Source organism: Ochotona curzoniae, unplaced genomic scaffold (genome assembly GCF_017591425.1).
Source record: "Ochotona curzoniae isolate NIBS_2020 unplaced genomic scaffold, NIBS_Ocur_1.0 scaffold_274, whole genome shotgun sequence".
Classification (NCBI taxonomy): Eukaryota; Metazoa; Chordata; class Mammalia; order Lagomorpha; family Ochotonidae; genus Ochotona; species Ochotona curzoniae.
Window position 1 is genome coordinate 12,874,358 of NW_024467101.1, and position 141,646 is coordinate 13,016,003.

Genomic DNA, 141,646 nt, shown 5'->3' on the forward strand with positions numbered 1-141,646 from the left:
CGACTGCTTTCCCAGGCCACAAGCAGGGAGCTGGATGGGAAGTGGAACAGCTGGGACACCTGGTGCCACAGGTAGAGGATTAGTCATGGCACCAGCCCCTCTTTATTTTTAACGATTGAGGTTTTTTGTTTGTTTTTTTTAGATTTTTGTATTATTTATTTTTATTGAAAGGCGGATATACAGAGAGGAGGAGAGACAGAGAGGAAGATCTTCCATCCAATGGTTCACTCCCAAAGTGACCGCAACGGCCGGAGTTGAGCCAATCCGAAGCCAGGAGGCAGGAGCTCTTCCGGGTCTCCCACGCGGGTGCAGGGTCCCAAGGCTTTGGGCCGTCCTGACTGCTTTCCCAGGCCACAAGCAGGGAGCTGGATGGGAAGCCGGGCCGGCGACCATACGGGATTCCGAGCGTGCAAGGTGAGGACTTTAACCACTGCGCTATCATGCCGGGCCTTTTAGTTATTATTTGAAAGGCTGTGACAATGAGCTCTTCCATTGTCTGACTCATGTGCCCCCCCCCCATGCCTGCAGCAGCCAGGGCTGGGCCAGACAGAAGCCGGGAGCCCCACGGGCCTCTTCAGCCACTTGTCAGGTGTGTTAGCAAAGAGCTGGGTCAGAGGTGGAGCAGCTGGGACTCGAACCCACAGGGGGATGTAGAACATGGACCTCCCAGGCGGTAGCCTACTGCTGCAGCGCTGACCCCTGTTTGTTGATTTTCATTTTTCTGAAACTTAATGTCAGCCTTGAGGAGCGGATAGAGTGGGGAGTGTCCAGAAGGGCTCTGGGAGAAGGTGAGGAAGGTGATGGTGAGAGCAGAGCAGTGCCTCCCCCTGGGGGTCTTGTAGGGACAGCGTGTGTCCCCTACAGCTCTCAAGGCCAAAGCCAGGCTGTGCCAGGCTCTCACAGACTGCCCACTGCGACAACAGCCCCTGCTCCCTCTCATTCTTCCTCCAAGAACCCCGCCTCCTGAGAGTGAGCCTCCATCCTCAGGTTCACCCCCAAGGGAGTATCCCACTTAGGTAGTCAAGTCTCAGGTTCTCATTTTTGACTGGGAAATGCAGTAGCTAGGACTCAAACCAGCACATCCAGCTGACATCACTGTGGCCAGCACACTGTGGCCAGCACAGGACTTGGCCGCCGGAGGTAAGAGGGTGCTGACTGGGTGGGTAGGCGAAGCAGCCGCGAGTGGGAGCTCGTCATCAGGACCCATCATCGCCCTCTGGGCCAGGGTGAGCTGGAGGCTCCTGTTTGACCCAGGGGGCTGCATGGTGGGGTGTGATCCAGGCATCGGGGCGTCCATTGGCATGAACCTGTTTGCCCACTTCCGCTGCCATACTGGCCACACTGTTACCCAAACACAGCTGAAGTTACCAAGAAAGGTCCAGGAGGCTACTCCCCTCCCCTCCCCTCCTCCTCCCCCACAGCCTGAGGGGGTCAGCCAGGTGAGTGGGGTTATGCTGGGCGTCGCCAGGTCACAGCCAGCTGAGCGAGGGGTCAGCCAGTGGCTAGCTTCATCCCTGACTCCTCCCTCCCTCACCTTCTTATCCCATAGTCAATTGATCTGGAACTCAAAACTGGAAGTCTTCCTAGAATAAAAATAAAACCTCCCAAGCTAGGAGCCCCGGGACTGTCTGCCTTTCCTGTCAGCAGTCCACTGTGTGGATTTCACTGAAGGCCCAGTCTTCCTGGTGGGCACAAAGTGGCTGCCACGACTCACTGAGGCTCCTTGGCCACCTGAGGGCTGAAGAGCTACCCGCCCCCTAGTGGTCACTCAGCCCAGCTCAGCCTCCACTGTGTCAAGCGGAAGGAGGCAGCTGATGCTTCCCAAATCAGACTCCAGGGTAGACATCTGCCTCGCCTGGGAGATGGTTAGATGTGCTAATAGTCCTGGTTCATTTCAAACCAGGGGCTGACCTGTCCCCCCAATCCCCGCCAGCCTCCCAGAGCACTGGGCAGGACTTCATGCTGGGGAGCCAGGGTGCCAGGGCGTCGGCTTTCTTGGAGTGTCTTCCAGGCAGATGCAAAAGGCAAGCAGGAAGCTAAAGCAGAGAAAGCTTGCTGTGCTGCCAGCCGCTGCCAGCTGCAGGTGGGCTCCGTTAGGGCCACCAGGGTGGTGTCAGTGGTTGTCAGTGATGGCAGAGGGGGCGGAACAAAGAATGAGAGATCGTCTGTCCTCAAGTTCACTCCCCCAAAGGCCACAGCAGCCAGGGCTGGACCAGCCCAAAGTCAGGAGACTAAAACACCAAGAACTTCGGCCATCTTCCACTGCTTTCTCAGGAACTCAGCAGAGGATGGCCCAGTGGTTGGGTCCCTGCCACTCAGCTGGGAGTCCCAGATGAAGCGCCTGGCTTCAGCATGGCACAGCCGCAGTTGTTACAGCCCTAAGAGAAATCAACCAGTGAGTGGAATATCTCCCTGTCACTCTGCCCTTCAAAGACATTAAAAATAGTAATAATCTTTCAAAAAAAATTTAAACCCAGGCCCAGCGTGGTAGCCTAGCAGCTAAAATTCTTGCCTTGCACACGCTGGGATCCCATAAGGGTGCCAGTTTTATTCCCAGTGGTCCTGCTTCCCAACCAGCTCACTGCCTGTGACCTGGGAAAGCAGCCGAAGATGGCCCAAAGCCTTGGGACCCTGCACCCACATGGGAGACCCGGAAGAGGTTCCTGGCTCCTGGCTTCAGATCACCTCAACTCTGGCTGTTGCAGTCACTCTTTTTATTAAAAAAAAAATTCAAACCTTGAAACAGGTTGTAGATGCTCCCCCTGGTGGACATCCTAGGTAAACGCAACTCGGAGACTCCATCCTATGGATTCTCTTTTTGAAATTTCAGTTGACATCTTTTCTTCGAGAGACAGACACATGAAGAAAGCCCCAAACCACTGCTTTGCTCCAAAACACCCACAGTGCCCAGCAGGGGGACAGGCCAAAGCCAGGAATGCCAGCCAGGTCTCCCCCGTGGGTGGCAGCGACAAAAGCACTTGAGCCATCACCTGTGCAAACCAGCAGGACGCTGGATCAGCTACTCCGATCTGGGACAGGAGTCCTCTCCCCGCCAGGCTACAGGCCTGCCTCTTCCTGTTCTCTCTCTCTTTTTAAAGAAGCTCCTCTTTGTCCCAGGACCTTAAGTCCCTTTAAGAGAAAGTCATTATGTGAGAATTGAAACACAAAATGGGTATGGCTTGTGCCCCTAACCAGTACTGACAAAGACTGGGACTGCCTAACTGCCAGGACAGTGTCAAGCTCTGGGGGAAAAAAGCCAGCACTGCTGTCCAAGTTTGTCTCATGCAGCTCTGGGGGCAAGCCTGGCAGGTTCTGCCCCGAGGCCTTGCCTCCTGGCTCTTGGAGGCCGAGCTCATTGACCCCTGCAGGACCCTGGCCTCCTGGCCTCCTACCCATCTCCAACTACACTGGTAGCCCCAAACAGAGCTGTGCCCTCTCCCTGTGCCCCACCCCGACTCTCCCAAGCTCCTGGTCTGACGGCTGGACATTAAATGACACTGGTCAGCCATCACCAAGAAGGGAAAGCAGAGGGAGTGGTGTGAGGCCTCAGGATGCAGTCTGGGGGCCTCCAGGTGGGGGTGGGGCGTTGGGAAGAAGGAAATGTGGGGGTGGTGGAGGGCACGGTGGAGATGCTGGAGGGCAGGACCCGCAATGTGGTTCAGCAGGTGAAGCTGCCAGTTGTGGCACTGATGTCCCGCGTCCGAGCACTGACTGGAGTCCCGGCTGCTCCACTTCTGGTCCAGCTCCCTGCTATGCACCCGGGTTATAGCCGAGGCTGGCACATCTGGATGCTGTTCCAGCCTGCTGGTTTCAGTCTGGCCCAGCCCCAGCCATCATGGCCATCTGGGGAAGTGAACGAGAGAATGGGAAATCTCAATCTCTCTCTCCCCCTTTCTTTGTCACTATGCCTTTTAAGTAATTTTTTTTTTTTAAGAAGCTACAAACTGACAGGAGTAAGACAATCCTAGAAGCTGAACAAGCAATGGACAAGCATGTCGGAAATCTTGGGAGCTTCCAGGTGGGAAAGCTGGACAGCAAAGCTGAGGACCTGAGCTTGAGGCGGTGAGGTCAGACCTGGCCCGAGGGGATGGGGTGTCGCAGAAGGCTCTAGGGGGAGAGCAGCACAGTCAGGCAGCGTGATGCCTTTTGGGGGGTGATCTGAGTGGGGTGGGGTTGGGAGAAGGGCAGCAGCGTGGCATCTCCAGAGCTGCTCTCAATGGGCAGCCTGCCTCCCAGGGGACCCCACTCTCACCTCCAGCCCAGCATAGGCATGTTGGCTCAGTCTGACATGAAGTTTATTGGGATAGCATTGCGCTGGTGGAGTTGGGGACCTCTTCGGAGCAGTGACTGGTTGTGGGGAGAAGCAGTAGGGACCACTAACCAGCACATGCTAGCACTGGGCATCGAAGGAGACTCATGCATGTGTTCAGAGCAGCCTGACACCCACCAGGGCCCCGCCAAGCCCAGCTCTTCTTCTTGGGCTCAGCAGCACCTCCCAGCCCCAGTGCCAGCATCCAGAGAGAGCCACGTGCCCCTGCAGAGCGCCTGACACCTCCCCCCCACCCCCTACCAGGTGTCACCTCTCTTAGAACACAGAGTGGGCTTTCTCACTGTCCTTATTGTCTTTTCCATCCCGCCTGGGAGGGAACAAGGGGTTTAAAATGCTGGTACTTTCCAATACAAAGTATTTAATAGCATCCCCCCCCCTTTTTTTTTTGAAAGACAGAGTTACAAAGAAAGAGAGGTCTTAGATCTTGTGGTTCACTCTCCAAGTGGCTGCAACAGCCAGAGCCCAGCCTATCCAAAGCTAGGAGTCAGGAGTTGCTTCCCAGGCGTATGACAGGGAGCTGGACTGGGAGCAGAGCAGCCAGGATGTGAACCAGCTCTTCCATATGGGATGCTGCTGGCATCTCAAGTGGTGGCTTCACTCACTACACCACCACACCAGCCCCTGGCACTGTGCTGCTAGACCTGCAGAATCGTGAGATCATTCGTGGCTTGTCTTTATGAAACACTCAACCCCTAGTATTTATTACAGCAACTGAAATTAGACCCAGTACAAGGTGGAGGTTTGGTCTAGGGGTTGGTGCTGCTGGTGCATCCAACATTAAATATTAGAGGACCTGGGTTTGAGTCCCGGCTCTGCTTCCAACCCCAGCATCTTGCCAGTGCACACCTGGGAGGTGGCAGATGATGTGTAACATGCTTGAGCCCTTGATACCAAAGTGGGAGACCCGAATGGAGAATGAACCAGCAGGTGGCAGATCTCTCTATCCTCTCCCAACTTTCAAATAAAGTGAAAAGACATTTTTTAGAAGCAGTGAAGCACGGATGTGTGCGCACTGTGGTGCTTTGTGGACATGGTGGCTGTGCTGCGTGTACTCCATTTAGATGAATTAAAATGGAAACAGAAGCCGGGCGAGATGCTGGCGGTGAGGGGTGGCGGGTGGAGACTGCCAAGGGGCGTGGTCTCCCTGGGGATGAGGAAAGTGGCTTGGAATGAGACCTTGATGCGATGACACCTGCGGTGACTTCGCCGGAAACCACTGGACTGTCCCCTTTTACCAGGTGGATTCTGTACCTGCGAGTTTGCACACGGGGGAAGAGGAGGAGGCGGGGTGGGTCCAAGGAAACAGAAGGGGCAGGGAGTGGTGCTGGGTGACTCAAACCTGTGCCCAGGAAGAAGCAGAGGCCACCTGCGGAGCCCAACCAGGACAATACCCTGCATTTGCCCCCTCCAACTCTCTCTCTTTTTAAATAATATTCTTAAAAAATATTCATTTAAAAAATACTTATGTATCTTTATTGGAAAGTCAGATATACAGAGAAGAGGAGAGACAGAGAGGAAGATCTGTCCACTGATTCACTCCCCAAGTGGCCACAACTGCCAGAGCTGCACCAGTGTGAAGCCAGGAGCAGGAACTTCTGAGTCTCCCTCATGGGTGCAGGGTCCCAAGACTTTGGGCCGTCCTTCACTGCTTTCCTAGGCCACAAGCAGGGACCTAGATGAGAATCAGGGCTTCCAGGATTAGAACTGGTGCCCATATGGGATGCTGGCACATGCAAGGTGAGGTCTTTAGCCACTAGGCTACTGTGCTGGGCCATAAATTGATTTATTTTTATTAAAAAGTCAGATTTACAGAGGAGAGACGGAGAGAATGACCTTTTGTCGCTGCTTCATTCCCCAAGTGGTTGCAATGGGCTGCTCTTGAGCTGATCTAAAGCCAGGAGCCAGGAGTTTCTTTCAGTTCTCCCATGTGGGTGCAGAGTCCCAAGGCTTTGGGCCAGCTTCTGCTTTCCCAGGCCACAAGCAGGGAGCTGGAAGGGAAGTGGAGCAGCTGGGACACGAACCGGCACCCATGTAGGATCTCAATGCATGCTAGGTGAGGGACTTTAGCCGTTAGGCTACCATGCCGGGCCCCCCACTTCTCCTTTCTCCTACTCCTTCTTTTCCCAACCTTCTTCCTTTCCTTCTTCCCTTTTCTCCCTTCCTCCTCCTCCCCCTCCTCCCTTCCTCCACTTCTTTCTCTTTTTTCCTTGGCTGAATTCTAACTCACAGACTATAACCTTCTCCCCCTCCCCCCGGCACCTGCTTCCGGGACAGCTCAGTGGTCAGTAAAGTCCCATCTCATGCAGTGTCCCCACAATCTCATTCCAAATCATTTTGTCTCCCCAAGAGACCACCCACCCCTCAGCAGTCACCTGCCCTGCCGACCCCCCAGCTCCTGTTGCATCTCTTCCTGCCCCTGGCCAAGCCACTGAGGCCAGAACAACCACACAGCAAGGTCAGGACTCCCAGGCCTCCAGCAGCCGGCCTGCCAGCTGTGTGTTCAGGGTGGAGTGGCTAGAGTGTGGAAGGTCCCAGAGCTGCTTTCTCAGCATTTCCCAGCGTATCTGTCGTAACCTGAGTACAGGATGACAGCATCACTCGCTTCATCCTCCTCCTTTTCTTCCTCTCCCGGCGTGGCTTCAGAGTCCCCACGCAAACCCAACCCTGCCTGGCCCTCCCATGTGGGTTCCTAAAACAACATCAGGGCCCTGCAAGCTTATCTCCACCTCCACACAAGCCCAACTCTGTCCCTACCTCACCTCTGGGATTACATCAGCTGCTCAGCTCAGCCCTTGCCAGGTCCTGGGCACTGGGTGAGCTCAGGGAATATGGGGTGGGCATGGGGGGCACACTCAGTGTTCAGGTCTGGGTCGATGCCACCATGTGGAAAGCGCTGGGCACATGCAAGTCCCAGAAACTACTGGGCATTTTTCAAAGCCTATTTACTTATTTGTTCGAACAACAGACAAGGAGAGAGAGTTTCTACCCGTTAGATCACGCCTCAGATGCCCACAGTGGGAGCCAGGACAAAGCTAGGAGTGGAAAACTCCATCCAGGTCTCCCTTGTGGGTGGCAGGAAGGCAACTCCCTGAGCCATCCACCTGCTGCCTTGCAGGAATTGGGAGCTGAGCAGGCACTCGAGTCCAGGTTCTCTGACATGGGCAGCCCCAGCAGTGTCTTTCCACTAGGTCAACCACCAGCCCTGAAAGCTATACACATGTCTAATATTTACAACATGCTATATATTACGTTCATTCCAAAAACATTTTTATTTTTGATCTGAAACGCCAGGTGACAGAGAAAGAAAGAGATGGGAAGAGAAGAGAAATACAGACAGGTCTTCCATCCACTGGTTTACTCCCCAAATGGCCACAATGCCCAGGGCTGGGCCAGACCAAAAAGCCAGGAGCCAGGAGCTTCTCCCAGGCCTCTCTCATGGGAACAGGGGCCATTATTTTTTGGTTTGACCAGGCCATTAGCAGGGAGCTAGGTCAAAAGTGTGACAGCCAGCACTCCAGCCAGTGTGCTAATATGGGATCCTAGTGTCACAAATACCAACTTACCCTGCAGTGCCATAGAACGAGCTCCAGAAACATTTTTTGAGGACTCCTGGGTGGCAGGTGCCATTGTGGATACCGGAAGTATAGCAGGAACCAAGAGAGATGTAATCACTGCTTTGATGGGGGTGGAGCGTCCCTTACAGAAGCAAATGTGGGGCTTTCCAATTTGGAAAATAAAAGTTAGGTTTATTATGGTGCCCCCAAAATACAGAAACCCTTGCACTAGAGAGGCCTTCAGAAAGTTCAAGGAAAGCTTGTGCTATAAAAAATACTGCATGGATTTTTTTTTTTTTCTTTCTCGCACCCAAGTAAACTTTTAATTCCTTTTTTCCATGAATTTTTTTTTTCCAAGGCCCTCCTACAGATAGGAAAGGGATGCTATTACAGAAAAAAAAAAAAAAAAGCAGGAAAGATAAGGAGCATAGCAGGTGGCGAGGGGCGTGGTTGTTAGCTGGGTGGATGTGAAAAGGCCTTGGAGGGGAGCAGGCACTGTTCCCAAAGGGTAAGTCACCCCTCCCCATCAGACTGCCTGGGTTCAGTCCGTGACTCAGGACTCCAGCTACCTGCCAATGCAGAGCATTGGGGTGGGGGTGGGTGGACTGGATGGAGTTCCCAGCTCCCAGCGTGGCCCCGCCCCTTTTGTAGGCATCTAGGGAGTGAACCAGCAGGTAGCAGATCTCTTTCTGCCTCTCAAATATGTAAGTTACAGGGATTAGTCACAAAATCAATATTATGTGTGAGCTGATCGCCTCTCCTATATTATGAGCTAGGACATTACCGCTTTGGAACCCTGGAATGTTTTTGACCTTGCCCGTCACCATGGGTGACGGGATCAGTTCTTCAACTTGCCTGGACTCTCAGCAGGGGCTCGGGCTAGGGCTGGTGTGTGTGTGTGTGTGTGTGTGTGTTGCAATCTGCATTTCGAATATACCCAAGCTGTTCTTTTAAGTTTGATTTTCATTTTATTTGAAAGGCAGAGGAAGTGAGAGATGGACGAAAGATCTTTCATCCATTGCTTTGCTTCCTACATGTTCACAGCAAGCCAGGGCCGGCCCAGGGCAAAGCCGGGAACTTGGAACTCCATCCAGGTCTTCCCTATAGGTGGCAAGGAGCCCAATTTGAGCCATATGGGCTGAGCCACAGCAGTCCCCGGACAGCGACTGAACAGAAGCAGTGCACATGGGTGGGCCCAGCACCCCCTGCCACATGCCTGGGCACGCCCCTTGGCATCTACAGGAGCCACAGGCATCCTGGGGAAGGAATGACTCCCTGTGCAAGCCTCCAGATCTGAATCCAGATCAGCCCAAACCAGCCCAACAGGATTGACCAGATCGCCAGAGCGAGGGAGGGAGCCAGGGCTTGCAACAGGGGCGGCCTGACTTGGGATGGGGGGCTGAACCTGGAGAGGGGGTGGCCAGGTCAGCAGTTCCAAGAGACATGGGTGGCCTTGTGTTTGAACCCTGGCTCGGCCCTTTGTCACCCTAAGAGGTTTTCTTTCCTCTGAGATGGTGAGAGCCAAAGGCAAGAAGGGCTCCACTGGGACCAACCCTCTTCTTGATAGAACTCAATGGGAGGTGCTGCAGGGCCAGAAGAGAGGTGGGCAAAAAGCTTGCAAGCCTGAGACCCTGGACTTCCCGGAGTCAGCAGCTCTGGCTATAATGGAAGTACCTCTTTCTCAGCCTAGAGAGAATCCTGGCTAGAGCCTGCAGTCCTGGGGTACGTAGGGCTGGACTTCCCACTGGGCCAGAATGTGAGGGGGCAGGCTCAGAGCATCAGCACTGGCTGTCAAACTCAGGCCTTCCCAGGTCTCACTCAGCACCTGCTCCTTTCAAGTAGGGAGTGAGAAAGCAGCACCAGACATGCAACAACTGAGTGACCTGATGAGCCAGCCAGGCAGTAAGTGACCTGGATGGTGTGTGTCACCACAAGGTGAGCTGGGGGTACCCCTTCTATGCCTTGCCTTGTTGGGGTCCCTGTCTCCCTTGAGAAGTCAGGGTCACCCAAGGGCTTGCCTAAGGGGGCAGGTCAGCACCATGGGCACCTCAGGAAACCAGTTGGGATTGGAGGAGTGGGGCGTTGGGGGGGGGCGGGGAGACTCATCACAGAAATGAGGCGGAGTAGGTGAATGTTCTTTGAACATCAGCCAGCGGCTAAGGGAGCCTGGGATGCGCTTCTACTGGCCCAGATAAACTCAGGCTCCAGGGCTTGGGTGTCACCTGTGACTCATCGCGGGTGATATTAAGGGGTGGTTCTGGGAGAAGATCTAGTCAGAGATGTTGAGAGAATTCAGTTCCTGGGACCCCTGGAGCAGCCACCAGTCCCCTTCCCCTGCACACCTGGCCATGGCAACACCCAGGAACTCAAGGTCCACTACTGCCTCTACCTGCAGGGAGGCGGGGTGTGGTCCTTGAGGACCAGGTGGTGTCAGCAATTCTAGGGGAGTTCCCTGGGATGTGTGACAGCATTTGCGACACCTGCTGTAGCAGGCAGTGGCCCCAGCAAATCCCCCGCTGGACTTTGCTCTTTCCAACTCATCGGTGCCCTCAGAGCCTGGAGGCTTTCGCTTCACACCCTCAACCCCTATCCCCTATCCCCTGCCATTTCCCCCAACCCAGACCCTCATCTTTGCTGTGGCTCCATGCTATTCACACATCCCACAGCAAATTGCCGGCTGGAGTCCTGGCTATCCTGGCTCTGATCTGGTTTCCTGCTGGTAAGCCTGGGAAGGAAATGGATGATGGGCCAAGTACGTGGGTCCCCGCCCCACTATATGGAGTTCCTGGTTTCCACCTCATTTAGCCCTGGCTGATGTAGGCATTTGAGGGGAGTTGAACCAGAAGGTGGAAAATCTTTCTCTTTCTGTCTCTGTCACTGTCTGTCTCTCAAATAAATAAGTATATATTTTACAGAGAGAACAAGGGAGTGAGAAGTTAAATTAAGTTAAATTAAAAAATATAGTACAGAATTTGAAGAATGTGAAATGGCTAGAAAGGAATAAGCAAGTGGGTGCTACAATCTGCACATAAACTCTACAAATCGTTGGCTGTCCCCCAAACTACCTTGCTGCACAAGATGCTCCAGAGACTCCAGTTATGTCAGCAGCTGGAAGCTGAAGAAACTGGGTGACAATTTCAACTGCTGTCTTCTCTAAGGGAAACAAAGTTTGGAGGTTGAGCCAAGTTAATCACCATCAGGGAATAAAACTGACACTCTTGAGAGGAACATACCAGAAGCCAGGGTCTCTATAGTGCATCATCCACAGTGTCTGGCACACAGAATAATCAGGTGCTAGGCACAGGAGAAGCAGAAAGCTGTGACTTAACAGGCAAAGAGAACAAAGGATGACCCAGCCGTTGGAATTAGCAGCTAAGGTTGTAAAGCAGCTCTACAATTACCCAAGGCCTTCAAAGGAGACGGAAGCCATTAATGAAAGAACAAATGTATAACTTCAGAAGGGAGATTGAGGGGCCAGCACTTGCAATGCTCTCATCCCATATACGAGTGTAGCTTTGAGTCACAACTGCTCTGCTTCCCATCCAGCTCACTGCTAATGTTCCCAGGAAGGCAGCAGAAGATGGCCTGAACACTTGGGCCCCCGTCACCCACCCGAGAGAGGTCCAGGTGGAGTGAGTACAGAACAAAGGGCAATGTGATAGTTCCCTGCTTTATGGCCTGGGAAAGCAGCAGAGAAAGGCTCAAATCCTTGGGTCCCTGCATCCACATGGGAAACCCAGGTCCTGGCTCCTGGCTTTGGATCAGCTGAACTCCAGCCATTGTGGCCATCTGGGAAGTGAACAAGTGAATGGATGATCTCTCTCTCTCTGTAAAAATCTGCCTTTCAAATAAAAATAAATAGATCTTTTTAAAAACATTGATTTTTGCATACACAGTGTTTTTCTAATTATGCATTTTTTTGTTAATTTTTAGGAGGGTCCTTCTTTATGCCATTCAAAAACTTTTTTTTAACAGAAAAATAATCTTCTATTTCTACCTTTTGTGAATTAAAAAAAGGTTATTTATTTTTATGGAAAGGCAGATCAGATTTACAGAGAAAAGAAGAGACAGAGAGAAAGCTCTTCCAATCTAATTCACTCCCCAAATGGCCACAGCAGCCGGAGCTGAGTTGATCTGAAGCCAGGAGCCAGAATTTCCTCTTTCAGGTCTCCCACGTGGGGGCAGGGTCCCAAGGTTTAGGCCATTCTCAACTACTTTCCCAGGCCACAAGCAAGGAGCTGGATGGGAAGTAGAGCAGCTGGGACATGAACCAGCACCCATATGGGATCCTGGCACATATAAGGCGAGGACTAGGCAACTGTACCAGTCCCCCATGAATTTTTGAAGTACCCATGGGTGCGGCTCTGCCTTTCAATGAAATAACTGAAACTTTAAGAAAAAAAAAAGAGAAATAGAGTTTTATTTTTAAAGAATTGTTGTTGTTGCTGTTGTTGGAAAGTCAAATATACAGAGAGGAGGAGAGACATAGAGGAAGATCTTCCATCTGCTGATTCACTCCCCCAAGTGGCTGCAGTGGCCAGTGCTGCGCTGATCCGAAGCCAGGAGCCGGAAACTTCCTCCCGGTCTCCCATGCGGGTGCAGGTTCTCAAGGCTTTACAGGCCACAAGCAGGGAGCTGGATGGGAAGTGAGGCCACCGGGATTAGAACTGGTAGTACCCATATGGGATCCTGGCGCATGCAACGCGAGGACTTTAGCTACTAGGCTACCATGCTGGTCCCAATAAATAGACTTTAAAAAGCAGAAAAGCCAGTCAGGTTAAATGCTGTCTGACTGCAGATGCATGACGTTCTAGTACAGGCACAAGCATGGAGACAGTGCCAAAATTATGGTTGCCACCATTTAGTCGGGGGAAGGGGAAGACAGAGAGCAGAGAGGATTTTTAGAGCCTTGAAACAGGTCTACAGTGGCAGGTGTGTGCTGTGCGCGTCTGTCAAAGCCCAGTAGATAATGTAAAGAGGGAAAAGCAGTGCCACTGGTGGGTCACCCCTTGTAACAGACTACAGCCCATAGGATAGGGGAGACTGTTGGTAGGAAGGGATTATAGGGACTCCCTACTTTCCCTCCAGTTTTTCTGCAAACCTAATACTGAATATATATAATACTAAATGTATATTAATATATATTAAAAATTCATGTTCAAAGAAATGACTCAGCTAATAAGGTTACTTTTTGTCTTATATCAGAATTTTTTTTTTTTTACAGATTTATTTATTTTTATTACAAAGTCAGATATACAGAGAGGAGAGACAGAGAGGAAGATCTTCCGTCCGATGATTCACTCCCCAAGTGACAGCAACATCCGGTGCTGTGCCGATCCAAAGCCAGGAGCCAGGAACCTCCTCCAGGTCTCCCACACAGGTGCAGGGTCCCAAAGCTTTGGGCCGTCCTCGACTGCCTTCCCAGGCCACAAGCAGGGAGCTGGATGGGAAGCCACGTCGCCAGGCCCTACATCAGCATTTTATTTATTTATTTTTTTTAAATTGGAAAGTCAGATCTACAGAGAGAAGGAGAGATACAAAGATCTTCCACCTGCTGGTTCACTTCCCAAGTGGCTGCAATGGCTGCTGCTGAGCCGATCCGAAGCCAGAAGCCAGACGTTTCTTCTGGGTTTCTTATGCAGCTGCAGGATCCCAAGGCTTAAGGCCAACCTGTACTGCCTTGCCAGGCTACAAACAGGGAGTGGGAAGGGAATTGGAGCAGCTGGGATATGAACTGGCATTCATATGCAATCCCGGCGCATGCAAGGCGAGGACTTTAGCCACTAGGTTACCGTACTGGTCCCATATAGCAGTGGTTTTAAAAAAAGATTGAGAAGCAAAGAAACAGGCAGAAGGAAGGAAAAAGGAAGGCAGGGAAAGAGAGAGGGATAAGGAGAGTTTGCAACGTCTGATTCGTTCTCCAAATGCCTGTAATAGCCAGGGCTGGGCCAGGTGGAAGCCAGGAGCTTCATCCAGGGCTTCTACATGATGGCATGTACCCAAGCACTTGAGCCATCTCTGGCTGCCTCCCAGATGCCTTAGCAGGAAACAGAGTAGCCAGGAACTGAACTGGGGAAAGACAGTGACATGCATGTATCTCAAGCAGGTGGCTTAACCCACTCAGCTATACCACACCTCTGGTCCCTTTAGCAATTCCCTTTGCCATTTGGGGAGGGAGTTATGGGAGGACAAAATAGGGTGTTGAGCACAGCACTCAGGCAAGGCCAGTTGTTCCAAATCCTGGTTTGCTTTCTGTCTCTCTCCAGTGTTCACGCCACCAAATGAATTCCCATTCCTTACTCTGGAAGCTCCTGGCACTGAGGATGTAGCTGGCAGCAGGCCACCCTCTCTTCCCATGAGGCATTCACAATATGAGGGAGAGAATGACACATAAACAGGCCACAGAAGCACCTTGTACTATCAGGTCACTGGAGGTCAACTTGGTGGGAGGGGTGTGTCCCACAGCTGTGGGTGTCCACCCACAGAGAGAAGCAGCCCACCCAGCCCAGGCTAGGTTGGGTGGGAGTTCTGGGAGGTGGTGACAGGGAGGCCAAGCCCCCCAAGTGGGAGCAGCAGCAAGAGGAAAAGGCGTGATGGGAGACCTGCAAGCCAGGACTAAAGCGGCCCCCCAGGAAGCTCCAAGCAGCTCATTCTGGAGCAAAACTCCAGGGCACCTGCTGGTGCCTGGATGCCTGGGAGTGGGAGGACCAATTCTGAGCCCCTGACTCACTGGGAACAAACAGCCCAGGCTAATCTTCCAATTCCCCACTCCCAGGGAGTCTTGCCTGAGGCAGATGAAATGTTCTGGGGAGACTCCCCAAGTCCCTTTTGAACTCACTCTGTGGAAAACGCCATCCTGTAATTACCATGGTGATCATTAGAGGCACTTCCATTGCCTCTTTTAACAAGCTGTGGTCCTCTTACCCCACCCTGGCGGAGCTGACGCGCTGGCACTGCCTGCCAAGCACACCTGCCTTGCAGCCAAGGCCCTGAGCAGCCATAGATACACCTGGGGCTGTTCCAGCTCGGAGCTCAGTTTCGTTGGCAGAGACACAGAATGTCACTGTCCCAGTGCCATGGGCTGGGCAGCCTCCAGGCAACCCACGGACTTCAGATTTATTCCAGCCTGGCCTCCCCAGACCACTTCAAGCATAGATGGGAATGTGGCACAGGCGGAGGTGCCTTCTGCATCTTGGCCATCTCTGCCTGTGACACCTGAGCTCCCAGGCCCTGTGGCTACACTTTGCCTCTTGAGATTGCATCCATGGTGTGTCTTGTGGCCCAGACACACTGCCGGTGCTGCTGGGCACTTTGGTCTTTCGGGTCAGCAGCATTTACATAGTTTCCCAAGAGACATTTTGGGTGCCTGTGGTTTAGATGGTGTGGCAGACAGGTGGCGGGGAGCAAAACTTTCTCTTCCTTTTTTGACCCTCTCCCTTCTCTTTCAGCAAACTTTCCTTGCAGGGAAAAAACAAACCCTCTGCTTCTGGAAGGGCCCCGATCTTCCTTTCTTGGCAGATCAGGTTCCCTTGACTTGACTTTGCCTGTTCTGACTCACTGGGGACGAAAGCCCAAGTGAATCGCCTGCGGGCCCGGCGTGTCCTCCTGTTTCATTAGCAACGTGTCTGGTCTGTTTGGTTCTGAACAGCTCCCCAGAGATGCACGTCCCCCAAACCACTTCTGCCAACAGCTCTGGGCCTTTCCCATGGGACCCAACGCCTCCCTGAAGCCTCAGATCCAGGGCACGTCAGGTTTTGGGGGTGCTGCTAGCTTTTCAGTAAAAGCATCTGGTGAAGCTATGAGAGTTAAAGGCATGCCCCGCAGCTGGGCCCTTGGCCTTCTCACCTCCTACTGCACCTCCATGGGACCCCTGCAACTGCACCTGCTGTGTCTTACAGTTCTGCAGATTTGTGGGCTGGTCTCTTCTGCGTGTGGTGAGAGGGTCCCTGAAGATCTGGAGTTTTCTAGTGGTCTGTCCTCCAGCTCTCCCAGGACCATGCTCTCTCAGTTGGCCTTTTTCCAGAGTTGCCTGGTGGAGGGAACACATCCGACCTGACCAGTCCTGGCACCTGGCAGTGGGGGAAGAAGGAAGGTGTGCTTTTGCTTCTGAAAGAGAAGTGTACTTGGCTTTCTCATGAAAGGGCTCCCTTTGGGGGAACAGGCAAGCGGCAGATGTATGGGCAATAGCCAAGTGATCCATCTGGAGATAGATGTGGGTGTGGTGTGCCACGTGAGTCTGGGCAGGCACTGGGAAACGGTGGTGGTGGAGTTAGGTCCCCGCCCCAGGTTGGGCAAGCTGCAGAGGAGTGTGGGTACATACATGGGTTTCAGGGTTGTTTGCGTGTCTGCACCTTGTGGAGGTGGGTAGGGTGTGTGTGTACCTTGTGGAGGTAGGCAGTGGCATGTGTGTTGGCTGCTGTGTCTGCTGCCCAGGCATTCTCCTAGGAATTGGGATTGTACTAATCCTTTCTTGCTCACCAGCACAGTTCATTGTTAAGATAAGCCCCTCCAAAGTCTGGCCTCATGGCATCCTTTCAGTCTTTTTTAAAAAAGATTTTTATTTGGTTCTTGCCTTGAACACACCCGGGATCCCATATGGGTGCCAGTTTTTATCCTGCCAGCCCCACTTCCCATCCAGCTCCCTGCCTGTGGCCTGGGAAAGCAGTCGAGGACGGCCCAAAGCCTGCACGTGTGTGGGAGACCTGGAAGAAGTTCCTGGCTCCTGGCTTTGGATAGCACTGGCCGTTGTGGTCACTTGGGGAGTGAATCATCGGAGAGAAGATCTTCCTCTCTGTCTCTCCTCCTCTCTGTATATCTGACTTTGTAATAAAAATAAATCTTTTTTAAAAAAGATTTTGATTTGAAAGACAGAGTTACAGAGATCTTCCATTCACTCCCCAATGGTCGCAACACGTAGAACCAAGCTCAGCTTCTTTCGGGCTTCCCACGCAAGTGCTGGGTCCCCAGCACTTGGTCCATCCTCCACTGCTTATAAGCAGGCAGCTGGATTGGAAGTGAAGCAGCCAAGAGACGAACCAGGTGGAAGCTTAGCTTGTCAGGCCACAGTACTGGCTCAGAGTCTCAATATCACACAGCACAACCCATCTACTCCACTGTTGACTTTGAAGGCCAACCATCAACATCTTGGGGCTTGCCTGATGTCATTCTCTCTTAGAATGTGTGTCTGCCTCTCCCCTCCCCACAAGTCTCTTTGCTATCAGAAGGCCTCATTCACTCCTGGAGGAGAACTATCCTCTCTCCCCAGTCCTGGATTCACTCTGTTGGTCTCTGGTCTTGCTCTGTTCTACTTCTAGGTCTGCTTTTGGCTCCCTGACATCTTTCCTCTTGCCAAGAATTCTCGTCCTTTCTCTGCATCGTGCCTGGGCCACCTGCTCCTCCGCCTTCTAGCATCTGTTTACAGTCCTATCTGAAGTAACTCCAACCCCCTAATCATTGTTTCATTGCCTCGTGTCTACTATCTTAAAACAAAAACAAAAACAAAACTCAGCAGTTAATCTCCAAGTAGCTGGGATTTATCTGGGTCTTTCCCTGGAGAAAATAACCAACCTAGGATAGGGACCCAGCAAAATGCATTGACACCCCATTGGCACCCAATATCTGTTGTTTGGTTCACTGAAGGCAAGCATGGGTATTTGTCTTGGCACCCCGAGGGCCTGGCCCAGAGCCTGGACGCCGGGAAGGTTGGCTGCATTGGAAGATCGGTCTACATGAATGAATGAACCGATCTATGTAGGGATGAAGGCAGGCAGAGCTCCGGAGACTGGCCGGCTGACTGAGGGGACATTTAGGGACCAGCGCACTGTCCCAGATCGAGCGGCAGCCAAAGGCGCGTCGGGACCCCGCCTGGCTGGGGAAGCGGGCGGGCGAGGGGCGCGGCAGGCGAGGGCTCCTCGTGGACATGGTGCAGGCGCAGCACGCGGCAGCGCAACCGCCAGAGGCCCCCGGGATCCGACCCGCCGCCGACGTCTCCTCCGCGCATGGGCCGGGCGCGAGGGGCGGGGCGCGCGTCACGTGAGCGTGTTTTGGGCACGTGACTCGCGCGGGCCCCAGGCTCGCCCCCGCCCCCTGCTCGCCTCCCCTCGGCGGGCGGGTGTGATCCGAGCGGCCTCGCCTCAACGCCTAGCGCCCCCCTCAGCCGCCCGAGCCGCCGCCTGGGCCGCCGCCTCCGCCCGCCGGCCATGTCCTCCGGCCGCCGCCGCCGCCGCCCGAGCGCGGCGCTCCCGCGGCCTGGCGCGCAGTGAGCGCGAGCCCGTCTTGCCGTTCGCCCGCCCCGGGGCCCCCTTGTTCTCCGCGCCGCCGCCGCCGCCGCCATGTTGGGTTTGGAGCCGCAGCGGAGCCGCCGCCGCCGCCGCCGGTGAAGAGGGAGAGAGGGAGAGAGAGGAGAGAGAGGAGAGAGAGGCCGAGAGCGGAGCCCGCCCCGCCCCGGGGGCCCAGGGAGCGGGGCCGCCTCGGAGCCCGGCTCTCCCCGCCAGCCGCCTGCCCGCCTTGCCTGCTGTTCGAGTCAGCGAGCGAGCGAGCGAGCGCCGGGGCCCGGCCGCGCCTTCCGCTCCCGGCCCGAGCGAGCCAGCCAGCCAGCCAGCCGGACGCCGGGCCCGGCGACAGCCTGCAGCGGAGTCCTCGAGAGTCAGCGCCATGGCGGAGCAGACTTACTCGTGGTGAGTGCGGGGCTCCGGGAGGCCCGAGCGCGACGCGGGAGCGGGGGTCGGGGGCGCCGGCCGCGCTGGGGGTGGGGGGTGGGGTGGGGAAGAGGAGGAGGAACAGGTGCGTGGAATTGGGGTGTGCACGCCCCCCACTTGCCCCCCAACCAGAAGGGGAGGCTGTCGCTCGGGGAAGGCGGTGGGGCTGCCGAGGGGACCCGGCGTCCGAGAAGGGGGATGGAGGCGGTAGCGGCGGATGTCATCCGGCGTTGGGCGGAGCAGGGGATGGGAGAAGGGGAGAGTGACCCCGGGGACGGGGTGGGAATTCCACGGGTGGGAAGTGGAATCCCACGGGCACCCCGGAATTGACTTGTGGAGGTGACTCCTCCAGGACAAGGAGGAACGGAATGGGTGGAGAGAGAGGCGGACCAGGGCAAAGGTGGGCCACCGGGCCGAGAGCAAGCGCTGGTGAGAACAGGTGATCCGAGGCAAAACTTGCAAGTTGTGAGAGAGAGAGCGAGAGAGAGGAGCAGCTGCCTCCACTGTGGGGTAGCCGGGGAGAGGTGATGAGGTTGGCAGAGGCCCCGAGGGGAGAGCAGGAACCTCGTGGAAGCCCTGCAGGGAGCCTGTTTGGGTAGCCAGGTTCTGGAAGGGAAGTCACTGGTGACAGTGGGCTGGGTCGAGGCTTTGTCAGGGTTGGTACTCTGTTAAGGTTTTGAAGTGGGCTTGGGACCCTGGGCCAAGTCCCGGCTTGAAAGAGTTCTGTATCTTGGGGGGGGGGGAGGACTTTCGAAGTTACTAAGTAGCATGTGAAACCCATTTGGTAGTTTGTGGGGTGCGGCCTCAGGTGTCCAGAGCAGGGACAGTGCCAGCGTCTGGGGACACAAGGACCCGTAGACCTATCTTCGGCGCTCACGGATGGCATATTTGCAGAAAACGTTGAAGGGAAGGGTGGTAGCATCCCTGGAGAATGGAAGCAGAATAAGGGGGGAAAGTAATGTCTGAAGGGTGAGGAAAAGACTGGGTGATTGTGGGTATGGGATGGGAAATCCGCTTGCAGTGTATAGAGATTACAAGAAGGTTTGTTCTTTGAGGCAGTTGTGGTTTGGGGCAGAACTGTTTCTTTAGGAAAGACCCCGACAGACTGGGAAGAGGGGTGGGGTGGCCTTGGGAGTTGCAAGACCTGGTTAGAAGGTCTACTTGACCAGTTAATCTATTTTTAAAGATTTCTGTATTTGTTTGACAGGCAGAGTAATGGGAGCCTGAGAGATTTTCTATCTCCTAGTTCAGTCTGCAAATGCAGGACATAGCGTAGGGCCAGGTGAGAGCCAGGAACAGCTTTGGGGTCTCCCACATGTGTGCTGAGGATTCAAGCACCTGGGTCATCTTCCATTGCCTTTACAGGTGCCTTAACAGGAGGCCGAATCAAAAGTGAGGCAGGATGGTCTCCAGGCTGTGCTCAAATACGGAGTGCCAGTGTCGTATGCCACTGCTAACCCGCAGCACCACAGCGCTGGCCCCGGGAACTCGCTGTCTAGCTTGAGGTGATCCTGGGTTCTTCATTACTTTTCTTTTAACTCAGCTGTGAAGTAGGGGAATTCCCTATATCTGAAGTTCGATGACTGGCTTTATGAAACACTTAGAAACCATGAGGTGCCACCTTTTACACCATCACTTGCGGCTTTTTCAGGGAACCAAGACAGTGGGTAGTATCTGGAAATCATGAATGGTGTGAAGTAGAACGCTTTCATCGGGTGGGTGGGCTGCAGTGGTTGGGTACTGCAAAGTCAGAGTTGGTGACTGGAGGTAATGATCCCGAAAGGAACTTGATGGGTGTCTACGCCATCTCGAGCAGGAAACTGCGCAGTCGAAAGTAAAGAAAGAACGAGGCTCTTGATAAGCAGTTGTGAGTGCACACATGTTGTTTAAAGAGTCACTGACTAATGGGGACGTTTTGAGGGACAGCGCGCTGAGTAGTGACTGATGTGGAATGCGAGGTTGCAGCTGGCCTGGACGGGCAGAAGCTGAAGGTGAGGCTGCTGGTTGCTGCCATCCAGTGCCTTGTCCTGTGGCCCTGCTGAGTGTGCTCGTGACTGCCCGCCATTTCTCCTGTGCTGTGCTGTTGCAGGGCCATGCGGCGTTTGAAACGTGGAAAACTCTGGTCAAGAAACAGGCTGCACACCGCTGTGGGCAGTGTTGGTCAGCTGTGCTGGTGTGAAGTTGAACAGTTTACCAGGTCCTTTCTGTTCAAGTTAGCTTCCTTTCCTCTCCATTCCCTTGTGTTGGAGTTACAGGTAGAGAAACTCCTCAGGGTCCAGGACCTTTCCTTCGCTGTGCGTTTGAGAGGAAGAAAGTTCTTGCTTTATTGTGAGAAAGGGTGGTGGAGGTAGGGAGAAGGCTCCTGAGTCAGCTTGGGAACAAACGAAACTGTAGCGGGGTTCATATATACTCGTGTCATTCTCCGAAGTCCCCAGACTCCGCAACATTGCTCTGCTTTATGGAGGCCATGCGATGTCTGCGAACTATCCATGATATTTTATCTGTTTGGCCCAAATTCACCAGTTGTTTTACTCATTCTCACTTGCAATACAGATGAGGAAAGGGGTTTTTCAAGAGTATACATGGACTGATTTAAGGAGTATCTGTTACTTTGCAGTGTCTGTCACTCCTTTTCTGGTGTAAGTCTCTGTTCCCACTAACCTCTTAGGGTAAGGCCCCTGGAACACTGATGCTTATCAGTGGGAAACTGGATGGAGCACCAGGCTCCTGACTTCTGCTGGCCCAGCCCTAGCTGTTGGGGAGTGAACCAGTGGATGGAAGGTCGTTTTCTTCTGGTCTCTCCCTGTCACTCGGCCTTCCAAGTAAATTTTTTTTTTGTAATTGAGTGCATTGTAATGGTGTGTTTTCTGTGTGCTGGGATTTTACAAACAAGGCAGAGTAAGAAAACCAAGGCTCGAAGAGAAAATGGAGGCAAAGGGTAGAAGGACTTAACATTAGTATTGATGGGCCCGGCGCGGTGGCGCAAGTGGTTAAAAGGTCCTCGCCTTGCACGCCCGGGATCCCATATGGGCGCCGGTTCTAATCCCGGCAGCCCCGCTTCCCTTCCAGCTCCCTGCTTGTGGCCTGGGAAAGCAGTCGAGGACAGCCCAAGGCTTTGGGAACCTGCACCCGCGTGGGAGACCCGGAAGAGGCTCCTGGCTTCGGATCGGCGTAGTATCGACCCGTTGCGCTCACTTGGGGAGTGAATCATCGGATGGAAGATCTTCCTCTCTGTCTCTCCTCTCTGTATATCCGCCTTTCCAATGAAAAAATAATAAAAATAAATCTTTAAAAAAAAAAAAAACATTAGTATTGACACTAAGATACTGAGATTGAATCTGTCCGTTTTTGTTTCTGGTGTCATTGCTCTGAGCCAGCCTCTTCTGTTGGAGTTCCTGGAATAGCGTGTCACCAGGTGTCCTTCTTTCTCCACAGTGACCTGTCTTCCGCCATGGTACCCTAACAGCCTCATTTACAATTCTATCTATGACTTTTGACCATACTTAACAATGGAATCCAAATTTCTTAGCGTATAAAGTTTTTAAAAGATTTTTATTTTTATTAGAAAGTCAGATATACAGAGAGGAAGATCTTCAGTCTGATGATTCATTCCCCAAGTGGCCACAATGGCCAGAACTGTCCTGATTCGAAGTCAGGAGCCTGGAGCCTCTTTTGGGTCTCCCACGCGGGTGCAGGGTCCCAAAGCCTTGGGCCATCCTCGACTGCTTTCCCAGGCCACAAGCAGGAAGCTGGATGGGAAGTGGAGCTGCCGGGATTAGAACCGGTGCCCATATGGGGTCCTGGCGTGTTCAAGGCGAGGATTTTAGCCGCTAGGCTGCCCTGTTGGTTCTTGTGTGCATGTCTTAGGGCAGGCAGATAGTAAATAAATAAAATAGACAGTAAATGAATAAACAGACAAATGAAATAGTACAGGTTATACAAAGATGAGACCTTTTCTTTTTGGTTTTCTCTCCTGTGCCTCACATGGTAGTGGGTGATTGGTACCTTTTTACCGAACAGGTGAATGAGAAAGCTTCACAATGTCGGTCTTAAGATCCAGTCCAGGTTGCATTACATTGAGATGATAAATTGTGATCACGGGCATTGCTATGACAGATATGAACCAAAAGTTCTAAACCTGGTAATAACAATGAGTGCAGAAGTCTAGAATTAATACAAGTCAGTTCTTTAGGGTCGCCATTGTGTATTGTTTTATCTGATATAGTCACGGCTTCAGCTGATGGAAGCTTTTCAGAGAGAACCTAGTTGAAAACACGTGTCTTGCATTATAGACCTCAGAAGGTTTGCTCGTTTTAAAAACATGTTTTGCCTGTAGTGAAAGTGCCATGATCATATTGTTTGGGTGATACATGGTTTAAACTGAAATTAGCCAAAGCTAACACCATGAATTTGTGTTTAAATCATTTTCCTCAGTGTTTGGTATAAAACCTTTAGGAGAAAAAAAAAAGCTGAGGTTTGTAAGCACATCAGCCTGTAATTATCAAGTAGTACTATGATTTTAGCTGCCTGATGTTCATGTTTTTCCCAAAATAGATTTTTTTGTGATCAAACACCATTGAGTGGCTAGAAAGCATATAGTTCTGTATAATTCTGTTTCATTTCAGTGTTAATAAGTTTTGTTTTCATTATTAACTGTTTCACCAAACTTATTTCTTTCTCTTTTTTTTTTTTTTTTTTAACTGGGAAAGTCAGATTTACAGAGTGAAGGAGAGACAAAGATCTTCCATTTGCTGGTTCACTCCTCAAGTAGTCACAACAGCCGGAGCTGAGCTGAATCCAAAACCAGGAGCTTCTTCTGGGTCTCCCATGCGGGTGCAGGGTCCCAAGGTTTTGGACCATCCTACATTGCTTTCCAGGCCATAAGCAGGGAGCTGGAAGGGAAGTGGAGCAGCTGGGATATGAACCAGTGCCCATTTGAGATCCTGGTAGTTGCAAGGCGAGGACTTTAGTCACTAGGCTACTGCATCAGGCGCTTCATCGAACTTATTTCGTGAAAATCAAGGGAATCCTGAGAAAGAGAGAACTTAATCAGGTGGTGTTTGAGTTGGTTCTTTCTGTGATTGCTGTCCTTGGTGACAGAGCCATAATCATAACTTCATCCTTAAAAATTCTATAGTCAATTTTTGATGTTTCTGCAATTTGATGGTTTCTTTTTAGGAATTAAAAAATAATGGCTTTAAAATTTTTTTTAATTTTATTTTTATTGGAAAGTCAGATATACACAGAGGATGAGAGGCAGAGAGGAAGATCTTCTGTCCGCTAGTTTATTCCCCTCGCAGCTGCAATGGCCAGAGCTGAGTCAGTCCAAAGCCAGGTGTCCAGAGCCTCTTCTGGGTCTTCTACGCAGGTGCAGGGTCCCAAGGCCTGGGTCATCCTCACCTGTTTTCCTAGGCCACAGGCAGGGAGCTGGAAGGGAAGTGGAGCTGCCGGGATTAGAACTGGTGCCCAGATACGATCCCGGTGCGTACAAGCTGAGAGGTTTTTAGTCACTGGGCTATTGCACCAGACCCCAAAATAATGACTTCTTGTGGTGTAAATCTAACTTAAGGAATATTTGCATCCTGAGTATCCACAGAGTATTTTTAAATCTGCTGTAAAATGTAAAAGGCACGGTGGTTCTCTTCTGGAATTTGCACTGCTCGGGTGTCTAAGATCTCAGTGTTGCAGGGAAGCAACCACGTTACTGTGCATGATCCTTTGTGGGAATCAGAAGTCAGGTTTATTAACAAGTCTCATGAGGGCTACAGTTGAAAATGGAACAGTACCACTTGTTGCTAGACTAACCCCTATAATATGTTCAAGACCTTAGCTCAGTGACTGCATTGGTTAAGAGACCGTGTAGGAAATCCCATCTTGGTTTGTGAGGTCTACCCTAACCCAGTACAAAACTTGAAGGTCTCTATCCTTGGATCTAAAAGCAGAATAAGTGATCTTAGGATAGTAGGCCCTCGTTGAAGGGAAGTGATCAAACAGTATTCAGTTCTCAGTACATTTGCATTTAAATCCTGAGCTGTGATCACCTAATTCTGCAGGGGTTTCCTTGGGTCAGGATGGAGGCTTCTCCTCCACCGTTAGCTGTGCTGGGCCACGGCTTCGTTCCAGGACTGTGTTTTGTTCAGTCCTTATGCTTTTCCTGCCCCCAGCTTGTTTGTCAGGCTCCAGTGAGATCGCATAGTAGAAATGCTTTGTAAAGACGGGATACTTGCCTTGTATAATACTTGGCTCCATAAACAGTTTCTCATTGTAAAAATTATTTTCTTGTTTTAGGATTCAGTTAGCATTTAGGTATTAAAATGGTCATTCTATAGAGAGTGCTGAATATTGTCATTAAAAACATAGAAATAATAGTTGGCAAATTGTCACTGATTTATGTTGCTTTTGGAATGGGTCATAAGCACATTTAGTCACGATCTCATAGTTGGTTACTACATTGTACAAAGCGAAAAAGAGATACAGGCACCGTGCTTAGCTGTTCCCAGTTGAGGTGTCCACTTTGCATACAAGAGTCCTGGGTTTGAATCCTGGCTCCACTGTGGATTCCTGCTTTCTACTAATGCTGAAGGCACTCATCGGTAGGCAGTAGGTGATGGCTTCAGTGGCTGGGTCCCTGCCACCGCCTTTGTGAGCATTTGGAGGTTTTTACCCAGCGAATAGGAGTGTGCTGACTCTCCCCATCACCCCTCCCTCTCTAAATAAATACATACATTTAAACAATTTTCACATTATTCATTTTGGCTAAAGCTATGCCTTTTCATGGAATCATTTCGTTTTGATCCTTTGAAGAGTTTCCTACATAATCTACACAAATGAAGGAAAGGCAGTGACTGAAGTTGTGTTTCTCAGTGGTTTTTTTTTTTTTTTTTGAATGCACAGGGAAGTTTCCCACCCTTCCAAAGCCCAGGAGGGGTTGTTAGCAGTTTGTTATCTGTTTCCTTACTCCACACCAAGTCTGACAGGCACACCCACTTCCCCTCATCCCAGGCCTCAGGCCTGGGCGGCACTTTTAACCTAAATAGGACTTGTGTAGCAGAGTTTTTGTTCATTGTTTCTCTAACCTGGTTATACAGACTCATGAACCTAAGTATAGCGCCTGATTTTGTTTTGTTGTTTGCCTTAATTTTGCCTAGAACTCTAGTTTGATCCTCCAGACTGGATTAAATACTTTTGCCCTATAGTTATACTTCAAACCACTATATGCTGAGACTTCATGAACTTGCAAAGATTTATACTCATGTCTCGAAGCTGCTTACAAAAACACTGCTGTTAAAAGTGAAAGCTGTGAAGAACAAGTTACCTTGGCGTTGATTAGTGCAGACATTCGTACGAGTGGTACCTGGGAGTGCGCCTTCGGCTGGTTTTGACTTAGTTGAATGCCCGCATGGGTATGCCTTCCTCTCCACTGTGTGACTGTTATTAAAAAGAAAAAAGAGACATGCTGGAAAGGAGAAAAGAAATAGTTGACGGTTAGGAATAGGTTAATTAACCAAAAAGGAGAGAATCGAGGTTTGGGAACTGAAGAGATGAGCAACGGGAGGGAGAGGCATCATCCGAAGCAGCACCGCTAGTTGTGGGGGTCATTAGGGAGGTGTGAGGTGGGAAGAAGCATTGGGGCACGAGTGTGAAAAGCCACAGGGTTCAGAGAGAAGGAGTGAAACCAGCTGTTAGATTTGCAAAGGAAGTTATTGAAAGTGCCCCGGAGGCGGAGATGTGAGCCTAGGGTAGGGTCTGGTCAGAAGGAAAGGCTCCTGTGAGTGCCGGCTCGTTTGAAAAGGTAAATGTGAAAGAGGATGACACGGAGATGGCAGGGTCTTAAAGGATTTGTTATTGTTGTTACTGTTTTTTGGGGGAGGTTGTTTTGCTTTTAGAATAGCGTATTTAAAGGGTTGGAGAAGTTGATCTTGAAAAGAATAAGTCTTATTTTTAAGCAGAAGTTTCAGTTTGGAGAGTTTTACCTTTAAGGGTTTCAATGTGGGTGTTGTGAAGGGTTGTTAATGGGGAATGCTTGGTGTGCAGTTTGCATCTTTTGGTCTTTTTATCATCTCTAGTTCAGATTATATTGTGTTTGGATGTTGTAAAGCCTTCTTATTGTCTAAGTATAAAACCTGACCTCTAAAGGTGAATTTCTGAGCAGTCCTGGCCTTACAACCCTACCTTCCTATATTTCCTTTGATATACTTGTTACTTTGGCCAAACTGCTTTACTATTTTCTCTTTTGTTTAAAGTGACTTACCCTTCTACTTGGTTAGCATTTATCTAGGTCTCTGTTGTCCCCTTGTGATAGGGTCCCAGGTCCACAAGAAATATTGATATCTGTGACTGTTTCTGTCATATGAGCAGACTTAGGGTAGACTAAGACTTAGACTTGTGTTGAGTATGTATTTTTAAAAGCTTTGTGTATTTGCAAGAGTTGGGTGGAGGTGGGGAAGGAGAAACAGATCTTTCATCCACTGATTCATTCCCCAAATGGCCACAATTGGTGGAGTTTTGCCTAGTGAAAACCAGGAACTCCTGGGTCCCCCATGTGGATGTAGAAGCCCAGGTACTTGGTCAGTCCTCTGCTGCCTTCCCAGGCCATTAGCAAAAAAGTTGGATTGGAAATGGAGCAGCCAGGACTCAAACTGGTGCCCATATGGGATGTTGGCATTGCAGGTGGGTATTTAACCTGCCACCACAAGCCCAGCCCCATATTGAATATTATGTTTGCTGATCATGACAGTGAACTATATATAGGTAGGATCCAAGTCATTAATTTGGTAGTTCAAGAATCCTCATAGTTTTTTTTTTTTTAAACAATGGATGTTTTAGAGGTGATGTTTGCTAGTACTGGATTTTAGTGTCCTCCCAGAACACATAGAGCAGCAAAGACTGCTCCTTGAAGAAAATACAAACGTAAAATTGTTGCTTTTAACTTGGTTCTAGTGTTGTGACCATCTTTGCTTTACTACTTCTCTCTGCACAGCACACAGACAAAGCCAGCCCAGGCACTGAACCATCATCTGCATTTTTCTTCAATTCTTTAGCATTGTCATCTGTATTTATCTCCAGTCTCATTAAACAAGTACATATTTATCTGAAAGGGAAAGTGGTGAGAGGAGGGAGGAAGAAGGAAGGGGGATAGATAGATAGATAGATAGATAGATAGATAGATAGATAGATAGATAGATAGATACTGACTGAGATATTCTACCTGCTGGTTCACTCTCCATATAGCCAGGAACTCCGTCTAGGTCTCCCATGAGAATTTCACAGGTCAATCTTCTCTTGCCTCCCAGGCACGTTAACAAGAATGCTGGACTGCTGTACCTGCCAGAATAGGAGGAGGGTCAAGTCAGGTTGGGTCAAATACCTGCTGGTATGCACAAGATCTGTGACTTGGAGGTGACCTGATAGAGGAACTTTGGGAACTCCTCTATCAGGATGCAGTCCCTGCAGGTGAGTGCAAGAACCAAGGCTGGGAGCAACCTAGACCAAACCAGGTTACAGTACCTGCCAGCATATGCGTGGGTCAGGTCTGGGGATGAGACAGGCTGGGCCAGTTCATAGCACCCATTGGCAGATTTGAAAACCAGGATGGGCTTGGGTTGGGCTACAATGCCAGCCGGTTGATATTAGGGCTGGGATTGGGGGCTGGCTGAGTTTTGCTAGGCTGCAGCACCTACCAGTATGAGCTGGAATTGGGGACAGGCTGGATTAAGCCTGGCTGCAGCACCTGCTGGTGGATGCTGAGGTGAAGTGAGCCATGCCAGTCTGGGCCGCAGCACTCACCAGCACACCTAACTCAGGGTGGGTGGGAGGGCAAGCCTAGCAGGGGAGCTGTAGGGACTCCTCTACTGTGCCATTGCTCCCACTGGTGAGCATGAGAGCTGGGACTGTAGACAGACCACGTTGGGCAGGGCTACCAAGCCCATGTGGCCTGCATGTGACCTGGGTTAAGGGGAGAGCCAGTCTGGGCTAAGCGACTGTATGCACTAGCACATGTTTGAGCTAGAGTAAGTGCAGGCTGATCAGGCTTTGCTGCAGCATCATCTGGCAAGTGCTGGTATTGGGGGCAAGTACTGCCAGTACCTGGAGGGTGCAAGATAGGGAGCTGGGAACGGCTCTAGTTGGGAAGCTGTGGGTACCTCTCTGAACTGCATCTCCCACTGGTGAGCGTGAGAACCAGTGCTGGAGGTGGACCTGGCCAAACAGGCGGTGGCACCTGCCAGTGTAAGTGTGTGTGCATGGTGGTGTCATTTGGGTTGAGCTAGACTCCCAAGGCCATTGATGGGTAACAAGAACTGAATGGGTTGTGGGACAGACTGGACTAGTCTGTTGCACGTACTGGCAAGCAGAATAACCAGCACAGGGACGGGCCTAGTGAGGGTTGTTGGGAGTTTCTCTGACTAGGCTGCAGTTCCTACTGGTTAATGTGAGGGCAGAATATATAGTGGACACAGTTAAGCTGGGTCACAGCATCCATTGGTTTGTGTATGTGATGGGGCTGGGAACAGAACTGATCAGGTGGCTGTAACCATCAGTGTGTGTGTAGGCTGATGTGGGTGGTGGACTGAGCTGGACCCCACACTGGGTGGCACACAGAGTCAGGTCTGAGGTCACCTCTGGTGGGATTTCCTTGGGGATCCTTTCCCCAGCTGGATCACTGGACTCAGAACTCCAACCATGGCGAAAACCACAGGATATGTGGTCTGACCATGGAGTGTGTATGTGTATCAGAACTGGGTCTCCACGGTTGCTGAGGCCTATGTGGTGGACGGCATGCCCAGATGTTCATGGAGGGACATGACAACCAGTTCATTGAGGCCTGCAGAAGATGTTTAATACCGTAGAAGATAGAACAAATTGGGCAGTCTCCAGGACAAGCTTTGACAGCAGGTATCTGGGTGAATCCAGAATTTAGGGTGGATTGTGTCAGCCAGTGGACCTTGGAAGGATTTTCTCAACCTTGGAGCAACAAAATCAGCAGCATCTCAGAACTATCTAAACCACTTGAGCAGTGTCCTCAAAGCATGTGCCACATCAGGGACCCCGAGATAACATCGGTGGCCTTTCCCCATTCCTGGATACTGATGCGTTTGGCTTCTCCCACTTTGCCCAGATAGCAGAAGAAAAAAGGAGATTGGAGACAGTTGTCTCACCTACTTTTTCCCATTCCTCGACCCTCTCCACTGTAAATGGCAGCCACATGGGCATGCATCCCTCACAATGATGTAAACATCATCAAAAAGAAAATGAACTGTTTTAAAAATAAAAATAAAAAAAGGAATGCTGGATCAGAGGCAGAGCAACCAGGACTGGAACTGACACTCAGGTGTAGGTGTGAGTGCAGCAGGTGGAGGCCTAACCCTCTCCTCCACGGTGTCAGCCCTGTCAGCAGCCTCTCAGCTTCTGTGAATGTATTTGTTTTATCCTGCCAATGAGCGCTTGGTAAATAGGTGGCATATAATACTTTCTCAATCAGGGAAACTCAGCTTTCCTTTAGGGTGGGTGGGGATGCTTGGCAGGAAGCTTGCTTGGAGGGAGGAGGCGCTGTGAGTTTTGGAAAACAGCTTCTGAGCAGTTTGCTTGCCCTTTCTGGGCCACTGTTCCAGAATTCATGTTTTCTGTGTTTAAGATTTTGCCTAAGAAAGCAAATTACTTAAAAAAAAAAAAAAAGATTTTATCTGAAAGGCAGATTTACAGAAAGGAGAGAGAGAAAGTCTGTCTGCTGTTTCATTTCCCAGATGGCCACAAGCACCAGAGCCGAGCAGATCTGAAGTTGGGAGTAGGAGCTTCTTACAAGTCTCCCATGTGGGTAGAGGGTCCTAGGGACTTGGGCCATCCTCCATTGCTTTCCCAGAGCATAATCAGAGAGCTGGATCAGAAGTAGAGCAGCTGGGACTTGAACTGGTACTCAGAGCAGATTACACTGCAGAACCACGGATAACTTTCAAATTTTTAAAATTTATTTTAAAGATTTTTCTTAATTGAAATTCAGGTATACAGAGAGGAGGAGATACAGAGAGGAAGATCTTCCATCCATTGATTCATTCCCCAAGTGGCCGTAATGGCCTGAGCTGAGCCGATTGGAAGCCAGGAGCCAGGTGCTTCTTTGGTTTCCCATGTGAGTGAAGCGTCCCAGGGCCTTGGGTCATCCTCGACTGCTTTCCCAAGCCACAAGCAGGGAGCTGGATGGGAAACTGGACCGCCAGGATTAGAATCAGTGACCTCAGGGGATCCCAGTGTGCAAGGTGAGGATTTTAGCACTAGGCTACTGTGCTGGGCCCCTATGAGTAGCTTTTGAAAATAGAAAATTTGGGGCCCAGCGAGGTAGCGTAGTGGTTAAAGATTATATGGAGGCAGGTTCATTACTGCTCAGGTTTTTGGTTGTGGACAGACAGCAGGAGGAAGAAGATTCGTCTCTTGTCTTTAGGGATATATCAGATCCTGTGGTTCTTAACAAATGAAAGAAATCAATTGGAACTAGCACTGCTTGATCCTCTGCTTGTTCTAGATGTTTAGAATTTGTTTTGACCTACCTGTTCTTTATCAGTTATATATTCCTTGTACTGTCTAGCCACACAGCCCACTTAAACGGTAAATTTAAAATTTTAAAAAGATTTATTCCTTTGAAGTGGTGACAGAGGAAGAAGGGAGGAGGTGAAAAGTTACCATCCATCTGCTGCTTCATTTCCTAGATGCTCACGACACCAGTGCTGGCGCAGGTGAGTCTGGGTCTCCTGTGTGGGCTGCAAGGACTGTAGTACTTCAGCTGTCACTGCTGCCTTCTCAGGTACGTGAGCAGGAAGCTTGAGTTGGAAGCAAAGTAGCCAGGACTGGAAGCAGGCGTCCCAAGCTGTGACTTGACCTGTTGTGCCACAACACCTGTGTCCAGAATAGGATCTTTACGTTCAGTGACTGAACATTGTGCCTTTTCAGGCTGTGCTGTCATGACTAAAATAGATACATTCGGTCCTTTCTGTTCCCGAGTCTATAGTGCTGTTAGAGACTGGGTGTCACATGCCAACAGATGTAATTAAGACAACTTCAAGAGGAGGAGCTAGCAGAATGGGACATTGCATAGGTTGTGAGTCGCCGTCTGTCAGTTGATCACTAGAAGGACTGATTCTCGCTGAAAGTGTCTTTAATACTTGAGTCTCAACTTAGCTCTCCTAGTCTGCCTCAGTCCCCACATTTGCCATTGGTAGATGTTGAATCTGCGTTATTGGTTTATATTATTTAACTGGTCCTAAAGGCAAATGAAGTTGTGACCCCTTGGTGCCAGTAATCAATTGCTTTTTCACTGCCTTAAGGATGGGTTGGGGATTAGCAGATAGATAGCTGATCTGTTCCCCAGTGACTGAATTTAAACACAAAAACAAAAACTGACTTTTATCTTTTGAGTGCTTTCTTTTTAGCTGCATTAGCTGGTGCACAAAAGAGTCAGGTCTGAAGTCTCCTCAGGAAAGATTTCTTGGGGAACTCCTCAACTAGGCTGTTGGCTGGGTTCAAACTCCAGCCCCGGAGAAAAGCACAAGACATATGGTTCAACCTTGAGGTTCACATATGGGGACTGGGCCGCCTCAGTCGCCGATAGTTATGCTGTGAATACACACATGTACTCCGAGGACGGGAAGGCCAGTTCATCTAGGCTAGCAGAGGACGTGGAATGCCTCATCAAAGGATGGACGATTGTCCTAGTCAAGCTTTGTGGCATGTTCCTGGGTCTGTGGGTGCTCTCAGGTAGACTTTGTCAGCCAATAAAACTTGGAAAACTTTTCTCAGCCCATGAAACTAACAACTCAGAACTATCAGAACCACTCAAGTAATACCCTCAAATCATTCTTCCCCACATCAGGGTCTCTAAGGCACCATCAAATGACTGTCCCCATCCCTGGGTGCTGATGTAATTTGATAGCAAGGAGTGGCCTCCTTCCTTCCCTGCCACCTGCTTTTGGACACAGGAGGTGGGTGGGAGCAACCCTGAAACAATTATTCTACCCACTCCATACCTGGACCATGCCTTCCTTAACAGAGGCCTGTGTGGACATGCACCCCTCTCAGCTATGTAAACAATACTAAAAATAAAGCTGGAAAAAAAAAGGGGGGCTCTTTGTAATTAATGGTTCTTTGAGAACAAATGGAACCTTTAACCAAGTAAGCTTGAAAAAAAAGGTGCATATTAAATAGAGATTTATAATTGGAATTAGCATATTTTGAGCTCTGAGAGGTTGGATGGTAAAAAAGAAACCTATTTAACTCATTTTAAATGTCCGAAGACACATACCCAAGGAAGAGTTTGCGTGGCATTTTACAGTTCCTGCAGCAGTTTCTTGTGGGGAGTTCCACCATAGCTGGCTTCTCATTCTTGTAGAAGATGAAATTCTAGCCTAGTGAAGAAGAAGAAAATCCGTGCACAGGCTCGACATGTAGCTGTGTGTTTGGGGACAGGGGTACTGAATAAGATTACTCAAGGAGCTGGCATTGTGGAGCTGACTAAGTCCCTGTGATGCTGGCATCCCAAATGGGCACTGGCTGTGTTCCAGCTGCTCCACTTTCAAGCCAGCTCTCTTTGTTTGCTGATATACCTGGAATAGCAGAAAAAGATGGCCCAAGTACTTGGGCACCTGCCACCCGTGCAGGAGACTTGGGTGAAGCGCCTGGCTTTGACTTTGTCCAGCTCCAGCTGTTGTGGCCATTTGGGGAGTGAACCAGCAGATGAAAGATCTCTGTCTTGTTTCTCTCTCTCTCTGTATGACTTTAAGTAAGTGAATCTTAAGAGAAAAAAACACCCTCAAAATTATGTTTCCAGAGATAAATTGTGTATGGTCACAGTTTCCCTGGTCTACATGGCAAATTATATGGCAAGGTGAAAACGCAACAGAAAGATTTAAGACATTTAAGTAGGGATATTTTAGGAAAAAGTAGCATTTGACTTACACATGGACTTTGAGTTAATCACGAATTGCTCGTCAGATAGCATAGCTGTGATTTAGGAAATGAAAGACTGTGTTCTGGATATATGGGTTCAGAATTGGACACAAGCTTGATGCGTGAGTCATCGGCCTGTTCGCATGTATTTAGTAAGAGGAAGTCATTCATTTATATGCTGAGTTGCGATCCAGTCCCTTCATTAGGCATTGTTTTTAGTATTCAGTAAGACTAACCCTATTTTGATGTTTCAGAACATTCTTGATACTTTTACTCATTTGTATTTTCAGGCTCTATAAAGCATCTTCTTAATGTTTTAATTGAAAATATAAAAAAGAGTTCCCAGAAGTGTATGGAAAGTGTCTATTAATGAAGAAAAGAATGCATGGATTTCAGAAATTTTGGCACTATAATTAACATTTTAAAATTCCAGTTTCCATTAACATTTTAAAGTGTCCTTGTACATTTTAACTGTTATTAAGACAAAAGGATTCCTTTTCGGTAACTAGCCAGATTTTTCTCCATTGAAGTTTAGGATTTTTAAAAATAGTCACTACATTCATTGTCTACTACTTTATCCTTTTTATTGATATTTTAATGCTGCTATTTCCTCACTTTTTAAAAGCTGGTTATCACTTTTAAAGAATTATTTCTTTTCACAGATTTGCTTAATATCAAACTGCTACAGTAGACTAATTGTTCTAATGATTCTTGACTTAAATTTATAGGAAATGATATATTTAGCTCTTTTTTTTTTCCTTAAAAACTTTTAAAGAATATGTAATTAACTATTATAAGGGATCGAAGTAGGACTCTGGCCTTTTCAGCAGGGAACCACTACTGATGTTTAAGCATCAAATTTTTTTTTTTTTTAAGATTTATTTTTATTACAGAGTCAGATATACAGAGAGGAGAAGAGACAGACAGGAAGATCCGATGATTCACTCCCAAAGTGCGCTCAATGGCCAGTGCTGTGCCGATCTGAAGCCAGGAGCCAGGAACTTCCTCCAGATTTCCCACATGGGTGCAGGGTCCCAAAGCATTGGGCTGTCCTCCACTGCTTTCCCAGGGCACAAGCAGGGAGCTGGATGGGAAGCAGAGCTGCTGGGATTAGAACCAGCGCCCATATGGGATCCCGGTGCATTTAAGGTGAGAACTTTAGCCGCTAGGCCACACTGCCGGGCCCTAAGCATTAAATTTGTGATACAGATTATTTTCATCATGTTAAAAGATGAAAAGTGCTTTGATAGTTTTTTAAAAAAGATTTGAAAGAGAGAGAAGAGACAGACCTTTCATCTGCTAGTTCACTCTCCAAATGATCACAATGGCCAGGTTGGGCCTTGGGACCTTGCACCCGTATGGAAGACTCGGAAGCAGCTCCTGGCCCTGGATTGGCTTGGCTCCAGTCAAGTGAACCAGGGTATGGAAAATCTTTTTTTTTTTTTCTCTCTCTCTCCTTCTCTCTGTAAATCCGACTTTCCAATAAAAATAAATGCATCTTTTTAAAAAATATATTTATTTGGGCCCCAGCATGATGTCTCAGTTGGCTAATCATCCCATGCAAGTGTGGGGATCCCATATGGGCATTGGCTCATGACCTGACTGCTCTGTTTCCTATCCAGCTTCCTACTTATGGCTTGGGAAAATAGCAGAGTGTAAACCCAAAGCCATGGGCCCCTGCACCCACGTGGGAGGCCTAGAATAAGCTCCAGGCTCATGGCTTTGGATCCACTCCGCTTTAACCATCATTGCCACTTTGGGAATGAACCAGCAAATAGAAGATTTTTCTTTCTGCAAATCTGCCTTTCTAATAAAAATGTCTTTTAAACCATAACTGTTTATCATAAAACAGTGTTACAGGGAGAAACCGAGAGACTTGGACCATCTTCTGCTTCTTTCCCAGGGAGCTGGAGCAGAAGTAGAATAGCTGGACTGGAACCAGTGCTCCCAGTTTTGTAGGTGGCAGCTTAAAGTGCTGAGCCACAAAACGTTTTCATCTTTTGGTTAGGTCTCTCATCCATTTTGAGTTGATTTCCTGTATGTAATGTGAGGTGACATGTGTCTTTCATTTCTTTTTTCTTTTTTGTTTCTGTATGAATATCCACTTATTTTGGCACCACTGTTTATTGAAAAGCTGTGTTTTTCCCATTCAGTCAGTATCTTTATTTTAAAGAATGACTTGACTGTGGTTGGGTTTGTTTCTGGATTACCTGCTCTGTGGAGCTTTGTATGGCTTTTCATCAGTATTATACGGTCCTAATCACGGAACTTTTACAGCACGACTTAAAATTGGGTAACTTTGTTCTTGTGTTTTAACATTGTTTGGATTTTCATTTTACAGTCAGCTTGCAAATTTCTAGTACAAAACAAAACAGGGTTGGGATATTGTTGAATCTGTAGAAGAGTTTGGGAGACTTGACATCAATACTAAGTACTGCACTCTGTGGACGTGATGTGGTCTGTCTGAATTTGCATAGACTGTGGCCATCTGTTTATCACAGTGCTACTTGGTGATGTACATTTTATCATTCTTTCACTCTTTGGTAAATGCATCCTTTTATGTGTTTCCCATTGTTGGATACAGTTGTAAATGATGTTCAGATGTAAATGATTTCAGTTTCCAGCTTTTCATTGGTAAGAAGCAAGATCACAACTGAATTTTTAAACTAATCTTACATGTTGTAATCTTGTTAAATTCACATTACTTCTAGTAGCTTTCTATATATAAGGTTTTTGTATATGCTGAAAATCCAATCTGCAAAAGGTATAAAAACAAATTCATTTCATCTTCTTTTGATAATGTTTATTTTTTTTCCCCCTTGCCTTATTTCACTGCAGTGCTCAGCAGAAAGGAGAGTGGACATTATGGCTTTGTTGTTGAACTTGGTTGGAAACCTTTCCACTATTTCGTATGGTCTGTAATTTTTTTAGATGTGTTTCTTATAAGGATGAAGAAGTTTCTTCTATTTTTTTTTTTAAGATTTTTTTTAAATTTTCATTGGAAAGGCGGATATACAGAGAGGAGAGACAGAGAGGAAGATCTTCCGTCCGATGATTCACTCCCCAAGTGAGCGCAACGGCCGATGCTATGCCGATCCGAAGCCAGGAGCCTCTTCCAGGTCTCCCACGTGGGTGCAGGGTCCCAAAGCCTTGGGTCGTCCTCGATTGCCTTCCCGGGCCACAGGCAGGGAGCTGGAAGTGGAGCGGGGCTGCCTGGATTAGAACTGGCGCCCATATGGGATCCCGGGCGTGCAAGGCGAGGACCTTTAACCACTTGCGCCACTGCGCCAGGCCCTTCTTCTATTTTTTAATTTAAGATGTATTTGTTGTTTTATTGGAAAGTCAGATTTAAAGAAGGACAGAAAGATTTTCCATCCACTGGTTTACTCCCCAAGTGGCCACAACAACCCAAAGCCAGAAGCCAGGAGCTTCTTCCAGTTTCCCACACAAGTGTAAAGTCCCAAGGTTTTGGGTTGTCCTCTACTGCTTTCCCAGGCTACAAGTAGGGAACTGGATAGGAAGTAGAGCAGCTGGGATATGAAGCTGCACCCATATGGGATCCTGGCACATGCAAGGCAAGGATTTGGCCTCTAGGCTATTGTCCTGGGCCCAGTTCCAAACTTCTTTTCTGTTTGGTTCAGTGTTTTCATGGTATATTTCCCTATGTGTTTGTCTGTATACTATATCTAAAATGCTTCTTATATCAAGCATATGATTAGGTCTTGTTCTTTAGTATTTGCTTTTTTTCTTTTGCTTTAAGAGATTTCTTTTACTTGAAAGTCCTCAGGTGACTGGGGATGGGGGTGGGGAATGTGTGTGGAGGGGTGAGGTCTTCTAACTGTTGGTTTACTCCCCCAATGGCCATGACCAGAACTGTGCCAGTCCAAAGCTGGAAGCCAGGAGCTTCCCCTGTGTCTCCCTCGTGGATGCAGAAGCCAAGGCATCAGGCTGCTTCCCCAGGCCATAAGCAGAGAGTTGGATTTGAAGTGAAGCAGCTGGGACTTGAACCTGCACTCACAGGGTGTGCAGGCACCACAGCAGAGACAGCCTGTTATGGCATGAGGCTGGCCTCAAACTTCAGATTTTTACCATTTTGAGTGGTTTTTAGGAAATGCACAATATGCATCTTTAATTTAGCACCATCTGCTTTGGAATAATCTTATATACCACTTCACCTTTTTATTTGAAAGATAAGATTACAGAGAGGGAGAAAGATCTTCCATCTACTAGTTCATTCCCTAAATGTTTGGGTCCTTTCTGTTTGCATTCCTCATCGTATTTGTGTGAATTATATTTACAGTGGAATCATCTGCAGACATTGTCATGTGTGTTTGGGAGGTGCCTTTATGCTAATTGTCCACTCCTGTGTATGTTTTCGTCCTTGTGTCCTAAAACATTTATCATCCTATTGCCTTTTTGGAATCCCTAACAAAATTTTTTTTGGGCTCAACGCCGTGGCCTAGTGGCCAAAGTCCTCACCTTGAACGCACTGGGATCTCATATTGGCGCCAGTTTTAATCCCGGGTGCTCCACTTCCCATCCAGCTCCCTGCCTGTGGCCTGGGAAAGCAGTCGAGGATGGCCCAAAGCCTTGGGACCCTGCACCTACATGGGAGACCCAAAAGAGGCTCCAGGCTCCTGGCTTCAGATGGGCGCAACTTGGGTCGTTGCTGTCATTTGGGGGAGTGAATCATTGGATGGGAGATCTTCTTTGTCTCTTACCTTCTCTCTGTATATCTGACTTTGCAATAAAAATAAATAAATCTTAAAAAAATTATTCCAATAAATTATTTTTATTGGAAATCCAGATTTATACAAGGGAAAGATCTTCCCTTCTGCTGGTTCATTCATCAGATGGTGTCATAAAGTGAATTACTTCAGTGCTTGATGTTCTCCTAATTGCACACCTAGTTTAAGAAGTAAATACAAAGCATTATTTAATGATAGTTTTTTCTGTGAATGCAGTTGCAGTGTATGTTAGGGATGTGTGTGTGAAGCTTCACAGAGTTTAGTATTGGGGAACCAGTATTCCTCTGGTGTTTTCCAGTCACCCTTCAACAGACCTGGCTCCGTCTGCAGTTTAGCTGTCGTGGTCCAGGTGATTTTCCGTATCAGTGCAGACATCTTACTGTTTTCATAATATTTCCTAGTGTAGTGATGCTCATGTTTCCACATGCTAAATAATGTGTTATAATTAATTACTTTGCTTCGTTATTACAGTTGGGACATTGGTTTTTTAAAAAAATATGTGGTTGTATTATCTATTCAGTTTTTAAAAAAGATTTATTTATTTTTATTACAAAGTCAGATATACAGAGAGGAGGAGAGACAGAGAGTAAGATCTTCCGTCTGATGATTCACTCCCCAAGTGAGTGCAACGGCCGGTACTGCGCCGATCTGAAGCCAGGAGCCAGGAATTTTTTTCTGGTATCCCACGCAGGTGCAGGGTCCCAAGGCTTTGGACCGTCCTCGACTGCTTTCCCAGGCCACAGGCAGGGAGCTGGATGGGAAGTGGAGCTGTCGGGGTTAGAACCGATGCTAATATGGGATCCCGGGGCGTTCAAGGCGAGGACTTTAGCCGCTAGGCCACCCCGCCGGGCCCTATCCAGTTTTTTAAATAATGGAATAAAAATTATAGGTACAGTAATTTTTGTACACACATATTCTCACTTATTTAGGTCATCACTTTTCCAAAGTGCTCAGGACAGTCTATCTACAAGCACTCAGGCCTCTTAGGGGTGATACCCAAATGTAATCAACACCAGATTCTTTCCTATTTCGTACATACACACGTAGCTTGAAGTTTTATACAATTTAATAGTTTCGTTCATGAAACAGTTTTGTGTACATCAAGTCATCAAAGCAGAGGTGACAGTCGCCTGTGTTTGCAGACTCTGCATTGTGTAACATCACCATCATTTCTGGTTATTAAAAAAATCACTTTCATACATTTATTCACACGTGTTTTTTTTGTTGATATAATATTGTTATTTTCCATGGTCAGTTTTGTAGGCATAGGGATTCCTATCTCACACATAAAGGCTTAGCTAATAATGTCACACCAGTAGCTGATGTGAAGAGTTGATGTGTTTGGGGTAATAAAAAGCAGAGCGGCACAGCTGGACAGCTGTGGACCACAGCAGCAAACTGTAGGCCTTCAGTCCCGCAGCCAGGAACAGGTATGCCCCCGATGAAGAAGCATTCTGCTAGGGGGGTTTCAGTGCCTCTTAGGCTTTTTATTGTTTTGTTTTGGCTTAAAATTCTTTGATTTTGTAAGCAGACATGATTTCTTTTCTTACAAATGCATGCTGCCCTGTCCTTCAGTGAACTGGCATGTATTTTCACCGTGTTGTCCAGAGGCACTTTCTATGCAGCGTTTAACAAAGCCACCTGCATCATTATAATCAAGTTCCTGATAATGCAGTGCCAAGCAAAGCTGTGGAAAGAATGGAAACGCTGGAAATTGAGTTCTGAATAAAGCAACCACTTGTAAGGGCAGAAAAAAGGGATGTTAACATATTCAAATTCTTAGAAAGAAAGGGTGGTCTTCAACCCCCAAGTGGCCTGAGTGGTGCACTACTGCAACCATGCTGAGCTGAAGCGGGGTAACTTGAGGTCGAAAGCCAGCCCTCAGGGCATGTTGTTCCAGTGGCAATCATATCTTGATATTATCTGTAATATTAAGACTTACATGTATTTGAAAAGTAAAGTTATGGAGCGAGAAAGAGGGGGGTATTCAGATCTTCCATCCACTTACTGGTTCAATCCCCAAAATACTGCAACTGCAGAGCTGGGCCAATTCAAAGCCAGGAGGCAAGAGCTTCTTCCAGGTCTCCCAAGTGGGTGGTAGGGACCCAGGCACTTGGGTCATCCTCCACAGTTTTCCCAGATGCATTAGCAGGGAGCTGGATCAGAAATGGAGTAGCCCCAACTTGAACCCGAGCCCATATGAGATGCCAGCAGAGCAGTGATGGGCTAACCCACTGTGGCACAGCACCACAGTGCTATTATATTCTTATTCATTGATAGCATGTGTTACCAATAGTGGCAGTTTGTCATGTTCTTTTTTGTGAATAGAATGAAACTCCTCACATTTGTCATGTGCCCCAAATGCAAAAAAAAAAAAAAAAAAAAGTCAAAATTTGGCCCCCTCCCACTTGAATGCCTGAGGAAGAAGGAAGATCCTGGCTGACATCTGGCATCATGCCAAAGGCTTTCAGAAGGCTAAAACCTCCACTGCATGCCAGAGAGCTGCACAGGAAAGCTTAAATTTAAAGGGTCAGACACTTCTGTAACATGGATACAGATTGCACCGGAACGGGTGTGCACGAAGGTGGTGGAGCAACAGATTGGGTTTGATTCCAGCCCCCACTGGTGCTCGTGAGAGCCAGTTTGGGTGTAGAATAGGCGAGACTAGGTCTTGACTCCCTCTGAACTATGTGAAAGCTGTGTCTGGGTGTGGGCCAGGCAGTACTGTGCTGCAACAACCAACAAGAAACAAAATGGGTGTGGTGAGCAGAGCAAGGCCACTGCACTTGTCAGAACAGGAGGTGGACAAAGTCAACCTGGACCGGTGACCCACTGGTGTGCGAGAACTGCCACTGGGAGGAGACTCAGGGATTTCATTCTTTATGCCTAAAAAAAGTAAGTAAACGGAAAGACACTTAAGCACTCTCTTGTCCCTATGAGTGTTTGCAGCAGAATTTGACAGCCAGCTGGCCTGTACTCTTGCTCCCTGTAATTCAAAATGGACTCTTTGCCACCTCCCTGCTCGTTACCTGATGGGTCTAATAACCTCCTGCCTGGCCCACAAGGATTTCCCCACTGGGAGATCGGAACCCGTTGGACAGCTGCCTAAGCCAAGGATGATGGGGCGTTTGGGAAATTCTTGCAAGCTTCTCCGAGTTATGTAGATTCTGACTGTTCTTATACAACATGCTGTGTGGAAACCTCTTGAATCTCTGAGGGAATTAAAGTTCCCAGCATCCCTGCACGTACTGCTGCACTGTCCTGCTTCTGGTCCTTGTTCCCCCCGCCTCCAAGCCTCTGCTTCCCACTCTCTATGGGGACCTCGGTGGCTCCGGCTGCCACTTCTTTCCCTTCCTGCAAGCTGAGCTCCCCCCGGGGGGGGGGGCTGGTAGCCTCCTCACTGAGCCCCCAGCACAGCCTCCATCCAGGTCCCTTCCCCCATTAGAGGGCAGGCGGCCCCACGGCAGACACCCCAGAAGCTCCCCCCACCCCACACCCTGAACACCCAGATAGATCCTTCACACTCATGAATCCTACCCTACAGGGAAGCCTCGGCTCCCCCGGGCCGGAAACCGTGGTGCTTTTTCCCCTTCCCCCAGGCTCGATTAAAAAACCAAAATAAAACTCTGAAACTTTACAAGAGCAGAAAAACTTCAAAAACTTCGTATCCTTTCTAGAAGCCTCTACCTCTGAGCCACCCCGCAGGTCCCCACATCACTGCCAGGCGGTGGAGAGCGACTCGCCAAGCCCTGCGCCCCATCCTCATCTTCTTGATGTGGGCTGCAGTATCCTCCTTTATGTTGTATTTTACCAGCACTTGAGAATCTTGTTGCATCTCTTTGGACATGACCTCATTTTTGATAACTGCCTTACGGGTCGCATATGGTTACTTGCGGGGAGGTCCTGGTTTCCACCCCCCTCTCCTTTTCTGGAGTGTTGAGTGGAGAGCAAAGCCAGGCAGGAAGGGCCACATCCCCGTCTATGGTGGAGCTGGGACAGGCTTACTGGGCCTGTGTGCTCTGGAATAGGCGCTGGCACGGCTCCGGTCATCCCCTCCCTCCCCCCAGTTTACAGTGTCATTGTTACTACTGAAGTAACTTAACTTGGTTAGGTGTGGTGCAGCTTAACGGCCACTCACCGCCTAGTGTCTAGTGTTGGCCATATGTTCCTGTCTGCTGACCCCAACTCAGGTTCCTATTGGCATAATGCAGCCTGCAAACAGGTGACTCTTGCCATTTGTCAATATGGAGAAATGCCTTGAGGTTATGGAATGATTTTGAATTTAAACAACTAGCCCTTAAAAACACCTGTTACTATGGTTTTGAGCCTTCAGGAGTTATCAAATGAGAGTTAACAAATTTTCTGGTTAAATTTCTGCATTTCTCAGGTGAGGCACAATAGTGTAACAGCCAAAGTCCTTGCCTTGCACATGTCTGGATCCCATATAGGCGCCGGTTCTAATCCTGGTGGCCCTCCTTCCCATCCAGCTCCCTGCTTGTGGCCTGGGAAAGCAGTTGATGATGTCCCAAAGCCTTGGGACCTTGCACCTATGTAGGAGACCCGGAAGAAGTTCCAGGCTCCTGGCTTCGGATCGGCTCACCTCTGGCTGTTCTGGCCGCTTGGGGAACAAACCATCAGATGGAAGATCTTTCTCTCTCTCTCTCCTCCTCTCTGTATATCTGCCTTTCCAATAATAAATAAATCTTTAAAAAAAGAGGTCAGATAGAAGGGTGGGTGTTTCAGAAAGTTCGTGGAAAACAGAATTAAAACGTGCTTAATTTGGTACAAAAAAAACTTTTAAATTTTATGTCTTTGTTCTTAGTGGTTCTTAGCTACCAAGCAGGCATTTTGCAGGCACTTAAGTGATTCCTCATGCCAGCTGTACTGGCAACCCTTTCTTAGCATAGTCAGCTCCTGTCACCCTCCCCGAACTCCCTTCTCTACTTGCCCCTTGCCACCACCCTTCAGTTCCTCCCTGCCACTCATTTCTTCCATTGTACTTACCTTGTTTCTCCCTTCAAAGATACAGTTATTTGTTTGAGAGGCACAGCTGACATCTGTAGCAATTAGAGAGCTGGGCCATCCTTCAGCCCAGAGCCAGGAAGTCAGCGGAGGTCTGTTACATCCTTCCTGAGGAGGTGGTAGGCAGCTGGAGAGTCATCCTTCCAGTGTTGTGGATGGATATGGGGGGGGGGGGTGAAGAGACTTTGGAGATCCGGGAGCCCAGCAGGTAACATGGATGAGCTGAACTGAGGAAGGTGGCTCAGTTGGGCCTGCTGGCTACTATAATACTTGGAGAAGCCCTTGTAAAGGTACCAGGTAGATGTTGCCATCTAGGAATGCTGACCTTGTCTTCTGATGAGAAAGAAGTCAGAAATCTGTTATTTCTATGGGAAATATCTTCATTTTAAATTTTTGATGAGAACTTCATGTTTTGAAATGCTGTGGAGGGTGTACATATTGCTTTCCGGGCCTCCAGTTTGCCACTCTAATCAAGCAAACCTGCAGCTCTGTTGCTGTTGGTGTCGCATCAGACAAGCTGACTTTTCCTTGGTTGCCAGACATTTCTTGCTTGCTGGGAGTGAATGGGCATGAGTTTCGTGAGATTGACTTGGTGGCTCACGCAGAACTACGTGCAGGCATTGTCTGGTGCAGTGTGCGTGAGCGTCAGGGTGGGCTCGGCTTAGTGTATGAGGAAAGGGCGAAGGTAGAGGCTACGTACAAACTTTGCTTTCTTGGTTGTTAAAACATCCTGTCAGATTGTGACAGTCATTTCCAGAGTGGAGATGGTGCTAAAGCCAGCAGGACTCAGCTAGTAGAAACCCGAGACATTCCCAGAGCGTCGTCATGGTTTGTCTGTGGCTAGATTGCTTCTCCCATCTCTATCTGTATGTAATCTAATATTTTGTGACATTTTTAAAATGCTTTAAGAGCTAAACCTAGATCATTATGAGCAGAAAGCCAGTCACATAACTATGAATAGGAGTTAACTATGTGTACTGTACATACTGTATTAGAGTATGTCATTTTCATTCTGTATCACTAGGAAGATGACCTATACTTGAGAAAAGCTGCTTTAATAGATGGCCCATAAATGGGGTCCATACATGGATTTCAAAGTTTGACAAGTCCTTAATTTGCACAAAAATTTTTTAGAAGATTATAAAAAAACAAAATTTAAAGATGTCTATTTTGTTGCAAAGCAGGTTTTAAGAATTTTTATTTTTACTTGAAAGGCAAAGTGATAGAGACATCAAGTGAGCTACCTTCTGCTTCTGGGTCCTTCCCAAATGGCCTGGCCAGAGTTAGGAGCCTGGAACTCTGTCCTGGTCTCCCATGTGGTTGGCAGGGTTGTTCGCACTCGTGCCATCCCCTGCTGCTTTCCCAGGTGCCTTAGCAGGGAGCTGGATCTGAAGTGCAGAAGCAGGACTGAAGCAGGCACTCTAAGTTCTGATGTTGCAGGCTGTGGTTTTGACCTGTTCACAACACCAGCTCCTGCAAAATACTTCTTAAATCCATGAATAGTTTCTTTTCCATCATATGCATTTTACGTGAACTTTCTGATGGCTGCTACAGCACACAGGCATTACTCCATGGGGAGGATCCATCACTGAGCAGAGCACTGGAGAGATTCAGAACCCAGGGAGGAGTAAATACAAATGCCTGCAGTGAATGTGAAGTTTCTTAACCAGGTCGCATCAAACCTTTTGACAACTTACTCTGTCCAACTCCTTAAGGATTGGCCAGATTTACTCAAAAACCCACCAAAGCCTAAAAAACCACGTGCTTGCTTGCTCTCTCTTTTTTAAAAAAGATTTATTTATTGCTGCCTCTGAAGGTGTTGCAGGTGCTAGCCCCATCTGTGTCAGCAGGTGGCAGAGAGGAAGGCAGCCAAATCTATGCTCTATGCACTGACCTGTAGGCAGCAGCCCTGGGGCTGCACTGTGGTGTGAGGAGTGGGGGAAAATGGGGCCCCACAGGGACCCAAGGCCAGGGCCAAGCCTCAGTTGTCCATGCGTCTCAAGCATCTGTGGCCACCTTGACAATGTTCCCCTTGATGCTGACCACATAAGTGCCCAAGCAGAAGCTGTCTGGCGTGTGCATCCAGTACCATCCACACTCCTAGGCATCCCCTGTGGATGAGGACCTGATTTCTCTGCTGGCCACCCAGGTGGCTGCTGGCCTGGCCTGCAGTCTTGGTGAGGCGAAGTGAGCACAGCCCCTGGTTCCTAGGCCTGGGCAGACTCAGGCTGTAGATAGGACACTGCTCCAGGATGCCAGTGGGGCAGGCTGTCAACGGCAGGCCCTGGTGGGATGTGAGGACGCACCAGTCCTGGGGTGGGACTGTGGTGGAGGCCAACTTGTCACTGAGGTGCTGGTAGAATTTGAATATAAATGTTACTGGGTCTGTCCTCTGATCCACTCCCTAAGTGGCCACGATGGTCAGAGCTGAGCTAATCCAAAGCCAGGAGCCAGGAGCTTCCTCCAGATCTCCCACATGGGTGCAGGGTTCCAAGGCTTTAGGCCGTATTCCACTGCTTTCCCAGGCCACAAGCAGGGAGCTGGATGGGAAGTGGGGCTGCTGGGATTAGAACCGGTGCCGATATGGGATCCAAACAGGTGCAAGGCGAGGATTTAGGCATTAGGCTATTGCACCAGGCCCATCTTTCCTTCTGATTACATGAAGTGATAATGGGAGGTGGGGGCAAGATTTCTGAGGGCATAGGCTTTGGAATCATACAGACCTAGGAATCACCTATGGAGTGACCTCCATGTTCCAGATATATAGGTTTTGAGTATTTAAATGGAGGTCGCAGCTTTCTGTAGGGTTGTAGCAAGGATTATACAGTCATGTTGACAATGCCATGTGAGCTGGTGGCTTCTTTTCAGCTTTCCAGGGACATCTGCACAGTGAACAGGCACAGCGACCAGCAAGACCGGTGTTGCTGGCCTTTGGTCTTCAGATCCAAGCCCATCCTTTTGTGGGAGCGACATGTTTCCTCTGTGTAGGAAGCAGGCTGTTTTACTGACTGACCAAGTAGTTAGCACATTCCTGAAGCAAGTGTTGTTTTACTTAAGATGAGTGATTTTTCTTTAAAGATTTTTTTAAATTCATCAAGTTCAGTAAAAATTATGTTTCAGTACTATAAACTGCCAAATATAAAAATGAAAATAGACAAGAGACAACTGAATAGTACTCTATAAGCATTCTAAGGTGTATAGCAGCTGGTTGTGTATAAACTAAAATCCAAAAGTCAATGAAGTTATCAAAAGATGTGGTTAAAAACTTGCATCTTCTAACATATTGGTCACTTAATATCATGTCAGTTAACTCCATAATATTGTAAATTGTTGTTGATGTTATGTTGTGGCTTTTCATTGGATGGGATGATATTCTGCCAGCTCTACTTTTAGACCAGAGATGGTCTCCCCTGTTGAATTTATCTGGACAATAAGATGCTGGACTCTATGCATGGTACATGCTTGCAATGAAGGAATCATGACTGCATTTGAACTGTACTACTGCAACAATGTGGAGGAATCCAACATGGGGAGAGGGTATGGGATGGGGTTGGGGGAATCCCAGAACCTATGAAACTATCATAAAATGAAAATTAAATTTAAAAAAAGATTTAAAAAATTTTATTTTGGAAATCAGATATACAGAGAGGAAAATAATTCTGTCCACTATTCACTCCCCAAGTGGCTACAACAGCTGATGCTAAGCTGATCCAAAGCCAGAGCCAGGAGCTTCTTCCAGGTCTCCCATGCAGGTGCAGGGTCCCAAGGCTTTGGGCCGTCCTTGACTGCTTTCCCAGGCCACAAGCAGGGAGCTGGATGGGAAAGGGGAATGCCAGGATTAGAACCAGTGCACATATGTGATCCCAGCACATGCAATGTGAGGACTTTAGCTGCTAGGTTACCGAGAGAGTAATGGTTTTTTAAAATTAAACTTTTCAAAGTGATATTGTTAAGCAACATGGATATATGATTTAGTTAACAGAAATTGTTGTATGTATGCTGTCAGTGTCTAGATGAACTTTGGAAACTGCCAGTAAGCTGTTACTTTGGTTCACTTACTGTGTGTGCGTCTGGAAACACTTATCCTGGGGTCAGCTTTGTAAGTTGTTAGTGCTGTGAACGAGCACGTGGGTGAAATATTGTAGCATTTTCCATCACCCGTTGGCCACTTTTTTACTCTGCTGTTGCTCAGAAAAAGGATGTGATTATCTACAGTACCCTTTCTCTCTCTAGTTGTAACTGTACCCTCTGGAAACCTGGAATCTTTCCACACAGAGAAGCCAGGCCAGAAGGGGCTCGCACCCTCCCTCTCCTGCGTGCACGTGGAGGAAGGCAGGGGATGGCCTGGCATTCGTTCCTCCACCTTCTGTTGCAGAAGTCTCACCAGTCAGATGCAGGCAGCAATGAGCTGGACTCGCTACTGGATCTAAATAAATGTCTCAAAACATTGTTAAACAGAAGAGCATTCATATACTGCAGTGCTTGTCTCAGTTGAGTAGCCACAGGCTTTGTTTTGGAAACACTTCATGACAGCTGCTATTTAAAAGAAATAGAAGTAACAGAAAATTCAGCTTTTCATGGTGGCAGCCTCTGTAAAGTTCTGTAATGATGTTTGAACTTTAGAGCATTCAGACCGACTGCCTTTTTTGTGAATGCAACCAACAGCTGGCTTTAGGTCTTTCAGAAAATCTTATTATTGTTAGAATGGTTTTTCACCTTAATAAAACATGTGAGTATGAACTATATAGTTTAACGTGTGACTGCTAAGGCTTCCTCGACCTCAGGCTTGTATCTTTTTCTGTCTTGCTGGTGACACATGTAGAGGTTGTACAAGGGAGGTGGCCACAGCACTTCTGCTTTCAAAAGGCGAACAAGCCGTGCTGTTCACTCTGCTCTGTTGTGTTTCGGCAGCACTGGTGTCCTTACATCTGATATGTATAGATGTGTAATTGACAAGTGTTGCGGAGCTTAGAGTTTCTTTGGCATTGTACACGGTTGAGGGGTGTGCTGTGTTTACCGTTTAATGCCCTCCCGCTGAACCTTGTGAATGTTTCTGGCCTTTTACGAACTCTTGGCTTTCCTCCCTTCCCTTGCCTCTCCCAGCCTCACGGGGGCGCTCACGTGCACGTCTCGGTGCAGGCTGCGCTGATAGCCTCCCAGGGCATCAGTTCCATGGAGCTCAGCTTTGTTCTCTGTTACTGTGTTCTGTTTTTTTTTTTTTTTTTTTCTTTTTCCTTTCATTCTTGATGGGTGGTTCCCCCCACCCCCCGTGTAGTGTTTTCGTTATTTCTGATCCAGATTCATGTCCTCAGTAGCTTTTATAATTCATAGTTTTTCTCGACTGCCATGAAAATGATTTAAAAAGAAAAATCCCCAGACAGTGGTTCTGGAAAGTATGACTCTGCAGTTACTTAGTTCTGAGCAGCCAAAAGCTCCTGAGCCTCTGTACTTTAATGAATGATTGCCCCTCATACTCTGTTATCTTTGAGACTTGATGATCTAGAAGATTTAAGAATTTGCCTTATTTTGAACACTCTCTAACTTTATTTGCTTTAGCTTACATCATTATACCTGATGTTTGCCAACATTCGTATTAAAATCATATCAAAAGAGTTAGGAAATATGACAATTTGTGTGACAGTTTATCAGTTTGCTTCTGCTGGGTTCATTTTTAAAGACAGTGATTTTTTTTTAACATTTGTGTTGGGTATTTTTTGCCCTCTTGCCTTTTTAATAACTACAGTTCCCTTGACTGTGTAAAAGTGCTAATGTCTTTTATTTGTCCATCCCAGGGACTCTGCCTCTCACTGTAGCCTCACAGACTAGTCAAATCCTCCGTGTGCACAGGCGTTTTGTTTCATCTGCTTGCTTTCCTCAGGAGTAAATAGTGGTTGAGCAGATAAAGTAATGGGGGAAGAGTGTGTCTTTAGTAGAAAATGTCAAATAGTCATGGCAATATGTGGAATAACTGAGGTTCCCTCTGCTGTGTCAGCCCATTTTCTAGAGATAGGGCCAGCATACCATGGAGTATGCTGGTCAGAATTAGGGTTCAGGCAGTAATGAGAACAGCATACACTCACAGGTTCAAATATACATGGGCATACAGGATCTTACCGTTTCCAGGGAAACACAGTGACATCTGTCAGATACCACATAGTAGTCTAATAGTTAAAAGTATTTATGTCACAACTCAGCATTAAGTAACTGAATCCACTTTTAGGATGCTGTATCTTTGCAGAGGTGGGATGTGGGCCATTGTTGTCAAATAAGAGCAAGGACTGTATGAGAATTCATGTGAAATGAAGTTAGCAGTTTTCCAATTGACTCTAAGATGTGAGTTGTATGTTACCCAGAGGCTAAGTTTAGGATGCAAACGCTTAAGCTTCTGCGTTAGACATCCTTCCTGGCTTAGAGCATACCTGTCTCTTCCCTCTGTCCCTCCCCTCCCCAAAATGACTTAGTAGGAATCTCTGTGAAGAGATCTACTCATATGATAAATTGCAGTTTTGATTACGTGAATGTTTTCTCAACTGAACAGGAAAACTAAAAGTGATAGGCTGGGTAATTAATGTGTAGGATGTGTTGTACATGTGCAGTTAAGCCACTGTTTGAAGTGCACCTATCACAAATTGGAATGCCTGGTTTTGAGTTTAGCTGCTGTGTTTGCTATCCAGGTGCTTTTCCTGCGCATTCTGGAAGGCGGCAGGTGATGGCTCTGCCTCATAAGGAAACCCGAATGGGCTCTTCATCCTGGCTGTTGGAAGCATTTGGAGAGTGAGCCAGTAGATGAAAGATAATCCCTCTTACTGTCACTCTGTCTTTGCAGGAAGTAAGTAAAGAAATAATGAAAAAACAAATGACAGTAAGTAGCATGGTAGATAGAGGAAAGGATGTGGTGATTGTCAGTGGTCTCTAGGGCCGTCTGCTGTCATTCATAGCCTAGTTCTTTAGGTAACTCTGTGCCTGTGGCCAAGAAATTAACTTCCTTAGACCTGTTTTTTCATTCATAAAATTGGGTGGATAATACTACCTACAGATTGAATGAAATACTCTAGATGGATATACTTTATATAATTTTAAATCTCTTCAGTTTATTGTAGGCTGAATCGGGTCCCTCAGAGCTGTCCATGCTTAAATACGGAGAACCTTTGAGTACAGTGAGACTTAATGGGTGTGACTGAATCAAGGAACTTGGGGCAAGGGTCTTACCCTAGATTATCTGGGTGTGCCCGATGTAATTGCTACATCATTAGAAGATGGAGGTCAAAGGATCAAAGTTAGCAGATACGGTGGAGCAGGAAGTTGTAGTGATAGCGCAGAGGGGTCATGAGCCAAGGCATGCAGGTAGTCTTCTTGAAGCTGTAAGGGAAGTCATTCTCTCCAGGCCTCCAGAAGGAACCATCCCTGGGAGACAGGGCTGACAGCTGTCCTCCAGCACTAGCAGGGAATGCAGTCCGTGTGGTTTGAAGTCTTCATGTGTGGTATTTTAAGGCAGCATATGGGGATGAATACAAGGAATTACTCAAGTTGAAAAAGGGAAAGTTTTCTTTGAGAGATTCTGAGTCCATCATCAGAGGAGAAGAGTGTTCATCATAGCGTGAAGCCCAGCAGAGCAGCATTTGTGTTCTTAGACTTCCTAAACTGGGGTGTCCGTAACTCAGGTGACTCTAGAGTCGATTAGATAGGGAAAAGATGACGGTCCATACTCAAAACCTCTGGAACATCTGGAGTAAGTGCCTCAGGAAGACTTCCAGTACAAGGAATTCTTCCTGGAACTTGGTTCCCATGGCAGCTCCTGAAGCTGCTGTTCCCCAGTCATTCATCATGTTTCTGCTTCTAGATTGATCCAGCAAATTGCTTTAAAACAGTTTCTCCAAGCTTGATGAGTTTTGCAGCGGTACACCAGAGGATGGTGTTTCAGAAACACTCTGAAGTGTACAGCCTTGGGGTTCTCCGTGCGCGGATAGCAGCTGGCGGGGGTCTGCCTGGGTGTGTCTGTGTTCTCTCTCAGCCAGGGGGTTTTTCACTGAATCCTTATCAGCATCCTTCCAATCACAGATTTCCAGATTAAAAATGTGTTACCCAGAATTTTGAATTGAAAAATGGCAGTTATTAGGAAATAGTGTTACTTGAGATCACGAGGACTTCGTGGGGAGGGTAGATGTAAAAGAAAGAGAATCTGTGAATAGAACATGAAGTGTTTGGAGTGTCGGCTAATTAGGATGTTCCTGATTCTATAAGGCAGACTGTATGGCAGAGTTAGGCACGATTCTAGACATAATGCCACATGCAAAATTCACTTTATATATTGGTCTTTTAAGGGCAATTTGGGTTTCCTAAACTGTGATTTTACCTGTGTTTGCTCTGTATTGCCAACCTAGTTGAGATGGACTGATCACTGCTGGTAGGCAGATCTTTTAATTTCACTTGCTTCTGTGTGGTTCTTTAATCCACTACTAACCACTTTAGTAGTAGTTTCTGAAATTGTCTTGCCTACCAGTGGGCCACAGCTTTGTAGGAGTTGGTGTCAGTAATGTGAAGGAATTTCCTACATTTAGAAGACTGACTTAGATGCTTTGATATATAACTGATTTAGCATTGGTAATCCCTTCTCTGGTAACCGTGTTAGAAGCAGAAAGAGTACTTCTACTTAAAAAAAATTCTTTACTATTATATTTTTTTGTTCTGAAGGCAGATTTACAGGGAGAAGAGGAGAGGCTATGAGAGACCTTCCAGCTACTGGTGCACTCCCCAGATGGGTGCAACAGCCAGAAGTAAGCTGACCTGAAGCCAGCAGCCTGGAACGTCTTCCGGGTCTTCCACATGGGTACAGGGGCTAAGGCCTTGGGTCATCTGTTGCTTTCCCACACCGTAAGCAGGGAGCTAGGTTGGAAGCAGAGCAGCCAGGACACAAACCGGTAACTTTATGAGATGCTGACACGGCAGGCAGAGGATTAGCCTACTACACCATGGCATCAGCCCTAGACTACCTTTAAGTTTGCTTTCGTTTTTGCTTTCTTTCTAGTAATACATCTTTCAAGCAAGAAACAGTGCACAGTGCAGTCAGAGCTTTGTGAGTGCACTGCCTTTGCAGCTTCCAAACTCGTGCTTTCACAGCTGCCTTGGCAGTTTCTCCATCAACCACACATATTTGTTAAATCTTCAATATTGTGTGCCATGGCCGAATGTTAGGGTGTTCCTGACCCCAGTTCAAACATTGAAACATGAGCCCGAGTGGGGCAGAATTAAAAGGTAGAACTTTTGGGGGACCTGATGAAGTTCTGAGTGCAGAGCTCTCTTGAGTGGGTGTAGAGGCGAATAAGAGACCCCACAAGGCTCGTCAGCCCCTGCTGCCCTGCCAGGGCTCGGTGAGCAGGTGGGGAGCAGAGTGGGCCCGACCCTGCCACACACACAACCTGCTGGGGCCTTGATTGCCGGTCCTGACCTCTAGTCAAGTGAGAAATAAGCTTGTTTACGGATTACCCAGTCTGTCTTACAGCAGCCCAAATTGCTTAAGACACTGTGTTTTTGCCCCTTTCCACTAATTTCTTCAGGAACGTTTTATGCCCCTCCCTGAGTTTTTATCTCTCTGCATAACCTCTGTGTGTGCAGTGTGATGCTTTCGGTTGTTTCAGGTTGAGGAGTAAGGGTTTCTGGTTCCTGCATGTAGTTCTGACTCAGTCCAGGAAACTGGCTTTCAGGGGGCTTCGATGACTCTTCTCGCAGTTTCTAAACTCTGCCAACTTTAAGAACTGAATCCATCTGCTCTCACAGTTTTGAGCTGTGCGTTGTTTTCTCTCTGACCTGATTCATGCGGACAGTCTACATTAGTGATCAAAACTAAGCGAGCCTCAGATTCGCTATTCCATGTTAAAAGAGTGCTGGGGACCTGACAGAGACCCTGGGCCTAATGGTTGGTTTCACATTTTGCCTTCGTTTACCTTTAGATCTACCAACCCAAGCTTTGTGATTAATGCTGTTAATGAGTGATAGAAAGCTGTTACATTGTTACTTACTTGGCTCTGAAAAAAAGAAAACTTAATTGCCAACTAATCGAATACTGAGCATTTGTGACAAAAGGAAAATACAGGGCCTGGCGCAGTAGCCTAGCGGCTAAAGTCCTCATCTTGCATGTGCTGGGATCCCAATTTGTGTCCTAGTGGCTCCATTTCCCATTAGTTCCTTCTTGTGGCCTGTGAAAGCAATTGAGGACGGCCCAAAGCGTTGGGACCCTGCACCCATGTGGAAGAGCAGCACCAGTCACTAAATTTATTTAGAAAGTTAGAAGATTAAAGGAGATAGCAGTGATTCACTTCCCGGATGGCTGCAGGCCCGGTGCTGGGTCACACCAAGGCCAGGCGCATCACGTGGGCTCTGCGTGTGGGTCATCTTCCACTGTTTTCCCAGGCCAGTAGCTGGAAGCTGGATCTGGGGTGGAATAGCCATATCTTGAACTGGCACTCATATAGAATGCAGGCAGTGGCATTGTCTGCTATGCCACGTGCCAGCCCCCTGAAAATTTCACAATTCATATGTAGTTTTTTTTTCAAATTTCCATTTTTGGTGAACTTTTTTTTTTTAGAGATTTATTTATTTTATTACAAAGTCAGATATACAGAGAGGAGGAGAGACAGAGGGGAAGATCTTCCGTCCAATGATTCACTCCCCAAGTAACCACACGGCCGGTGCTGTGCCGATCCGAAGCCGGGAACCAGGAACTTCCTCTGGGCGACCACACAGGTGCAGGTCCCAAAGCCTTGGGCAGTCCTCGACTGCTTCCCCAGGCCACAAGCAGCGAGCTGGATGGGAAGTGGAGCTGCCGGGATTAGAACCGGCACCCATATGGAATCCCAGCATGTTCAAGGCAAGGACTTTAGCTGCTAGGCTACCGCTCCGGGCCCATTTTTGGTGAATTTTTAAAAAATGCCAAAATGTACCCAGTAGCTTTCCCACTATAGGATTTTTTTTTTTTTTGTCTTTTAAGATTTATTTCAAAGTGAAATACACAGAGAGGAGGAGAGACAGAGAGGAAGATCTTCCATCTGATGATTCACTCCTCACGTGACCACAATAGCTGGTGCTGTGCTGATCCGAAGCCAGGAGCCAAGAACCTCCTCCAGGTCTCCCACATGAGTGCTGGGTTCCAAGTCTTTGGGTCGTCCTTGACTGCTTTCCCAGGCCACAGGTAGCGAGCTGGATGGGAAGAGGAGCTGCCGGGATTAGAACCGGCGCTCATGGGATTCTGGCACATTCAAGGCAAGAACTTTAGCCGCTAGACCACTGCGCCGGGCTCCTCGGGCCTTCTTGGCAGAATTCCTGACCATCGGTTCCACTGTGGTGAATAAGTGTTCATAGTTTCTGAAATGAGAGATGACCCAAAAGCTGTTTTCCAGGCAGCACTATGTGCTTATAGGAGTGAATTTTCACTTCAAGTTCAGAACAATATGTTCCTTAGCTCTGGTCACCGATCCTGTCAGCCGTATTCCCAGTTGTTTCCCTTCCTCCTTATTTGTGGTTTCACCTCAGGGATTTCAGTTTCCGATGGTCAAAGGGGCAGTGTGTGAGTATAGCACACTAGTAAGATGTTTGGGTGAGGAAAGGCCACAGTTCATGAAACTTAAAGTGTGATAAATGGCTAGAACTATTACATTTTATTATCAGTTATTATTGTTAATTTCTAATTGTCCAGCTTGAATACTAAACTTTATCAGAGGTATATAGGTATAAGAAATGTAGACTATATAGGACTTGGCACTGGCTGAAGCTGTGGACTTGTGCTTCCTTACTCTGAATGGTAAATGCATGGAGTTGAGTTGTTAGCATTTTGAGCTTGATTTCGTTTGTGCAGCTTAATGGCATTTGAGAGACTTCCATGCCACATCTGTTAGTAGTGTCAGTGCCAAGTAGCACTGCACTATAGGAATTTGTCTCTGTGGTCCCTAACTAATAAGATACTGGGTTGCTTGCAGGTTTTGGCAATTCTGAATGAAGCTGCAATCTACTTTCTCATTTAAAAATTTGTTTTTCTTCAAAGATTTATTTGGTTATTGGACCCAGCATGGCAGCCTAGTGGCTGAAGTCCTTGCATTGCAACACTGGGATCCCATATGGGTGTAGGTTTGTGTCCAGGCTGCTCTACTTCCCTTGCAGCTCCCTGCTTGTTGCCTGGGAGAGCAGTGGAGGTCTTGGGACCCTACACCCATGTTGGAGACCTGGAAGAAGCTCCTGGCTTCTAACTTCAGATTGACTCAGCTCTAACGATTAAGACCACTTGGGGAGTGAACCAGAAGATGGCAGATCTTTCTCTCTTTCTCTCCTTCTCTCTGTAAATCTGCTTTTACAATAAAATAAAATAAAGCTTTTTTTTCTTAAGGTAGTGTTTCTCAAGTCTTGCTTAAAACTTTTCTTGTGCAATTTGCCTATGTTTTGTATCTTGAGAAATCTTATCCAGCTCAGTGTCATAAAGCTGTTTTCTCCTATAGAAACTTACGGGGTTTCAAAGTTTTACATCTGAAGGTGTGATTTTTTGTATATAGATGAGTTTTCATTAAATATTAATTGTTTATTGGGGGGAGGAAGAGAAAGATGGGAGGGGTAGGCTGGCAGCAGAGAGAGGTGTCTGCCATTTGCTGGTTTCACTTCCCAAATGACTACAGAAGTCAGAGCTGGCCCAGTCTGCAGCCAGGAGCCTGAGGTGGATGGCAGGAACTCAGCAACAGTATCTGCTTCTTCCCAGGCCCGTTACCAGAGTGGCCAGAACTCCACCTGGCGCTGGTTGGGGAGTAGGCCTCCCACGCTGCCGGCTCAGCCGGCCGCGACACTCACCCCTGCAGATAAGGGTTTTGGTTTATTTTGCCTGTGGAATCTGTGTTCAGGAGACTTATTTCCCTTGGACAGCTTTGTCAGAAATCAGTTGATGATGTATTTGTGGATTCCTGGAAATTGTGCTCCATTCCATTGCATGGTGTGTCTGTTTTTCCCTAATATCATAGTTTTATAGTGTTTAATTAATTAATGTGGATCCTCCAGTTTCCCCTTCCCCACAGTTGTTTTGACTATTCTCAAGTTTCTTTGCTTCCATACAAATTTGAGAGTCAGCTTATTTGTTCAGAAAGGTTTGTAGTTCTCAGTTGCGTTGATTTTCTGGGTATAGTGGGATTTGTTGCTTTTTATCCCCCAAGGTGGGAGCTTAGATGATCTGTTTTAAACCTTTTCTCTTTCAGTGTGATTGTTTCATTTTGTGGATTTTCCTCAAACAACATGGCTTTTGCTGCATTGCATATACTTTGAATAATTGATATTTTTATCCTTACTCAGTTTATGATGGGTTATTTAGAAGCATATTTTAAAATTTCCAGATATTTGGGAGATTTCATAGATTTCCTTATGTGGGTGGTTTCTAATTTAATTCTGTAGTTGGAGAGCATATTTGGCATGATCAGCCCTTTTAAATTCATTAGGACTATCTTTATGGCATAGCATATGGTCTAGCCCGGGAAATGATGCGTGTGTGTGTGTTTGTGTTTTGTATTTTGATTCATGCTGCAATTTACCAATCCAGGCTGAGGCTGGGGGTGCACGTGGAGCGAGAGGGATATGGTGAAGTGATTTGAAGCACTACCTTTGCGTCCAGAGCCCTGGAGCCTAAATGGGACACCTGAATGACCTTGGACAGGGTCATTCGGCCCTTTCTGCTTCTGCGTCTTCACCAGCTGAAGCAGAAAGCGTATGTGGAGGAAGAAACAGATCAGTGGCAGCAGCTTGTACAGTGCCCCGTGATATTAACTGTTGTTACTGTTACAACAGCAGCATAACTATCTCAGGCAGGGCTTTGGTTGCTTGGATACTTTATAAATAAAGAATTTGTTAAAGGTTTTCTTCATGTCTGTTATTATATGTGGGGGCAAGTTAACATTGGTTTCAGTATTGGTGGCGTATGACTGTCTGAAAGTAAACAAAGTCTGTGTGATTCAGGCTTTAAAAGTAAGTACTGTAGCTTGGAGTCTGAGTTGCTGTGTAGCAGGATAGGTTGCTGCTTGGGACACTGGCATCCTATGGGTGTCAGTTCAAGTGCTAGCTGCACCACTTCCAATTCAGCTCCCTGCTGATGTGCCTGGGAAAGCAGAGGAACGTAGTCCATGTGATTGGCCCTATACACTCACAAAGGAGACCAGAAGGAAGCTCTCGGTCCGGGCTCCTGGCTCCTGGCTCCTGGCTCGGCCCAGCACTGGCTTCTGTGGCCATATGTGGGGAATGAACCTGCAGATGGAAGATCTCTTTCTCTCCCTCCGCCTATGACTCTGCCTTTCAAATAAATAAAATAAGTCTTTTAAAAAAATAGTATAGAGACTATAGGGGCCAGTGCCATGGCATAGCAGGCTAATTGTGGTGCCAGCACCCCGTAAGGGCACTGGTTCAGGTCCATGCCACTCCACTTCCAGTACAGCTCCCTACTTATGGCTCGGGAAGATAGCAGAGGATGGCTTAAGTCTTTGGCCCCTGCACACATGTGAGAGACCCAGAAGAAGCTCCTGGCTTTGGATCGACTTGGCTCCAGCCATTGCGGCCACTTGGGGAGTGAACCAGCAAATGGAAAATTTCTCTCTATCTGTCCTTCTCTCTACAAAGAAGGACTCCACTTTTCAGATTTAGAAAAATATTTTGTAGGTTAAAATCTAACGAGGATTTGTCTTTTGCTCTATCAGTTTTGCTCTGAAAACATCCTTATGATTGAGGCATAACTCTGCAACCCTAGAATAGAATCCAGTACCCTTTAAGCTACCAATTTTTCATGAGTATAGCTTTGTAAGTTCTATTGATTTTATGAATGTGACACTTTTTGTCAAGGTTAATTTAAAAATCCATAAATAAATCACGCTGGGTTTCTTGTTCTTGCTTTGGTTTCCGATAGTATATTTGTATTGTTTTGTGCCCCTTCCTGGAGCTCTGGATAACAGTTGTTTCATCAAAAGCTTTTTAGAAATGTAAAAGTGGATTAATTCCAGCGAAAGATGCCAGTTGTTGATTCTTAAAACTAAGAGCATTAAATGTTTATTATTGCTAAGGACAGAAAAGTCCTGGTAAACCTGCCATGTGTCAGCACGTGGCACTGAGCAGTCTGCCCCATCCCCTCACTCCCCGCACCCCTGCCCTCCTTCCCCCGGCCACCCACTCCACCCCGCATCTGCATTTGAGTCCAGACTCTCACTTGGAAACCTTGGAAGGCGTCCCCTCTCACATGTAACTTTGGGAGTTGCACTGGCACAGCATGGTAATACAAAGTAGTAGAAAGACGTTCCATTTAATGGTGTTGGGCACATAATAAATGCATTAAATAGTGTGATACTTCAGACTAGAACAGCTGCTTCAGTGTTATCCCTAAAAACTATCAAAATAATTTTTCCTAGTTTCTTCATTTTATGATCCCTTGGCTGAACATTTTATAGTGATTCCAGTGAACAGTAATACAGTAGTGACTTTGGTTATCAACACTTCATTTGCCAGCTAGCATTCATGGAAACTCTGAGATGTGTGTTGTTACCTTCATGTTATCAATGGGGGCATAGAAGCCTGGAAAGATGAAGTCACTTACTCAGGGTCGTCCCGTTGGCACAGGACAGAGCCAGAATTTGAACCTGTGCTGCCTGCCTGCAGACCTGTGCTCTAGCCTGTTCTGTAGCAGGTGGATGCAGGTGGTCTGACAGGGTGTGCTCAGTGTATTTTCTTGGTCCTATTCTCATTAGGCATTCTTTCTCCTCAGGCTGAGTAGTTGGGTCTGTTTCCATTTGGCCATTATACATGCTATGCCTTCTTCCTAAAGCCAGTCTTGTTTTTTCAACCAGTCTTCTAGAAACCTGCCAGAGTTTACGCTGCCTGGCTCTTTATGTGCATCTTTCTTGAACATCTTTACTTGGCTCATTTATGGAGCACTTCAGACATTCTTTATTTGAAGGGAATTCAGGTGTCTATCTGTTGAGTCAATATCAAATTATGCCTTATGAATTTTATAAGAGTCTTTAACTTTATGAAATTGATATCTGAATTTAAGAAGCTTTTAAGTTGGGATCCTTCCTGAAGTTTCACTTTTCTTTGCACCTGGTCTGACCCCTGATTTCATGCTGAGTAACCCTGCAACTTTCTCTGTAGCCATGATGGAACCCTTCTGGCACCAGTTGTTTTCTAAATCTTCATCGCTCCTCCATTCCATCGTCAATCTCTCTGACCTTTCTGGTCTCAGGAGCAGGAGGTGTTATTTTTTCATCTAGAAAGCTAACCTTTCTTTAGTTTTCTCCAAAAGTACTGCCCACATTTCCCTTCTGTTCTAGTTATCGTTCATCTTTCCTTCTCCAAGAATCTGTTCTGTTTTGAGGGTAGCGCGGGCCTCCCCATCCATAAAGATGAATTGGCAGACTCCCTGGCACCATTCCGTTTCATTCCTAGCTTCCAGTGCGAAGCCTTCATCCTTAGAAAATGATGTAAACTCCCAAAGTGGCATAGGTCCTTGAAAGGCTGAAGGCAGCAGCGCACTGCTGTCCCATGTTAGGAAAGTGGAGTGTCTGGTGCTGTTTGGGCTTGCTGCTTAGGTTAACCTGGGGCCAGATGGAAGTGGTGTGTCTCCAAAGGGTGTTGCCAAGTTGTGTCCAGCTGCCTCTATCACATGAAGCTCCTGATTCTGGATTTTGGTATCTAGTCAGGTGTTCATTGCTGCCAGCAGGCTAAATGATCAGGTCAGGATTTGTCATCACCCATAGAACTTTTAATTCTTGCTCCTCCATTCCTTTTGTCCAGAGCGTTACTAAGTGCCATTGATTGTCTCTTCAAAATACAGATCAGCATTGTATCACCTCCTCTGTTTCCAAGTCGTACGACTTAGGGCTCTGTCACCTCATGCTTACATTACTGTAAGAGCCCTCACTGGCTTCACTGGTTCTAGTTCTTTCTACCCCTTCCATTGACTTAGAGTATTTCCAACCTGTTTAATTTTCCAGAATTAGTACGTGTTACTCTAGGGATTTTACTCCATTGATTAGAAGTACTATTTGTAAATGAGGTTAAATGTATGGATAGAATCTTGACCAACCTTGATTGCTAGTAGCCCTGATTTAATCCATTCATTAAGCAGAAGCAGAAGTCTTGGGACGTCATAGAAGGGTCTACTCTTGTAAGAAATAACTGAAAAACTAACCAGGGCAGCTGGTTAGCCTTATTTATTTTTATTGCAAAGGCAGATACACAGAGAGGAGGAGAGACAGAGAGGAAGATCTTCTGTCTGGTGATTCAGTCCCCAAGTGACCGCAACGGCTAGAGCTGAGCCGGTCCAAAGCCAGAAGCCAGGAACCTCCTCCAGGTCGCCCACACAGGTGCAGGGTCCCAAGGCTTTGGGTCGTCCTTGACTGCTTTTGCAGGCCACAAGCAGGGAGCTGGATGGGAAGTGGGGCAGCCAGGACACGAAACAGCACCCATATGGGATCCCAGAGCACACAAGGCAAGGACTTTAGCACTAGGCTACAGTGCCAGGCCCCAAGTTCTTGTTTTAATAAGATCCATATTTCATTATTAAGCTAAGATACATGTTTTTCCCCTTAAAATATGAGGAAATGTGGGAAAGGGTTATTGTGGGCATCATAATAGACAGTTTTATTTAGATTAATGATTAAATTTTTTTATTAGATTAGTTCAGCCTATTCCCATGAACGGAACGTGTGTAGCATCTTCCTAAATGCAAGTGATTTTTCTGCATGTGATATTTGAGCCCAGAAATCTTGGATAGAAAAATAAAAGTTACTGTTTATTTTGACACCAGCAAACCTAGCATCCCATCTGAGTGCCAGTTAGAGTCCCAGCTGCTCCACTTACAATTCAGCTCCATCCCTACTCAGGCCTGGGGAAGCAGCAGAATTTGACTCCAGATGTGGACCTTGCCACCAACAAAACCTTAATGGCTTTGGCCTGGTCCAGGACCAGCTGTTGAAGCCATTTGGGAAGTGAACCAGTAGATGGAAGATCTTTGTTCTATCTTTTAAATAAATAAGTGTTAAAAACTTTTTATATCTGATGGGGCTAGCACTGTGTGCCTGGGGCTTGTAGATATAGGCAGGGATGTGGTTCTCAAAGTGTGGCCTGTAGATCCCTAGAGGGTTCTGAGGTTTTTTTCCAGGAGCACTGTTGTTTGTTTTGAATTTAAGGATTAATTAATTAGTTTATTTATTTGACAGAATTAGAGGAGAGCCAGAGAAATCTTTCACCTGCTGGCTCATTTCCCAAATGGCTGCAACTGCCAGAACTAACCTCGTCTGAAGCTGGGAGCCAAGAGTTTATTCTGGATCTCCCACATGGGTGCAGGAGCCCAAGCATTTGTTCTCTGCTGCTTTCCCAGGTGTATTAGCAGGGAGCTGGTTTGGAAATAGAGCAGCCGGGACTTGATCCGGTGCCCATACTGGATGCCAGTGTGAAAAGGCAGAGGATTAGCCCGCTACACCGTGGCCCTTACATGGGGGTGGGAATGGGCATTTGACCTAGCGGTTCAGATACCAGCATCCCATATCCAAGTGCGCGATTTCAAGTTGCAGCTCTACTGCTGCTTCACCTTCCTGTTGATGCACAGCCCTGGAGGGCAGCAGGCTGCTTCAGATTCTTACCGTGTGGAAGGCCTGGGTCGGCCCAGCTCTGACAGCCGTCGGCATGTAAGGGGTGATCAGATAGAGGAGTTTGTGAATCCCTCCCTCCCTCCTTTCATGCTCTCTCGCGCATCCCTTTCAAATAAATTTGAATTAGTGCAGTTATTTTAAATACTACAAAAATTATCATATTTTCATTTTTGCATTCCTTTTTCTCATGGTGAGAAAGCAGGAATGGGATAAATGTTGTACTCTCATATGAATCAGGCAGTGGCTTAATACTGAGCTGTGTTAGTCATCATGTTCTTTACCAAGTACATTGTTGGTGTTTTGTGGGGATTTTTTTGGTGTATGTTTAAGACTTACTTATGGGGCCCGGCACGGTGGCGCAAGTGGTTAAAGGTCCTCGCCTCGCACGCCCGGGATCCCATATGGGCGCCGGTTCTAGTCCCGGCAGCCCCGCTTCCCTTCCAGCTCCCTGCCTGTGGCCTGGGAGAGCAGTCGAGGACGGCCCAGGGCTTTGGGACCCTGCACCCGCGTGGGAGACCCGGAAGAGGCTCCTGGCTTCGGATCGGCATAGTATCGGCCCGTTGCGCTCACTTGGGGAGTGAATCATCGGACGGAAGATCTTCCTCTCTGTCTCTCCTCTCTGTATATCTGCCTTTCCAATGAAAAAATAATAAAAATAAATCTTTAAAAAAAAAAAAAAAAGACTTACTTATGTACGCAATGTAATGTATGTATATACGTATTTGTGTGAAAGAGAGCGATCTTCTATTTGCTGCTTCACTCCCCAGATGACTGCACCAGTCAAGGCTGGGCCAGGATGAAGTCATGAGCTTATTTCCGGTCTTTCATTGTGGGTGGCCATCCTCTACGACTTTCCCAAGAGCATTAGCATGAGGCTGGGTTGGATGTGAAGCAACTGGGAATCAAACCAGTGCCTGTATGGGATATTGATGTTGCTTTACCTGCTAGACCGCAGCGTCAGCATTTTGTTTGGGTTGTTTTATTCCTTTTTTTTTTTTTTATGTCACTTTTACTTATGGTGGTCTTGATGAAGCAGTGAAAGTTTCCTTTAAGTGGCTCCATTTTCAGGTCAAGCCATTTCTGCTGCACTAGCATCCCATGTGAGTGCTGATTTGAGTCCCACCGGCTTTTCTGTGTTCAGCCTGTCTCCCTGATGCCAGACACAATGCAGCAGAGACATGGAGGCAGAGCTTTTTAAAAAGTTTCCTTTGGGCCCGGAGCTGTGGCCTAGTGGCTAAGTCCTCACCTTGAACATGCCAGGATCCCATATGGACATTGGTTCTAATCCTGGCTGCTCCACTTCCCACCCAGCTCCCTGCTTGTGGCCTGGGAAAGCAGTCGAGGACAGCCCAATGCTTTGGGACCCTGCACCTGCGTGGGAGACCTGGATGAATGAATGAATACAATAAGCCTATCACACACATAAAAGCAAAAAGAACAGAGCATATCTGACTGTTAAAATCTGAGTTCTGAAGTGAAAATCAGAATTTTAGAGAATGAATGTCTGTCACAGGGAGCCTCAGGAGTGACAACAGCAGGTGTCATCTTTGCAGACACTGTGTAGTGAAAAGTGACAGTATCTGGAAGAGCTACAGAACTCTGTATACCTTCCAGGTTACAGTGCCATAGGCAGAAGATCCATCCCGCTCTTAATGTAATATAGCAAAAATGGTCCAATGCGGCCCAAAGCTTTGGGACCCTGCACCCGCGTGGGAGACCCGGAAGAGGCTCCTGGCTTCGGATCGGCATAGCATCCATTGCACTCACTTAGGGAGTGAATCATCGGACGGAAGATCTTCCTCTCTGTCTCTCCTCTCTGTATATCCACCTTTCCAATAAAAAAATAATAATAATAAAAATAAATCTTTTTAAAAAAAATGGTCCAATGATAGGGTTTCAGATTCCACATTGCAAAGAACCTTGAAGAAGTTACAACTTGTTGAATTTCTTGTTGTATCATATCAAGAAAGACTATCCTTGGTGATTTAGAAAAGTTGTTAAATTCCTCCCTGGGCCCGGCGTGATAGCATAGTGGTTAAAGTCCTCGCCTTGAGCGCACCTAGATCCCATATGGGCGCCAGTTTGTGTCCAAGTGGGCTCGCTTCCCATCCAGCTCCCTGCTTGTGGCCTGGAAAGCAGTTGAGGATGGGCCAAAGCCTTGGGACCCTACACCCGCGTGAGAGACCTGGAGGAAGTTCCTGGCTCCTGGCTTCGCACCGGCTCAGCGCCAGCAGTTGTGGTTACTTGAGGAGTGAATCAATGAATGGAAGGTCTTCCTCTCTGTCTCTCCTTCTCTTTGTGTATATCTGACTTTCTAATAAGAAAAAAAGTAAGTTGCAAAAACATGAAAGAATGCCCTTGTCTCACTAAACTTTGGTGTTTTTTGGAAAATACAGTTGTTTTTCTTTTAAAAAATATTTACTAACGTAATGGGCTTGTATATGTTAACAAATAATTTTTTTTAAAGATTTATTTTTTATTATTTTTTCATTGGAAAGGCGGATATACAGAGAGGAGAGACAGAGAGGAAGATCTTCCGTCCGATGATTCACTCCCCAAGTGAGCGCAACGGCTGATGCTATGCCGATCCGAAGCCAGGAGCCTCTTCTGGGTCTCCCACACGGGTGCAGGTTCCCAAAGCTTTGGGCCGTCCTCTGCTGCTTTCCCGGGCCACAGGCAGGGAGCTGGAAGGGAAGCGGGGCTGCCGGGATTAGAACCGGCGCCCATATGGGATCCCGGGCATGCTAGGCGAGGACCTTAACCACTTGCGCCACCGCGCCGGGCCCAACAAATAATTTTTAACTTTTCAAGTTTAAACTTCCGGTGCAAGTATGATAAATATCATTAATTATAATCCACGTGAGCAGCAGGTCTTTGGAATCCTCAACTTTAAGAGTGTAAGTGGTTTTACAACCAAAAAGTTTGAAAAGTGCTGGCCTAAGGCTGTGTCTGCAGAGCTGGCATGGTGGTTGTTTGGCTTGCTGGGTGGACAAGAATGCTTTCATTGTGTAGCTAGAAGGCTGACACACACAGCATGCTGCGCACAGTACTCTCTGTGTCTTCGTTTGGCATGATTTTTAGCAGGGTATGTGTTATAAGCACTTGCTGATAAAGCAGCTAGAAATAGATGTTTGTAGAACAGTTACTAAAATCCAGCATGGCTCTACAAAATCTCAGTGCGTATAACCTTGTAGATGAGGGAACTTTCTGGTAGCTTTTATTACTCAAAGGTGTGCAGTTATAAAATTAGCAGTTTTCGTAATAACTCAGCAACTGACTTATATATACTTATATCACTTGGCAAAATCTTCCATTCTGCTTTCAGTACATTTGGCGAGCCTGGTCTTGGCAGATCTCAAATGCATGTGTTCGGTTTCTTTCTGTGTTTCAGTAAGGATTCCTTTATTTCAGATAACAGGAAGTCAGTGTCCTCCGTGTCCATCTAGAGCTGTAGAACAGACAGCTCAGCAGGAGGGCCTGAGAGGAAGCACAGTCTGTTGGTGTTTTGGTAGGAGAGGCTGTGAAATAACATAGTGGGTCCTTAGTTTCCTTGAATTGCCAGGCTACCCAGCATTTTTTTCTGGATTACCTCCTTTTCCCTCTCTTCTCATCTATCTACATTTTACCATGGGTCTCCACTCCAGAGCTCAATTCTCGTAGTGAAACCCTGATCCTACTTTGCTTCCTCATGTGGACAGAGAACAGGCTAGAGGCTCAGACCCTCTTCCTTCTATCGTGACCGGCAGGGAAGATCTTAGATGTTTCTGAAGTTGCTCTGTCCATTTTTGAATGCGCTTGTGAAGTAGGTGACAGTGTGCCTACTTAGCAGACAGAGAGTGGCGTAGACACACAAGTTAAAACAGTGTGTCTGACAGAGGAAGAAAAAGAATTTGTGGGTTAGCTTCTAGATAGGCCTTTTTTTTTGAGTGACTGGAGAAATATCTCCCGGTTGGTTGAGTAAAGGATCAGAAGAAATGCTGACATGAAAGGTCTAATGTAGAAACCTGAAGGAGAGAGATGCAGACTTCACTCCGTCACAGGCAGCGTCTGGGGCATCATTGCGGTTCAGCTGTAAGCCAGTGAACGTCAGCTCACTGAGCGCCGTTGTGGTGTGGCACCCTGGTAAAATCGGGAGGATGTTACAGACGTGCTTGAGTGTCATCTGGAGTTAGCATTGGTATTTAACATCCTGTAACTTACTACTAATAGCTACAAAGCTATCCATTTATTCTTTGTATTCACCTAGCAGATTTTACAGTTTTCTGTTCTTAAAGACAAAGACCGAACATAGCGGACTGTAGTGCTGAGCTCCGTTAGCCAATGTGTAGGGTCTGTGAGGCTGAGCCGCTCTGACTGTACTGTTCTCTTGTTTCTCTAGGGCCTACTCCCTGGTGGATTCCAGTCAAGTGTCTACATTTCTGATATCCATTCTTCTCATAGTGTATGGGAGTTTCAGGTAAGATGTTCTCCAACGGGATGAATTTCTGCTGAAGGTGGGAGACTCACTGCTCTGACATGTTTGGCATCAAAATATCTTACTCTACGAACAGACACAAGACTTTGCCAGGACATTGCAATGGAATGGAATAATTGTAATATTTGTTCTTTAGTTGGCTACTGATAGCAGTACTTGGCTTTTGTTTATGACTTTAGCATGTAAATACAAACATGCATAAACTAATTGTTTAAGATGCTGAGCTGAAAATAACTCAACTCTGAGAACTCAGAGTTAAGGAAAGGGTGATTGACAGTAATTTTGAGTTGTCAAATTGGAGGATTGGACTTTTTAGTTACTGCTTATCTTTTGTATATGTACTGCTTATTAAAAATATGTAGTAACAGGGCACACTTAAAATAACTGATGGAATTGTAACTCCTTATGAAGGAATGTACTGTTGTGACTGTATGGGGAAAATCAGTCAGGGGTGACAATTGGGGGGAGGGGAATCAAAGATTCTGTACAGAATCTCAAATCTATATAGAGTTGTACTGAAAAATTCAAATTTTTTAATGAGAATTTTTAAAGATGTAGTAAAATAGAATTATTAACAATTTATGTAGTGAACAGAAATTTCATGTTTTGTTCTTCTTAAGTAAAAATAAAAGTTAGTTTCAAAGTTTTAGGAGATACACAAAGGCAAAGGAAATACAATAAAGCTATACCCAAGAAGCTAATAAAATTCTTTTTCCTATCATAAATTAATTTTTAAAAGACAGGGTATATCCTTATGGAAATTTATATTTTTCTTAATGAAAAAGCATTAACATGGGTTGAACCACATGAAATGAAGGATGGCTGATACTTTGATTCCTGCCGTTTGCCATGGATCCTCTCTGCTGCCCGTGGGGTTGCTGATGCGGGTCCTGGTGTGAGCCGCCTCCTTCCAGGCAGCACAGGAAGGAGGGGGAGAACCAAAGATTCACCCACTTGGTTTCCTTCCCATGTTCCAGAGCTGAAAGGAACATTGCAGGGCTGATGCATTTAAAAATGGAAATGTGAGGGGAAAAAATTTGAGATTTATTTATGTGTATGAAAATCAGAGAGAGAATCTTCTATCCACTACCTCACTGTCCAGATGGCAGCAGTAGCCAGGGCAGGCCGGGCTGAAGCCAGGAACCAGGAGCTTCCACCAGGTCACTCACTCGGGTAATGGGGCCCAAGCTCTTGGGCCATCCTCTGCTTTTTCCGTACCGTTAGCGGGGAGGTGAATGTGGAGCAACCAGGATATGAACTGGTGCCCATATGGGATGCCAGTGTTAGAGACGGCAGCATTACCTGCCATGTCATATGACATCAACTCCTGGAAAAATTGACAACGTGAAAAGGAGTGATGATGCCAACTGAGATACCCAGGTGTAGGATTTTGAACTATCCCTGATTATACAGGTTGAATATCTCTTACCTGAAATGCTTAGGTCATATATTTTACAGTTTATTGGATTTTGGAATATTTGCATAGATTTTACCAGTTAAACATCCCTAATCTGGAAACTCTTAGTACTCCAAAACAGTAACTGTGAGGATCAGTGTTAGCACTCACCAAATTTGATTTTTCAGATTAGATATCTGTGGGAATCTGTGGTCTGTGCCTGTGTGTTGGAGGTGCTTTTCATGCTTCCCTCCAACATGTAGTGCAAGTGAAATGCTATGGTGTTTGTAGAATAGATATTTAAAAAGCGGATTACTGGGCCCAGCACAATAGCATAGTGGTTAAAGTCCTCGCCTTGAGTGCACCGGGATCCCATATTAGCACCGGTTCTAATCCCCACAGCCTTGCTTCCCATCCAGCTCCCTGCTTGTGGCCTGCAAAAGCAGTGGAGTACATCCCAAAGCCTTGGGACCCTGCACCCATGTGGGAGACCTGGAGGAGGCTCCTGGCTTCTGACTTTGGATTGGTGCAACACCGTTGTGGTCACTTGGGGAGTGAATCATCAGACAGAAGATCTTCCTCTCTGTCTCTCCTTCTTGCTGTATATCTGACTTTGTAATATAAATAAATCTTTAAAAAAAAAAAAAGGTGAATTTCTAACACATGGCTAGGGACTCCTCAGATTCTCAACAAATCTTAGGGAGATCAAACCACAGGAGTTAGAACCTCCTCAATGTAATCTTGATATTTTGTATCACTACTCTTGAGGGTTTTTTTTTTTTTTACCCTGAAAGGTTTTTCCTTCTTCAATATATTATATGTCAACATTTCAGAAGAATTTGCAGTTAAAAACTAGGAGGAGGAGTATGGCGGGTTAAGCTGCCACTTAGAACGCACCCACATCCCATGTCAGAGCGCCATTTCCACTTTGAGCTTCTCCACTTTCCGTCTGATTTCCTCTCTGTTCTCCTGGGAAGCAGCCAGATGAAGGCAGAAGTACCCGAGTTTCTGCCTCCCCCATGGGAGACCAGGGTGGAGTTACACAGTGGTCCACTCTCTCCCCCTCCATCCCAGCCTGCTTAAAGTAGGTGAAAGTAATGAGCATTTAAAAAAAAGGAATGTTAAAAACAGCATCATTCACAGTCAGAACCACGAGAGCAGACTAGATGTCAACCAGAGCGTGGGTAAATTATAATCATGTTCATAAGTGAAAATGAGTGAACCACGGCTTTCACAGACAGCATGGATGATCCTCACACAAATACTGGGTGAAACAAGCCAGACACACACCAAACACCTCATTCAGTGCAGAAAAAGTTCAAATCAGTAAATTAGTGAATCTTTAAAAACAGAACCAAAATAATCTGTTTGCCCGCTGCCTTAATATCACTTGCATTGCCGCAAAATTAATTGTTTAATTCATAAAAGCATTCCTTTGTAAAATACTTGCATTGAAAAAGCTTAATGAAATGTAATGGCTATCTACAAAAAAAAATTATTTTGATTGTTATATTCCCACCATACTTTGTGTCTGCCCACACCTCATGTAGCACCTATATTAACTTAAAAAATAAGCTTTATTTATTTTTATTGGAAAGGCACATTTACACAGAGAAGGAGAGAAAGGCAGAGATCTTCATCCACTGGTTCACTCTGTAAATGGCGTCAGCAAGAGCTGATCCAAAACTGGGAGCCAGGAGCCTCCTCTGCGTCTCCCACAAAAGTACAGGATCCTAAAGACTCTGTTGCTTTCCCAGGCCACAAGCTGAGTGCTGGATGGAAAGTGCAGCAACTGGGACACAAACCAGCGCCCATAGACCATGCTGACACTTACAGGCTTAGGGCTAGTTAGTTGAGCCATCATGCTGGATCCCAGTGAAGATTATATAGTCATAGTATAATGTTCCTTTGTGCTACTGTAATTTCACTTTCATTGGATGTTTGGGTTGTTAACAGCAACCATCTCCTATAAAAAAGAATAGTGGTTTTATTTGAACTATACTCAGGAGACAAATATCTTGAAATACTTTTCTGGAGACTATAAACTGGCTTACTGCACATAACCACTTTGTTTTACCGAAGGGCTGTACAGGGTTAGGATTAGGCATGTTTTAAATAAGACTTTGTGTAGCAAACGTACCAGAGACTTCTGTAAGTGGAAAATCTTCTGATGAACTTCATGTTGACAGATGAGGAAACGGTGGCCCAACAAGATGGCAGGACATAACAACTGTTACGTAACTAGTCGGCAAGGAGCTCAGAGTTGATGCAGTTCTGGAGACTTCTGGTCCAGAACCCTGTCATGAGCCATTTTCTAGAAAAAATAAATTGCTATGCCTTTAATTATGCATTTAAATTGAATATGTTAGTAAATGTTTCTTCCTCTTCTTTTTTCTGGAAGAGATTAGATGAAATTGTGTCATTTCATCTTCACTATTTGGTGGACTGCACTAGTGAGACCATGTCAAGGTCAGCTTTTCTTTGTGACAGCTTCTGTATTGTTTTTCTGCTTGGTTCACCTTTTTTTGCTTGTCTTGTTTTCTGCTGCAGTTAAGTGTACACAACATAAGATGTATAGGTTAGTGACAGATAAGGGCTTTCTTAAACATGCGCCCATTTTGGCAGAGTTGATTACATTTCCTTGTGATGAGGGCTAAAAGGATGGGGGACGTCTGTTGCTGGGCCTGTTGACCGCTTGTTTAGCTTCTTAGGTGAAATGTCTACTCTGATTTCTGCCTCCTGATTAGCAAATATTTCACCCTTTTCTCCCAGTCTCTAGTTTGCCTTTTCATTTTCTTAGTGTTATCTTTTGAGGTCTGCACGTTTTTAATTTTGATGATTTCCTAAATTATGGCTCACTCTTGGTGGTGTGCCACAGAACTCTGACCCATGGGCGCAGGGGTTTCTTCTTCTGCATTGAATAAACTTGTGGTTTTAAGACAAGTGATTCATTTGAGTTCATTTCTATGGATGACGGAGGCACAAATCTAAATTCATCTTTATGCATGTGAGTATCCAGTGTCAGCACTGTCTGTTGAAAAGACTTTTATTCCATTATGCCACTGAATTGGTTGGGCACCATTGTCAAAAATCAACTGCCCATCAAAACACCAGACTCCCCTTTCTCTGTTGCTCTGTGTGTCTTTGTGCCAGTACCAGCCAGTGTGGAATAAGCTGAAACTGACTAGTGTGAATCCTACAGCTTGATTCTTTTTCAGATTTGTCTTGTGATTCTGGATCCTTCGATTTTTTCAAGTTTAGATTCAGCTGATCAATTTCTGCTTTCCTTACTCCCAAAGAAAAAAGAAACCTTCCCCCTTAAAAAGCTGCTTGAAATTTTAATTGGCATCTGGGATAGAAAGCTGTCTTAATATTAACCTTCCAGTACATTAACCTGGAATATTTTCTTAGTTTAAATCTTTAAATTATCTTAGTAGCATTTTATAATTTTCAGTATAAAAATTTCACTCACTGTGTTAAACCTCTTCCTAAGTACTGTGTTCTTGAGATGTTGTTTTTAGTAGAACATGTGTCTCAGTTTCAATTTTGGATTGTTCATCACTAAGGAATTCCATGCCACACTTTGTTCTGTGTTGATCCTGTATACGGTGGCTTTGCTAAGCTGACCTAGTAGTGTCTGTATTTGTGTGTGGATTCCTTAGGTTTTTCTATGTTTAGGATGCGGTGTTCAGAAGGTAGACAGTTTTGCTTCTTCCTTTTGAATCTTTCCTTCTCCCTTTGTCTCCCCTGTCTGCCCTTCGTTGTAGCTTAGAGCCCCCAGTGCAGTGTGACTAGCAGTGACAAGCACACACATCCTTCCTTGCTTTGCTCTTTTCTGGAAGGGAAAGCCTTTGCCGATGAGAATCAGGTCAGATTCCTGCCTTTCATGGATGTCCTTTAACAGGTTGACTTATTACGTTTGGATTTTTGTCATGTTTTTATGTAATTTTTGAGATATACACATATGACTTTTGTTCATTATGTTAACATAGCATATTACTAAGTATTGAATTTTTAAGTCAGCCTTACATTCCAGTGTAAGTAAATCCATTTAGTGTATGTGTGAGATTATTTTTAAAATTTATTTGAAAGGCAGGTAGCAGAAACAGAGATCTTCCATTCACTAGCCCACAGCCCCAAATAGCTGCAACCACTGGGAGTGTGCTTGTCTAGAGCAAGAGCTGGGAACTCAGTCCAGGTCTCCACGTGGAGGCAAGGACCCACTGCCTTGAGCTCCACCTGCTGCTTCCCAGGGTGTGCATTAGTGGGAAGCTTGGATTAGGAGGCAAGATCACACCCACACACTCCCCGCACATGATGCAGGTAATCTAAGTGGCATCTTAGCCACTGCATCAGATGTCTTTCCCTGTGTAGTCCTTTTCTTGTGGTGCTGGAATTCAGTTAGCTGGCATTTATTAAAGGTTTTTCCATCTGTATTCATGAGCCATCCTCTGCTGCTTTCCCAGGCCACAGTCAGGCTGCTGGATGGGAAGTGGAGCAGCTGGGACACTAACCGGGGCCCTTGCCTAATATTAATCATTCTGTAATCATTCTGTGGTTGCATGTGGAAGTATTTTTTTTTTAAAGATTTATTTTTATTATTTTTTCATTGGAAAGGCGGATATACAGAGAGGAGAGACAGAGAGGAAGATCTTCCGTCCGATGGTTCACTCCCCAAGTGAGCGCAACAGGCCGATACTATGCCGCTCCGAAGCCAGGAGCCTCTTCCGGGTCTCCCACGCGGGTGCAGGGTCCCAAAGCTTTGGGCCGTCCTCGACTGCTTTCCCAGGCCACAGGCAGGGAGCTGGAAGGGAAGCAGGGCTGCCGGGATTAGAACCGGGGCCCATATGGGATCCCGGGCGTGCAAGGCGAGGACCTTTAACCACTTGCGCCACCGCTCCGGGCCCTGGAAGTATTTTTAATTACTAATTTTGTTTCTTTACTTCCTACAAGACCTTATAGATTTTCTTTTTTGAGTCAATTTTGTGTCTGTCTAGAATTTTAATTTCATCTAATTCTTTTTCAGTTGCTGACATCAGTTTTTATGCTTTTCTCTTACAATCCTTTTAATTTATAATGGTAATCTGTATCTTTTCTTGGTAAAGATTTATTAATTTTAATGTTCTTTTCGAAGAACCAACTTTTAGTTTTGTAAATTCGTCTTTTTCTATTTTGGGTTTCATTTGTTGTTGCACTAATCTTTATTCCTTCCGTCCTATGCCAACTTTGACTTTAGTGTGCACTTCTTTTTCTTCAGTTCCTTCGGGTAGAGATTCCAGTTACTGATTTGAAACTTTTTAAAACTTCGGTTTAAAATGTTTATTGTTTTTTTATCCTTTTGAAAAGCAGAGCAACAGCGAGAGAGCTAGATAAAGAGCTAGTCAGCACTGAGCCAAGCCAAAGCCAGGCTCCCAGACATCCTTTCTGGTCTCCCATGTAGGTGGCAGGGCCCAGAGCACTTTGGCTGTCATCCACTGCCTCCGAGGATGCATTACCAGGAAGCTAGATTGGGTGCAAAGGAGCTGGGAACAGAGCCAGCACGCTGGTGTGGGATGTGAGTGTCCAGGATGGCAGCTGACTCACCGTACCACATGTCCACTTACCTCCAAACAAGGCTGGCCTTCCTGTGTTACTTAATGATGACACCTGTCTGTCCTTACTTTCTCTTTCCAGCTAACCAGAAATTTTAAAAGAGGGGAGGGGAATGGATCACAAAGTTATTCATCTAATTAGCATGTCCCAGCAAAGCATTACAAGAGTGAAAAACATAAACTAAAGATAAATGAAAGCAATTGAAAGGGACTATTCTGATGGCCTGGTAGACTGAGGCTGGTGTAGAATTAGCTTCTTTTTGGCAAGATGAAGTTTGTTCCATTAGGAGTCATGGATGAAGAAATGCAGGTTTGGAACAATTCTCAAAAGAAACCCAAAAAAAGATGCTAAATGCATGCACACATTCTCACTCGGTCTCCATATTTTGAGTTGTATTTTGAATCGCTGTATAAACAAATGAGACACTTTTGTGAGTAACGATTAAGGTGTTAAGGAACACACCTGTCCTTTATTTAATGGTAAGGTCAGTTTATTTGCCTAGGCAAAATGGGAAGATAATACCACAGAGATAAAAATTGCATTTTAGATGACTGTTACCCTTCATAATGAAATGATTATCATTATAGTTAGATCAGGTTAACAAGTCTCATTGTGGTTCATTTGTCATGATGTTCTAATGATATGCAAAGTGTTTATTATCTTTTGTCATTCTTTTTTAAATTTTGTCATTCTATGACCATTTCCATCATAAGAAAATGAAGTATAGAAGTTTGAAATGTTCAATAATTTAGAAAGGGATTGTAGTAGTTGTAATATATGTGGACAAGTACTTTATTGGAGAGACAGAGCAAGAAATTTCCCAACTGCTTGTTATTCCGCAAATTCCCACAACCATTGGGAATAGATCAAACCAGACTCAGCAGCTGGAAACCCAGTCCAGGTCTCCCTGTGCGTGGAGGGTCACAGCTCCCTGAGCCATCACTGTTAGTTTCCTAGGAAGAGGTAGTCAGGAGCGAGAACCCAGTAAGTGGCATGCAAGTGTCTGTCTTGTCTTGTTTATTTTGGATACAGGTGTCTTAACCGGCCTCTCAGCCTCCGGGCTAGCACCTACCTTGATTCATTTATGTATGTTCCATGTATTTAAAACACGGAAGAAGAGAAAACTTACCCTTTGATGCGCATTTGACTGAAAGTTCAGCCATATAACATTTTTCTTCACAAGTGAATTCTTCCCTTCATTACAGGATTATCAAAAAATACTTTCTTGAAATGTCAAGATAAAAAAATTCTGATTTGCCTCTTTTCGTATATTCACAATATATTCAGTTTCAGAATTCAAATGTCTGACTTTCAGAAACTAGCATGTTACCACTTCCATTTGGCTTCCTGCAGTTGTTTTTGTTATCCTCTTCAAAAGGATTTTAGGTCATTTGCTAAGTTTTGTAAGTTATAAGATAGGTAAGAAAATTAAAATGGTACCAAAGCGAGGGGAAGTAGAGATTTTGTTTGTTTTTAAAAATGGGGTGGGGCCTGGTGTGGTACCCTTAATGGCTAAATTCTTCACTGTGCATGTTCCACAACTCCATTTGTCACCAGTTCATATTCCAGCTGCTGTACTTCTCTTCCTGCTTGTTGCCTGGGAGGCAGTTGAGGTGGTTCAAAGCCTTATGACTCTGCATTCTCATGGGAGGCCCAGAGGAAGCTCCTGGCTCTTGGCCAGGATCGGGTCAACTCCAGCCATTACAGCTACTTGGGTAGTGAACGAGTGAACCAGCAGAGGGAAAATATTTGTCTGTCTTTCTTTCTTTAAATCTGACTTTCCAATTAAAAAATCTTAAAAAAAAAAAAAACTGAACTAAAAATACTAGCAATGGCTCATAAATACCCTGGTAGAATTTCTAGCAGCCAGATTTAAGAAGGGAGAAATGAAAACCTTTATGTCAAAGGTGCCCTTAGGTAAAAAGAAATCTTCAATTCTAATTCATCAGTTGCAGCTATTCTTGCCAGACCTGTATCGTAGAGGCCTCATAGAGAGGGCAGATGGTCCAGACTTTCATGGAAGGCATCTTAACAAATGTTGGTTCAGTTATAGCACCAGGTATGAGTAGGAGCTGATGGGATTACTGCACCCAAGAGGTCCTTACTGTGAAAGATGGACCAGCTTATATTTTAGAGTATCAGGGCAAGTGACTGACTATTCCTGAATATCAGTCTTGCAATAACAGTTGGCAGTAAGTAGTCCAGACAGGTATGCTGTTTTCCATCCACTGGTTCACTCTCCAAATACCCACAGCAGCTGAGACAAGGCCAAGCCAAAGCCTGGAGCTGGGAGCTCAATCCAGGTCTGCTCGTGTGTGGCCAGGACGCAGCTACTTGAGCCATCACCTGCTGCCACAGGATGCACATCAGCAGAAAGCTGGAGTCAGGACGTATCCCAGGCAGTTAAACCACTGGCCACTCGCTGAGACTGCGATCTTAAGTAGTTCTCAGCTAATACCAAATTTAAACAGGATCATAAAGCTCTTGAACCTGTCCAGCAGTGTTCTCAGCACCCAGTCTCATTCCTCCAGACTTAGGTGCTAGGGTTAAACCAAAGAGATAACTGCCAGCTTTGCAGTCCAGACTAACAAGGTAATGCCAACCAGGAGAAGCTCACCAGTTTGAGTGGCTAAACCCAGGGGAGAGACATGCTAAAAGCGTACCTGTCAATACATCCTGCTGCCACTGGATTCTGTGAGCAGAGCAGCATAACAGGTGTAGTTCTATTTACTCCATTCCTAAATGACCATGAAAAATACATGTCTTCCCAAAGCATTCCTAAGGGAAGACTCACCCTTCATTTTCCACTAACTTGTGACAGGTTCCCAAGAAATAGCACCAGGCCTGGAGCTCAGTTCCTCACAGGGGATGAAATCTGCCATGAGAACACATGAGCTAAAGTCTAAGACGGTGCAGAACTGAAACTGTGTACAGTGTTACAGCAGGAGAAATATGTGCAGAACATTGTTCTGGTTTGTTACAAAACTGATCATACACCCTTGAAAGTGTGTTGCAAGAACCAGGTGCTGAAATAATTCCTATGGGGCCGAGGCAGCAGTTAGTGGACTTTGGCAATTTTTGCTAAAGTTTCTTCCTCCAGTGGCTAGAGAAATGTAAGACCGCCACATGTTACATGTGTGAAGAATGTCTTAGATGCCTGAGTTTGGAGCATAGGTGTTTGGTTCAGCTGCCCTTTCAGACTCCTGCAACACCTTCAGGGTATTGGTTCAAGTCCCAGCTTCACTCCTAGATCTAGCTTCTTTCTAGGACACACCCTGGGAATTAGTAGGTGATGACTCAAGAACTTGGGTCCTTACCACCCACATGGAGTTACTGACTCCCAGATTTTGGCTTGAAGAATCCCCAGCCGTTGTGGACGTTGCGGTAGTGAGTCAGTAGCTGGGAGCTGTCTGTTGCTTCCATGTTTGTCTCCCTTTGCCTCTCTGTTTTGAATGCATAACTAAAATCCAGGTGGGGTTTTTTTGTTATTAAAAGATAAATAATAAAGCCATACACAATAAAGCCAACACATCAGTCCTCATTGTGTTTCAGAAGAGTATTTGAGGGAGTGTACCTCAACCGAAAGTGTTCATTTATGGTCTTACTGGGAAGTTGAAACCCATTCCTCTGTGCTCTCACTGAAACTAAACCAGCCAAATTTCTAGGGACCCAGAGCACAGTGTATCTGCTCGTATGTACACTATGAATTTTCCTAGCCAGGACACATAGCCAGCTGAAGCTTCCTTGGAACTGGAAGCAGAGAAGGGAGTTTTGCACCGAGCATAGAGGTGTGTGACACTACGTGGCATTTGAGGCCACTGTAGAGAGGCAGATTTTTTTTTTATAGAATATTTTTTTTAAAGATTTATTTTTATCATTTTTTATTGGAAAGGCAGATATACAGAGAGGAGAGACAGAGAGGAAGATCTTCTGTCCGATGGTTCACTCCCCAAGTGAGCGCAACGGCCGATGCTATGCTGATCCGAAGCCAGGAGCCTCTTCTGGGTCTCCCACATGGGTGCAGGGTCCCAAAGCTTTGGGCTATCCTCGACTGCTTTCCCAGGCCACAGGCAGGGAGCTGGAAGGGAAGCGGGGCTGCCGGGATTAGAACCGGCGCCCATATGGGATCCCGGGCGTGCAAGGCGAGGACTTAACCACTTGCACCACTGCGCCGGGCCCGAGGCAGATTTTTTAAATCCAGCAGGAGGGTGTGATTTCCCACAGGAGTGAGAAGTTACAAAGTCAGAGCATTGTCAGTGTTCAGAACCTGATTGTTTAAAAGATCTGTCTAGGTACACATCTGCCTCTAGCCAAGATGGAAGTGACAAGGCACTGTTATCATTCCACTCGAAACAAAGAGCCCTAGATGAAATGGTGGGAGCAGTGATTGTCAAGATAGAGTTAATCAGATAGCGAAGGTTGCTGATATAGAGAGATGCTGAGCAGTTTCTCATTATGTGCTGTCCTGAGTCAGTCTCCAGATCACAGAGAAGTCGTTGCTTCCTTCCATGATGGAGGTGGAACCAGGAGCACAGACAGGCTCACTTGGAGTTTATGAAATAGAGAAGAGAGTTGTGAAGACAAAAAAAAACGCAGATCTACAGGTGGACTCTTAGAGGCTTTGGTCAGATAGTGGTCAGTACATGTATATAAGGAAATATCCTAATGTTGAAGGAGAAAACATGTGAAAGGTTTAGAAGGCGAAGTTCCTGACCTCAGCAGCTGTTTAGAAAAACTTAGCATTCACGTGGCATTGGAGTAGGGAATTCGGGAAGATGTTGCAGGAGCAGGCCTTTAGGCTGGCAGTTCAGGTGCCCATCTGCCACATCAGAGTAACTGGCTCTGCCTGCTGAGTCCAGCTTCCTGCTCCATGCAGTCCTGGGAGACAGCACTGATGGCTCAACCCACCGGACTCCTGCCACCCCCCTGGGAGGCCTGGGCTGTGGCCTTGGCCTGTCCTGGTTCTAGACATTTTTTGAGCATTTGAGGAGTAAGCCAGCAGGGAAGAGTGTTCTTTCTCTGTGTGTATGCCTCTCAATAGATAAATAAAATTTAACAGAGTAGTTTGCTCTGGTGGTAGAGAATAATTACCCAAACTACTTACTGCTTCAGATCTGTTGAGTGAATTTTTAAAAAGATTTAGTTTTATTGCAAAGTCAGATATATAGAGAAGAGGAGAGAAAGGAAGATCCTCTGTCTGATGATTCACTCCGCACATGACCACAACAGTTGGAGCTGCGCCGATCTGAAGCCAGGAGCTCCTCCAGGTCCCCCACGTGGGTACAGGGTCGCAAGGCTTTGGGCCGTTCTTGGCTGCTTTCCCAGGCCACAAGCAGGGGGCTGGATGGGAAGAAGTGCATCCGGGACATGAACCAGCACCCAACTGGGATCCTGGCACGTTCAAGGTGAGGACTTTAATCACTAGACCACCGTGCTGGGTCCTGAATGAATTTTCAAAGCAAGGCCTATTGCACTGTTCCCAAATAACAGCATCCCAGATCCAAGCTCAAAATTTACAGGCATATCAAAGTGTTGAGCAGTCATTAACAATATAAAAATACTGAGGGTAAAATTCCAGATGTCCAGCATACAAGCAAAGATCAGACAGGCAGAGAAGAAGGCAGACATAAGCCACGGGGGGGGGGGGGGGGGGGGGGGGAATAATTAAGAGAACCGGCATAGATGTTAGAATTAGCAGAGAAGCATATAAAAACATAACAAAAGATTTAAAATTTTTAGAAATGAAAATAGGACTTTTTAAAAAATACACTGGATTGGATTAGTAAAAATTAGATAACTATAGAAGATGAGGGAATTTGAAGATCTAGTGATAAAAACTATCCAGAATAAAATAAGAAAATACCATGTCTTCATCATGTACAGGACATTATTGAGCATTCATCTGAATATCACAGAGAACCTCCAGTGGCCTCCTACATGAGTAATTGGAGTCCTCAAAATAAAGAAGCTAAAGAAATACCGGCCAAATTTTCCCAATATTGATGAAGCCATTAGCCCACAAGTCTATCAAAAGAATGTTGAAAATAACCGGATGCAGTAAAATATTAATAATATGTAAACTGGGTAAGATGGGACCAGCATGTGGCACAGTGGATTAAGCCATGGCCTGTAGTGCCAGCATCATAGATCTGGGTTGAGTCCTGGCTGTACCACTTCAGTGCAGTTCCTGCTCACGCATTTGGGAAAGCAGTGGAAAATGACCCAGGTGCTTCAAGTTCCTGATTGCTGGCTTCAGCCTGTCCCAGCACTGGCTGTTGTAGCCATCTGAGTAGAACTAGCAAATGGAAGATCACCCTTCTGCTCCTGCTGCCTATCCCAGCCACTCTATCAAATAAATAAAATTTATCTTTTTTTTAAAGTATAGTACAGAGTTCTTAACATAGTATGTAGAAGTAAAATGCACAGCAATCATAGCATAAAGGTTGAGGGGGAATAAACGTCAGTTCATGAGAAAGGCTTTCGTACATGAAGTAGCGTAATATAACTAGAAGACAAACTATTTTTATTTTTTAAATGTTTGTCTTTTAACAGATTTATTTATTTGTATTGGAAAATCAGAATTACAGAGAAAAGGAGTGACAGGGAGAAAGATCTTCCATCCGCTGGTTCATTTCCCCAAGTAACCACAATGGCTGGAGCTGAACTGATCCAAAGCCAGAAGCCAGGAGCTTCTTCCAGGTCTCCCACACAGATGCAGGGTCCTAAGGTTTTGAGCCTTACTATACTGCTTTCCCAGGCCGTAGTAGGGAGTTGGAAGGGAAGTAGAGCAGCCAGGATATAAACTGGCACCTATTTAGGATCCTGGTGCATACAAGGCAAGGACTTTAGCCACTAGGCTACTGTGCCGGGTCCTAAATAATCTTTAAAAGAACCTTTTTATTTTCATATATTGGGAAGGCAGAGTTACAGATCTTCCATATACTGGTTCACTCTTCAGATGCCCTCACCAGCCAGGACAGTGCCAGTCTGGAACTTCATCCAGGTCCCCCATGTCGGTAGAAGGGTCTCAGGCACCCAGCTTTCATGTGCTGCCTCCCAGATTTGTCATCAGGAAGCTAGATTAGAAGCAGGATTTAAACTAGCATCTGATAGGTGATGTAGGCATCCAGGCTGTAGCTTAAACTGCAACAAAGCACTCGTTCTTCTCCCCAGCCTTTTAAAATATGATTTATTTGAAAGGCAAAGTGATGGGGAAAGGATCCTCTGTCGAATGGCTCACTGCCCAGATGGCTGCAGCAAACAGCTGGAACTGAGATCAGCACTGTGATAGAGAACGTGTGTGCCACAAGCAGCACCGACCCCTTGACCGGTGTTCTGAATCAGTCTGACCTAATTGACATTTAGAGAACAACAAAACATGTTCTCATGTGTACATGGGGTATTTTCTAACAGATCATATTTGGGGGTGTAAAATAATCAGTGAATTTGAAAGCACTCAGGACATGGAAAGGATAACCTCTGGTGTCAGAATTAGCTTAGGTTGCCGTAACAAAATATTAACAACTAGGTATCCAGAATTCAGGAAGCAGGAAGTCCAAGATCAAGGTGTCACCATGGATGGGTTTTCAGTTTTACACTCTCACAACAGTGTATGAAAGTTCTGCTTTTTCTATTTCCCTGATGAACAATGATGTTGAATATCTCTTCATGTGCTCGTTGGGGAAATATCTGTTCATCTCCTTTTGTTTTCACATCAGGTTATCTTTATGATTCAATAATTAGTTTTTTAAATATATCCCAATACAAGTTCCTTGTCAAATATCTGATTTACAAGTATTTCATCTGTTTGGCTGCCTTTTCACTTACTATTTACTTGAGAGACAGAGAGCTCTTCCACCTGCTGGTTCACTCTCCAAAATACACCTACAGCCAGGGCTGAGCCAGACCCAAAACCAAGATGCCAGAACTGGAGTTCAACCCTCCAAGTAGGAGGCAGAGACCAGAGTACTTTAGCCATCACCTGCTGCCTCCCAGGATGTACATAAGCAGAAAAACAGATTAGAAGTGAAATAGCTGAGACCCCAGCTGACACTCTAATGTGGGATGCAGTGTCTTAACTGGTACACCAGACACGGTGCCTGCTGACCTCGAATATAAAATCTAGTGTGAAGTCTTCAGTCCCTCTGGTACCTCAGGTAATTCCAGATATGAAATGAACTCCAATCTTACGAAACAGCTGAGGCAGTGTAGAGGGGTGAGCACTCTGCTGCTCCCAGAGGGCACTCGTTGGTACAGCTTATTTACCTGCAGTTGTGTGCTGTGTAAGTCTCAAAATGTGCTTGCCCATCAACCCATGTTTCTCCTTGGAGATTTTTTCTCCTAAGTCCTTAAGGGTGTGCACAGCAATAGTGCTGAAGGATCCAGCCACGTGGCAGTGCTGTCATCTGCACCGTGAACTAACATTGGATGTAACAGCAAAACTGTTTTTCTGAGTTACTCAGATCTTCCTTCCTTCCTGATGTCTTAGCAATTTAAAATATTGTCTCATTACTGTTTAAAATGCTGCTTTCTGAAGCAAACTCACCTGTAAATTTTCCCCCCACAGGTCTCTTAATATGGACTTTGAAAATCAAGATAAAGAAAAAGACAGTAACAGTTCTTCGGGGTCTTTTAATGGCAACAGCACCAACAATAGTAAGACATTTCATGCCGTGTTCCGTAGGATCCTGGCATTTCCCTTGTCCCCTCCCCAGTTCCCTTCCCCCCACCTAGTTCCTCTATATCATTACTAAAATATAGTTCTTCATACACAGTCATATGTCCACCATTGCGGGCATGGACAATGGCAGAAAGTGCAGCATCCTATTGTCAGGATATAGCCACTTAACTTTCAAACCTAGAGTTGTCTTCATTTGATTCTTGCAGTGCCCCTGGTTAGTTCACTGGCCCTAAGGATTTTTTTTTTTAGTGATAATAAAACCTAATTGGTAAATATTTATGTTTATATTTTTAAGTTCAGTCTTAAGTAGTGAATTCTCATGTTCTGCTTTGTTACTCAAACCTCAGTGCTTACTGCGGAACTTATTTCTGAGAAGCAGAACAGACTCATATTTACCTGTTTGGGTCTTCATTTCGCTTCTTGCCTGAGGTTGATAAGTTTGAGGATGTTGATTATAAATTCATTCAGTGACTTCAAAGAGAGCTGCCTGAAATACCTGTAACTGAATAGTATTTGGAGTCTCTCCTGCTTTTAAGCTCTTAGAATTCCTCAAGACAGAGAAGTGTTCTATATGGCAAGGGTTTAGCCTTCATAAGAGATTGAAGAGTAGCAACACAGAGGTTCATAAAGGCATGAGTTTATTGAAAAAACATGGTGCATCTCTGTGGTGGACGTTACATAGCATTGAAGGGATGAAGTACCGTGCCCTGCTACCGGACACACTGAGTTCCTGAAGTTTGTTCCTCTAGTTCTTTTCTGAACTAACATGGAATATTTAAATTCAAAAAAGTACTGAAGTTTTTTAAGAGATTTTGTAGTGCTTGTCTTACAGATGTACACCCTGAAGTGACCCCTTGTCAGGGTCAGTGGATTGGACTGCAGCTCAGGGCAGACTTGCGCAGATGAGTGCTGTTTGTCACATCGATTTTGTTAATCCAAACCTGTGCTGCTCCTGATTGAATTTGGCTCATCTACCAACTGAGTAGTGTGCAGTTTCATTTTCTTTTTTATTATATATATACACAGAGAGGAGGTGAGACAGAGAGGAAGATCTTCCATCTGATGATTCATGCCCCAAGTGACTGCAATGGCCAGTGCTGCACTGATCCAAAGCCAGGAGCCAGGACCCTCCTCCAAGTCTCCCAAGTGGGTGGTAGGGTCCCAAGACTTTGGGCCGTCCCTAACTGCCTTCCCAGGCCACAAATGGGAAGTGGAGCTGCTGGGATTAGAACTAGTGCCTATATGGGATCCTGGGATTCAAGGCAAGGACTTTACCCGCTGGGCCACCGCACTGGGCCCTGCAGTTTCGTTTTATAGAAATATTTAAGGGCCCAGTGCAATGGCCCAAGTGGATAAATCCTTAACTTGCAAGTGCCAGAATCCCATATGGACGTCAGTTCATGTCAGCTCCCTGCTTATGGCCTGGGAAAGCAGCAGAGGATGGCTCAAAGCCTTGGGACCCTGCACCCATATGGAAGATCCAGAGGAAGCTCCTAGCTTCTGGCTTCAGAACAGCTCAGCTTCAGCCATTGTAGCCTTCTGGGGAGTGAACCAGCGAATAGAATACCTTTCACTCTCTCCATCTCTGTTCTCTGTATATCAGGTCTGCCTTTCCCATAAGAAATTAACCTAGAAAATAATAATTTTTATTTCATCAGTTGAGTCCTTCAATGACCCTTTTGCAGGGACAAATTTTAAATATTTTAATATTTGCTTATTTGAAAGACAGAGTTGCAGAGAGAGTCCAGGATGGAGACCTTCCATCTGCTGGCTCACTCCCCGGATGGCCACAGTGGATGGAGCTAGATAGTCCAAAGCCAGAGGTCAGGAACAACTTCTGGCTCTGCTGCGCGGTCCAGGTCCAAGCACTGCCGCCGTCCTCTGCTGCTTTCCCTGGGCACATAAGCACAGGGCTGTATCAGAAGTGGAGCAGGTAGAACTCAATAAATTAACAACCACATTAAACGCCAGACTCCAGGCTGTGGCTTAACCTGCTTTGCCACAGCACAAACCCCAAGAGCAATTTTTAGACTTGATTGATCACTATAGCCTTTTGATCGTCTCTTCATCCCAGTTGTATTTCATGTGTAGCCAGAATTTAATGAAGAAAGACTTTGATTTATAATATTGCATTGTAACATATCATTTGAAGAATTCTTTGGTACTTTTAATGTACTTTTATGACATCTCAGCAAGGTTAATTTGGAAGTGGGTCACATACAAGGCATAGCAAATAATGTTTTTTTTTTTTAAGTGGTAATCAGGTTTTTCCATGTTTTCATTTTCTACCAAATAGCCTGTTTGTGATTCTTAGTCTTGGATGCTTAATAAAATTTTGGGAGCATTTTTAGCCAGACCTAATTTGAGAGATTTCAGTTTAACTGATCTTGGGTTGGAACTAGGAAATATTTTTGAGAGTTCTTCAGGTGATTTCATTGGGCTGCTGAGAACCACTCTGCTAAGTCCTGTTCTATCCCTTTGTCCCATTTGTGTCCTGTTCTACATTAATATGTTTCTCACAGTGATTTTTCTGATTTTTTTTAAAGATTTATTTATTTTTTATTACAAAGTCAGATATACAGAGAGGAGGAGAGACAGAGAGGAAGATCTTCTGTTCGGTGATTCCTTCCCCAAATGAGCCGCAAGCTATGCCTATCCGAAGCCGGGATCCAGGAACCTCCTCCAGGTCTCCCACGCGGGTGCAGGTTCCCAAAGCTTTGGGCCGTCCTCCACTGCTTTCCCAGGCCACAAGCAGGGAGCTGGATGGGAAGTGGAGCTGCCAGTACCCATATGGAATCCCTGCGCGTTCAAGGCGAGGACTTTAGCCACTAGGCCACACTGCCAGGCCTGATTTTTCTGATTTATGTGAAATGTGTCAACTGTGTCTTATTTTCTCTGGCCACCCAGACTCAGTGCTCAGCTATCCGAGTATGAACACACTTGAGTTCACAGATAAGGGTAAATCACTTTAGTCAGTGGGTTCACCTCTCTGTGACCATGCCTGTGCACACAACCACAAATGATGGCAAGTGGGTTCATCTGAGTTATTCCTCCCTCCTGGTGTTGAGTGTTTTTTGGTTTTCATGTCTCGTTAGCCAGATGGTTAGCACCCAGATCAGTTCAGATATTGGTTGAGCACCGGCCATAATGATGGCACCATCAGGAGAGCAGGGAATTCATGGTCTCATTGGGAAGGACAGACAGAGCCCCGGATCGAAATGAGTTAAGACAGATGCACAGAGCACGGCCGGACCTGTCACATAGTGAGCTGACAGTGTGGCCTTCTCTTTCAGGTATCCAAACGATCGACTCCACCCAGGCTCTGTTCCTTCCCATCGGAGCGTCTGTGTCTCTTCTAGTCATGTTCTTCTTCTTTGACTCGGTTCAAGTCGTTTTTACAATATGCACAGCAGGTAAATGTACTTCTCTATTTTTATATTAAAGGGGGGGAAATCTCACATTTTGGAAAATTGTTAAAATATTAAGATTTATGCACCATGCTGATACAAGTTTCCCTTCAAAAACCTGCTCAATGCTGGGAACATTGGATGGGCCCTGGGCTGTTTAGACCTGCCACCCTCTCCCCTCTGTGAGACACCCAGGGCCTCACAGCCTAGAGCAGCTCCTGCTGGGGCTCTGGCGCTGCTCTGCTAGCCCCTCTTGGCAACCTCCACCACTGTTCCTGCAGGTGGAAGCATGGATAGGAAACAAACATAGTGTCACTGCCAGCTCTCAGTGTTAATATTGAACAGTCAGCATTACAGTATTTGCCTCTTCCTGTTTCAAGAGAGAAAGATAACGCCTGCTCCTCATCAGGCGCCTCTTGTTTTGAAAGAGGGTATATGCGCAGCACTAAAAGATGGCATCTCCACCCACGGTCCTGGCCAGGTCTTTACTTCAACTATGTCCACATATCCAGAAGTAGCTTGGGAAAAGACTGCATTTCTAGCATTCAACAGCAACAGTTAACTGTCTGTTTTCTCTCTCTAGTTCTTGCAACAATTGCTTTTGCTTTTCTTCTACTCCCAATGTGCCAGTATTTAACAAGACCCTGCTCACCACAGAACAAGTAAGGACTTGGGGGACTTGATTGTACATTACCCGCCTGGATATGTTTTTCCTCTTAGACTTGATTGGATTATGAGGATTCACAGTTTTCTGGGGGCACACTCATTTGTTTACCAGAGCACACTGATGCCAGAAGTTTGGGAAGTGAGATGTTTGATCTTTAGAAGACACTACTGCTTCTGCACCTTTTCATGGCAGAGGAAGTGTAAACAAATTGCAGGAATGTGGAGACGCTGCGATGTGTTTCTCTGCCAAGATGAGCAGTCTGCGTTTGAAGCCTTGCTGTCATTTCCTTCTGGAGAGTAAATGAACTACTACAAGAGTGGCTGAGTTCAAGCATTCCCCATACAGACCTAGACATGCTGGTCCCTCACACGTAGCCCCAGGGTGTGTGCCGTGACTCCTGAGGCCGGGGCTCTAAGGAAACCAGGGGCTGTGCAGCAGAGGAGCTGTGTGTCCCCCCTCAGGAAAGCAGTGGCCACTGGCAGCCAGCCACACTTACCATCTCATACGTGTTTATCTGTTGTGGATAGATGGGTTGCAATGTTGGCTTCTTTTTGTTTTTCTTGTTGGATTTTTTCTAAACTGAGTTTGTCTATAAACACGTCCAAATACCTACATTGGTAATGTGATCTAGAAAGAGTTTTCCATCCTCACCCCGGGACTATTTGGGTGGAATTCCCAGTGTCTAGCCTATATTCTGACGCACATATCGGGAGCTCTTAGCAGGAGAACCAAAGGAGGGTTTGGCTGTCGGATATCACGTGCCTATCAGCCCCATGAACGTCCTGTGCTTTTCAGGATCTCCTTCGGTTGCTGTGGGCGGTTCACTGCCGCCGAGCTGCTCTCCTTCTCCCTGTCTGTCATGCTCGTCCTCATCTGGGTCCTCACTGGCCACTGGCTTCTCATGGATGGTGAGTAACCAGTGTGTGACAGATTGCTGTTCTGCCTTGAGTCATTTTACCCATAATTTACTCACTATAGATACTTTTTGAGGATTTTTTATCACCTTCGCCTCCCCCAAGTCTTAGCTCCATTTTTCATCTGTGTGGTGCTGTCTCGTCTCTACACATGTCACAAGTAGAACCACATGACCCCCTCATGTCTGACATCTGCCATTGGGCAGATGTCAAAATGGCTGGAAGGCTCTTACGTGTGTGATCCATGTCAGTTCTTTCTTAGGGCAAGGTGCTGGTCCATTACTTGGATATACCAGTTTTATTCATCAGGGGTTTCCACTTTTTGGATGATGCCTCTGTGAACTTCTAAGAATATTTATTCAAAAGGAAGACTGACCAAGAAGGAGAGAGAAAGAATCAGAGATCTTTCATTTGCTGGTTCACTTTCCAAGTCCCCGCAGTGGCTGGGGCTGGGCCAGGCTAAAGCAAGGAGTCTGGAATTCCATCCAGGCCTCTCCCATATAGATGGCATAGGCCCAAATACTTGGGTGATCCTCGCTGCTTTTCCAGATGCATTAACAAGGAGCAAAGCTGGATCAGAAGCGGAATAGCCAGGACTCAAGCTGGCACACTGATCTGAATTGTAGGCAGCTTAGCTCACTGTACCACAATGCTAAAGAGAGGGAGAGAGCGAGCTTCCATCCACTGATTCACTGCTGGTTGCATCAGCCAGGGCTGGGTCAGACCAAGTCACAAGCCACCAGAGATGTTCGTCTGGATCTCCCACGAGAATGCGGGGCCACCTATATGATAGGAAAGATAGTAGATATCAGATATGGTTATATGTGGTATGTCATTTCTCCTTTTGTGCAAAGATACAAATACATATCTGTTCCACTATATGAAGGCATTTCATATTCTCTAGTAGCTCCAGAATACTCCCTTGTATTGTTACTTTACTAGCTCTCTATCAGTTTTATATCTTTTTCTACTATAAATAGCCCTGAGGTAAATATTTTTCACCTTCTTGGTATTACATGTTGGAGTACTTCACTAATAGGTTTTATTATTTGAAAGGCAGAGGGACAGAGATCAGCCATCTGCTGATGCTCTCCCCAGTTGCCCGCAGGAGCCAGGGCTGGGCCAGGCTGCAGACGGGAGCCCGCAGCTAAGAGCTGTCACCTGCTGCCTCTGCCTCCCAGGACACACATCAGCAGGAAGCCAGAGCCAGAAGCAGACCCAGGCTTGAGACGCACCCAGGGATCCCAGGTGGCAGCTTAAATGTTAAATACCTGCCCTGCTAAGGTGATGTTCTCAGGAGAAATTCCTAAATGTGAAGATCCTGAAATATTTTTTTCTAGCTGTGACTGTACTGCCCTTCAGAAAGGCGGTGATAAGTAAGTCATGGTTTTGTGTCTAGGACATACGAGTTTCTCTTCACTGCACAGCGGCAGAGCTTATTGAAAGCTCTTCATTGGGCACTCCACCGGCTGCTTGATGGAGTGATTCTCTGCTTTATCTTGAAGTTGGTAGCATGGTGGCTTCCGTCTCGCAGGCATATAAACAGAGGTTCAGCGAAGAACCAACCCAAACTCTTGAGAACCCGGGTGTACGTTTCCCCAAGGATAGAAACTTCCTGGGGAAGAGCTCCAGGAATCCAGCGCTGCTGCTGAGAGGTCTCCCGGAGGCTTGGACACACTGGCCTGTGCAAGCCCCTGTAAGCCTCGCCGTGCCTTTTCTCCTAGTCTCTGCTTGTTTGCACCATTTGCCTTCCTGATCTCAAGAATCTGCTGGCAGATTGCTCTGCCACACTGTCCACCTTTCCCTTTCTCTTGTGGTTCCAAAGGAAAGGTGAAGAGAGAATGGCAGTCCATTTGGTGTCGTTGGTAATACTATCTAAGAAGTTCCTAGAAGTGGGCGTTTGGCACCACAGTTACAGTGCCCCCTGACACAGCCACATCTGGGGCCAGCGCTGGAGGCCCAGTCCAGGTCGGCTTGTGATTCCTGCTTTCTCCACGCGTGCACTCCAGGAGGCAGCAGGCAATGTGGCTCAACTGCTTAAGTCCCTGCCACTCATGTGGGAGACCCAGATTGAATTCCAGGGTCCTAGATTTGGCCTGACCTACTTTTGGGCCTGGCATTTGATGGGTAAACCAGCAGCTGGCTTTCCTGTGTAGGTGGCAGAACCCCAGCCGCTGGAGCCGTCTGGTTGCATGTTATCAGGAAGCTGGATTGGAAATAGAGCTGGGACTCGATTCCAGGCATTCTGATTGGGGATATGACATCTCCAGTGGCAGCTTAACTCACCCTGCCTCAGGACCTGCCCCCCAGACTTTTTTTTTTTTTTTTTTTTTTAGTTATTTTTGTTGGAAAGGCAGATTTACAGAGGAGAGACGGAGAAAGATCTTCCATCTACTGGTTCACTCCCCAAGTAGCTGCAACAGCTGGAGCTGAGCTGATCCAAAACCAGGAGCTTCTTCTGGGTCTCCCAAGTGGGTGCAGGGTGCCAAGGCTTTGGGCCATCCTCCACTGCTTTCCCAGGCCACAAGCAGGGAGCTGGAAGGGAAATAGAGCAGCCAGGATACAAACCAGTGCCCATATGGGATCCTGGTGCATTCAAGGCGAGGACTTTAGGTACCAGGCTATTGTGCCTGGCCCAAATAAAAATCTTTAAAAAGAAAAAAACAAAAGGCATGTTGCCAGTAACTTAGCAGTCGATTTCTTTCCAGTTTCAAAATTCTGGACTCTGTTTATCCCCATAGCATGCCAATCTTGAGATGTTCTTTATCCTAGGATCTGAGCAGTGCTTAAACTTCACAGGTTATGTGTTTTAGGACTTGGGTTTTTTTTTATCTTTGTTCCTGACCCTACTGATTGTGCCAGGTTGCTGAGATCCATCATTTTCTTCCCTAACAGTTAACCAAGTCAGAGTGGGGATGGCATTATGCCACATGTGATTAAGCTGCGACTTGTATTGCCAGCATCCCATATGGTAGCAGTTTGAGTCAGAGCTTGTCTGTTTCCCATCCAGCTTCCTGTGTGTAAGCCTGGGAAAGCAGCATGTAGTGGCCTAAACACATGAGCCCCTGCCTGTCCGCATGGGAGACATGGGGTTCTTACTCCCAGCTGCAGCTGGCCCAGCTCCAACCATCACAGCTTTGGGGCGTGAACGAGCAGATGGCTGTAGCAACCAGACCTGAGCCAGTTTGAAGCCAGGAGCTTGCTCTCAGTATCATGGATACAGGAGTTCAAGCGCATCCTTTATCTTCTCAGGCCATCAGCAGGAAGCTGGATTGGGAAGTAGAACAGCCAGGACTTGAACCAGCACCCACATGAGATGCTAGCATCACAGCTACACCACAGTGCTTCTGGATTCACATAGCTAGCTACCATAGTGACTAATTCCACTTTTACATACAAATAACCCCATTATCATAGAGTGGGTGAATGGATTTATTTAAGGAATAAGTATCAGGACGTGGCTTATATATTATATAGACAGTTATATGTATTTGTAATACATACATATATTTAAAAGGCAAAATTACAGGAGAATATCTTTCATCCATTGGTTCACTCCCCAAATGGCCATAGCAGCCAGAGCTGGGACCCAAGAGCTTCAGGGCCTCCCACATGGGTGCAGGAACCCAGGGAGCTGGACTGGAAGTACAGTAGCTGGGACTCAAACCAGCACTAGCACCTGAGTAGAGAGATTTAAAGTTCTGTGCACTCTGGTAAGATCAGGAAGGGGATGAATTTTCTAGATGAAACAGCCTGGGACCAGCAGGACATTCTGGATGGGCCTGAAAGAACATGGTGTTATTGAGTATCCAGAGAATCCAGGAAGTGGCTATGCCAGGGAGCACGCCCTCGGTGTTGGCCAGTGCTGGATGCATCCCACTGCGCAGGAGCAGGGCTCTGCAAGGGAAGCCCTCGTCAGCCAGGCCGTGGGTAGGCCCAGCACAGTGAGCCCGGCACGTGAGGGGCTTCCATTGCAGTTGCAGGGAGGAGAACACAGAAAATGGTTTGTGCATTTGAAACATCACGTGGCACCAGGAAAAGAGCAAGGTAAGAGTTGGAAGTGCACTTTCAAGTGAAATTCGCTGGGAAGTCCAGGTGTTGAGAAGCTAACATATAAGGAACAATTTTAGTAAGACAGAGCCAGCACAGTGGATTCTGTGGTAAAGGGTATTCTAGGCAAAGGGCACAGTCAGTGCCCAAGCACTGAAATGGGGACATGGCAGGCAGGTGGGAGGAGGACAGCCGGTGGCAGTTGGAGATGGCCTGCAGGGTAAGAAAGGACCTTGCTGACTAGGGGTAAGTGGCTTTCCCCTGTGTGAAATAGGAGGGTGCAGGGTTTTGTACGGAGACCAGTGCACCACGGCTTAGGGCTTGAGAGGGTGCGGGCAGGCATCCGGAATGCTGACATCCCGTAGCAGAGAGCCAGTTTGGGTACTAGCTGCTCTGCGTTTTAGATCCAGCGTCTTGTTGATGCACCTGGGAAGGCAGCAGATGGCCCAAGTGCCCAGGGCCCTGTCACCCCTATGGAACACCCAGATGGAGTCCCAGCTGTTAGGGTCATGTGCAGAGCAAACAACAGAGGGAAGATCGCGCCCTTCCACTCCCTTCTCCATCGTATCTCTAGTAAGTCTGCCCTTCAGATTTTTAAAAAATATACATTTAGGATCCGGTATTGTGATGCAGAGGGCAAAGGAACCCCTGGATCACTGACATCCTATATGGGCATCAGTTCATGTCCCAGCTGCTCCACTTCTGACCAGCTCCCTGCTCATGGCCTAAGTCCTTGACATTTGCCACACATGGTGGATGTGGAAGATCATGGCTTCGGCCTGGCCCTACCCTGGGCATTACAGCCTTTTGGGAACAGAAGACATCACTCTGTTTCTCCCACTCCAATTCTGACTTTCAAATAAGTTAGTATACATGTAAGATTCACTTTTATTGGCAAGTCAGATATACAAAGAGAAGAGGAGACAGAGGAAGAATGGTCAGAGCTGTAAGAGCTTCTTCCGGGCCTCCCACGTGGGTGCAGGGTCCCAAGGCTTTAGGCCGTCCTCCTTTTGCTTTCTGAGGCCACAAGCAGGGAGCTGGTTGGGAACTAACACCCATGTGGGATCCTGGTGCATGCAAGCTAAGGACTTTAGCTACTAGGCTGCTGGGCCTCTGGGTAATTAACAGTGGTAATTTCTGGATAGTAGGAATGTAATGGTTTTCGCTTGAGATACTCCAGTTTTCTATGGTGCAGTTACTACCTATATCATATTAAGAACTTGAAAAAGAACTAGCAGAGGAACTGGGGACAGCTCATGTCCACAACCCTTTAGAGAGATCCTGGTATAGAGGGACCAACAGATGCTCTAGTAACGGAGTGGGCAATGAAAACAGTGGGTTGCGTCTCCAAGCAGAAGTGCTGGCATGCTCTTCCAGCAGGGGGAAGTGGGGCACTGGTGCTTGATGCCTACCTAGGGTGTGACGCTGGAGCAAAAACTCCTGTCCACAGCTCTGGGGGCCAGAGGCAGGAGGCAGGTCTCTGTGGGAGCCTGGCCTGCTGCTGGGAGGTCCTGAAGGGTGCATGGCCTGCGTCTCCCATGGAAACAGTCCCCCAAAGCATCAGCTCCAAACGGGCTAATGGGGGCACTTTGCACCACAGGGAGGTACAGGTCTGAACCCGGAGTTCAGGGCTGCCTGACCTAGGGAGGGATTACAGATGTTGTGAGGGTGGCAAGCTGACGAGCCTGCGGGAGGAGGGGCCGACTGCCCCTTACTGACTGGCTGGTGCCATCTCCTCCCTAGCTCTGGCCATGGGCCTCTGTGTTGCCATGATTGCCTTCGTCCGCCTGCCGAGCCTCAAGGTATCCTGCCTGCTGCTCTCAGGGCTTCTCATTTATGATGTCTTTTGGGTAAGTGTCTGCTTTTCAGGAAGCAAACACCTCATTTTGTTTAGCTGAAGCATTTGCTCCACCAGTCTCAAAGTCCCCCTCTGGTCATGAGCAGTCCATGTTAAAGGTTTGCAGGCAATATATGTCCTTGTGGGATGAGAGGTGGTGGGTGAGGGCTTAGGGTGCTGGGGTACAAGCCCAGCTCCACTGGGAAGGGGGGCTCAGGAACTCACCGCACACTTCTCTGGAACACGCCTTGTCAGCGTCCTGAGGCACTAGTGCTAAGGTTGTGCCCTTCCAGCAGAGGGCACACTCCCAGCTGCCTCAGCTAAGGATGTCCCTCCAACCCGGCAGGTGTTTTTCTCAGCCTACATCTTCAATAGCAACGTCATGGTGAAGGTAGCCACGCAGCCGGCTGACAATCCTCTGGATGTTCTCTCCCGGAAGCTCCACCTGGGGCCCAATGTTGGGCGTGACGTTCCTCGCCTGTCCCTGCCTGGAAAATTGGTCTTCCCAAGGTAGGACTGGCCCTGGGCAGCTTGGCAAGGCTGGTGAGCCAGCATTTTGCGCAGATAAGGAAGGAAGGAAGAGAGCACTGACCTCCCTTACCACCGGGTGGCGTAAGGGCCCCAGCCGGCTGGGCTGAGCCCAGGTCCTGTTTTTGGAGCTGGCTGAAGGCATTTGATGGGAGGCTCTGGGGCCTCGTCTTCAGAGACTGTAGGGAACCTGTGCGCTCATTGAGAACATGCACTCCCTGGTAACATCCTGGCAGTGTGCAGCATGTACCTGAAGGTATAGTCAGGTGTCAGTGTGCAGCCTCACCAGAGCTGTCACAGACCTCAGGAGCGAGCAGCAGTTGCGCCAAAGAGGCCCTGTCACAACTCAGGACTTTCAGTCTCTAAACTGGTAAGGACTGCTGTTCCTCAACTAGCAGGTCTTCCCTCTTCCATTCAGAAAAGTTTGACTTTAGAAAGACAGCCCAGGCAGAGCAGAAAGCGGCCCACAGCATCTCTGACCTGTGGCCTGCTTTCCAGCTCTACAGGCAGCCACTTCTCCATGCTGGGCATCGGAGACATCGTGATGCCCGGCCTCCTGCTGTGCTTCGTCCTTCGCTATGACAACTACAAAAAGCAAGCCAGCAGCGACTCCTGCAGCGCCTCTGGACCCGCCAACATCTCCGGGCGCATGCAGAAGGTCTCCTATTTCCACTGCACCCTCATTGGCTACTTTGTGGGTAAGAGGCTCTGGCAGGCCTGCAGCTCTGACATGTCTCTTTTGTCACCTGTTACCCAACTTTACTGGAGTTTGTGCTAGAAAGGCCATTACAAGGGCTGCTGTGATGGCATACATAATAGGCTAATCCCCCACCTGCAGCACTGGCATCCCATATGGGCACCTGTTCGTGTCCCAACTACTCCTCCACTTCCTATGCAGCTCCCTGCTTCTGACCTGGAAAAACAGCAGAGGCGGCTCAAGTCCTTGGCCCCCTGCACCCATGTGGGAAACTTTAAAGAAGCTCCTGACTTCTGATAGCTCAGCACAAATTGTTGGAGAGTGAACCAGCAGTTGGAAAATATCTCTCCTTTCCTCTGTGAATCTTTCAAATAAATCATTTTTTTAAATTTAGAGAGTTTTCCATCCACTGGTTCACCCACCAGATGGCTGTACAGCAAGCACTTCATCTGGTCCCCCTGTTGCAAGGCCCCAAGCACTTGGACTGTTTTCCACTGCTTTCCCAGGAGCATTAGCAGGGAGCTGGACTGAAGTGAAACAGCCAGAACATGAGCTCACACCCCTTCGAGATGCTGCGTCACAACAGCAGTGCCTGGCTAGTGTTTGTGTAGCCAGCCTGATTACCGGCTAACGGGAGGAAGCAGTGGTAACTGGACTAGGAGTACTGGTGACTGCATGAGGAGTGCATCTGCTGGGGAGGGAGTGGCTCTCACCTCCATGTTACCCACGTACCATCTTCCGTCTAAGACCTATGAGCCAGGGCATGTGGTGCCATCCCTACTACTCAGCTGAGTAAGCTGAGACACGCAGAAGGCACGCAGCCAGAACCCCCAAGTCCAGCGTGCACACACTAGCATCACATCCCAGGAGGCATGGGGAGATCTGACCTAAGCATTCAGGCACAGAACGGGCCCCAACCAACAGCTCCTTCAAGTTGGGGGTCTCCATGGTGTGCTGTCACACATTTCTCTCACCTCTCCAGTTGGGCATCCCGCAGCCTAGCCCTGGGGCAGCCAGCCCGGGATCCCTCTCCTGGCTCTCATGTGGGTCTTTCTCCCTAGGCCTCCTCACCGCCACGGTGGCATCTCGCATCCACCGAGCCGCCCAGCCCGCCCTCCTCTACCTGGTACCCTTCACCCTCTTGCCGCTGCTCACCATGGCCTACCTGAAGGTGAGGACACAGCCTGCCAGCCTGGACCACCCTGGCTGGGTGTGGCCCGAGCCCTTGATCTTGACAGTGGTGTTTGTGTGAAAACCTGGTGTCCCGGGCCCTTATGACTCCTGAATAGCTGAATAGCAAGAGCCCAGCTGTCGGGTGCTCACGTGGGCCTCGCGCTTAGATCTGTGCCTCAGTGACTCTCTTCTTTGCCAGGGTGACCTGCGGCGGATGTGGTCAGAGCCGTTCCACTCCAAGGCCAGCAGCTCGCGCTTCCTAGAAGTATGATGGGTCCCACAGAACGTGACCACGTGGCCACCCTGGTCCTGCGCTCTCAACGCGTGCTTTCGTTTCCCCTTAGAGTTGGCGTGGTATTGAGAGATGCACCTGCTTCAGGAACTGACCAGGGACTGGCTCACGCACCCAAGGGAGCTTGTTGGCCGAGAGAGGGGCTAGAGCCCCACTGGGCTCCTCCTCTTCCTGCCGCCACCACGGCGGAGCCCCCTGCGGAAGTGACAGGCCCGGCCCGCACTCCCTCCTCCCCCAGTCTGACGCATCTGCACCTGTTACCTTGTGGAGGAGCCGGAGGTTGGACTCTTCAAAAACTGGAAATGACACCACGTCGTTCTAGAACTTGTGAACACTAAAGGATGGAAACAGTGAGCAAACTGAAGTTTCTTCAGGGACCCTCGGACTTCGGGACCAGTTTCCTGTGGGGGACTCGGTGTCAGAGACCTCGACAGAGCTCTTCTGTCATTATATTCTTTCTTTTTGGATTTATTAAATATTTTCTGTGGTGTGAAGTGACTTATTAAATCCACAGACATTGAGTGACTTCTTACAACATCTACATGAGAATCTGTTGTAACAAGTTCATGTCCACCCAAACGTCGTGTTGGCAGTGAACAGGGCACGGTTTTTCTACAGACCTGTGTATACACACGCACATAGGTAGCTCCCAGTAACCCCACGCCGCGCCGGGCCCTGCGCCCACCCTGCGCATGGCGAGCCGCCCCCACCACGGCCCAGCCCAGACTGACAGGGTCGGGGGCTCCTGGGGGCTCTCGGCTCTGATCAGTGTAGCAAATTAAGGATGAAAAGTTCACACTTTTTGCCCCCCCCCCCTTGTTTTGTTTGTGTTTTATTTCCACAGGCTTCTCCCGCACAGGGTTTTCAGTAGATCCTTCCGGAACCAGTGCATGTACAGTAGCAGCCGGTGTCTGTGCTCTCGGATCATAGTAATGTACTACTTGTAAATACATTTTTCTATTTTATATTTTTTTGTATTTTTTTTGGCATTTTGTTTCATTGGTGTGCTGTATTTTCCATGCCCTTACTCCTTTAAGGAAAAAAAAAAAGGAAAAAAGCAACACAATCCTGTCCTTGCTGTTGTGATTCTGATCTCGACTTACCTCTGGAAATCACTGGGCTTGGGGAGACACGTGTCAGACACCCTGCGAGATGAGCCCTAACACCCGGGAACTGACCACTCTGCCCACCTTTTCATCATGGTTACCAGCACCCTGTCTGCCCACCTTCATCTGCACAGCCGCCAGCCTAGCAGGACACTGGAAGAGGCCCGACCACTCCGGCCAGCAGAGGTGGGAGAAGGGCCCACCTGTCACCACCCAGTGGCCCATCTCTGACCCGAGCCATTGGCCGTGCAGGGTGCCGTGTGTCGGGGCCCAGCTCACAAGTGTCGGTGTGCAAATCATCCTTGGCCTTAGAATCCTGTAAGGGCTTTGGCTCCATTTTTAGTACAATAATTCCTGGTAGTCTGTCACGTTGTCTCCACTTGCTGAGCTCCCACTTCTCCCTGCCCCACCTGTCCGGGACAGGAAGCCTGAGGCCCGGCTACTGTGGGACGCCTGTGGGGGCCAGTAAACCCTGGCCCAACACTGTGTCCAGCAGCCGTGCTGAACCCCTCAGCCTCAAGGCCACAGATGGCTGAGTGCCAAGGGGGAAGGCTACTCTGAACAACCATGGGCACAAGAGCCCATGTGCCTGGAAGCTGTTCTAACTCACTCTGTTTCCATGGAGAGTTCAATTCTAGAACAGAGTGTCACCTGTCATGCTTGTTGGGCAGGCTGGGGTGACAGCAAACCTGCTGGACCATAGCTGGGGGTCCAGGGTCGAGGCTTGGGAATCGGCGAGGGGCTCCACTTGCTCACCACCTAGCAAGAACACCAGCTGCGTCAGGTGCTGTAGACCCAGGGTGCTACTGCTGCTTCTCCAGTCCTTTTCTAAGTCCCAGGCCCACCCAGCTGCATGTCCAGGGAGGAGACCCCTACCCTCAGCAGACCCCAGAGTGTGCCGGCCATTTCCTGGAGACTAGCAACCGCTCACCAAGCCTCCACCAGCTCCAGCTGCAGATAGCGGCCTGTGTCTTCCTCAGCCACAGCCCGGCAGAACACCAAGCAGCCTCGATCCCAAAACACACCAACACGTGTCACCCATTGCTAGGTGCACAACATGGAAGCAAGCCCAGCACAGACTGTGTACAGCGTGGAAGCAGGTCCCTGACCTCGAGATGGGCACAGCAGGGCGGGTACTGGTATTCACTCTACAGACCAGAAGGCTGAATTTCAAAATCAGCTTATTTGGGCTGGTGTGCTATACCAAGAAAAGCCACCACCTGCAGTGTATCATCTCTTATGAGCGCCAGTTCAAGCTTCAGATACCCCACTTAAAATTCACCTCCCAGCTAATGCGTCTGGGAAAGTAGCAGAGAATGGCCTGGTCTCTGGACCTGTGCATCCATGTGGGAGAACCAGATGGAGTTCCAGGCTGGCCCAGGCAGCTGATTCAGTCTTGAGGAGTGACACAGCGGATGGAGGATCTGTAACTCTGCCTTTCAAATAAACAGATCTGGGGGGAACAAAAATCAGCCCATTTGCTCCAGATCTTGTAGCCTCTGCCGTCCGCACTTAGAGCCCACAGTGTGAGAAGGGGTCCAGTTGTGACTTTCGTGTGGCTTATGCCAAGAGCTGGCAGAGGGGTCGTCAGCAATGAGGAACCACCAACCTTAACTGGAGATGGGACAGCTGGAGTTGGGCTGCCAGGACCCCACGTGGGGACATGTACACCTGGCCTCCTCCCTCCACCCCCAGCAGTGGTGCACCCTTTGGCCAGACACCAGGACACGAGGCTCCCCACAATGGATGGGGGGTTCCCCACCACAGGCTTCAGCATTCGAGTTAGGAATCCAGGATCGCAGAGATGGAAATTGCAAGGCCTTACTCTTCCCCCGCCCCCCAAGAAAACTGGCAGCCGTGGCCTCAGCATCCAGAGCGAGCAGGTCTGAGATGGAAGCCACAAGTGAGTGCTCTGCCACTCCCCCACATCCAGCTGGCCTCCTGACAGCCGCACATCTCAGCCCAACATAGTGAAGAGCGATGCTGAGGCCTTGCAGAGCAGCCAGGCGGGGAATCCGGGAGTCGGTAGGAAACAGCATTGGGAGAACCTCCTGCTGGCAGGGCTTTGGCTGAAGGACGGGCCCTGGTGGGTCCACATGGCACAGCCAGGGCTTGTAGAAAACTGCCAACGCACCAGCTTCAGGAAACCGAAGGAGGAGTTCAAAATGACCTAAGAGGAAGAGGACAGCTTGCACCACAGAGAAGCCAGCGGGGACCTTTGAATAAGCTCCCACATCCATGTTCCTCAAGAGCCCCACGCAGCCCACCAGAAGGTAAAGGCCAGCTGGCCATGTAGGAGAATCAAGAGTTGTAGGTCTGAGTTGATCCAAGGTAAATGTTGTAAAAAGTTACAACACGTGTGCGTCCTGTGCACTCCCCAGATGACTGCAACAGCAGCAGAGGCTGGGCCAGCCTCAAGCCGGGAGCCTGAACACCATCTGATTCTCCCACTTGGGTGGCAGGGAGCCGAACTGGAAGTGCAAAAGTGGAGCTTGAACCAGTCCCCGTATTTGATACCGGTGTGATAGGCAGCAGCCTAATCCAGTACATGTTCAAAATTACTACACATAGGGGCTGGCACCATGGCGTAGCAGGCTAAGCTTCTGTGTGCTCCACTTCCAATCCAGCTCCCTGCTAAATGTACCTGGGAAAACAGGAGACATAAAATGGCCAGAACACACATAAAAAGGGTTCAATGCTAATGGTTATAAGGAAAATGCAAACCAAGAACATTAAGACACATTATCACACCCACTGGTCTGCACAGTTAAGACAGCAATGATTTAACAAGGACAGAAATGAGAAGTATGCGTTGCGGCAGCACTGTAGAACAGTAAAGCTACTTTGAAAACAGCTCTGCAAAAGGAAATATGGTCACATTCCATCCATTCTTCACAGCCCGTCTACCTAAGAAGCTGAGAAAGGCCAACACAGGCTCAGCAGGTTAAGTCCCCACTGTGACACCCGCATCCCTTATAGGGGTGTTAGCTTCCTGTTGCTGTGCCTATGAAGACAGCAGGTGGCAGCCTGAGCCATCCCAAGCTGGGCCCCTGCCACCCACGTGTCAGAGCAGGATGCAGGTGGTCACTATTTGCTTTGGCCGCCGCCTCTCTCCATCACTCCGTCTCTCCAACACATAAATCCTCCTGGAATGGAGCACAGCAACGGTCCCAGGAGCGTTATTCACAACAGCCCTCAGACAGACAACCCAGACGCCTTAAATTGCAGAGTCAACAGCATGCATTCATGCAATAGGGAATTCTGTGGCAACAGCAAGAATGAGGGGCTGACCCCTGCCCAAGGGGTCTTGGACACATGCAACTGGAGGAAGCAGTGAAGGAAGCCAGAGGCCGACGGCCACCTGAGGCCGGATTCCATTTACACGACGTGTGGAGCAGGCAGCTCCACAGAACGGACAACAGGCGAGCAGTGTGACGGGCTGCCAGAGGAAGAAAAACAAGTGGCTAGCAGGTACAAGATTTGGCGGGGGGGGGGGGGGGGGAGGTCCGGCGCAGTGGCCTAGTGGCTAAAGTCCTTGCCTTGAATGTGCCAGGATCCCATATGGCAACCAATTCTAATCCCAGCAGCCCCACTTCCCATCCAGCTCCCGGCCTGTGCCCTGGGAAAGCAGTCGAGGACGGCCCAAAGCCTTGGGACCCTGCACCCGCGTTGGAGATTTGGAAGAAGTTCCTGGCTCCTGGCTTCCGATCGGTCATTGCGGTCACTTGGGGAGTGAATCATCAGACGGAAGATCTTCCTCTGTCTCTCCTCCTCTGTATATCTGACTGTGATAAAAAATAAATCTTTTTAAAAAGTCTTTTTTAAAAAATGTTCTGGATTTAGGTACAATGGCTGTCTCACAGCTTTATAAATATACTAAGAACACACTGGGGCCTGGTGCCGGGTCAGAGAGAGTCAGGGCACCGACCCCACCTTCCATACGGGCACTGGTTGAAGCCCTGGCTGCTCCTTCTCAGCCAGCTCCCTGCTCCTGCACCTTGGAAAGCAGCAAATAACCCGACTGCTTGGGAGCCTACTACCCACGCGGGGGACAAGTGTGGACGTTCCAGGATCTTGGCTTCAGATCAGCCCAGCTCCAGCTGCAGCAGCCCACTGAGAGAGTGACCCGTGGGTACAAGATCTCTGTCCTTATCTGCCTTTCAAATGAATAAATCTGTTTTTAAAAAGTTAAAAGATGGGGCTTGCAGATCATGCTAACATCAGTCGTAAGAGCTGAAGGGCCTATATTCAAATGGGTTTCAAAACAGAATTCTGCCAGAAATAAAGAAGATCACTTAATAAAGTGGTTAATTTATCAGAATGTGACAATCCCAGATGTGCACATAATAGAACTTCAAACTACATGAAGCACAAACTGAACAGTCTAATATATCAACACCCATATCTCACGAACTCATAAATCAAATAGAAGCCTTGCTTTTCGCCAGCTCACTCCCCAGTGGCCCTAACAGCCAGGATGGAGCCAGGACTTCACAGCATTCCGTACTCATGTTCAAAATGAGGAAACATCACATCAGTGACAAGCTCCTCCTGGATGGAGGGAGGGGAGGGTAACAAGCCCAGCCATCTGGCTTGGCTTTGCCGAGGGAGTTGGTACGGATGCAGGACTGTCAGCTTCTTATGGAAATGGAGACCTCCATCGTCGTGGCCCATTTGGGCCTGGAGTTTCCCTGCTGGAAGGCTGTAAACGAAGCATTTGGTGTCTTTGTACCAACTCCCTGGGCAAAGCCAAGCCAGAGAAACACTCCCTGGACGAGGGCAGCATTACTTGGATATCAAAACCAGAAGGCAACATCTGCAAGAAAAGATCAGAGCACTAAACCCACGGGTCTCAGGAATAATTTAAATGTCAGGAGTGGATGTGACATTGATGCTGAATTCACACTCAGATGATAGCAGAGTCCCCGGCATGCAGTTTCACTAGCCTGTGCAGTGGAAGCCTGTTTCCACAAGAATGACTTGATGTGGGACCAGCAGATCCAGTAGAGGAAAGATCTCTAAGTCCAAAATTGATGGTGCCAACATTGTGGTACAGCAAGTTACGCTGCCACATACAATGGTGACATTCCATGTAGAAATGCTGGTTCGAGTCCCAGCTGCTCCACTTCTGATCCAGCTCCCTGCTAATGTACCTGGGAAAGCAGAGGAGGGAAGCCCCAAGTCTTTGGCCCCTGAACCCACGTAGGACATCCAGAAACTGCTCCTGGCTTTGGCCTGGCCCAGCCCTGCTGTTGTGGTTGCACAGGGAGAGAAGCAACTCACAACAGGTCTGTCTCCACCCCTACACACCTCCCTCTCCATAAATGTGCCTTTTTGGAAATGACTCTGAAACTCTGAGCTGTGAAAATAGGTATGCTGGCTGCCTGCGCACTTCTGGGTGGTGGCTGAGCCACAAAGGACCAGGGAGGGGGTGGAGGAAGGGACGGGAGATGAGAGCTCTGCCCCCAGCACCAGCTCGCTGGGCGGGTCGTCAAAGCCCCACGGCCTTTCCCTATGCTACTGCTGCAGTTCTCCCATCAGGCTTGTCTTCATTTTTATTTGAAAAGCAGAGACAGAGAATGCTCTCCCATCTACTAGTTTACTCATTAAATGTGTGCAAAGCCAGGAGCCCGCAACTCCATCCAGCTCTGCCGGTAGGTGCCAGGGACCCAAGTCCTTGAGGCAGCCACCTCCCCAGCCAGGTCGATGAAACAACAGAGCCAGGTCATGAACTCTGCCCTGCCATGCAGGCACCTCGTGTGAAATCCTGACGGCTCGCTGCTGCAGCTCAGAGCACCACCGCAGCAGGGCAGCTTGTGGCTGCAGACTGCCTGGATTCAAAACTCAGTTTGAGGTGCCAGCGTGATGGCTCAGCTGGCTAATCTTCCACCTACAAGTCCCAGCTTCCCATATAGACACCAGTTTGTGTCCTGGTGGCTCCACTTCTTATCCAGCCCCCTGTTTGTGGCCTAGGAAAGCAGTAGAGGAAGTCCCAAGTCCTTGGGACCCTGCACCCATGTGGGAGACCCAGAAGAAGCTCCTGGCTCCTGATCAGCTCAGCTGCAGCCATTGCACACATTTGGACAATGAACTAGCAGACAGAAGATTTTTCTGTCTCTCCTCTCTATAAACCTTTGAAATATAAATAAATAGGGCCCAGCGTGGTGCTCTAGAGGCTACAGTCCTCGCCTTGAACATGCCAGGTTACCAAATGGGCGCCGGTTCTAATCTCAGCAGCCCCAATTCCCATCCAGCTCCCTGCTTGTGGCCTGGGACGGCCCAAAGCCTTGGGACCCTGTACCCAGGTGGGAGACTTAGAGGAGGCTCCTGGCTTCGGATCAGTACAGCTCTGACCATTGCAGTCTCTTGGGGGAGTGAGTCAGACAGAAGACCTTCCTCTGTCTCTCCTCATCTCTGTGTATCTGCCTTGCCGATAAAAATAAATAAATCTTTTTAAAAAGAAATATAAATAAGAACATTTGTCAGGATATTGGTCCGAGCAAAGATTTTTGGAATAGAACTCAAAAAACCAAGTGTGATTGTATCAAACTGGAAAAGCTTCTACACAGCAAAGAATCGACAAGACAAAAACACATGGAAGCAAATATTTGCAAACTACTTATCTGACACGGGATTCATTTAGAGAATACATAAGGAACTCAACAGCAGCAAAACAAAACAAACCTTAAAAATAGGCAATGACCTAAACACACATTTCCCAGATAACATAAATATCCAACAATATCTTCAACTTCATCAACCGTCAGGAACTGCAAATCAAAACCCTGGTGAGGTATCACGTCAGCCAGGTTTTAGAAGTTTATCTCCACAATGACCACACAGAGGCTGCGCTGTGAGGAAGGGGGAACTCCAGGCCCTGGACGAGGGATGGAAATTCAGAGTCATGACATACAGCAGGACATTCCCCTCCAGAAAAATCCAAAGCAGAGCGGTCATGTGAGCTGGCCATCCCAGCACGGGCTGGGTCTCCAAAGGAAAGGGCGCCTTCTGCCGCTGACGCCCGAACCCCCAGCTCTGACAGCTCCGGCAGCGGATCTGCCTCAGGGTCCATCCGCAGGTGCCCAGGGAAAGATGGGGAGTTGGTACATGATGGACTATTGCCCATCCGCGATGCCAAGATGAAACTGTCATTTTCAATAGCACAGAGGACCAGAAATCAGGCACAGAAAGGCATGCATGCTCTCACTTGCATAGGAAGGCTTAAAAACAAACAAACAAAAAAGCCTTTAAAAAAAAGCTTTAAAAGCTGGTCTCATACCAGCAGAAAGTAGAAAAATAGAGCAGCGGGTAGCAGAGGCAGGGAGGGTTGTGGTCGGGGCTGGGGAGAGCTCAGTGAATGGGCAGCAGGCGCACTGGGCAGCTGCAGTGGACAGCACTGCATTACACATTGCACGGTGGCTGGTGAAGACTCTGAATGTGCCCGATACAGAACATGACCGCTGTGTGCGGTGCTGGACCTGCCAGGCACATCACAGTGTCCCCACCAACGTGGACAGCCGCCATGGGGAGGCTTCTGTTAGCTCACCGGCACAGTGAGCAATACATCACAGCTGTTCTCTAGCTATGCAGCCTCAAAGCGGAGTGGGGCGGGAATCTGCAAAATGAGAATTAAAGCAAGCACCGGGATGGACACTTAGTCCAGTGGTGAAGTCCCAGGCCAGGGCACTGGCGTCCCACGCTGGACACTTGGGTCTGACCCTGGAGCTGGCTCCTGATCCAGCTTCCTGCCAACACAGACGCCAGGACACAGCGGTCACGGCTCACGTGGCTGGTTCATCCACATGGCAGACTGCAACAGAGCTCCTGGCTCCCAGCTTCATGCCAACACCTGTGGGCATTTGGGAGCGAGCCACTGGGTGGGTGCTCACTCTCCTTCTCAAGTAAGTGCGATTAAAACCAGTATGCACTACCACACACACGCCGTATCAATGCACTACCATACACACGCCGTATCACACGTAGCAGCCATCCACATGAACACACACACCCCCATTCACATGCACACCACATGCCACACACAATGCCACATGCCACACCAGACACCACACACTGCACACGCCACACACCACGTATACCCCCACATGCAGCCCAAGTTCCACACACACTACACACTTGCCTCACACTACACATAAGCCACAAGCCACACGCCACACACTAGCCATTCACATGCATACACATATTAAAACACCTCAGCCATTAACATGCACACACACCACACACATTCACTCCACACATGCCAAATGCCACAAACACATATCACATACCACACACACACACCATACAATTCCCAGTCATCCCCTTGCACGCGTGCACACACACACACACACACACCATACAATTCCCAGTCATCCCCTTGCACGCGTGCGCACACACACACACACACACACACACCATACAATTCCCAGTCATCCCCTTGCACGCGCGCACACACACACACACACATTACTAATACTCTATCATCCACCAGGATGAGACTTTAAATAAGCAAGAGGGGGCCTGGCAAAGTAGCCTAGCGGCTGAAGCCCTCACCTTGCACATGTCAGGATTCCATATTGGTACTGGTTCATATCCTGGCTGCTCCACTTCCCATCCAGCTCCCTACTTGTGGCCTGAGAAGGCAGTCAAGGATGGCCCCAAGACTTGGGACCCTGCATCTGCGTGAGACCCCCAGAAGAGCATCCTAGCTCCTGGCTTTGGATTGCCCCAGCTCCAGCTGTTGCAGCCACTTGGTAAGTAAATCAATGGATAGAAGATCTTCTCTGTCTCTCCTTTTCTCTGTATATCTGACTTTCCAATAAAAAATAAATCTTTAAAATAAAAACTTACTAAAATAAATAATATAAATAAGCAAGAGGGAGAAGCACTTGGTCGATTGGGGTGACCTAGGTGGTTTGTTTTCTGGTGGGAACAGCTACGTGAGACCAGTGACACGGGCTCACCCCACGCCTGGCCTGCTGCTGATGCCCAGGCAGCAGCAACCCAGCAGCGAGCCCTACCCATCCTGGGAGACCTGGGGCTGCTCTCCACACCGTCCGAGGCCAACAGTGCTCCAGCCAGCACTGGAGCCTGGACCACCTCACAGCCAGGCAGTAATAACAGGAGGACAGAAAAACTGCCGGGCTCACGGAGGCACAGGACACAGGAGCTGCCAGACATGCCACCGTAGGCACACTTGGGCCAGGCGCTAACCAGCAGCACACAGGGCTTTGTTGAACTGGAGACTTCTATTGAGCTCTGTGACCCCCAAGACACACACACTTATGTACAGCTAGTCTGTTTTAAACATTTATACTGAAATGGGAAGTCGATATATTCACTATAAAGAGAATCTTCATCTGCTAGTTCACTCCCTTAAAGGCCACAACGGCCAGAGCTGGACCAAGCTGAACCCAGGAGCTTGGAATTACACCTGGCTCTCCCAAGTGCATGCTGGGACCCAAGCCCATGGCCCATCCTCCACTGCTTTCCCAGGCAGGAAGCTGGATCGGAAGTGGAACAGCTGGGACTCAAACTGGTGTTCTGATAAATGAAGGCGCAATCCATTGGACCAGAGCACATCTCCCAGGTTTGTATTTTAAGTTTATAAACATATTTTGAATGGCAAAACGAGAAAGAAAGGGAGACTGAGAAAGAGAGGGGAGATGAAGAGGAGGGGGAAGGAGGGAGGAAGAGACGAGGGGAGGGAGAAGGGGAGAGACTGCCCATTTGTCCACTCTCCAAAGGCCAGCTGGATCAGCCCAAAGCCAAGTGTCACCCATGTGGGTGGCAGGGATCCACTGCCTGAGCCATCGCCTGCCATCCATGATGCACATTAACCAGGAGCTGCACCGCAGAGCCGGGGAGTGGACTGAACCTGCAACAGAGCAACACCCACCCCAGACTGCACACCCTTTGATGGAATACAGGAGACTCCTCTGCCATCTTGGGCTTCCCAGGCCAAACGGGGCTCCGCAGGGCTGCACGTAATGGTGGCCCAAGAGAACCCGCACAGACTGTCCTGCACTACTAGTCTGAGAGCAGGCAGGACAAAGCACCTGCCCTCCCAAAGGAAGAAGAGGAGCAGCCACTGTCACTCAGTGAGGGAGGGACCAGGGCGTCCACTCAGCTGCTTCCCACTTATGTCCCTGCCCACTGTCGCCTCGGTCAGCTAGCGTGGACCAAACCCACGCCCCACGAGCCTCCTGTGCAAGTAGCACAAGTGACCACAAGCCCCTCTGCTGACCTTTAAGTGTGTCCTCTGGGTCATTCTGAGGCTACACCTCAGGAGGCTGCTCCCAGCCAGGAAGGCAGCAGAGCAGGGAAACCAGGCCAGGTCAGGCTGGCCAAGCAGCTGCACAGCAGTTTCTGGAACATTCCCTCCCACGCACCCTCACTTGGTACTGTCTCATCTCAGTTCTGCTCGGGCCTGCCTCCTACAGTTACGAAGGCACTACCAAAAGTTCATACAAGATTGAAAGAAAATACAAGCTTATTGTGGTATAGGAGAAAAAAAAAAAGATGCATGACTTTTTCATTAAGACTCATTTTCCATGAACTCTTAGAAGATTCCTTGCAGTTGTGGGAAAGCTAGTGCTGCTTAGAACGAAGCCGACAGAAAAATGGAGCGAGGAATCACGACAGGGAAAAACCAGCAAGCAGCCTGCTGCTTGGCTCCCGGTTGTGACGGGGCTGGCAAGGTCACCGCAGGGTCAATCTCCAATATTGACCAAACTGAGAGTGGTTGGTTACTCAACTGCACTGACCCCGAAGGGAACGTGGATGCAGGCAGATCGGGGCTGAGTGCTGATGCACCGCCCTCCATAATCAAGACAGTAGAACGTGACCTTCACACAGGGTCTAGAGGCAAGGCTAGGACAGGCGTGTGGCCCACAGGGACCCGCGTGGGTCTCGTTCCCAGCTCTGGCTCCCAACTCCACCTTTCTGCTAATGCAGACCTCAAAGGCAGCAGACGGTGAACCAGGCTGAAGGCTCCATCCACTTGTGTGAGACACAGCCTCAAGTCCAGCCGGTCCTTGCAGACTGGGAGCTTTTGGGAATGGACCAGTGGACTGGAACAGCCTCTCCACTTGTCTCTGTCTCTTAAATAATTTATAACTGTAAGAAATAAAGAGTTGGGGCCAGTACAGTGGCTTATCAAGTAATCCTCTACTTGTAGTTTTAGCAGGCTGTGTCCCAGCTGCTCCACTTCCCATCCAGCGCCCTGCTTGTGGCCCAAGAAAGCAGTGGCCCAGAGGAAGCTCCTGGCTCCTGCCTTCAGACTGGCTCAGCTATGGCACATTAACTTGCTTACCTTGAAAGTCAGGGAGAGGAGGAGAAGGACAGATCTTCCATCTACTACTTCACTCCCCAAGTGGCTGCAATGGCCAGCGCTCAGCCAAGCCAAACCCAGGAGCCAGGAGCTTCCTCCTGGTGCCGGGGGCACGTGGGGAATCATTTACTGCTCTCTCAGGCCACGTGGCAGGGCCGGACTGGAGGTGGAGAAGCTGGAACTCCAAGTGTCCATACAGAATGTCAACACCCTAAGTGGTGCATTAACCTACTTTATATCATGCTCACCCCTCTGGGGTCAATTTTGTTGATTTTTCTATAAGACATGGATTTTTAAATTTTATTAGCTTAGGCTTTATAGATTTGAATATGCAATGCCTTTATTTTTCTCAAAGTGGAATGTACAAAAATAAAATTTACATACAAAGTCAAAGCAAAACCATCAGCTCCCACCTCAGCATTCTCACTTCTTCATACTTTAAAAAATATATGTGGGGACCTGGCGTGGTACGGTGGCCTAGTGGCTCAAGTCCTTGCCTTGAATGCGCCGGGATCCCATTTGGATGCCGGTTCTAATCCCAGCAGTTTCACTTCCCATCCAGCTCCCTGCTTGTGGCCTGGGAAAGCATCAAGGACGGCCAAAGCCTTGGGACCCTGCACCTGTGTGGGAGATCTGCAGGAGCTTCCTAGCTTCGGATCTGCTACACTGGTAAAGGAGGCAGACAAACAGACTTGGCAAGTCCTGACCAGCACAGTACCTTACACTTTTAGTTGATTTATTTTTATTGGAAAGTCAGATATACAGAGAAGGAGAGATAAAGATCTCCCAACCACTGGTTCACTCCTCAAATGGCTACAACGGCCAGAGGCAAGCCTATCTGAATACAGGAGCCTCTTTCAGGTCTCCCACGCGGGTGCAGGGTCCCAAGGCTTTGGGCCATCCTCGACTGCTTTCCCAGGCCATAGGCACAGAGCTGGGAGGTGAGTGGAGCAACTCAGACACAAACTGGTGCCCAAGTAAGATGTCAGTGTTTACAAGTGGGGGATTAGCCAGTTGAGCCAACGCACCAGCTCCTCCCCCTGCTGTTGAGGCTCTGCCAGGGCGCACAGGATGTCCACTGCTCATGTCACCCAGGACTAAACCCTGATCCTTGATTACCCAGGTTAACATTTCTCCAGACAGCTCAACTCAACTCAGCCATTCTTATCAACTGATAGTTCAAACATCCCATGACATGACTGTTTTGATTTGCTAAGGGAAACCAATCCCCATGACCTGACCTGCAAGATGTGCTGTGGCCACAAGTGGACTCGACCTCACTCGCTTCCAACCTCCGCAGCTCAGCACAGGACGAGGTCCTTTGCTGCCCCCGATGCTGAACTCGTGGCCCTCACCCAAGCCCCGTGGAGGCAGGGACAGCATGTGAACAGCCACCCTGACCGCCGAGATGCGTTTGCTGCAACACAGGTGCTTGCTGCTCTATTGGGACCGCAGCCTCCTCATGGCTCAAGGAAAAACCATCAGGAACAAACTATTGAGTCTGCGGGAGCCTGACTCCCGGCAAAGGGGGAAGTTATTCACCGCAGCACACATCAGAAACCTGAGCCCGACGTGACCAGCTGGCAGACAAAGCCACTGCTCTCCTCCTGGCAAGGCCCCCTAAGTATTTTGTCTTGAAATTTCCTCCTCTAGTCTTACCTAAATCGCTGGTACACTCAGCTAAAGGTAAGACTCCGTGCAGGACAGGCTACGAAAAAAATCCATCGGGCTGTCCCTTCCCCCAGATACAGGAAGCAAAAAAAAAGAGAATGTGGAAATGGTGATCTCACCCACCTTCCTGTAGCCCCTGAGCCTTACTACCCTAAACAACTATCATCAAAAATATAATAAATAATAAAAAAAAAATCCACCGGACTGAGCTGTGCCAAATGGCCTTAAGACACCAGCTCGTAGGAATGCTTGGCTACACCAGCTTGTCAAGTATCGTACTTTGCACACCACCTGCATCAACTGACTGAGCAGGCTGCTTGCAGTGCCCTGGCTGTGCATGCACAAACCCAAAACAGGAATCCAACCGAGTCTCCAGGAAGACAGTCCTAGAGTCCATCCATTGCCCAGACAAAGCTCCTGGCTCCCAGCTTCAGATCAGCTAGTTTGGGCTGTTGCAGCCACTAGGGAAGTGAACCAGGCAGATTTACAGAGAGAAAAATGGTTAGCATGTGGGACACACAGGACAGTTAAAATCTAGAAGGAAAAGCTACCTGCGGGACAGACAAATGGCAGCTCCCAGGGGAACAAGGTGGCCAACCACCCGGGAGAGGGCGTGCGGTTCCTCCAGCAGGCGGGAAGGCCTGAATTAACAACCAGAGTGAAAAAGAAGAGGGAGGCCCTTGCTGCTCTCAGATACGTAAGAAGAGGGGTCTCCCGGCCAGAGTGCGGGGAAGAGGCAGAAGCTGGCTGCACCTGGGAAGCTGGGACAGGCGGTGAGCCCAGCAGTGACTGCTGTGCCCACGTGCCCACGCAGTGTCCCGCCTGCACTCAGGGTCCAGCTGCCTGCTGAGCTACACCACAGAAAGTGGCAATGATGGCCCAACGTGGGGTCCCCACCATTTGGGTGGGAGATCTGGATTCAGTTCCAGCTCCTGGTTTCTCTGTGGGGGAGTGAACCAGTGGACCACAGAGCTCTGTTGGCTTGCCTTTCAAATAAATAAAATCGGGCCAGTGCATGGTATAGCAAACTAATCTTCTGCCTGTGACCAGCAGCATTTCAAACAAGTGCCAGTTCCTATCCCAGTTGCTCCACTTCCCATCCAGCTCCCTCTTGTGGCCTGGGAAAGACAGGGAAGGTGGATTAAAGCCTTGGGACCCTGTATCCACGTGGGAGACTCAGAAGCAGCTCCTGGTTTCAAATTGGCCATTTCTGGCTGTTGCAGCCATTAAGGGAGTGAACCAGCAGATGGAAGATCTTTTCTTCACTGTAAATATTTATTTTTATTGGAAAGGCATATTAACAAAAAAAAAAAAAAGACGACGACATATTCCAGGATGTTCACTGTTCCGTGGCCTGCCACAGCACAGAGCTGGAAAGTACGTAGGTGCAGGACCCAGTTATGCAACGGGACCCGTGTGTACAAAGCTGTGCCAATAGCTGCATCGACGTGTGGACCAAGACATCTCTCAGATACATTCAGTTCTACAGAAAGGAGCGTGAGGACATGAAGCAAAGCTCAGCGTATTGCAAAGACGCTAACAGAAGATGCACTGACCACACACTGATGTGGGGGGAGTGGAGGGGACGAACAACAGTGGTATGGAGTGCACTTGTCGGGGAGCAAGACCAGGTGAGGGGCATGCTGCGATGCCAGCAGGGGTCCACCTTACATTGCAATCACCGAGGGGCATATCTCCTCATGGCTCCTCAACCAACAGGCCCAACAGTCAGCTAACAAAATCCCACGTTCGCAGCCACACAATGCAACAACCAAAGTAGGACACAGCGGAAGTCATGGAAATGAGGCGAAAGCCACGGCTGGAGAGAGAACCACAACTTCAAAGTCACTTATTAGGACAAAGCCTGGGAAGCCACTAGCAGAAATGCATGCCAGGGAGCCGGAGTAACAAATCAAATCCACATGAACTCTCAAGGTTGTCAAAACGTAACACCGTACATCAACAAAACCTGAAGCAGATTCTTTAGACACTGATGTAACTGCCAGACTGGGCGATTAAAGAATGCAAGGAACCAGTAGCCTAGCGGCTAAAATCCTTGCCTTGCACGTGCCAGGATCCCATATAGGCGCTGGTTCTAATCCCAGTGGCTCCGCTTCCCATCCAGCTCCCTGCTTGTGGCCTGGGAAGGTAACGGAGGACGGCCCAAAGCCTTGGGACCCTGCACCCACATGGGAGACCTGGAAGAGGCTCCAGACTCCTGGCTTTGAATCAGCTCAGTTCCGATCATTGCCTGCCACTTGGGGATTGAATCAATGGACGTAAGATTTTTCTGACTCCTCCTTACTATATAGCTGCCTTTCCAATAAAAATATAAATAAATCTTTTTTTTAAAGATTTATTTTTATTATTTTTTCATTGGAAAGGCAGATATACAGAGAGGAGAGACAGAGAGGAAGATCTTCCGTCCGATGATTCACTCCCCAAGTGAGCGCAACGGCCAATGCTATGCCGGTCCGAAGACAGGAGCCTCTTCCAGGTCTCCCATGCGGGTGCAGGGTCCCAAAGCTTTGGGCCGTCCTCGACTGCTTTCCCGGGCCACAGGCAGGAAGCTGGAAGGGAAGCGGGGCTGCCGGGATAGAACCGGCGCCCATATGGGATCCCGGGTGTGCAAGGCGAGAACCTTAACCACTTGCGCCACCGCGCCGGGCCCATAAATAAATCTTAAAAAAAAGAATGCAAGGAACCAATTCGGGAAGGACAGCAGGGCATCAGGGGCAGGCGTGGTAGAGGAGCATGTCAATCTGCTGCATGGGTCACTGGTGTCCATCTTGCAGTGTGTTGCTCCTGCTCCCTGCGGCAGGTAATGGCCCTGGGTCCTGGGTTCCTGCTGCCCACGTGGCTAGCCTCCCTGGCTCCTAGCCCTGGCTGTTGCAGTCACATGGAGAGTAACCCAGCAGAGGCAAGTTCTCCCCCTCGTTACTCTGCCTTTCCAATACATCTTTATCGAAATAACATTAAAACAAAAGAGGACAGCATGACCACCAAAGACGAAGCCCACAGAAGAGACCACTACACAAACCAACAAGGAACATAGCATAACAAAACCGGAACCGGAACCAGCAGCCTGGACCTGCCAGAGGCCAGGGTCAGGAAAGCCCAAGGAACTCCCACCAGGGGAGGAGGTGGTTGACAAGCCCTCAGTGTAACCTCACCCCCAGCCCTGGAGTCACTTGGCTGTGCTCCCAATGGCAGCAGCAAGTGGACGGACAGTTTGCCAGGGCTGGCAGGCGTCCTTGTTCCTTAGGAAACGCGATGAAATCAGGGTGCCAAGAAGCCAGCACCCCTCAACCCACCTGTCCAAAGCTCATGCGTACAGAGAACAGGAGTGGGGCCAGGAGCTGGTTCTCTGCCAGGAGTGGCCTGGGCGCTGACCCCACCCACACAGCTGAGGGAAGCTCCTGGAAGCACCCAAGGCTGGCTGGGCACACACTGGGCCTTGGCTCACAGAGCACAGTGTGAGCACAAGCGGGGGAGGGGAGTGCTAGTGTGGCCCTTGGCCCCCTGGGAGAGGCCCAGGCCATGACAGAGGTCCAACTGGGACAGCCATGTCTCTGCAGGGCCTCACCAACCACACCCAGCCCTTTGCTCCAGTGGGCTCAGGATGGCTGAGCTGGCCTGTGTGGGCCCCTGAAGAGCCAGACACTCCCTGCAGCAGGTTCAGAGCTAGGGGCCGTGCCCTCAGGTCGCCTGTCCTGCCCTCAGGGCCCCCAGCCTTCTGGGGCCTCCCTCCCCTCTTCCCTCAGCCCCAGCACCCTTCCCACCCTCCTGCCTCCTACAGCAGTGGCCCCCAACACGGCTGCAATCCATGGCGCCCCATGAACACCTCTGCTCTGCTCTTCCAGGGCTTCCCGAGCAACCTGCTGGGATCAGACCTCCATGCGCCCCTAGTGTAATCACCGCCAGGCGGCAAGGGGTGGACCTAGGAGGCCCTGACAGGGCGCCAACCAGAGCCCAGGGCCTCCTGGGGCGCTTACCTGCAACCAGGAGGAAGACACAGATACTCAACTTCCACCAACTGCCCTGGCCTCGGCCAACCTCAAAAGCATCATGGGAACTAGCTCCCGAAGCCACAGCTGCGTCAGCTAAGTCGGGAAGGCAACACCTGCTGGCCGCCACGCCCCCACGCGCCTCCTGAGCTCGTGAGCACAGCGCCACGTGCGCAGCACAGGGCCTGAATCCCATCAGCACGTGTACCCCGGCCCCAACCTCACTCACGGCCCAGCCCCGCGGTCCCCACCCCTCAGTTAGCCTAGGGCCAACTGTTTCTGTTCCCCCCGCCCCCCGCGCAAGCCCCTCACATGAGCTCCCCTTCAGCAGCAGGTGGGGCCCAGTGCGACACCCCAACTCTGGGTACGAATCCCCAACGTCCACCTTGTCCAGCCTAAGGCAGCAGGGACCAGGCTCTAGTCACACCATGGGAGTCAGGGCCTGGCACAGGGACCCCTCAGGCCCACGAAGCAGCAGAGACTGGGTTGAGGGTGAGGGGGGACGACGCTCAAGCCCCCTATGCAAGCCTCAAGGGTCACGTGGTCCTCGCCCAGCCACCAGCTAGGAGAAGCTGTACTGGTCAGGACCAGCGTGGGTCCCCGTCTCACTGGCAGCCTCAGAACTGCCCCCCTGAGGACACTCAACAGCCAGCCTACTGGAGCCCGCCAGCCCTCCCCGAGTCCTGGGGTGCCCTTTCCCTGCCCAGGTGTTCTCCAGAGGCCAGGCCACTTTCCCAAGCACTCACCCAACAGCCTCCAGGACAGGGCTAAGGTCGTGGCGGCCTGGTTGACCTCCCCCAGGACCCCAGGCGGTAGCTTTGGCGGAGAGCAAGGACTGGACTGAAGACCCACAGAGGGCGGGACCAGGTACAATTTATTAGCTAGCCTCCCCACTCACACCTGCACACACTTAAACTCCCAGCCTGGCCCCGCCTACTCCTAAGACTGAGGCTGGCGGGCCAGAGAGACCAGAGCAACAGCTGCTGCTGCTTTGCCAAAGGCCCCCAACCCACCCCCTCCTCCTGATCCCCAACTTTAGGGCAAAGAGCTGCTCCACTGGGTCTTCCTGCCAAGCAGCAGGCCCCCAGGGAACCCTGGAAAGCACTGTCCTGTTGTTCCACCCCAACCCACACCCTCCTCCAGGCAGCCATGGTCAGGGGCTGCTGGCTAGGCTGATGGGCGGCTGGAGAGGTGGCCGGGTCCACAAGACGGAGCTGTAGACGGCCTGTTGCCGGAACACAGGAGATTCAGGACGCAGCCCCCGGGCCTGCCAGCAGTCTCTGGCTCTAGGTCATGATTAAGGCCTCGTGGCTACAGCCCGGCCCCGCTGCAGCGAGGCACGGCTCAGCTCTGGTAGCTCTTGAGCAGGTTCCCTGCGATCACCAGCCGCTGGATCTCACTGGTGCCTTCATAGATCTCGGTGATGCGGGCGTCGCGGTAGTGCCGCTCAGCTGGCATCTCCGACACGTAGCCCATGCCGCCCAGGATCTGGATGGCCTAAGGAGACGGACAACAGAAGACAAAGAGAGGACACCAGTGAGAAGGTCAGGGGGCAGGCTGCCCACACGGAGCGGGGAGAGGCAGCCATGTATCTGGCACGCAGCATGGACACGCACCTGGTGGCTGATGGCGGTGGCTGCCTCGGAGGCAGCCAGCTTGGCCATCGCTGCCTCCTGGACACAAGAAAGGACAAAGTCAGCACCTTCACCCGGAGGGGCACCCCTAGCTCTGCCCAGAAGCCCAGGGAACCAGCCCTGCCCCGCCCTCCCCCAGGGGTACCTTGGTGAAAGGTTTCTTATTGTCCTTCAACATGGCTGCACGCCACGTCAGCAACCGGGCACTCTCCAGGGCCAGGGCCATGTCTGCCAACTTGAACTGCAACAACCCAGCCCCACGCCCTGAGATAAGCCTCTGCCCCTCCCCCAGTCAGAGGAAGAGGAGGATTAAAGGCGGCACCCTTACCTGGATGCCCTGCAGCTTGGTGAGGGGCGCCCCGAACGCCCTGCGAGTCTCGGCATAATTCACAGCGCAATCCAGGGCGGCCTGGGCGATGCCCAAGGCCTGGGCAGCGATGCCAATGCGACCCATATCCAGGGTTTGCTGTGGGGACCGCCCTGGTCAGTGGCTGCAGGTTGGGGGTCTGGGCAGGGCCAGGGCACCACCCCCACTGCCAGGCTCACCATGGCGATCTTGAAGCCCATCCCTGGCTCCCCCAGCAGGTTTTCCTTGGGGATGCGACAGTCCTCAAAGATGAGGTTGGCTGTGGATGATGCCCGGATGCCCAACTTGTCCTCCTTCTTGCCCAGGGTGAGCCCCGGTGTTGGCATGGGAACCAGGAAGGCGCTGATGCCCTGCAAGGCCCCAGACAGATCCAGGGACTTTCTCAGAAGCTTCTCTGTGGGACAGTGGTCCTCCAGCTGCACCTCACAGGCCCCCAGCCCTTCCACAGCCCTGGGGAACCCAGGCTAAGCTTTGCAGGCAGGCAGCAGCAGCCAGCGGCAGCCAGGAAGGCAGGCACAGCCGACAGGCCGGGAGGCAACAATGACAGTGATGTCAGAGCTACCCTGAGCGGGCACCAGCCTCTCTCAGGGCCCCACCTTGTTTTTCAGGGCTCTGTCGGTGCTGGCAAAGACCACCGTGGCGGAGGCCTCCCAGGAGTTGGTGATCCAGGCTTTGGTGCCGTTGAGGACCCACGAGTCGCCCTCCTCCCGGGCCGTGGTAGACGCAGCTCCAGCGTCGCTGCCGTTCCCTGTCCCAGGCACAGACTCAGGACCCCATCTGGCCCCAGCTCTGGCAAGGGCACTCCCACTGTTGTGCCAGGGAGCCCAGCCTCACCTCCCAGCTGCTGAGGGGGAAGACCCAGAGTTGGGGTACTGGCTGCCAAGGAGGGGCCCCAGGGCAGCCCTCATGCCTGGTAGACGGCAGGCAGCAACAGGTAACCCCATGACCAAGGGAACCCAGGCCATGGCTGCGGCTCAGGTGGGCCAAGACAGGGCACTGGCTCAGCCACCCGTAGTCCATCCAGGCTCTGAGGCCGAGGGAGAGCCCAGACAGGCACCTGGTTCACTGAGGGCAAAGCAGCCAATCTTGTCGCCGCCGGTGAAGGGCGTGATCCACTGGCGCTTCTGCTCCTGGGAGCCAAACTTGAGGATGGGCCCCAGGTAGAGGGACTGGGGAAGGACAGAGGGGAGCAGCTGGAGACCCTCAGGCCTGGTCATGCCCTGCCAACCCACTGGCCAGCAGGCCCCAACCAAGGGGACCATGTGCAGAGACACAGCCAGGGTGAGGAGGGTGGGTCACGTGGCAGAGGGCCCGCCTGCCTGTGGGAGTCTTACGTTGTTGACGCTCATGATGACTCCCGCGGAGGCGCAGCCGCGGCTGATCTCCTCCATGGCGATGGCGTAGGCCAGGTAGTCGAGGCCAGCGCCGCTCAGCTCCTCAGGCACATCCATGGCCAGAAGCCCAAGCTTGCCCATCTCCTTCACCTGGCCCAGGGAAGGGTGTCGGGGTGAGGGAAGCCGCGAGAAGATGGGGCGTCCCCAGCCCTAGCTCACACCCCTGCTGTTCCCAGGCCAGCGCCTGCACACCCACAGGCCAGATGATCAGATGCAGCCACCCTGTGATCTGCCTGTCCAGACACAGCCGCTGGGCTGCATTCACTCATGCTGGCCACCCCGCCTGCCACGCTCGCTCACTTCTCTGCAGCCAAACCCAGGGGGCAGGCACAGGAAGCTTCAGGGCACTTGGAGGTAAGGGGTGGACAGCACAATGCCACACCAGCCTCCGTCCAGCCCCTAGGCAAACCCCACACATGCACATACACACTGCCTGTCACCCCTGGCCCTTGGCCAGAGCACAGCCCTCCAGAGGCCTTTCCCAGGGCTGCCCCAGCCGACCCAGTCCTGCCTGACACACGTGGGCTCCTGTGCGGCACTTCACTATGCAGCTGGGACTTCTTTGAAAGATTCGTTTATTAATAGAAGGCAGAGTGAACAAGGGAGGAAGGGAGGGGAGAGAGAGAGAGAGAAAGCGAGAGAGCACAAATGCCTGGATTCTCTAGTTTTCTCCCCAAATGGCCACAACAGCTAGGACTGGGCCAGGCTGGAAGGCAGCAGCCAGGGTCTCCCCCACACTCAGGTCCTCACCTGCTGCCTCCCAGGGGCACTTGCAGGAGGCTGGACCCGAAGCAGGGTGGCTGGGACTGAACCAAGTGCTCTGGCCTGAGATGACGTGACACATAACCACTGCACAGCCACCATATTTTATTTTTCATTCATTTCCTTTGAAAGGCAGAGTCAGAGATTCTTCACACACGAGTTCACTAGTTCACTCCCCTAAAATGTCCACCACAGCCAGCGCCAGGCAAGCCGGGAGCCCAGGACTCCCCTCTGGGTCTCCCACACGAGTGGAGGAGGTCAGATGCCCAAGCCAATGAGGCTGCCTCCCAGTGTGGCTGTGAGCCAGGACGACGGCTTCCCCAGCAGCATCCTAACCACAGTGTCAAACACCACCCTGAATTTTTTTTTTTTAAAGATTTACTTATTTTTATTGGAAAGGCAGATTTATAAGAAGGAAAGACAGAGAGAAAGATCTTCCATCCACTGGTTCACTCCCCAAGTGGCCACAACAGCCGGAGCTGAGGCGATCCAAAGCCAGGAGCCAGGAGCCTCTTCCGGGTCTCCCACACAGGTGCAGGGTCCCAAAGCTTTGGGCCATCCTCGACTGCTTTCCCAGGCCACGGGCAGGGAGCTGGATGGGAAGTGGAACAGCTGGGACACAAACTGGCACCCAAACTGGCACCCATACAGGATCCTGGTGCATACAAGAGGACAATTTCAGCCACTAGGCTAGCGTGCCAGGCCCCTACCCTAGTTATTTTAAGTCTTTGTCCAACTTTTAAAAATTTCATGTATGTGAAAGTGAGAGAGAGAATGTTCCACCCATTGGTTCACTCCCCAGATACCTAGATTCAACTCTCACTTCTGCTCTTGCACACCCTGCAGGGTGGCAGGTGATGGTCTAAGCTCTTGGGCCCCTGTACCCACGTGGGACACCCAGATGGAGCTCTGGGCTCCTGGCTTCAGCCTGGCAGAACCCCAGCCCCTGTGGACATTTCAGGAGTGAATCAGGCGATGGGAGATTTTGTCTGTCTGTCATGTATATTAAATAAATATCTTTTTTCCACCAAAGTAGTAAACCATAGCCCGGGAAGGCTGTGAGCGTTCGTGGCGACGGGAGCTCTATGCCAGTGCTGAAGACGGTGCCACCGAGGGAAGGGGGCTGCCCACGTCTCTAACGCTGTGCGTGCCTCTGCCAAGCTGCTGGGTCCTGCCCTGGATGGTTCCCGTGGGAACACCTGCAGGCTCTAGGCACTGTCTGTCATGTGTGATCCAGTGCAGCCGGTGGTATGGAGCTGCCCACCCCAGAAGGGCCAGTCAAGCTCTGCAGCAACCGCTGTGCCCCAGAAGGGGGGCAGACAACAGGGCACGGGGAAGCAGCCGGTGGGCGGGAGGTGCCTAACAAGTATCTACAGCTGGAGAGGACGTACAGCTACTCACACATGCCCTACCTCCTGCTGCGTGATGCCTTGTGCCACCTGGGAGTGCTGCCTGCAGGGAGGTCACACGGAAGCCACAGGGCCGCAGCCATGCACGCTGAGACAGTGCGTCCCCAGAGCCATGAGCCAACGTGTGCTAGCGTGCCGTGGGGTTTTGCTGCAACAGACACATCCCGCGGCAACTGCGCCTGTGCATCCACTGCGCCTGCTCCTGCGCCGACACTGCACCTCATCAAGGAAGGCCACTGCCATGGACCAGGCTCTGGCAAAACGGCAGTGGCTCAGGGAGTCCCACCCAAAGGCGCCACACGGGGCCTCTTGACCACAGAACTCCTGGCTACATGACCTGGCAACCACGATGGACGGGAACCAGAAGTCGCAGGCGGGGCAGACTGACCAGGTGTATTCAAACGCTCAGCTGGACGTCTTCACACCCGGGTAAGGCGAGGACAGGGAACCCCCCTGGAGAAGCCAGGCCCATGAACACAGGAAGCAGGCAGAATTCCTGCTATCCGCCCTTTAAGCAGCGTTGGGGAACGCCTGGCCTGTACTCCACGCTCCATACGAGGCCCTCAAGAACATCAGGGCCGCTGACAGCAGGACTCACAATACAACATATTTATGGCAACCCACTTCTGGAGTCTCTCATCTTGGCATGATGCTATACATTCCCAAATGGCCCATGGCACGAGAAAGGGCTCCCCACCCTGCGCTACAGACCCTGCCTCGCCCAGGCTGAGGCTGAAGGTCAAAACTGCCACGCCAGTAGGACTCCAGCACACACCTGCCCCCTCTCCGAGCCCTTCTCGCCCTCAGGGTTCTCATTCATGACATCTCTGTCCCTCAGTGAAGTGGACCGCCCCCTCTCCCTGTCACTACAGGAGACTCAGCAAGCTTCACAGTGGACAGACACCACCCCCTAGGTCGCCTCAGCCCGCACCCAGGTGCTGGACACAGCACACTCCATCAGTGACCCCTGATGTCAGGCAACAGGGTATGATCAGCAGCTGCCAGAATATCCCAGGAGGAAAAAAAAAATTGAGACAGAAGCAATGATGGTGACAATGGACACACTGAAGTTTATCCTGAGAAAGAGACGCGAAGGGACGCCAGCAGTGAAGGACAGATCAAGGCTGGCAGAGGGAAAAGACACAACGGCCTTGACAGCAGGAGATTGGGGCAGGTGTCTGCTAAAAAGCTGATTAAAATGCCTGTGTCCCATACCCAAGGGCCTAGGTTCGATTCCTGACTCAGGCTCCTGACTCCAGCTTCCTGCTAAGGCAGACCCCAGAGGGCAGCAGGGAGGGCTCAGGTAACTGGGTTCCCACCACGCACATGGGAGACCCGGATGGAGTTTCTGGCTCCTGGCCTTGCCCTAGCTCAGTCTCAGCCACTGCGGGCATTTAGGGAGTGGGATAGTAAATGGGAATCTCTCTCGCTCTCTCACTCCCTCTGTGTCTGTTTCTCTGCCTCTTGAGCAAAGTTTACAAAGAACACAAAAGGGAGATAGTGGTGTAGAAAAACAGCTGGGGGCCCGGCGCGGTGGCGCAGTGGTTAAGGTCCTCGCCTTGCATGCCCGGGATCCCATATGGGCGCCGGTTCTAATCCCAGCAGCCCCGCTTCCCTTCCAGCTCCCTGCCTGTGGCCCGGGAAGGCAGTCGAGGATGGCCCAAAGCTTTGGGACCCTGCACCTGTGTGGGAGACCCGGAAGAGTCTCCTGGCTTCGGATCGGCATACTATCGGCCGTTGCGCTCACTTGGGGAGTGAATCATCGGACGGAAGATCTTCCTCTCTGTCTCTCCTCTCTGTATATCCACCTTTCCAATAAATAAAAAAAAAAGAAAAACAGCTGGGGGACGAGGGAGGGCGATATGGCAGCTTAGCCGGTAAAGCTGCCACTGGCATCCCATTCGGGAACCTGAGTTCCAGGCGCTCCACTTCCAAGCCAGTCCCCTGTTTATGCACCTGGGAAAGCAGGGAGGCTGGCCCGAGTCCTTGGCCCCCTGCACCTACACAAGAGGCCTGGAAGAAGCTCCTGACTCCTGGCTTTGGACGTGGCCAATGAAGATCAAGATTCGTTTCTTATTCCAGAGAGGCCTTGCAGGTGGCCTAGGTACACATGTGTTTGTGAGTGATACGTTGGAACGAGAGACACGGGTCTGGGTATCTGCCCCTCAGACAGACAACTCCGTTCAGTGAACAAAACTCTACAAATGTCCGTGAACAGGAGAGCACCTGCTGAGTGCAAGGTGGCAGGAAGATGCAAGCATGCAATTCCAGGTCCACTATACTGCCGGTTGCACATGTGCTAACGTGGAAAGCAGTTAGAGAACCATGGAGCACACATGCAATGCTTCTGGAACCCAAAACATGAGCCAAAGCACGGAGACATGAGAGGCGTCCTTCAGCAGACACACCCAGGGTGGAACGAACCAGGACCAGTGGGGCAAAGACAAACCAGGGGATGGTAGCAGCCAGAGGTTTCTGTATGGCCAGAGGTGACTCCATTTTCTTGGTAAGGACCCAAGAGGAAAGATGGGTTCTGTACCCAGCTCCTGAAAGCGATTCAATATTCACTGACGAACTGGGTTCGGTTTATACATGAGAGTACCTCGAAAAGACTCATGGGAAATGGAATTAATAGGTCACTTTACTTGTGAAGTCCACACATTTTGTTTTTCTTAATATGCACCATCCACAGACGTTCTGAAGCAGCCTCAGGACTTACACACACACACAGGTCAAAGCTGAGGGGCCCACAATCTCACGGATACCAGTGGAGACAACTTAACGTTTCCTCATTCTCTTTACAACAAAATTACACTGTAAATCCATGACTGCTTCTTTCACTGGCTAGCTCAGACATAAAAAGACTAAAGTGTAATTAAGGTTATAAAACCACTCAAGCAAGCCTTTGACCCAATCCTGGGCCCACCCTCAGCTCAGTTCTTCCCCCCACTCCCCCCGACCCACCCTCCTTCCATAGGTCCACTTTGCTCTGCCAGGGGGTAGGAAGGAGAGGCAGGTAAGAGATTATTCAGGAAAAAACAAAACAAACAAAAAAACACCTCAGAAACCACTGAGCACCTACTGTAGGCCACAGACCAGAAGTCTCTGCCTGGATCCTCCAACTACCAACTGTGGCTGGCGAGCAAGAAACTACCCCTCCGGTTTCAGTTCCCTCACCTGAACACAGAAGAAAGACGACCTGCCACCCCGTGTCCTTCTGCAGATACAGTAACTTCAGCACGTGCACCAGGGGACTTCACAAACTTTGTACAAGGCAGAATTAAAGGACACCTACTTGGTGGTAAAACTTCTGAAATCCATGCATAGCTGTTCTCAAAATACACATTTTCAGGCACGGTGAAGCGGCTCAGTGGCTAAAGTCCTCGCCTCGCATACACCGGGATCCTATATGGGTGCCAGTTCTAAGCCCGGGAACTCCACTTCCCATCCAGCTCCCTGCCTGTGGCCTGGGAGGGCAGCCGAGGATGGCCCAAGGCTTTGGGACCCTGTGCCCATGTGGGAAGACGTTGCGGAAGAAGCTCCTGGCTTCGGATCGGCACAGCTCTGGCCGTTCCGCTCACTTGGGGAGTGAATCATCGGAGGGAAGATCTTCCTCTGCCTCTCCTCTTCTATGTATGTACAACTTTGCAATAGAAATAAATAAATCTTTTAAAAAATATGCATTTTCCATGAACTTTTGGAACATGCCCTACAGGCAAGGATTAAAAAAAAAAAAAAGTGGGTTTTTTTTTGCACCAAAATAAATTTGGCTTTGAATTCTATTCACTGTGAGCTTTTGGAAGTGCCTGACATCAGTACCTAGAATTCAGCAAACTCGTAGATGCTAGCTATTGATGTTGTTATCATTGTGATTCTGAAACAAACTTGGAATTTTGCAAGCATGTCATACTACCTCAGTGTGTCTGATTTCTTCTTTTTCTTCATTCGAGTTTTATTGATTTGAAAGGCAGAAAGAAGCAAGGACACACAAGACAGAGCTCCCATCTTCTGGCTCACTCCCCAAATGCCCACAACAGCCAGGGCCAGGCCAGGCCAAAGCCAGGAGCCCTTCCACATGGGTGTGACAGGCACTGAAGCACTAAGCCAACACCTGCTGCCTCCCAGGTGGACATCAGCAGGTAGTGGACGGGGGAACAGAGGCAGGACTTGAACCCAGGCACTCAAGTGTGGCATGAGGGCATCCCATCTTGGATCCCAGATTCCCTTCTGGAAGTGAGAGCTTAGTGCCATACCCAGGGACAGGGACAGATACAAGCAAAGGCACACCAGGACTCAAGCTTGGCTGAAGCGCGGGAGGAAGCCAGTGAGCCCAGCAGCCAGTGGCAGGTGAGGGCAGTGCGCGCAACAGCACGCGGTGCTAACACCCAAACACTTCACTGCTCCTCCCCAAACTCGGGCCAGCCAGCCCTCACCTCGAGCCCAGCAAGAGGACACAGGTGACCCGAAATGAAGCTGGCCTCAGCTCTCAGGAAACCCTGTGGAGCAGGCCTCGGGGCCATGACGGAGGAAATTGCAGCCTCCAGCTGCTTCTTCAGCACCTACTTCTGCCACCGTTCCTCAGGGGTGGCTTGCACCAACCCAGCCCCCCAAAGTACGCAGGAGCGTGCGGAGCCAAAGCACCAGGCATACACAAGGCCAGCAAAGGATCTGAAGGATCTGGTTTCTCCTGCCAGCTTCCTAGTGTAGTGTAAGTCCCTGGCTGTGCGGTTTTCACCATGATTTGCAGGAAGGCCACACAAGGAAATGAGCTGGGCAGCCAGGCGCACAGTAGGAAGGGCTGGGATCATGGAGAGAGCACCCACCACTGCTTCAGCTAGCTCTTCAGAGGCCTCTCCGCTTACTCCCTCCCCACCACCCCACAAAGCTCCACCAATGCCCCTGGGAGCATGGACAGTGCCTAGTGAGGTTATCGGGAGTGACAAATGCAGAGAGTACTGAGGGCAGGGGGCAGGCCAAACTTCACAACCTTATTTCCAGCTGGGCTTGGGGCTCCTCAGCTGGAGGCTGGGCCCATGAGATAACCAGGGGGTGGTGGCTGCTGCAGGGTCTCGGAGCCCACCTGACTTGGGCTACAGATTCTCTTCCGCACACCATCAGCCATGGGCAAGTCACGTCACAAGGCTGGGCGTCCATGTTCTCAACTGGAGTGGCAGCATGACTAGCTGGCACAGTTCAAATGCCAAAGTGACAGGAATTGATGAAAAAGTGTCTCCCTTAATCCTTATAGTTTGCTTAACCTTTGAGGAGCTAACATTAGATAAGGATGTTTTCAAGCCTAAATGAGGCAATCAACACGCAACACCTCAAAGTTTCCCCAGCTGAGTCCAAGGCCCTAAATGCTTCTTGCTTGCTCATCTTTGAACAACTTGGGCATCTGTGTGGGGCAGGTGCAATGCTCAACACCCAGCACAGTATCTACTGGGCTGGAAGAGCAGCTCTAAGACATGAAAATAAGGATGCTACTGGACTGAAAAACAGACAAGAGGCCAAAAAAATGTCCTTTCACAAGTCAGTGATCAAACAATTAACTGCTGCATGACAGTATTACATGCCAGGCACCTCACCAGGTCAAGAGGCACAGCAGCAAAGTCTTGTCGTGTGAATGCAAATGAGAGGCCACACAGGCCCAGGAGGGATGTCAGGGTTGAGCTGACCCAGAATGGCGGCACTGTGGGGTAGCAGGTTCCGATGCCTCCCAGAATATCCATATCCCATCTCAATCAAACCTGTCCACTTGAGTTCTGGTTATTCCACTTCTTGATGATGTGTTTATTTGAAGGTCAAAGTTAGAGAGAGGTCTTTCATTTGCTGTTTTACTTTCCAGAGGCCTGCAACAGCCAGAGCTAAATTGTTTTGAAGCCAGGAGCTTCTTCCAGTTCTCTCACATGGGCACAGGGACCCAAGAACATGAGCCATCCTCCACTGCTTTCCCAGGGCATTGGTAGAGCTGGATAGGAAGTCAAGCAGCCAGGACTTGAACTGGTGTCCATAGGGGATACCAGCACTACAGACAGTGGGTTTATGCACTACACCACAGCACCAACCATTCTGCTACCTTTTTTTTTTTTTTTAATTATTTTTATTGAAAAGGCAGATTTACAAACAGAAGGAGATACAGAGAGAAAGATCTACCATCTGCTGGTTCACTCCCCAAGTGACCTCAACAGCTGGAGCCTAGCCGATTCATGCCCAGGAGCCATGAGCTTCTTCCGGGTCTCCTATGCAAATAAAGGGTTCCAAGGCTTTGGGCTGTCCTCAACTGCTTTCCTAGGCCACAGCAGGGAGCTGGATGCGAAGTGGGGCAACTGGGATATGAACTGGCGCCCATATGGGATCCCAGAATGTGCCACTGAGCCATCATGCCAGTTACCTGGCTACTCCACTTCTACTCAACCTCCTGGAAGAAACTGGCTCAAGTCCTTTATCCCCTGCTTCTCTTGTGGGAAACCCCAAGGAAGTTGTAGACTCCGCGTGGTCTAGTCCTGAATGTTATAGGATTTGGGGAAGTGGACCAGCAGGTGGAAGCTTGTTTGCTCTGTTACTCTGTCTTTCAACCAGATAAAAGTAAACACTACGAAAACAAAACAAAACCTTTCATTGAGAAAGCAGCATTGCGTTCCAAACCTGGTTCTGCCTATTCATCCCACGTTTCATCAATTCCGCACTGGGAACGTGTTTGGTAACATCGCTTCATCTCAAATGCACAGAACAGCACCTAGCAGAGCTGCTACTGTGGCATCCCAGGTAGCATGCCACATGGGTGCCAGTTCAAGCCCTGGCCGCTCTGCTTACAATCCAGTTCCCTGTTAATGTGTCTGGGAAAGCAGCAGAGGATGGTCCAAGCCTTGGGCCCCTGTCCCCACATGGGAGACCTGGAAGAAGCTCCTGGTTTCCAGCTGTTGAGGCCATTTCAGGGGATGAAGGAAGACCCCTCTTTAACTCTGCCTTTCAAATAAACAAATGTAAAGAACAAAAACACTAGCAGGTGCAATCATGAGCATCAGCCTGGCACACAGCAGGCATCCCGACGGCCTGCTGCACACTTCCGTTGTTCCAGAAATCTCACGTACGGGCACACTCACCTGAGCTGCTGGGAAGAGGTGCTCCTTGTCCAGCCGGGGCGCGACAGGAACCAGCTCCTTCTCAGCGAAGTCCCGGCATGTCTGACGCAACATCTGGTGTGTTTCAGGCAGCTCCACTGATTGGTAGACCGTGTGCAGCAGCCGCCAGTCCCGGGCACACAGAGCTGCCATTAGGGACAGACAGAGTCAGAAGGAGATGGCAAAGACAGCTCGAAAAATAAACACAAGGCCTGGTGCGGTAGCCTAGCGGCTAAAGTCCTCGCCTCGCACATGCCGGGATCCCATATGGGCTTCGGTTCTAATCCCGGCAGCTCCACTTCCCATCCAGCTCCCTGCTTGTACTCTGGGAAAGCAGTAGAGATGGCCCAAAGCCTTGGGACCCTGCACCCGCATGGGAGACCAGGAAGAAGCCGGCCATTGCGGTCACGTGGGGAGAGAATCATCAGACGGAAGATCTTCTTCTCTGTCTCTCCTCCTCTCTGTATATCTGACGTTTCAATAAAAATAAAATCTTAAAAAAAAAAAAAGTAACAGTAGCAGGTCCTAGTGGTTGGTGTAATGCTCAAGTTTCAAGTGCAGAAACTCCAGACCCAGAGACTCCACTTCAGACCCAGTGACCTCCTGACCAACCTGAGAGAGCAGTAGGGGGGTGGCCCACGCGCTTGGGTCCCTGCCACCCACAGCGGGCAGACCCAGAGAGAGTTCCAGGCTTGTGGCCTTGGCCTGGCACTGCCCCAGCAGCTGCTGTCATTTAAGGAGTGAACCAGCACAGACGGAAGATCTCTCTCCCTCCCTCTGTAACTCTGCTCTTCAAACAAAAAAAAAATCTTGGCGGGAGGGAGGGGTGTGTGGGGGGGTGGGGGAGGGTGAGGGGGGTGGGGGGAGGGTGTGGGGGGTGGGGGGGGTTGCGGGCGAAAGGGAAAATCCCTGAGCCTAAGGAACTGTATCATAAAAAAATAGAGAAAAAATCTTAAAAAAAAACAAAATTCTGAATGCCCACACTTGTTGAGGGCTACCTTCAGTGCCAGGAGCTGGAACCCCTATAGGAGGCAGGGACCCAGGCCTGGGAGTTACGTCTGCTGCCTTCTGGGGCACCTCTTAGGAACCCAGCAGCAGAGCTGGAACTGTGGTGTGTGGTGTGGGATTAATCAGGGCAAGCAGATCTAGCTGGACGAATCCCATAATAAATACTAACAGTGGAGCACCTGTTCCCTGAAAATCCTTCCAATCTTGTCACCAATCCCCAACCCCCTGGGGCTGGGTGGGCCGCGCCAAGGTCAACAGGCCAAGTCTGAGTTTAATCCCAGGCCTGGTTCCTGTGCTGCGGCTCAAGTGGGAGTGAAGGCAGTGGAGGCAGCCGTGAGTACCGGGCAGGGGAGGGAGAGCGCCGGGTGGGCGTCGGGGTGGCCGGGAGCCGCGGACCCGGGGGGCAAAGGCCGCGCTCGGTGCCCGAGGGGGCGCCTCCCGCCCGGGGCCCGCTCGCTCCTTCCGCCCGGCCGCCTCCGACCAGCAAAACCGGTAGCCCGGGCCTCCTCCTCCTGCCGGACGTGCGGAGCCGGCGCGCACTCACCTCCGCGCAGCGGGCCCCAGGCCCGGGTGAGCAACGCGGCGGCCATTGGACGGTGGACACGGCGCCTTGGCCTCTCCCGGCGGCCTCCGGCTGCCAGCGAGCGCGCGCGGTTCCGGACCGCGGGGGCGGGGCCTCCGCCGGGATGGCCACGCCCCCAGAGTGGCCGGGGCGGGGCCGAGGGCGGACACTGCCCGGGGGTCCCGCCTGCGGAGAGGCTGCCCGGGGCGCCCGGGCGTCGGTGAGCCTGGGTAAAGCGCGGGAAAGAACCTCTTCGAGGATTTTGTGAAGCATGGATTAGAATGCAATCTACCCGAAAATCCGACTGCACCTCAGCAGAGCTCCTGGGACCTTCCCGCCTGCCTCCCCAGTCCCACACCCCCCCACGCCCTAACTGCTCCAACCACACCCCGGCAGTTCATCCCTCAGGCTCAGGCTCAGCCACCCTTCTGTGCACCTGCGACACCTCCCTTTGCGGACTGTTTACCGCCTCCCGCTCCAGTCATCTTGGAAGGGCAGGGGCCTCGTCTCCCTTTGGAGTTTGGGGCTTAGACCTGTGGACTGGGGTCCCCAGGGGGCTACACCCATGGGTCACACAGTGGTCTTGTCTCACTCCCAGCGGAGCCCCTGTTGAAGAGTGTACTGCCCGGAGCTGCCATCTTTGCCAGGACACCTGCTCCCGGGCCTGCAGCCTGAGCATCAGGTCCCCTTCAGGTGCCTTCTCTCCAAGAGTTTGTCTCATTTCATAGAGAATAAAGATGGTGGTAAAATCCTTGGTTTGTTGCACATCTCTTCCCCTCTATTTTATTTTTAATTTTATGATACAATTCCATAGGCTCTGGGATTTTTCTTACCCCCTCCCCTAACTTCCACCCCCAATTGATTTCCCCCATATTCTTACAATATAGTCAGTCCTTCATAAGCAGTCATAAATCCATTAATCTGCTATTCAATTGTGTCCAGCATCCTATTGTTTATTTTTAATATTTATATATTCAGACCCAGTACAGTAGCCTAGGGGCTCAAGTCCTGCAACCACAGAGATCCCATATGAGCGCTGGTTCTAATCCTGGCAGCTCCACTCCCCATCCAGCTCCCTGCTTGTGGCCTGGGGAAGCAGTCAAGGACGGCCCACAGCCTTGGAACCTTGCACCGGCCTGGGAGACCTGGAAGGCTCCTGGCTTCAGACTGGTACAGTTCCAGCCACTGCAGCAACTTGGGGAGTGAATCATTGGACAGATCTTCCTGTCTCTCCTCTCTGTATATGTCTTTCCAATAAAAATTTCTCTAAAAAAAAGTTCATTGTTGAGGGGGAAAGGGGGAGAACGGTGCTGTGGCATAGTGCGTAGCACCAGTCCATATGGACATTGATTCAATTCCGGCTGCTCCACTTCTAAATCCCTGCTAATGTGCCTGGGAAAGCAGAGGACGAGGACAGCACAAGTACTTGGGCCCCTGCACCCACAGGGGAGACTTGGAAGAAGTTCCTGGCTCCTGGCTTCAGCCTGGCAGTCCTGGCCATCGCAGCCATCTGGGGAGTAAACCAGTGGATGGTGTTTTATTTGGGTTATTTTTCTCTCTCTCTCTTTCCTCTACTTCTGCTTTTCAAAACAATAAATCTTTTTTTAAAAAAAAATTCATAGGGGTTGGTAGTGTGTGGCCTCATTACCCTAGCAGCCACCTGTCATGCTGGGCACCCCATACAGAAGAGCCAGTTCCAGGCCTGGCTAGCTGCTTCCAGCCGAGCTCCCTGCTAATGCTGTCTGGGAAGGCAGCAGGCTCAGGTGGTTGGGCCACCTCTACAGGAGAGAGGATGGAGCCTGGTCCAGCCAACGCCACTGAGGTCATTGGAGGAGTGAATCGGCAGATGCTCCACTCCCAACCACAGCTTCAAGTTCAGCCTGAGACAGCAGTGATGACCCAACAGCTGAGGTCCAGCACCGACACAGGAGAGCTGCTGGAACCCGCAGCTCCTGGCTCCCACCTTGTCCAGACACAGATGCTGTGCCCACCTGGGGAAGGAAGCAGTACAAGGAATATCGCTCTCTGTTCTCTCCACCCTGCTTTTCTTTTTGTTTTTTTTTTACTTGTTTTTTTTTAATTGTTATTAACATTGTATTATGTGATACAGTTATATAGGCACTAGGGAATCCCCCCCACCCTGATTTTCAAATCAATGATAAAGTAAGAGGTCTGTTTTGGTGCAAAAAAAATTTTTTTTAATTCATGAATATAAGGGGCCATCAAAAGTTCATGAAAGAGGCTGTGCTTTGTCTCAAATGGTTAACCCTCCACCCCCAAGTACCATTGTCCCATATGGGCACCAATACATGTTCCACCAGCGCCACTTCCCATCCAGCTCCCTGCTTGTGGCCTGGGAAAGCAGTGGAGAGTGACCCAGAAAGCCTTGGGACCCTGCATCTGCGTAGAAGAAGCTCCTGGCTTCTCACTGGCTCAGCTCTAACCATTGTGGCCCCTTGGGGAGTGAACCAGCAAATGGAAGATCTTTATCTGTCTTTCCTCCTCTCTATAAATCTGCCTTTCCAATAAAAATAAAGCTTGAAAATTTTTTTTTCATGAAAATGCTTATCAAGAAAAAACTATTCCATATACCCCAAAATTTTTGTACCAAAATAAACTTATTTTTCCATTCCATTTCCATGAACTCTGAGGTACTTTGACATGAAGCCAACACATCTACATATTTGTCAAAGAATATCAAACTGTGCTCTCAGATGGCACAACTTACACAATAAAGGATACCTTGATAAGTCTTACTTAAAACATCTATGTAAACTTTAATTCCCAAAGTCACCTGACAAAATAGAAACAAACATTAACCCTAAGGCACAACACTGTTGGCCAAATCATCCTTGAAGCCGGAAATCCTAAAAGCAGCCCTCAGGTGAGAGCCCAGCTGACAGCCCGCTCCTCCAGCCACACGGGGGCCCCCCGCTGGGAAACAGGCTGAGACTGACTGTGAAAATCTCTTTTATTAGTGTCTCTTGTGGCAAAATAATATTTCATACAAATAAGTCACCAGGTCACTGCGGACACAGACAGTACAGACTGGGAGGACCTTGGGTGAGGCAGGCGAGAGCAGAAAGGACAAAGCAGGTCATTGAGGTTTCTTTGATTCTGTGAAAAACTGATTTGTAGGGAAAAAACAAAGACTTGCACGATTTCAATGAGGTTACATGATTCTTTGTGGAACTAGGGATGAGCACCCCAACCAGATCCTCCCTGTGGCTGAGACATGGGGGGACGAGGAATGTAACATATAGGTTTGGCAACTGGGCTACTATGCCAGGTACAGCTCTTTGTGGCAGGGATCCCCAGGATGAGACCTCGCTACCCATCAGAAGAAACTGACTTTAAAGCGAGAAACAAGCACTGGGAGCGTAGCAGCCACAAGCAGGACTCATTGAGGCCAGACTGAGACACCGCCCACCACCTCCACTGCAGAAATGAGTCCTACCTCAACTGAAAAATAAGTTGCAGATTGCCCAGGCCTGTCAGTTCACCAATTGGCAGTCAACAGCGTCCAAAAGGCCCCAGTCACCATCCCCACATACTAAAGCCAAGTGGCCTCAGGACTGGGGCATCTACAGGAATAACTGGCCTTGAAAATGCTGTCTCTGTGAGACTACCAGGAGTGAATACTATGGAAATGACAGTGACATTCAGTTGAAATGTCCTATATCTGCTAGAAGAGAGGACGAAATAAGCAAGGGTCATCTTTGGAGAAGCTAGAACGGCACCTTAGGCCAAGGCTGCTCAAGTAAAGAGAGGTCCTCTCTGGGACCCCAAGGCAGAGAGACAGTAGCAAGACTGGAGAGGATGGGGTGCAGGCAGCAGGCCCTGAGGCACCAGGGGGCCTGCCACCCTGCTGGAATGTGATCTTCCAGGAGCTGCCCATGAGATGCCAGCTCCAGCAGTGGGCATGGACTATCTTGGCTCTCATTCCCTTATTACCCACAAGCTAACTGCTATCAGCAGGCCAGATTCGTTCTTATGCTGGCCTTCTGACTCGGCTTCTGACAGGTTCTGCCACTTTCAGACAAGGCAGGAGTTCATTTTCTCTCCTCAAGCCTGAATTTCAAACTCTGCCAGTTAACTCTCCCAAGCGGGAACCCTGCCCCGCACTTCCGTGAGACACTTCACGCCACAGCCCTACTGCACACAACAGCAGTCGCCAAGAGCAGGTGGTGGCAAATCCCCATCCTGCTAGGCATGGACTCAATGCTAGGGAGACCGAGGCAGGCCAACAGCGACCACGGTGGCCCCTTTTCCATCCTAGTCCAAGTGGCCATGCAGATCAGGGCAGCCCACCAGTATGCAAGGTGCAGCCCGCTTGGGCCATTTCCAACACTGTGATGGAGCTGTGCTCTCAGCATGCCAAAAGCCACTCCCTAGAGTACTGAAACACCAGAGCAGAAACTCCCGACTGAGCTTCTGTCACAGAAAAGGGGTCATCCTGAAGCACGACAGGAACGTGCACATCCAAGGGAGGAGCAGCGAGGAGAAGCAGAGGGGGGGAGGGGGATGGCTGTGCAGCTTTCCCCAGCAGTCAATGGGACAGAGCCACACTAAGGCACCGGATTTGTAGTCAATTCCAGTTCTGAGTCACTGGCACTCTGCAGGGTGAGCGAGTCCAGTGCCAACAGTTACCTAGCAGGGCTTCCTTGGTGAGAAAGCTGCCTACACACGGCACTGCCAAGACTCTTAACCAATGGAAAGGACTGGGCTAAGGTTCAAGGTCACTCACGCTCTAGTGTCCAAACAGGGAGCTACACTGTCCAGCAGGGGACCCAAGAGGCAAAGGCTGTTCCTCCATTCCATGGTCCCATTTAGCCTTTCTCCCAAGTACCACGGAACCCAGCTCTCTTGTGTCAGGCACTGTGGCCTATCACCCACCTGGGCCCTTGCCACAGACACTTTTATATCCACAGTTAAAGGGCCCCAACAGCAGGAACAGTCTTCTCCAACAACCATGAGCCTGGGCTGAACACCTGTAGCTGCCCCACAGACAAGCTGGGGTGCTAAGACCAGCCAGCCTACTAAGGGTCCAGGGACACAAGCAGCCACAGCAGGGTGTGAAAGGGAGCCTTCCTGAGCACACCCCACTCTGACCCGAGCCACCCTTTCCACACAACCCAAAACAATCCCAACAACCACACAAAGGAGCAAAAGGCGTGTTCATTAAGTCAGACCTGTCAGATAGCTCCAGAGTCTACTTCAACAGACAGAAACACTCTTAGTAACAAGAAATCCACGGCCAACCCCTCAGGTGCTGCTAGGCTGACCATCACACCTCGTCACAATGTACTCTATTGATGTGTATTCACTGTACCTCCAACATGCTCCAGGCCAGCGGCCCCGGGGCCCTGTCAGCACCTAACCACACACCGCACCAGGGACACCACTGACGCTGCATCAAATTTGCCCACAAGAAGTCTAGAAACAGAAAACCAAGACACAGCGAGCCTACTTCGACCCCAAGAGGGCCGCCTGTTCCATGAGCAGAGCAGGCACGTCCGTCTCAGCAATTCTGAAGCGGGCAGCCAGGAGCAGCAAAGGGCGCTCGTCTGTCCTCCATGAGGATCCCACTCAGGGGTCGCTGAAGGCCCAGAGAGAAGCTGGCTGCCTATGGAGCCCTCCTCCCACCCCCTTCTGATTCAAGCAGTTGGAGTGGGGGCACCGGCTAAGGGCAGCTGTGCAGATGGCAACACTGGGAGTGAGAGGTCCACTTCCTGCCCCCAACAGCACCCAGGCACCTTGAGGAGGGCTGCGGGCCTGCTGGTGACAGGGCCTTCTCGCCCTGGCCCAGCGACGCATAGAGACCAAGACTGGTTAGAACATCCAACAGCTAGCACTATGTGAAAATAAACTCTCTCTTTAAATCTGAATTCCAGGCACCTCACCCTAACTTTTTACCGGACTCTAGTACCTCTGTGACCTAAGGGGCAGGGCAGGGTGGGGCAGGGCAGGGTGCAGCAGGGCAGGGAAGGAAGAAAAAGTACTGGGGAAGAAAACATGGCCCTGCTTGGCACCTCCCCAGATGCCAGTTTGGCTCTGGCTGTCCAGCTTCCAGACGTGTGGGTCAAGCTGCAGCTTCCGCCCCTTGAAGTAGGATTCCCTGGCCATGGCCGCGCGCCTCCTGTGCACTCCTGCAGCAGCTACTGGCCTCCATTATAGGCATAGTCGGCCTTGTTGTGCATGATCAGCTTGTTGTCAACAAAGTAGAAGCTGTCAGAGCGGGTCTCATATGGGTTTTCAATCATCAGACGAACTGCAAGGGGAAGAAAAGCAGCAGAGTGAGGCCTGGATTGGAGGGGAGAACCTCAGCACGCCCCCAGAGTTCCCACGCTGTGCTTCTGGAACACATGAGCACTCCCGGCCAGGACGACGAGGGTGGGCCGAGGGTGGGCCAAGGGAGCCGGCCCTTGCGAGCTGCAGACCACAGCACTGACGCTGGCCATCTCTTCCACACAAGCCGGCAGTGAACTCGTGGTCGTGGCAGTCTGGGTCCAGAGCCCCAGGGAAGTGCGCTGACCTTCTGCCAACACAAACCACAGCTGCTTACTGACTGAGCGCTCTCAGCTGAACATTCCTGAAACTTCTGTCCAAATCCACAAGGCGATGCCTTCCCTGTGCCCACTTCCTGGGCACACCCCCAGCAGCCAAGGAATCCTAGGTGTAAAGGTGGGCAGGGGAGCCGAGTGCACAGAGCCTTCTCCAGGGACAGCTCAGGACTCGCAAACGATTTAGCAGTGGTAAGTCCGCTCATCTCGGCATCTGAACTGCAATCTCCTGTTGCCTCAAACAGCTACCCAACCTCTCAACCAAACCCAGGAGTGACACAGACCAGGGCACTGCCCCTCCTGAGCTCTGAGCAGGGACTCCATGCCACCTGGCATCCCTGGAAGTCTGACGCACTCTTGCTCAGTGCTGGGGCACAAGTGGTGCAGCCGGTTTTCAAAAATCCAGGCCAAAGTTATTTGGCTCATATCCAGAATGGTGACCTCTGAACTGTTTTTTTCGGCTCCAAGAGTGCAAGCGGGAGTGTCTCTAATCCTTCGGTGCAGCCTCCACACACTGCAGCCCGGCTACGGGAGGATGGGGGCAGAACCAGCCGCTGTCACAAATACCCTGCTCATATTGCAGCCCTCCCACCTGACCCGGAACACTACTGTCACACAAGTGGAGGACGCGTGGTTCCAAAATATGAAGATCTTTAAGAGCCTAGGGCTCTGGGAAACCAGTCAGTGCACACAGATTCCTTTCGACAAGGCAGCTGGAGCCAGCACTCTCCGCAGGATTCCACTCCATCCAGAGAACTGTCTGGAAGCAATTTCCCCATGACTAGCTGAGGACGCAGGCCTGCGAGAGCCGGACCGAAAGCCCAGAAAACCAAGGGCTGTTCCTTCTCTCAGCAAAATGGCCATGCTCCTTCACATAGGACTAACAGCTAAAGTCCTTGCCTGAATGCACCGGGATACCATATGGGCGCCGGTTCTAATCCTGGCTGCTCCACTTCCCATCCAGCTCCCTGCTTGTGGCCTGGGAGGGCAGTGGAGGACGGCCCAAAGCCTTGGGACCCTGCACCGGCATGGGAGACCCGGAAAAGGCTCCTGGTTTTGAATTAGCCAGCTCCGGGCCATTGCAGCCACACGGGGAGTGAATCAATGGATGGAAGATCTTCTCTATATATATGAATTTCCAATAAAAATAAATAAATCTTAAAAAAAAAAGATGCTGTTTGGTATAACTGTATCCCATACTCAAATGTCTGGGCTCCAGGCCTGAATCCGTCATTCCTGGTTCCAGCCTCCTTTTCACACACACAGCAGGTGATAGTTCAAACAGCTGGGTCCTTCCCACCCACATGGGAGATCCAGATGCAGGTTTGAGACTCCTGGCTTCGGCCTAGCCTGGCCCTGGCTGCTCTGGGCATTTACGGAGTGAACCAGCAGGTAGGGTCTATCTTCAGACTGTCTCTCTCTCCCTCTCTTTCAAACAAACATAAGAGATTAAAAAAAAAAAAAAGAAAAAGAAAAAAAGGTACAGAGCCAGAGGTTACGTACTGACGTCCTCAGAAAGCTGGGGAAACTCGTAGATATGTTCACAAGTGTTCCTGCTGCTGGGGATACAGAAGCCAAAATCAAAGTCAAAGTTTTTCAGCAAGCGCTCCCGGAAATAGTGCCGTTCAATCATCCGGAAGTTTGACACAGGTTTGTCTCCCACTGTGAACTCCACCCTGCAAAAGAGATCTCTGTGAGCCCTACTTTGTCTCCTGTATCCTCCAAGCCAAGCCCCCAGTCCACCAGGAACATTCTTCCGCATGCACAAGCAGAATGCTCCCCTCAGGAAAGTGAGGTACTCACGTGGCCCCCACTGTCCGGAGGCGGAGGAAAGCGGGTGTGAACTGGTAGCGAACGAAACGGCCTGCACTGCTATCCACGTCTCCCCCTTCTGCTTCCTCGTCATCCTCTTGGTCTGGAAAAGCACACAGAATCTTGAGGGCTCCACTTCCATGCCGCCAGTCCAAACTGCACGACTACAGCCAATGTGTAGTACCATGCCCCAGAGCACGGGCGGCCGGAGTGTACTGCACACCTGCAAGGTGCCAGGCCCTGGGCTATGTATGTCACAGTCCCTCTCCACAACCCCCAAGGTGGGGTTAACTCCATTGCCCAGAGCAGAGGAGATAAGAACATGTCCAAAGCCCTTCACCCAGCAGATGAAGGGAGCAGGATCTGAACCCAGACGCCCTGGTTCCAAGTTTGCTCTTAAACACTGAGCTTTCAGTCTTTCACAGAGTTGGGGCTTGAGACTCTATGTGAAGGTGAAGCTGTGGTGTTGTGGTGCAGGGGGTTAAGTAGCCACCTGCAATGCCATTATCCCATATGAGCACCAGCTCAAGTCCTGGGCTATTTCACTTACAACCTAGATCCTTGCTAAGAGCCTAAGTATGCAAGATGGCCCAAGTGCTCAAGTCCCTGAGACCCACACGGGTGGGTCTCTCTGTATCTCTGCCTTTCAAATAAATAAAATAGATCTTTAAAGGAAAAAAAAAAAAAAAAAAAAACCCTGCAAAATGCAAGCTATTGTTACAGACCAGGTTGATAACACATCAATTATTTGCACAAATGTTCTAACAACTAACTCACTCCAGAGGGCGCTAAATCTCTAGTGATGCAGTCCAAAGCCAGGAGATGCTCAGGTCAGCCCTGAATGGCCCTGGAACAAGCCCAGATGTGTACAGTCAAGGCTAATTTAAGAAATCCCAACTAGATAAAAAGAGATTACAATCAGACGAGGATGCAGGGAAGATCCAAAGCACTATCTAATGGAGGGCCAGCAGACCAGATGAACCCGCCTCACTGTCTAGACTGCAATCCTGCCATCAGGGACCCAGGGCGCAGGTGAGCTTTCCTTACTGAAGTTTACTACAAGGGTTTCTCTTCTCACTAGAGGTAATGTGACAAGATAAAGCAGGGATGGGAGTCTGGCGTAGCAGTTAAGACACTGATCAGAACAGCAATATGCTACATAGGGGGATGTCTGGAATCAAAGCCTGGTTCCTGCTCCTGATTCTAGTTTCCTGCTAATGCAAACTGGGAAGCAGCAGTGATGGTTTAGTGGCATCCCAGCCACCCACACGGGAGATTCAGAATGTTACTGGCTCTAGTCTAGCCCAGCCCCAGCCACTGTGAGCAGCTGGAGTGTGAACTAACAGACAGATAAGAGCCTGCTATATCTGTATGTCACGCTCTCTGCCTCTCAAATAAATACATGCTTAAAAACATAAAAGAGCATAGGACCAGGGCTGCCACCCTTGCATATCAGGCAAAGCCACCACCTGCAGCGCTAACATCGCATTTGGACACCAGTTTTAGTCTTGGCTGCTCCACTTTCAATTCAGCTCCCTGCTAATGTGCCTGGGCTCCCACATTCACGTGAGAGACCTGAAAGAAGCTCCAGGCTCCTGACTTTGGCCTGACCCAGCCCCAGCTACGACCACCTGAGAAGCAAATCAACACATGGAAGCTCTCTCTGCTTTTCCCTCACTCTCTTTCCTTTCAAATAAATACAATAAATCTTTTTTTTAAGAAACTTATAAATGTGAAAAGCATAGATCCTCAAGAAAGTACTATTTGGAAACTGTGGGCCTCGATTCCTTCTCTGTGAAATCGGGACAAAGGCATAAAGACAGAGGCATAAAGACAATGCAGGCAGACACATCAGTGACCAGCAGAGAGCCGACCCACAACACCAACCACCTCGAGAGCCAGTTCCCAGCCCACCCTCCTCGCAGGCAGGCCAGAGCCAGGCCAGGCCACTGGAGGACGCCACGGAAGGTGGGCAACCAACCTGCAACAGCACACGCTTCTGGCTCTGCCAAGCGGCCACCCCAACACCAAGGCCTACCTGAAACACAAGGTTTGGCAATCTCAAACAGCACCGTCCCCGTCTCCAAATCGCGAATCTTGAAGCGAGTGAAATCAATACTGTAGATGTTGTCTTCGGGTTTACACAAATAATCTGGAAATGAGAGGTCAATGCTGGTAAATAACCTCTCAAACCCACCCTCCAAGTCGGGAGCAAACATGGGCACTTTCACTATATAATTCCCTTCTGACACCCCTCACGGCTTTTTCTATTATAAGCAAAACTTGTGTGACTAGAATTAAGGGATCCAAGAAAGGAAAAACAAACAGGGATTGTGCATGAGAGCAGTCTCAAGAAATTTCCAGACACAGGAGAGGGAAGGGATTACTCTGAAAATATCTACAGATCTTTCACCACCCATCAGTGAGAAGTCACAGTAGGATAGAACTATCAGAAATCTATCTCAGGGGCCCAGCGTGATGGCCTAGTGCCTAAAGTCCTCGCCTTGAACGTGCTGGGATCCCATATGGGCACCGGTTCTCATCCTAGCAGCTCCACTTCCCATCCAGCTCCCTGCTTGTGGCTGGGAAAGCAGTAGAAATGGTCCAAGTCCTAGGACTCTGCACCTACTTGAGAGACCCGGAAGAGCTCCTGGCTTTGAACTGGCTCAGCTCTGGCTGTTGCAGCCATTTGGGAAGTGAACCAGTGCATGAAAAATCTTTCTCTCTGAAAAATCTGACCTGCATTTCCAATAAAAATAACGAGTTAACAATCCATTTCCAGAGTGCTCTAACAGATGGTTTACTGTTACCGTATTTACCAAACATTGTATATGAGGCAGGGGTCAGCAAACTCTACAAAGAGCCAGACAGTAAATAAATGAGGCTGGCTAGCCATCTGGCCTAGTGGTTAGGACACCTCCTTCCCCCTCTGGAATGGCTGAATCCGATGCTGGGCTCCAGCTCCAGGCAGCAGCTTCCTGCTGAAGGGACTCAAGGAGGCAGTGGTGACAGCTCAAGTATTTGGGTTCCTGCCACCTGTGTGGGAGACCTGGGTTGAGTTCCCAGGCCCGGCTCTGGTCTGGCCCTAATCCAATCATCTCAGGCATTCGGGGAGGGACACAGTCAACAAAGGCTCTTGTCTTCCACTGCTCAGATCAGTTAATGCATTAAGGCACTGCAGCCACACAGACCTTGTCACCACCACTCAGATCTGTCATGGTATGGTAGCACAAGAAGGAAAAAAAAAAAAGCACAGCCCCAGATAACACACAAGCAGAGGAGCATGATCCTGGGCCAATAAAACTGCACTTGGGGATGCTGAAATATGAATTTTATACAATAACCAGACTTACAGACTTTTTCCTAATTATTTAAAAAGGCAACGGCCATTCTTAAGCCGGGGGGTGGAGAGGGCATACCCACCCAGGAATAAACTTGTCAGTGACTGCATCAGGTCCCAGTCAGCAAAACCTAAAACCCAAGCATCCCAGCAACCGGCCATAAAAAACACCACTGACTTCCTTCCGGGACTCCCAGCAGCATCTCCTCCGCAACTCATTCTGATACCTTACGTGACTTGTAAGCTCTTTCTTGTCTTTTTAGGAAAAAGGCAAACTTGGGAGACAGGTGCTCTGTAACTGGCTGGCACTGCTGTGCCACCAGGTTCACACGAAGAACTCACCTCCTCACACAGACAAGATGTTAAGGAAACCAACTGCACAAAGCTGCAGAAGCAACGCTCCACCTCCCCAAAGGGACTGAGTGCTCAACACGCCAGGACGGCCGGCCTCACTCCCCTGCTGTCAGAGGCCGGCGGCTGAGCAGCTCTGCTCCCTCGGCATCAGAAAACTGGGACAGAACCGTTCAAGGAGAATCAACAGCCAAGCGGGGGTGGGGGTGGCAGATCCTTTCAGGTGCTCAAAGGACAGCTCTACCCCCAAGGTGATTGAACTGGAGACATCAAAACATTCCAGAGGCTGATAAAAACTTTTGCACAGACTGGACCAAGGCCTATTTCTCCCCAGTTATCCATCCCAGAGTCCCGCTTCATCACAGCAGGGGTCACAGGCCTGCAGGGGGAGGGTGATGGGCCAGTCAGGGCCAGCCAGGCCTAACCAGAACACACCCCTGGGAGGATGGAAGCAGTAAGCAAAAGCAGGTCAGTCACCGGTGGGGTGCCGGGCTTAACAGACCCCTGACAAAGGGAGAACACCCAAGTCCGGGAGCGGGGGAGGGGGGCAGGTAAATAACAATATTTCTTTTTCCCATCTTTCCTGCTTTCAACGAAAAGCCTTAGCAAGTTAGCCTGTTAGGCCAGAAACGCACTTTCTGAGTGCCTTAATATGAACTCTTAATTCCCTAGGAGAAATGCTCAAAGCAGGCTTCACGTGTTGGGAGTCAGGACCAACACAAAACTTTATTACTTTTTCTTTTTAACGTGCGGCACACTTTTCCGTGCACGGGGCAAGCCGCGGCCAGCAGTGTGTTTTGAGGAACGAGGAAGCCACCTGGACACAAAGGGGCAACGCTTGGGACCAAAAGGGGGCGGAGGGGCCCAGGGCCGGCTGGCCTGGAGGAGGGGTTTGTAAGGGAACCGGGAAGAGGGAAACGCAGCGAAAAGCAGGTAGTGGGTTCTGGCTTGCAAGAGGCTGCGGGAGCTGGGCGGGAACTTCACAGACGGCTGGCGGGTGGGGTTCCTGTGGCGCCGGCCGGTCAGGGCCCCCTACTCCATCAGGTCCAGCTGGGGTGGGCCCCGCGGCGAGGCCGGCTCCCCGGGAGCTGCGGTCACTCCGGGTCACCCCTTCCCACCAGGTCTCGCCAAGGGTGGTCAACGCGGGGTGTGAGGGGGAGAATGGAGGAGAGCGCGGCCCGGCCTGCCGAGGGGGGTGGCCTGCTGGGTGGCCGCCCGCGCCGCTCGAGCGGCAAGTGTCCCGGGGGTCCCGGGGGTCCCGGGGGTCCCGGGGGTCCCGGGGCGAGGGGGAAGGCGCGGTCCGCCTGGCAGGCACTCACTCTCTGTGACCCGGCCGAGACGCAGGACGTGCTCGGGCCGGATGGTGTCCAGCGCCAGCAACTCCTGCTCCGTGACCGCAGTCCCGATGCCATCGTCGGCCGCGTGGTGAGGCGCCTGCCGCCGCGCCTTGAGCCTGTTGAGGACGCCGCCGCCCGCCTTCTTCTTCTCCTCCTTGCCAGCCGCCAGCCCCCCGGGCCCCGTCGCCGACCCCGCGGCCGCAGCCTTCGGGTTCGACCCGCTCATCGCTCCGCCGCCAA

General features: G+C 49.3%; 3 protein-coding genes and 1 non-coding gene across 5 annotated transcripts in view; 2 read left to right on the forward strand and 2 right to left on the reverse strand.

Annotated features, from left to right (window-relative positions):
• Positions 1-17,992: 17,992 nt before the first annotated feature.
• SPPL3 (signal peptide peptidase like 3) lies at positions 17,993-96,699 on the forward strand. Of its 2 annotated transcripts, XM_041003962.1 has the most exons (12): positions 17,993-18,259; positions 18,295-18,560; positions 66,305-66,382; positions 81,955-82,043; positions 85,362-85,481; positions 86,059-86,137; positions 86,938-87,050; positions 92,850-92,956; positions 93,290-93,453; positions 93,970-94,169; positions 95,230-95,339; positions 95,541-96,699. In XM_041003962.1, exons 2-12 carry the CDS (start codon positions 18,538-18,540, stop codon positions 95,610-95,612), a joined length of 1,155 nt encoding a protein of 384 aa, XP_040859896.1. In that variant the 5' UTR covers positions 17,993-18,259; positions 18,295-18,537; the 3' UTR covers positions 95,613-96,699. The 2 variants fall into 2 exon arrangements, with proteins under 2 accessions (XP_040859896.1, XP_040859897.1); XM_041003963.1 differs by having other exon boundaries at positions 18,190-18,560.
• Positions 45,083-45,203, forward strand: LOC121172124. The gene has a single exon (XR_005886204.1). It is a non-coding gene; the product is annotated as a small nucleolar RNA SNORA17 (small nucleolar RNA).
• Positions 96,700-114,597: 17,898 nt separating the features above from the next.
• ACADS (acyl-CoA dehydrogenase short chain) lies at positions 114,598-128,070 on the reverse strand. The gene is made up of 10 exons (XM_041003846.1): positions 127,986-128,070; positions 126,416-126,579; positions 117,082-117,231; positions 116,805-116,916; positions 116,344-116,495; positions 115,927-116,097; positions 115,709-115,846; positions 115,526-115,621; positions 115,363-115,419; positions 114,598-115,243 (listed from the first exon to the last, which is right to left on the reverse strand). The coding sequence occupies exons 1-10, from the start codon at positions 128,029-128,031 to the stop codon at positions 115,091-115,093; spliced, it is 1,239 nt and encodes a 412-aa protein (XP_040859780.1). The 5' UTR covers positions 128,032-128,070; the 3' UTR covers positions 114,598-115,090.
• A 2,894-nt stretch (positions 128,071-130,964) lies between these two features.
• Positions 130,965-141,646, reverse strand: part of UNC119B (unc-119 lipid binding chaperone B) — a 10,688-nt gene continuing 6 nt past the window's right edge. Inside the window, exons 1-5 of the mRNA XM_041003731.1 lie at positions 141,389-141,646; positions 138,417-138,530; positions 136,370-136,481; positions 136,070-136,242; positions 130,965-134,274 (exon numbers count right to left, since the gene is read on the reverse strand). The exon at positions 141,389-141,646 is cut by the window's right edge and continues 6 nt beyond it. Coding sequence (XP_040859665.1) covers positions 134,162-134,274; positions 136,070-136,242; positions 136,370-136,481; positions 138,417-138,530; positions 141,389-141,632 — 756 coding nt within the window. The 5' untranslated portion in view covers positions 141,633-141,646 and the 3' untranslated portion in view covers positions 130,965-134,161. The remainder of the gene's footprint in view (positions 134,275-136,069; positions 136,243-136,369; positions 136,482-138,416; positions 138,531-141,388) is intronic.

What these genes read in the sequence shown, in the direction of transcription:
- ACADS (XM_041003846.1), bottom strand. Translation starts at nt 128,031, where the DNA reads ATGGCCGCCGCGTTGCTCACCCGGGCCTGGGGCCCGCTGCGCGGAG. An exon ending in CTGGGGCCCGCTGCGCGGAG is followed by an intron (nt 126,580 to 127,985) that starts GTGAGTGCGCGC and finishes CCCTAATGGCAG; the next exon opens with CTCTGTGTGCCCGGGACTGG. An exon ending in CCAAGCTGCAGGGCATCCAG is followed by an intron (nt 115,622 to 115,708) that starts GTAAGGGTGCCG and finishes GGGTTGTTGCAG; the next exon opens with TTCAAGTTGGCAGACATGGC.
- SPPL3 (XM_041003962.1), top strand. Translation starts at nt 18,538, where the DNA reads ATGGCGGAGCAGACTTACTCGTG. An exon ending in ATAGTGTATGGGAGTTTCAG is followed by an intron (nt 66,383 to 81,954) that starts GTAAGATGTTCT and finishes TTCCCCCCACAG; the next exon opens with GTCTCTTAATATGGACTTTG. An exon ending in CCACTGGCTTCTCATGGATG is followed by an intron (nt 87,051 to 92,849) that starts GTGAGTAACCAG and finishes TCTCCTCCCTAG; the next exon opens with CTCTGGCCATGGGCCTCTGT.